The sequence below is a fragment of the Neopsephotus bourkii genome, unplaced genomic scaffold (genome assembly GCF_033783945.1).
Source record: "Neopsephotus bourkii isolate Nb327-2 ecotype Australia unplaced genomic scaffold, CSIRO-AGI_Nbou_v1 NB_991, whole genome shotgun sequence".
Classification (NCBI taxonomy): Eukaryota; Metazoa; Chordata; class Aves; order Psittaciformes; family Psittacidae; genus Neopsephotus; species Neopsephotus bourkii.
In genome coordinates this window covers 544375-688553 of record NW_026901483.1, presented here as the reverse complement: position 1 = coordinate 688553, position 144179 = coordinate 544375, and the positions used below count along the sequence as shown (strand labels likewise).

Genomic DNA, 144179 nt, shown 5'->3' with positions numbered 1-144179 from the left:
ATACATTCCACTGATTGCAGCAGTATTCTTTTCTGGTGATGCTGGATGGAGGGCCTTGCACCAGTGTGGGCTGTTTGAGATATTGGAGGGGATTATTGTACAGCTGCCAAGCCATTCTGTTCACTTTTTAATTGCTTTTCTGAACTGAAATAACATGTCTTTTCTTTTTCCCAATGTATGTTTAATATTTGTTTTATGATAGCTGAATAAACTGGGTATTCTCTCTGCTTATAAAGGTTATTAACATTGTTTGATATGTATTACTATCCTAATTGCATTCTTTCATCTCTTAAATATTGAGTTTTCTGAAACTCACTGGAGAAAAGGTCTCAGTTCCGTTGGATCAGGTGTCATTATTTTTACTGTGGGACATTGTAGGCCTGGGCAGAGTCCTTGGGGTAAGGCAATGATAATACACTCGGGTTGCTAGAGCCCTAGAAAATGTGCAGCTGGTGCCACTGAGGGTGAGATCATGATGTGTGGCTGTGATGGGACCTTTAAGAGGACCTGGGCAAGCCTTTTTTAAAATGAGCTACCAGAGAGATCAGAAAGGATTTTAAATTGAAGCAAGCAACCAAGAAATAACAGCTTTTGCTTTACAGCATGAACTAGCATAATTAGTTTCTATGGGCAAGTAGAAGTCAATAGGTAAGATGATATAAGTAAAAAGGTTTTGAATCCTGATTTATTCCAGTCCTTGAAAAGACCTTTGCCCTCAGTTCAGTGGCTTTCTGGCTTGTGCCACACAGACACCTCTGAGTCCATAGAAGAGGTCTTTTTTTTTTTTTTTTTTCCCTTAGCTTTTGAGGTCCCCTCCTTTCAACAGTCTTTTGCCTCAAGCTGTAGGCAACTCTGCCTTCTTGCTCTGGCTTTCCTCTGCCAAAACAGATGTACACATTGGACAAAAGACATCAAACGTGCTGTCAGTCACACTGAGGCTGTGTGATGGCCACAAGTGATGGGAAGCACAGCATCTGTTCCCCCTGTTCTGTCTCCCACTTATAAATTCAGCATAAACCTTATGCTCCTCCTTAACTTTTCCATAGCATCAGAAACTTCTCTATTTTGGGAATAATTAAATTTGTCAAAAGTGTTGAGAAGGCCCCAAAAGGTTTCTGCCCTCTTAGTCTGACCTTTGGAACCGTCTGTGGTAAATTTCTTTTGTACTAGTTCCTGTGTAGATAAAAAAATACATTCTCTTTCCAAAATCTATAGATATTTTACTTTTCTCTGTTTTGTTCTCAGCTATACAGATATTAAAAATGTGGCTGTATTGCAAAAATTTAGGAGTTAATTGATACTTTTTTTTCTTCTTTAAAGTTTATTTGTCTATAAATGTAACTATTGAGTTTTATTGTACTTTTGATTCTCCGGGTTTACTCCCAATAGAGGTAACTTATGGTGTCGCTGATTTCTAAGGTGTGAAATTGTGTTCCAGATAATGATAGCTGTGGTGGTTCTTGAAGTACAGCTAAGTTTTGACTTTATTGTGGAACTGCTGTTGTATCATTCTGGTAATGGTGATGAGGTAAGAGGGGTTTTGTTTTTGTTTTTGGTCTTTTTTTTTTTTATAAAGAGGATTAAAACAGGTTCTAACCAACATTACCAGTTTGAAGAAGAATTCCATGGAATTTAATTAAAGGCTCCAAACAGTACTTGAATTAATACCAGCTTATTGTCAAAAGCAGATGCGGCTACATTTGGGATGGCTTTTTCAGAATAACAGTTGGGAGCGGGGTATGGGGATGCATTATGTGGGGGCTTTACAGCTTTTCCTTAACTTAGGAAATGCATATGTTTTCTGATTTTGTCATATAATGCTGTAAGGTAAAGATAAGGTCTGTTATAAATATACAAATCAGCATACTGCAGGCACTTCCAAGCTGTAAGGTAATGAAGATTATATTACACTGAAAACACAAAACAAAACTCACTTTATTCCTTTCTAGTTCTACATTTTACTACTTCTAGTTAAAACACAGGAAAATATTTGAGATCTGGTATGTTAATTCCTGTAGGTAATTGTGTTGGGAGGTTATGGGGTTTTTTTTTGCAGCACAAAGATAAACTTTTGATTAGTTATCAGACTACTTCATGACTAGTTATCTCTGAGGATTGGACAAGGATACCTGAGCAGTGAGAGATTTCTTAGACTAGCTGGTTAGTAATCTGTTGTTCGAACAATGTGCTTTACTTTTTTTATATACTTTATCGCACATAATATTTATGAAATCCATGCAGCCTTAAGTTATCTAACCAGGCTTCTGATAAAAGAAAAAATAATCAAAATGAATGGTTACTTTGGGAGTGGAGTCCGAGTTTTTAAAATTAAATGTGTTGTAATGACTTTCTTATCATGTATTGATATAAAATTAATCAAGTTTGTCTCCTGTCAGTACTCAGCTATAATAAATGACAGGCTGTTGTGGTGCCAAACCATCCAAGAAATTATTTGCTATAGGATTTGTCAGAAATCTGCTGACATTCAATGTGTTCTTGACTGTGGCTCAGAGATGATATTTCAGCTTTGTGTCATATATGCATGAGTTCTTCTTTCAGGCTGTTTTGGCTTTCTGCAGCTGTTAAAAGGTCAGAGGTAATCAGATAAGCCAGTAGGATGCTATCTGTCATTATAATTGACTTCAGCCATCATACATAGGAAATCATGCTGAATATCAATACTGACATTTAAAGTGATGGTATAGTGATTGTATTATTACAGATGTATCCCATATTTAGCTACAGCAGATCCTGATTTTTTTTCTCTGTGCAGAAACAAATGCTGCAAGGTATTAAATTTTTATGTCTACTTATCTGGTGAAAATCATCTAAACTACCCAGAAATTATTTTCCCAGAATGATGTGATTGAGTTCATCCAGTTTTGAAACATGGTTGTGCACAATTTGCATTATTTTTAGAGGCATAACGGAGGTGTTAGTAAAATATAACTCATGCAGCTGGCATTTTGAATAAAAAGATTAATAAAACAGTCAAAAGTTCTTCTCCATAACGCTGTTAAACATTGGTCATATGTCTAATTGAGCTGATACCAGTTACCCATGTCTTTCACTACCTGGTGAACACCTCATTGCTCAAACTTATGTTGAAGCTACAAGTCAGGGTTTTGGCAATGATTCTGTATGTTCTCCTCTAGAGCAGGTTGAGCACATGCAAAATGACATGTATACCTGTATTTTAGGTCAGAGACATTATCTACTCTTATCTGATGTTCTTATGTTATCTTTAGTAAAGACAAGCTCGAGGGAGAGATATTGCCTGGTATCCTGTTGATAAGTCTAGTTAAAATTGAAGTCTTAGAGAATCTTGTAATTTTATATATACATATATACACAGATGCATACAAATTAAGCAGTGAATATTTGTTTTCTATTTTGCAAAGTATCCCAAGAATCTATTTGGTTAGCCCATGAGGTGCTTTTAGAACTGGGAAACTGAAGTCCCTTGACCCAAGTGATGTATGCTACACTTGTGTTCTGCTGAGGAAGTGATCTTCCAATTAGCAACAAAGATTTTTTTGTAATCCAAAACAAATTAAAAAAAAGAAAGAAAAAACAACCCAAACCTCCCAATAACATAATTTTCTTTCAGAGGAAAAAAGGAATTCGCTCATATCTAAAGTAGGAAAATATATTCTGTAATTTCAGTTGTTGTTAACTGTAAATCATACAAACCAGAACATTTTATTTTTTCTTCCCAATTTTCTCTTTAGTAATGAGAAATGAAATTAATTCATCAGGATAGCTTAAATAGTGGCAACTTGAAAAAAATGTAACTGCAATCCTAAATTAGTAGGAAGGAAAATTTTTTGGCAGAAGGAAAAAGTATTTTTTTGAAAGACTGTCTTGTCCCTTAGTAAAATCTAATATTAAGATGTGAGAGGCTCATCGCACTTTCGGATCATACAGAAGACCTCTCTAATACCAATATTGATGGTATTAACATCAGGCAAGGTCGCCTTTTCTGCCATAGGTTCATGCTGTTAATGTTTTATTTTTGCCTTGATGTAATAGCCAATATCTTTAGTGACAGATCAGGGATTGAACCGGACAAATTAGGAGCTAAAAATAAAACTTTAACTAGCCAGTTCTTGTAGCTGGGGATAAGGACAAATTTCTCTCTCCTGTGAAGTGAGAATATGGATGGGGAGACATAGCACCCCTTTGCTATTAGAGTACATGACAAATGTGAAACCAGCTGTTGTCTGGCAAGGAAATAGCCCCTTAACTAGAATAAATGAAATAAATAAATATATCTAAAGGTATTCCTAATGTTGAAAGTATGGTATGGCAGCACTTCAGGAAGCAAGCCCAAGTTATCTAGTCGTAAAAGTTAAAATGTCATCACCAGTTCCTAGATGAGGCCACTATACTATATTATTACATTGTGGCTTAAAAGGTACAAAAATATTTGATTTATGACATGCTATGTTCATACTTATTAAATAAAAAGTAGATAATCTCTTTTAAAAGTCCTTGGGGATGTTTTTTTTTTTTTTATTTTTAATAAAATTACTCAGCTTTTGTGAACTTCAGTTAGAATCAAAGACATTTACTTTTTCAAAACCATGAAGCAAAACACTGCTATATATAAAGCTTTAATATTTGTCTGCATTTACCTCATTAGAAGCAAACATCTTAGAAACATTTGACTCACTGACTTTTGATTATGTTGTGTTAAATCAGACACTACTGTTACAGTAAGTATATTACATGTGTGACCTATCAAATTAGATAAGTTAGGAGTGGTGTTGGGTGAGATTGAGGTGCAGCTTTGAAGTGTTCGCAAGACTCACTTCAAGAAAATTGCTCTGTTTCCATTTAGTATTCCAAGTTGTTCTGTGTATTTTTGTACTATTGAGCACTGTTGATGAAAGGAACATCTTCAGTATCAGATTCCAAGATTTTAAACCAAAAGCTGTCTTTGAACATGCTAGTTGAGTGGGTTCTCCAGTCAAACATATCAATATGAAGTCTATTTCACACCTCTTCTCTGCCAAAATAATATGCCTAATGGGGATTTGAAGTAGTCCTCATAGTTTTGATGCTTCGTGAAATACATTTCTAAAATAGGCTGCTTTAACAGAGAGACAAAAAATTGCTAGCAGAAGTTTTGCTGATGCCACAATGTCACTGCACTGTGCATAATCTGATCTTCATAAAATTTCAGTTATTAGAAAGTGAATTCCTGCATTACTAAAGCACACTTTCCAGGTGCATGTGGGTTTTTTGCCGTGCTAGCACTCAGAAGTCTTGGAATTGCCTGCTGTTCTTCAGTCTTTCTTCAATTAAAAGCAAAATGTTCTCATTCTCTTTGACCATTTAATGTGGACACAGTTGTATATATAATATATGAAAATAATCATGAGTGTTTTATTATTTTGAGTTTTACTGGTTTAGTAATTAAAAACATAGAAGCAATTGCTAAGATTCTGAGTATCACATACAATTTAGAATTACTAGAGTATATGTCTGTGTGGATCTGAACATGCATGACAAGGATAGCAGAATGCATGCTGTGTTCACTTTGGTTGTGAGATAATACATGGAACTAGGAGCAGTGAAATGTTTGAGAACTAGCTGTCAGATATATTGAGGGTTTTATTTGCTGTTGTGATGAGAAGCTGTTTTTATTTCCACCAAAATGTTGATATGGCTGTGAGTACAACAGACACATGTCTTTTCAGAATCTATCAGCTAATGTGGCTTATTCCTTGTCAGTAAATTAAATACTAGATTTTCACAGTTTGCTATAGTAATCAGTTCTTAGACCCGACTTGCATGCAGGTCATGCAAGCAATTGTAGCACTTTGTGCATTAGCTTCTACTGCTCTCGTTTATAAGTGCTGCTAAGTCATAAAATGAGTTTTAAAATTAAAAGAAAAAATAAAAAAAAATCTTAGTTATTGTTCCACAAAGTTGATTTTACATAAATGCTTCAGCAAAGTGGTTAAGAGTTCTCATGTGATACATGAATGTGAGCTGAAACAAATTAAACAAAGTTTCAAATTATTATTACCCACAGTGAAAATGTATCTCTTTAAGGAATCATTAAAGTAGCATCTAATCTAAGTATTGCTTAGTTATTGGTCTGGAACAATAACACAGTGTTTTCAGTACTGAAAATTATTTACCTCTTAAAGGATGCACTTGATGGGCTGTAGTGTATGAGAACAACGGGAAACTAGTAAAAAATGAGCTATTCATGGAAGTGTCTTCTCAGCATTTCTGATTTATCATTGAAAATTTCTTTCAACAGTATGAAGGTATATTGACTCTCTGTATAATTTTATTTATATATCCTGCAATGCATAGTTCATCAGTGTAAGACTTGCTTTTTTTTTTTTTTTTTTTTTTTGTTTTGACACTGGCCTTTATGTTCCCTTTATCGGTTTCACATTCTTTTGTTGGAAGGTTATCTGTATTGCAAGTGATCATGAATTTCAGTGTGTGTCACTAAAAAGAAAAAATGGTCCCTAAAATTTAAGTTCTTAAATGGCACATCACAACTCTTTTTAAGTATGTCATTCTCATTTATGCAGTACCTCTATTCTCTTCCTTCAGGTTGGAGCAGACTCTTCAGTATGAGTTTAATACCTCACTAATTAATCCCTGGGTAAAACAGGGTTTAGCCCATAGTATTTAGCTGACACTGTGAGAGCAGCTATCATTTATATTTTCTCTCTGTATGTTTTTTCACTCTGTTCTGTGAAATTGAGATTTGCCTGTATTCAAAGAATGTAGATAGTGATTCTGTATGGCATTTCTTTGTCTCATTATGCCTAAGAAAATACCTTTGGCGCTGGCTGCTGAACTCATGTAAACCAGCTAAGTTAAGTGCAGTCAGATGGGAGTAGATGCTGGTTGTCAAACTGGTATCTCCCCAAACATGCACATCTTAAGGATTTACACCAAGAAGTCAAATACTGGCTGTATGACCCTTGTCGCACTGCTTTGTAGCAGTATCTTTCCACTTGGAAAACCTAGCTACTGCTAGAAATAGTAAAAGTAAAGCCCCACACCCTGAACTGCTCACAGCAATAATTCTTACATAAATACATAGTTAACACTTTCATTTGCATATTATTTTGGCCCTCATGAATTTCTAATGCAGAAGGAGTTGCTGTTGGGAGAGGTAACAGTGATTAGTGAGAGTATTGTGATTTGGAAGGGCAGAGAAAGCATGCAGCTTTGGGCATGCAGAATTTTCAGACAGCGATAATGAAGGCTGCCAAAGTTGAACCAGACATGAATGAATGGGTGACTGAGCATGAGGACGCAGTGTGTGTTTGGTTGGGTGTTGCTTCTGTACTACTTAGCTATAGAGATTGAAATGCCTTAGTCATCCTATATCAATGGGTTATTTAAAATCTAGCATACTTGGGATTAGATCTCCCTGACTTTTACTGTTAAATATATTTTATAGGAGAGTGGGAAAGATAACACGAGTAAGCTTTGAAGCTCTGTAATATATAATTACATTACAGCTTTAAAATACCTGCTAATTTAATTTGTGAACTCTTGTCTCCTTGGCTCCATTTGCTCTCCTGTATCATTCTTTCCCAGGGAGCTCAGGAGCACAGTGATTGAAGCATTTTCATAAGTCTTGCAATATACAGTAACATCATAGACTGGGATGACACACACACAAGTAGCCAAGACTGAGGAGTGAAGGAAAAGTGGCGGCTCTGATGAGCTGTTTAGAGTAGTTGATGGTTTCTTGAATCATTTCTTTGTCACTAGTAAATTAATTGAACGCATAGGTTGGAGAAGTCATTCTTAGCACACAAAGAAGTTGCTGTTTGAAGCATTATTTGAATATTCTTTGTCAATAAAGGCTTTAAAAGTTCAGCAGAGACATTATATTTATTACCCCTTACTTATTTCTCTGTGGGAAAGATTGCAAAAGTTGACTGGTTGTTTACCTTACAAGTAGGGTTGTTGTGATGTAGGGGGTTTTATTTGTTTGGGTTTTTTGTGTTTGGTTGGGTTTTTTAAGTGTGTATTTCTCAAATGGCCTTAAAGTTGCTCAAGTTCTTCCTAAGTGCTTAGATCCTCCTCAGTTGCCAGCTAAAAAATTAAATTCAATATTTCTTTTGTCACTGTCCTATTAGGCTCCCGTGCTCTATCATCTGTTGCTACTCTTAAGTGGAAGCTAGGAATTAAGGAAAATGACATTAAGAAATGTGGCATCAGTTTATAATTCATTGTTATTAGAAATAGTCATATAGTCCATCATGTCTATTAATGTCTGTTACTGGAAATGGTTAATAAATTTTATCTCCTTAAATTTCTCATAATTTGTGTGTGCATATAGCCCATGTTTTCTGAGAAACTCTAAATCCGTTTCCTGATCCAGGAATGGATAAATATGCAAAGGAAGCAGGAAATAGATCTGGTCCTACAGGTCAGTCACATAAAATTGAAATCTAATAGGTAGTCTGAGGTCTAAGATTGATTAATCTAATCTTAAATAATTAATCTTTTATTACAATTTTGTAATTGTTTCTCTAATGAGGAAAAAAGGTACTATGTTTTCTGTCTTGGAAAATAAACTTTGAAGGTTCATGCATAACACCTGTGAACAGATTGTAAATAGCAGTTATCATTGTAGTAAAGGAGCTGATGCTTGATAAGCTGATGCTTGTTGAACACAGTAGAACAAACCAAACTCAGTTCAGAATCTAACAAGTACTGAATATGTTAAGAATCAGACATGCATCTCTTCCCTGGTCATCTATGTTTTCTGGCATTTGGTATGAGGTACGGCTATTAAGCTGTGATTTCATTTTATGTTCTGAGCTGAATTTTAGGTTAGAGGCAAATAGAAACCAGTGTCGAGTTTCAGATTTCATTATATTGAAATGATGAGGTTTTGACCTTAAATGAAAGAAATGTCATGGGATCAGCTGAATGCAATGTGTTTGTTTGGGTTTTTTTTATATTATTTTTATCACACCCCATGTTGGATTACAGGGGGTTCTTAAGTCATCATAAATCCAAGCTACAATAAAACATATGGTCCTTTTTAGTTACTTTTTGACATGTAATTCTTAAATTTGAGACTTGAGAAGTTCTTAGAAATGTGAATTTTTTAGATTTCTCTTTTTTATTTGCCTGTAAGTGTGTGCAGAACACTCTTACCTTGCAGTGTCATTGGTGGTGGTATTGTCAAGAAGGACAGTTGTCCTCCTGAAGTAAAGAGAATTGTGCCACAGCCATCTGGTCACTAGAGTCTCCCCAGGGAGTATTAGCATGCTGCTTCTACATCACCAAGATGTGTATTGTTTGGTCTATTGCCATCTATTTATTTACAGCTAACAAGAAATGTTTGAGAACTGTGCTTAGAGCCTGCTTTGAATTACTGTAACTGACTAAACCCAAATATCCATATATAACAATATAAGTTGTTGGGTGCATTTTCAGTTCTTTTAGTCTTCTGAGCCACAAGCCAGGATTCTGAAATAATGAGGCTGCTGTCAGAGTTTTGCAGTGCTTTCTTGATGTATGTTGCTACCAGAATGCCCATTCACCATTTGTATTTGATGTGTAAATGTTTGATATGCAGAAAACATTTTCAGCATTCATTAAAAGCACTTGTAGGTGTAAAGATGATGTTATATAGCTATAATAAATAACATGTCTAAGTTGGGTAAAAGACTTTAAAGTACTTAAAACCCAAACCATTTTTCCTTTAACTACTTTACCCTTTAAGTTGGTGCACAATTTGCATCAGAGCTTTTGCAAAACCTCAATATTAGTGATTTGCATACTAAATATGGTTTTAAATTAGGATGCATTTGTCCTTTGTTATTCTATTAGCAATTTAATAAGCAAAGGAAGAAGTTCAATAGTGTCCTGCATCTTGCAGTTCAAAAATACTCCAGTATACATCTTATCTAATTTAAATTTTATTCAAATAGACTACTAAAACTGATACATTAAACTTACTCCTTAACCTCACCTTCTTCTAAGCTCTCCAAAAGAGCAAATCATATCCTTAGTCTTTAAATTCATGAGGCTTTTTCTTTCTCTTCTCTCTTTCTCCCATAAGAAAATCGAAAGCAGTGAGGAAAATGTATATGGTGATTGAAATAATCCTCAGTGACCAAAACTGATGTAACCATACGTTAGAACCCTGAGCTGGAATGCAGTCATTGAACCGTTTCTTGAATGGCACAACTACTTGCTATGCATTTTCTTGGTACTTGTCACAGAGCTACAATCCAGTAGTAGATAATGTGCCCAAGGTCACTGTAGCAAGCAAGTAGCTCCAAAAAAAAAAAAAAAAAAAAAGAAATCTCTATTTCAGCATTGTTTCTTCACTGTATTAAGGGGATATGAAGCCATATTAACATATTCCTACCAGAAATATGACTTTGAGAATTGATTTCACAGTTAAGTGCAGAGGTATGACCTTGAACACAGTTCATAACTTGTCTCCCATGCTCAATACAGGTGAATACAAACTATAAAATGGGTGGAGCAGTCTTATGCAAACAGACTAGAAACTGATTCCTTTAGCCTTGTAACACATGACTGCTTTTCCTGAATAGCACATAAGCTCAGAATGTTACTGATGATATACCAAAAATAAGTAGATTGTCCATATATAAAGTCTCACAAAAAGCAGAAGGATGTTTCACATCAATTAGTAGTAAGGTTCTACAGCCTTTCACTGGAATTTGTGAGATCAAAAATCCAGTTACCTTTGTGGTGTTCTGTAGCCAAATGGATGATGCTATTGCAGAAGTTGGTAAGGGACTAGATTATACATATATATATATATATTCTATTTCTATGATTTTTCACTCTATCATTTTCCAGGGAAACGCACCAGTGATATTTCGCTGTTACAAAGGATCTTTAATAGGACAAGGTTTGTAGGGAGATAAGATAATGTCTTTTATTATACCAACCAATGTAATGGATGTGTGTGTAAGAAATGCTAAAACTCAATGCAGGTATCTCCAGTCTAAAAGGTCCTCTGTCAGATTTTAAGTGCAGTTAAACCAGCATGATCCAATGCTAAGTGTAAGTTGAGAAAGGAAAGTCGCAAGAACAGGTAAACCAAAGGAAATGGTGTTGGTTACAGGGAAAAGGGGATAAATGTACCTTTGGTGGTATTTTTTAAAAATAGGATGGGTGAATCTGAGAAGATTCTTTGGAATCGGAATCTTCTCTATCTTCTTTTCTCTTTTTTTTATTTTTTTGTTTTGTTGGGTTGGTTTTTTTTTGTTTTTTTTTTTTTTTTTTTTTTTTTTTTCCACTGTATTGACCTGTACCAGTCTTGGGCTATGTGGAAATCGAGAATGTCAAATAACATGAATGTTCTTTTTTAACTGAAATGAAATTGCCTTAAGGCTCTTTCAAAAATGTCCTTTGTTCTCCTAGAGGGGTGTAGTTGTATAAATATCTTCAAGTTATTGTGATGAGAAACTTTTCCTCAAAGCAAGAGCTTGACTGTATGTTGTTTTGGTGGTAAACTGTAGTTCAGTCAGGAAATGAATAGCTTATAGTAAGTTTGGTGTAAGGTTAGTGTGAGGTTATGGTTTAGTGTGAGGTGTCCCTGCCCATGGCAGGGGGTTAGAGCTAGATGATTTTAAGGTCCTTTCCAACCCTAACTATTCTATGATTCTATTCTAAGTTCTAATGCAGGGTTTATTGCCTTAGTTTGCAGCTGTTACTGTCATTACTAAGTCAATACAGGACACTAAGTTCTTGGATGCCTACTGGAATTAACTGTTTGGTTGTCTCTTAAATATGCCCAAGGGAGATGTATGTGTCCTGGGTTACTCTTTCTTAGAAGCATCTGATAATTGTGAGGAAGTTTCTGCTCCTTGTGAAAACTTAGGTATTTCATTACAGCAAATGCTACAGCTGGAACAGCCAGCAGTCAGTTCTGTCTGGATCACATAAGATGCCTTTTTAAGAAAAGAGAATTATCAAGTCTTTCTGATAGCCAGTGATCCAGTAAGTATATGACTATTTTTTCAGACTTCTTTGATTTGCCAGTCTGTAAAAGCTTTTCCCAGTAGAGTAGCTGCATAAAGAAAATAAGGCTGTCATAAGGACTGGTTCTTAATAACCTTTCAGCATTAAACCAATTTCTCTAGATTCTGCAAGTTGAGTACACTAGAACTAGTTCTTACCAACTCTCAAAAATGGGAACCTAAATACCTTAATTCCTACCATCCAGAAATATGCCTGAAGCATGTGGGTGTTCAGTCATCTGAAATCAGTCTTTCAGTCTTTCCTTTTGAGTTTTTACAGATAGTGAATCTGAAAAACTAAAAATAAATCTTTTGCCTAATGACCTGAACATACAGGCTTGACTGAAGTTTCGTTTCGTGGTGCGGTGAATGTTTAGAACACACGTCAGAAGCAGGTAGCTTTCTTATGCTACTTCTCTAAATAAATTTTCTTTGCCTTTAACTCTTAAATCATTCTTCTGCCTCATCTAATGTTTCTTGCTTCACTTACTTCTTGCTGTAAAGATATAAAAAAGAGTGCAAACAAACACATTTTTTTAAACTGAGGGTCAAGAGAATTAATTCCTTGTCCTTTATGGTGGAGGGTAGGGAAAAATTCAGCAAGCTGCGTGGAAAAGAAAGGTCACATGGTAAGGATCCCAAACAATGTCACTACATAAGTAGGAGTCACGAAAAAATTGTGCTAATGATTTTGGATAATAGTATTTAGTGGGTTATTTTTTCATTTAGACTTTGTTTTCCTTTTATCATGTATCTATAAATAGGAATTGACAATACTTTTCAATGGGAACTAGTAAAGGTAGTGTTGCTATCATTTTCGTGGGCCGGGGAACAGATTCATGCTATACAAAGACTAATGAAGTGATGTTCTTAGAGAATTTATGTAAATACAAGATAATGTAAATACTGAAGTTAATTTTTAATTGTGGTTTTCTTGGCTATCTTTGTGCCTTGCTTATTTAAACATTACTTATACTGGAAAGTAATCCAATATTGCCATCTAGTGAAAGGATTAAAAATACCTAGCCAAACTGTTGCATAAAAAACATAGACATGGTATTTACAAATTAAGACTTCTGAACATTGGCAGCATGCACTTTGATAAACCAGTGCAGATAAGAATTTGTACCTTTTGGTTTGGTTTTGTAGTTTGTTTGTTTGTTCAGGGATTTGGTTTAGTTTTTTTTCAAGGTGTTTACTGTGCATATTGCTACAGATGTTTCTTGGAAGTGAAGGCTGGGGGACAGTAGAAGTTATTCAAGGTGAAACTGTGATGTTTACATAGCCTCTTACATGGAATCTGAGATACCTGATGTGTCATAGCCCATGAATATATTCCTGGTACAGGCTGGTATGACAAGGAGGAATGAAAACCTCAAGTGGTGGCACCTAACAGTCACTTATGCTGGACAAACAAATGCTGATGATTTAAAATATGTTCTTCTGCAAAGGGATATTACAACATATAACTGATGTTGTCATTGGTTACTTAATTCAGCTTTAGTGCTGTCACATACTGTGATATAGCAGATTTATAATAGCTGTTGAGTTTTAATATTTAATTGCAAATTTGAAGTTTCTGTTTGAGAATCAAGCCAGCACCCCTGGTTTATATTTTTAATTTATGCTTTCATATATTTCAGCATCTGTTTCTCTTGAAATAATATTTATAATGCAATTATAGTGCCAAAGTGTTTCATCATCCTTGCTTACCTGTCTATGTTGTTGTGATGGGGGAAGTAGAGAGTGACCCCTTAGCACCTGATACCTAGTGGGAAAACTAAGGGCCATTCTTCCATAGAACTAGAGAAAACTATGAATTTACCCCAATTCAGTGGAATTGTTACTTTTCTCTACTATTTTTCACCCTCCTGTATTTTCTGCATAAGTGTGTGTATTGTGTTGCCCACTAAGTCTTTCACATGGATTCATTGTAATTCCATGAGAACATACTTGTGAGGATTTACAAACTCATATTTTAGAAGGGATCCAAATCATGAGAAAATATAAATGTCTGGCATTTATTTACCAGGATTTTGTTGTTGTTGTTTGTAAGGAATTTGTTTGCTAAAACTATGGATCTGCCCATGATAACAGTGTGTAACTGAGTCACTATGAGAATTTGTCTCAGATACAGCCCGTGTACAGGTTTGGGGTTCTCAATCTGCATTCCCATTGGATTCTTCAGTTATGGAAAAGTTGCTTAATCTTTGTGTGTTACCCGGAGCATTCAGTGAGAATCATAATGTTTGTTTCCATATGTTAGGAAGAGCCTGCAAATGTCAGATGATGTTTATACAACATTTAGAAAAACTAAAGATGGTTTAATTGAGTATAGAGAGACTACACACAAGGGAATTGCCAAATCACATGACTGAGCCCGAGTTTGTGTTCTTCAGCTGTTACTCAGCAAGATTGGCCAGTACTTACCTTGGGGAAGATACAGCTCTGACCTTGCAGAGATTTGTTGTTTTTTTTTTTCTAGTCCAGTAACAAAATATTAAAAAGACAATGTATAGCTCACAGTTACGCCGGTAACTTAGCAAAAAGGGAAACAATAAGTAGTAGTATGAGAGAAAGTATGTTCTTGGGGATTTTTTCCAGTGCAAATCACTGAAGCTTTGTATTGCCACTTATAGCTGTAACCACTGCTGCCCTTAATTGAGAAAGGCCTTTTGCTGCACTCTCTAAATATGTCTGTGCTATTGCAGAGGCCATAACAAAGTTTCTCTTAAATGTAGTAAGAGAAAGTAGAAGCCAAGTATAAATTAAAAGATAACAAAGTGGTATAATTAATTGTCAATTATTCACCCTGTCTTGTTCACACAAGTTTGTAGGACGGTGGATAATATTGCCCTTCTTCACTGCTCCAGGATTTCAGTCCTAGATAATTAGCCTACTGATCTCTTAGAAAGTATGCTACTGTTAGCTTCAATCTTAGTTGCAACATAGTGCGCTTGCAGGTATGTAAACTATGTATTTATAGATCTATCTCTCAAGTATGCAATTTTGAGCTGTTCTAAAAAGACAAGTAGAATGTAAGACCAAGTGCGTTAATGTAATAGATTTTTTTATTTCCCTGAGTGAATAAAAGGAGTCTGATATACATCAGGAATGAAGAGTTGTATATTTAAGTAAAAAAAATAGCTTCTCTATAAAAGATTCTTTGTGATAAACTATATTGGTTCTGTAATACAGAGACCACATCATATATTTTGAAGCATTCCTTCCTTAAAATGATTCTTTTTTGCCAGAGGTACTCATTTTGAGAATGGATTTTATAAATGTTTTCAAAATCATCTATAATACAGATGATAAATTGCATATACTCATCATGAGAAAAGACAAATCAACTGCAATACCCATCACTTTTCCAAAGCAATGATTTTTCTTCTTAAAATTATTACTTTGCATTAAGAAGTGACGATGCCATTTCTTGAACTGCACTGCATATGTTGGCAATGTTTTTTTAATGTGAATTTAAAAATACTACAATTTGTTTAGATAAAATGTTTTTGCAAAAGCTCAAACAATTTTTGTCAGATGCTGACCTCAATTGCAAAAGACATTTTCAATTAAGGGAAACGTTTATATAGTTAGCAAGTTGTCATTCAGTAAAACTCATTTTTTTAATTAAACAGATGGTGATAACAAAGAAATTAATGAACACATACTTGCTTGCCTGCTATCCTAATTTGCATTTCTAAATTATTCAGGTTATGCAGCAATTAAGCTTTAATTGCTTCTAGACAAATGAATATCTCAGAATGAATGACAAATTATGATAGAATTGTCTAAGAAGCATGGTGTATTCTAATGCTTATGCTATTTTATGACAATTTTAGAAGCCAAAATGTGGGAATAGAACATTGCTCTGCAGATTTACTCTGCTCTTTCTTTGTTCCATATGCAGCGCATCATCATGCCAGTGGTCTGAGCAGATAAGATAAATATAAGATGCAATATGCGTATGAGTTTCAAACCTGCATTACTGCAGTAGCATGTTTTAGGAAACAGGTTAGCATTGCCAGTTCTCTGTTCAAGAAGGAATAGATGACAAAATGACGTGATCATCACAACTGTTAGGTTTCTGCTACATGATTTACAAGTAATACCTTAGAAAGACTATATAATTCATCAGAAATGCAGCAAGCTATTTTATAGAGGGAGTGCACGAAAAGCCTGAATTATTTGATTGAAGAGAGGGAACATGTACAATGCCGTACTCTGGTTCCAAAGAAATTATATACTCTTATTTGTTTCTTTGCCTCATTTTGACTATCTGCGCTCTTGGTTTTTTTAGGATCATGCTTGATTTTTCCAGTTTGTTTTATTTCTGGAGCACATCTTTGTCCTTTTAGTCTTTGCCCTGTCTATAAGTTGAAAAACTATATTCTTCGTGGAGCAGCTACATTAACTATAAACACAAGTCATGTGGTACCACTGTAGTTGCTTTCTCCAATATATTTCTGTTGGTGAAACCAGCCAAGCATCTAGCTCAGCATCAGGGGGTATGAGCACACATGCTCTAAATACAGCAGAATTATGGCTTTTCACGCCAAGTATACAAGATTAATAGTTTAACTGTCAGAAGACAGATGTGTGAATGGACTTAAGCTCAGAAAAACTTTTATGGAAAGTGTTATGATGGTTAAATAGCCTGTTCCTGAAAGGAGGAAACTTGACAGCATGTGACACAATATAAACTTTAAAATTACTTTATTTTGTATTTTAATCAGATGTTTAAACAGTTTCTATAACAATCTTAGAAGCAAACTGGAGAAGTGACTCAATATATCTGGTATAGACTGTACTTCAAACTGTACTTAAAGCCTTCATCTTATCCACCTCAGAGCATTTAAATAGGGCAGAAAGCTAGGAAACCTCTTCACCTCAGGTTTTCATTCTATTTAGTGAAGAAAGTCATGAGCTGAGCTAGTCAATCCAGTTTAAAATAAAATGGGGACTACCTGATAGCTGTTTCCTGCTGATTACAGCACCATAAAATTGAATGAATCAACACTGGGTTTATGTTGCAAGGAATAAATTCATTTGCAACTGTATCAACAAGACAAACGTCTAAAGATACAGAAATAATGAGTTGCTGGTTTAGGCCTATGATTCAGATGGAGAGTGATAGCTGCCAGAGGGGTAGCAGCTTAGAAAATGTGATAGCCTGAAATGAAAATGTGATAACCAGGCTACCTTAGTCTAGACAGTAGAGCAGTACAAGAGGATTTGCAACTTGCTGCTTACAAAAATTGTATTGATAAGGCCAATTATGAATTTCTTCTCTGTATACCAAACATAAAATAAGAATCAACTTCTTTAATCAAGGCATGTAATGAAAAAGAAAGGAAAAAAACAAAGTAGTTTCTTCCTCCCTGACAGATTAGTATTATCTAAAGCAACAATTGGGCTTTGTCATAACATGAATGTCAGTAACATTGAATTTAACTTTCTGTTGTTCAATCCACATTATCAGATGTATCAGGAAAACTTAGTCTAGGATTTTAAGGGGTTCGTGGTGAAACTGCAGCAAATTCTCATGCAGGTCAGAGAGAATTGAAGAGGAAAAAAAGTATTTTGACTGTTTCCTTAACTTTCTTATTTAAGAAGATTTATTAAACATGAAAACACTTGGTCTTGCTATCAATAAAAGCAAATCAATAATAATAGCATGCCAAGATAGATATATTCTCTAATTTTTAATTTGGAATATGTATTCTTAGCTTATTTGAGGAAATCTTATTGCATGCAACTCTCATTTCCTGTGAGTAGATACTCCTTGCCTGTTTTTGAATTTCAGGTCATTTTTCTTTCCTTGAAGATTTTGAAATAGGATGCATGAAGTAATTTCATTAGGGCAAAGATCTCTACCAATTGATTTCAATTAGTGTAGCACTACTACTTTTTCACCATCCTTTCTCAATGCATGTACTCAAATATTTATATACGTGCCCCTGTGTAGGACATAAATATTAACTGACTTCCTTCCTGTGGATATCTTCATCCGGAATGATTTACAGTAATATTACCTAATCAGTAAAGGAGAAAAAGATCCCCTTTTACATAGCTGCTTATGTCTTTTAATGGTTTTATGGGACAGATGGCAGAAGGTGTGTAATACAAAAGTATTTACCTAGAATTTATTTCTGTCTGCACAGTTTCTCATAAAGTGCTAATGGCATTTATTGTTTGGAGCTTGAAAACTTTGGAGCTGTCTAGGAAAACCAGGAATAGCCTTTTTACAGTATATTAGCACTATTTACTTTTATTAGCAGGAGTGTACAAGGTTATTACAGAGTAAATATTTAAACTACTGCACTTGAAAACTGTTAATCTTTCCAAGATAAGGGGTTTTTCCCCTTTATATTAATATAAGAAAAATATATTGTCTATGTTTTGCTTCGGGACATTGACAACTGTTGAGTCAGTATAGGCTTATCCAGACTGTACAGATCAGACCCTATGTAAAAACCACAACTACAGTTTAAGAGAATATAGTCTTTTAACTACTGAGTGTTTTAATTTTAAATTACTGTAGCAGCCCATAGCGTGGGATTGCAAACAGATTTCCTAAATAGAACAGGCCTGGTGGGTGATCCTGCCCAGACTATAGGCAGTAGTAAGGAAATTCTTCTAAGAGTTAGCAGATAGGGTCTGAAATGTTTGATTGTTGGATTCATCAAGGTTTTGCACAGGACCGTTGCCTCCTATCATAGTTTTTTCTTACCTGTGTCAAATACTGAGTTAGGCCTGTCACAGCTCATTATTAGTTTCCTACATAAAGCTCTGTGAAGGCCTTGGTACTTGTTCCATGTAGCCAGCTTTGTTCAACAAAAGCATTAAGGACCTTTTAAAATTAATTCCTTAATTGCCCTTTTATATGAAGTCCTACATCCTCTTTATGCATAAAACTTCAATGCAAGTATTATATTCCTTTAGTAACCACTGCTCTATTTTTGGTATAAATTTCTATAGTTTCCTAATAAATTGTGTTTAGTAAATTACAAAAGCCTAAAAAGGACTGGTAGGACACCTCAGAATAGTGAACATATGCTGCTGCTTTTCAGAATGTGAACTCAAAGCTGCATGGGTTAAATGAGGGCATTTCTTAGCATCTTTTTATCACGGGATATGGTTACATCTTGATATTGACAGTTAAAGTAGCTCCATATCTCTTACAAATCTTTAGCAAAATATTTATAGAGAAACACTTTAGTTTCCCAGATGTTTTAGAATCTTTGAATGCAATAAAGCTAGTATATATGCACTATGTGAAATATTTGTATCCAGCTGAAAAGAAGCGCTTGACCTGATACGTGTTCTATATTAAAATTATAGAGGCTTAGTGATCAGGAATATGGCTTAATTAACAACATAAGAAATGGAAACAAACTAGTAGATTTTGATTTTCACTGCTTTGAGTAAAACCACCTCATAAATCTTATAAGAAAGATAAATGACTTACCTAGATAAATAAAGTGAAATGTTGTCTGAGCCATAATGAATATTTTAACATCAGCAATTCATAGTGACTCAAACACATGTTGCCTTTAATACAAGTGCATGATCTTGAATGTTATTAAGGTTTAAACAAATTTAAATGTGACAAGCACAAGATTAAATGTGGCACATAAATGAGTTTAAACAGCTAATTAGGTTTTGGTGGTCCATCCTATGTTTGACAGATATGTAATAGCAGCAATCCTGATTAGAGGGAACCATAGCACCAGATACTAGTTTTGTTCTGAAACTACACTTTTGCACCACAAACTTCCACAGGAGGCAAAGAACTCTTTCCCTGTTTGAGATATTTTGAAAATTAAAATAAAAATAATTAGGTGTTACAGGTTCACAGTGAACATTTTTTCCTTAAAAATGGAAGATCAGTTCTTAGGTTTTACAGTAGAATTCCATTTATCAACTGTTCAAATCTAATCTTTGTTTTAGGTGAGGTTTGGTTTTTTGTTTGTCCACTATATATTACAGATTTTGATTTCACAAACTGAATATGATTATTAAAATTAATTGCTATTTAGAATATTAATTTAAAATTTAAGGTCTGCATTTTTAAAAGGGAATCGGGTAGAACTGAAAAACCTCATGTGTGTATATACATTTCATCTTATGTGGGAACGCAAGTTGTTGATAGTAATATAAATTGGTATTAGTACTTGGTTAGTCATTCTATTGCATAGCTGTCAACTAGTTATGATAACTGGTTAAAGTTAAAACAGACATTATTTCACCAGGTTATAACGGAAAAGAGTGAGAAATAGAAGAATGTGGTTTAAAAAGAAAAATGTTATGGTTAGAGTAAACCAAGTAAAAGCATGTAAAATCTATACCATTTTAATTAAAATTTCCAAAACTTGTATTATCCCACTTACTATAACTGCCTAAGTTAAGGTAATGCATTATTTAATAAATCTAAATCCAGAAGAGCTGTCAGCAAGCAGTGTCCTGCATTACAGGCCTATTTCAGACCAAGAGACATAAAGGTGGGATCCATAAGCTGTACACTCCATCACCAAATACACATGCAGTAATTACAGTTGTTGATTACATTTCATATATATAGTTTTAACTTTCAGCTTCTGAGGTCAGTTGCCTTCATCCTGCTCTTTTAGCACAGAAGCTGCAGACAAACTTTAACTAGTGACTAAGCATGAGTGTGGGGATTAGGGTTTTGGTTTGGTGTTTTTAATACCTGGTCTCATGTTGGGGTCAGTCATTTTCAGCTGTTTGACAGTACATGATTTATGAATCTCTACACTCTTCTTGGGATAAAAGATAAATTGTGGATTGACTGATGTTTGTACAGAAAATTTGCCCAGCTGTCCTTGGGCCTATTTGTTGGCAAGCACTTAATTACAACTGCCATACAGGAGCTCTTTTAGGTTGTTTTTGTTTCAGGTTGGCTCAAGTGTCTTAATTTCAGGGGTACTGAATTGTATAGACCCAAATGAAGAAATGTCATTACAGAAATTATTAATTTGTTCAGCCATGGTATCTGTAGATTTTGTAATGGTTATTCAGTTACATCAGATAATTTAGTGGGAACTTTAAGAACACTTTCTCATACTAGCTACTTAAGAATAGCTTTGGTTAAATACTTGTTAAGGTTTTATCCAGAGTTTTAGGAGAAGTGAGTCAGGTTAGCATCCACCTTGAGTTGCATAAGAATCAAACAAGCAATCTAACCATCAGGTACCACATACGGGGAATTAAATTTATTAAATAATCCATAATTAGCTAATGGGCAAAGAGTTTTTCAAAGGCTTGGAGAGAGACTATGCGTATGGTAATACTGGATCAGATGAAGGGTGCAACTAGCTTTTAATAGTCCTTTCAGTCGTTACTAAAGGGAAAGGTGTAAGAATATGGCCTGACTGTCCAGCGTACTCTTAACTTCACAAATCCATCAATATGTCAAGAATTGCCTTCCCAAGTGAGTTTCTCTTTATGTTTTCTTCTGCCTGCCACTCCTTGTCTCCCATTTCCATTTACCCCACCCCCTTGATTGTAAATTGCTTGATGGAGGTGCTTTGCTTATCTTTTTCCCAGTCTGCCCTGATTAAGATTGTGTGTTTAGAACCTGCCATTCTATAAATATTAAGATAAAGAAAAATCTTGTTATCACTGATTTTGAGAGATCAGTAAAAGCTTACCTCTGATTGTGATACAGACACTATATTACTATTATGAAGTTAAGATGCTTTCCTTCTGTAGCCTGGAGCAGCATCTGTGAATACTGGAATGTTCCAGCTTGGCATAAGAAAAAGTTACAACTCAGGGACAAAAAAACCCAAAGTAACTGAATATATTTTAAGCAGGGAATTCTATTCTTAAGCAGAAGAGAGGGGAAAGTGAATTCAAACCATGTCTTATTAGCCAGTCAAGCTTCAGTCTTGAAAGGTTCAGTAAGTAAAGCTTGAACCTTCACTAGAACAAAAGGATGGTAGCTGAAACAATCACATTAACATCTATCAAATCCTTGGACAAAAATTGACTGTCTGACAGAAAGCTACACAGGTTAGTGAATGAGCAGATGCTGTGGAATAAGAGATTGATGCCTCAACAGTAGCCTGAAGTCTGACTAATAGTCCAGAACCAATTTGTCACAGATGGCAACTCTTAAGTATTGGTTAAGCCCTGAGAAAATAGTCTGCATTTCTGCTCCTTAGTGTTTTTATTTTGGCTGTAGTGCTGTAGGTGGCTATTACCAATACTCCTTTGAAACTTCTATTCTTAGCTTTTCACTTTACCCTGTAAGTAAATTTATCAAGCTAAGAGTAAGCCTCTTTTTCCTTCAAAATAGAAATACAGGTCCAAATTATGTGCAAGTGGTTTAAAATCTGAACTTACAGTGAGCTTTGGAGAACAGTGCTGAACTTTACTGCTTCCAGATACTCAGATCAGGATTCCTACCTTAACTGTCTTTTATATTTCATGACATGAAAATCTCATCACGTGAGATTTTCATCTTTTAGTTCTAGACTATGAAATAGAAAATAGTAAGGATGACAGAAGATGCCATTGTTTCAGTCTGTATCTTACTCATCAGAGTGATTAGATTGGAAGCCAGGTGAGGGGAAACTTCCCTGCTTTCAGGGTGTAGTGATTTATTTGTAGCTTGTGCTATACTGCACAAGTCTTCCATATTTTTCAATTCTGCTTCCTGTTCTGTGTGGTTTCATTTTCTAAAATGAATTTAGTATCTTAGAAGTTGTAATAATCTTTCATCTTCTCTAAGCCATGAATGAGATATTTCTTAGCAAAGCCTTTATTAAAGAGTAGTGCTTGAGTGCTCTGTACCATTTGAGATATCAGGATAGTAAATCTTGCATAGTACTGGAGCCTTAATATATTGAGCTAATACGAAAGATCTTCAACACAGAAATATTCAGTGAGATGATCTTCTAATACAATTTGCTTCTAGGAGACTGATTTAATAAAGCTAGAAAATCCATGTCTTCTAATGGTATTCTGTTAATCTTCATTGACAAGTTATTTTATGCATTAATAATATTATTTTGAAATACAATTTTAAGTTGATAAATGATGATATTTGCAACCTTTGTCAAGATCAGTTAAAACAAAATCTGGAACCCACAGCATAACGTTCCAGACTTCTGTATTCTTTAATCAGTAGATAATGATACTTAATAGCATTTGGAAGAGGGGAAAAAACAGAAAAAGTCATAAAAAGTTCATTGATGTAAAAGTAATGAATCAAAATCTCTGCTACATCTCTGTAGCAGAATGAGCCTTTGAAAAAAGAGAGGTTGTCTGTTTCTGAAAATAGCTGGAGTTCTGTGGTGTGAAGTCATTACAATTTCTACTGCTTGCCAAAGACTTAAAAAATGCTTCACACATATCCCTCTGTAGAAGTGAGCATTGGAAGCTGGTCTGTACCTTGCCGACTTGGGGGTTGGTTTGTGTAGCATTATCCATGCCTGTTGTTAAGTGGGAATTGTTAGTGGAAATGGTAGAGTATTAACACTGAAGTTATCAAAATCAGGTTTATTGATACAGCTGCTACTGTCGATTTAACTCTGGCTTATGTGGCTTAAACTGAGCTATGTATTATTTCCTCCGTGATTCCCACAGGATGCTAAATATGGGCTCTTGTGGGATCTGAAACACTGGTTTTGTTAATCCACTGTTACTTCTCTGAAGGAAGAGAACATGATTGTTCTTTGAAGTTGGTGCTTGCACTGGGTGAGGCATTTACCATGAACAATGCATTTGACAGATTTTACCCCTTTAACAGTTAAATTATTGATCACAGAATGAAAATACTCCAACATACTAATTATTTTGAATAATTTGTGAATTATTATGGATATATTTTTGCCTACAGATTATGGGGATTGTTATGAATATTCAAAATTTTAAATACAATTTGCATACATCATGTGGGATCGCATCTTAAGAATAACTACTGTAACAAAGAACAGTCTGAATGAAATATTGACAATTCACTTAACTGTGTAGCTAAACTATGGCATCACAGTTAATGAACTTCACTATTTGGCCTAAGTTTCACTTTTTACAACTGTTGCCACTAATAGCTCTCAATTGCTATAGTGTCCTTGGGAAGGGAGAAAATATGGCAAACCCCTGCCCATATTTTCAACTTCTCTATAGGGAGATTACTATAACAAATTGGATGCAAGATCTGACGAAGGAGAAGGTGATCTTCTACAAAATCTTCAGGTAAGTTGATTTTATCCCCTCTATACTTACATGTGCAAACCCTCAAATGCCAGGACAGTGTCTGCAACATGCGTTGTTTAGCAATGATAATTTGTTCACAAGACAGTGGACAAGGGACACAAGCTGGCAAGCACTGCCCATGTCTTTTCAGTTCCTCTTTGCTGGCAACAACAAACTAATGTTTGGGCAGATCATTTATATCCCATTGGAGTCACCAGTTGTGATGAGTGGTCCTTTACCTGTGAGACTTCACCTTCTGTGAATCCTAGGGCAGGCTGCTACATGCTGTCTGGTTTTTCCTTCTTTGAATAGCTGTTTCAATGATTCATCTATCATCTGCTTTCCTGTTGGGGGGCCTTTTTGACATCCTCCTGCACCTTCCATTCTGGTGATGCTGTCAGAATGGAGGTTGTGACACTGAAACATCTTGAGTGTTATTTCTGAGAATGATGTCATGGAAGTGGTGTCCTAAGAACAGTGTCCTTCATTATTATTACTAGCTGTTCTTATAACTTATTATTTTGCCTTTTTCTTCTGGTGCTTAAACATGAATTACCACTTACACTTTATTCACACCAGCTCTTATAGTTCTGTTACAAATCTCTATTTGTAGATCTCTGCAGAATTTCCTGTAGTGTTTTCTTCTGTCAGCATGTTGGTAAGGTGTCATTGACCTATTCAGAATATGTTAATATGAGCATGGTTTTTCTTCCAGGTGTCTCAGGATGCCTGAGACACAACTTTTAAGTTAATACCTGCATTTCTGACAACGCTATTTTCTTGGGTGCAAGAAAAACCCGAACAACTTAACTGCTCATATTTGAAAACTACATTTTTGCCAGATAGAGAAATGTGAATGTCTGACAAACAGAAAAGAAATTAATTTTCTTGAATAAGATTGAAGAATTAATGAATCTGTCTTGTCAAATAATTTTTCTTTCAGATGCATGAAATAGTCTCCTCTGTTTATCTTCATTTGCAGTTTCAGTATCTGAAATGCTTCTCTCCCAGTACAAATACATTTTAGTATGAGATTGGAGTTTGTATCAAGAATGTTTTTCAGTACATCTCAGGGTATGAAATGTCATAATTCAGTGGGGGGATCAGATGAGAGAAAGAAGTAGCCTGTTCTAGAAGGTAAATTGACGTAGGTGCCCAGTAGAGTAGCTCATCTCTATAATGCCAAGGCTGCAAGGTTAGGACACTACATTCTTTCTGAAGTAGCTAAAATTAGCAGTTTAAGATAGCCATGTGAATATTTGTCAGAAGCCTCTGACATCAAATCTCATTCATCTATTTTTGCTTGCTTCTATTTTTTTTTGTAGACCTACTGCATTTAATTTAATATTTCAGAATAAGAGGAAATATACCTTTGGATCAACTATGTCCTGTTTGAACTTTCATTGTTTTGTTCTGTTAAGTACACAGATAGAAAAAGTACTATCAGATAGGATAAAGTAGAATTTGAAATTAATTAAAAATACTGCTTCACAACAGGTCCTCTGCTGCACATACTGAAGACACGTGAAACAATTTGCTTAATGCATGGTGTTTCATTTACCTTATAGTTGTGACATAGTTTTCAGACCTCTCAAGTTTCTCTTGCAGTGTCAAATGTGATTCGCTTCTGAAGGTGCAACATGCAGACGGGCAAGTGGGACATGCAGGTGTTGAGGAATGTTTACAAACTAAATCAGTGTCTATTGACTCTTCAAAATCTGTTAAATAACCGGAACAGATCACAGCACAGGCTGAATAGGAAGAGACCTTGTCTAACAAGTCTGTCTTAGTTATCATGCAGTTTGAACCAAAATTTTAAATTCTGCATTTAAATGTAAAATTTGAATTGAAGGAATGTCCTTGCATCTGAAACTGGAGACATTTTCAATTTACCTTATGGAAAATAAATAAATGGAAGCTGACTGGATAATACATAATTTGCCCATAGATATTGGAGATGCAGAAGGAAACTTGATATTTTCTCCTTGGATGTATTTCTGTTTTCCTGATAGTAGACAACGGTGAAGGAATCCAAGCAGATGATTTAAACTGTAAACAAATGGCAATGAAAAGTGAGACGTGTAAGATGTAACAATCAGTGTCATAGCTTATAGTAGAGCACAAGTTTAGTCCAAATATGAACATGGAAACTATAAAGAGCACCCCAAAAATATGTGTTTTGTTTAAAAGCTGCATTTGACTCAACTCTTCTGAGATCATGAAATGTGTTTTCTGCACCAGCCCTATTCTGACTGTCAAAGCTGCCTTTACTATCTTTGCTTCTAAACATAATTAGGAAGAGAATAATGTGATTAAAGTAAATAAAAAAACCCACACCTCAGCTAAGACTTTTAATAAGCTTCAGTGAGAGATCACAAAGCTCACCTGACACAACAGCTTTGAAAAATGAATCTAAGTACTTGGAACTGGGGAGAAACTTATACTCTGTTAAAGACTACCAAAAGTAAAACATAGCTCAATCAAGGTGAAATGCTTCCATTTCGTATTGCATGCACACTGAGTTTCACTGTAGGCTCCAGAGGGTCTGCTGTGTTTATTATATTGCCTGATGCAGAGAGAGGACTCTTGAGTTGCATTAAAAATACAGCTTGGAAAAAAACAAACACCACATAGATGTCCTTGGAAAACATCTGCAGTTATCTAACTTGAATGTTGTCATTGTATTGCTCTGCAGTGGATTGACCCTGGCTGGATGCTTGGCACCCACCAAAGCCACTCCGCAATTCCTTGACTCAGCAGGGCAGGGGAGAGAGAAAAAAAGAGTGAAAGTCTTATGGGGCCATAAGGACAGGGAGATCACTCAGCAATTCTGTCATGGGAAAAACAGACTCAACTTGTGGAAATTAGTTTAATTTCTTACCAATCAAGTCACTGTAGTATAATGAGAACTAAAAAACAAATTGTCAACACCTTCCCAGGGCCTCCCCTTCTTCCTGAGCTCAACTTTACTCCTGATTTTTCTCTACTTCCTCCTCCCAGCAGCACTTGAGGATGGGGAATAGGGGTTGAAGTCAGTGCATCACATGCTGTTTCTGCCATTTCTTTCTTCTCAGGGGAGGACTCCTCAAACTCTTCCCCTGCTACAGCATGGGGTGCATCACATGGGAGACAGTTTTCCACAAACTCCTCCCACTGAGTCCTTCCCATGGGCTGCAGTTCATCAAAGTAAAAACAGGACTTGTTCACAGATATTGAGAGCTTAAGCAATGGCCCACTGGCAGCTGCTGGAAACTTATTCATACCTTATTCGGGCTTTGATTCAGGACAATGTGCCGAATAGATGGTGTTATAGTACCCCCAGTGCATTGACAGAAAATGTTTATTGAAATCTAGCTCTGAAATAGAAACAGTTGTCCAGCTTCCAGCTCAGTTTGTGAAATTAGTTACCAACAGCTTTCCTACCTGTTTTCCTACTTATTACCTCTTTCTTGACATATTACTGAACACAGTTTTATTAGAGTATTACAGCAGCAACTATAAATTGGGATAGTTTCCAAAGGATTTCATATACAGGGTCTATTGAGGCACTAGTTGTTGTTTTTTAAAACAAATAAATAAAAAAAACCAAAAGCCAACCAGAACTCGATGTACTGGTGGCGATAAGGAGCATGCAAACTATTAATTGCATTTGACATGAAGTGACACAAGCACCTTTGATGTATAATTGGGGAGCGACGCAGTTTAACAAGTTTTAATTTCTGGTGCAGCTGGAAGACAATAAAGAGAACACATGAGAACAAATTAAATGGTATATAGGTCAATCATTCTATTAGCAGTCTTCAGGGAACACATATCTCATTTACATAATTGTATTTCTGCTGCAACCAGACATACTGCTGTGCTAATACGTGTTCTTGGTGAGTCTATAAAAACACTGAAGATGGCCTTTCTTACATTAAAGTATGGAAAACTAGGATTACAGGAGCAAATACATTATTAATTTTACCTAATCACTATTTCAAGGTTAGCTTGACCCAGTCTACAAAGGGCCCAGCCAACTGCACAGATAGTCATTTGTTGAATATTTTCCTTTAAAACAATGATTAAGTTCTTACATCTCTCACATTTAAATGCTAAGAAAACAAATTACCAAAATTTTGTTTTAAATTCATGTGAAGATGCTGTTTCTTTGAGTGCTTCCTATGCTAAATTCAAATATTCCACATTTATGTGTTCACAAGTTTTGCTCTATACCATATCTTGCCATAGAAACCAGTAATTAAAGTTACAAAGAGTTGTCTCTACCTAAAAGACAGAAGTGTAATAATTACAAGCAAATAAATGAACTGAAGAGGAAGACTGAATGGTACTCCTACTTTCTTGTCTTTTCCTTTGAACAACTTTATGTTAATTTACCTAAAGTACTTCATTACTGTATCTTGGGTTTCAGTTCTTTTTCTTATATCTGACCTGATTTTCTCAGACCTGTGCTTTAACGCCTGTATGCTGGATCCAGTCTCCGTGTGCAAGAGAAGTACTTCATGATAAAATGTGTAATTTTGGCTTTAATCCTGAAGAAAATGTATTATGAGAAAAAGACAATATATCCTCTAATTTAAATTGAAAATGGATTACAGCCATGAAATAATGAAGCACACAAGAAACAAGTATTGTCCAGTCATCTTTTCTGATTTTGGCTAAATGTACCGTACTAATACAATATAAAACCCTCCAGTAATACTCAAAGTTTTTAATTCAGAGTAATTCTCAAAGGGACTTGACATAAATAATGTTTATTAAATCTCAGTAGTGAATGCCTTTCTCGAGACCTGTGTGAAAACATTGCCAAGGTATTTTGGCACTTAACATTCATAAGTAAGAAAAATACATCTGGCAAATATATGAAATGGAGTACTGCTGAATTAAAATATACTGAATTTCATATAATTACTATAGAGGTGAATCAATGCAAGAATTAAGTTAGCTGTAATTTTCTCCAGTTGGAACTGTTTTCTGGAATTTCAAATAACTTATGGCTTGTTCAGTGACCCATGTTTTGTGGCATAGACATTGTGGCATTGTGAACAATGAAGCAAACTGGTTTTCTATGTGGTATACAAATTCTACTCCAGGTATCTTCATGACATGACTGAGCTTACATATATTATTGGTATTTATTATTCATATTTACCAAACTGATCATTTTTAGGTAATTAAGGGACAGGTATGTCATAATGTAAGTTTATGAATGGGCTAGGCTTAAGAATTGTGCCTTGAATAGTGGGTCTCTTTTGGATGTTCCTTCCCATCTTAACATAAGATGACTGCTGGTTCATCTTTTTGCAGAATTGAATGTGAACTTTCTGTTTGCCCCTTGAGGGCTAGGCAGGGCCGTGAAGAGTTCATATTAATGGGCTGAACTGAGACACGCACTCAACATTAGAACTGTCTTGCCTTTGAAGTTAGAAATAGCCATTAAAATTATTCAAACAAGTTACCAAAAGCTGTTGCTTTCAAACTAAAAATAGCACTAACTACCCAGATAGTGACACTGGTGATTTTTATCATTGTTTTTCCTCAGTAGGATTTTCCATGTGAAACAAAACTAGTAGTTATTTTAGGATAGCAAATAAATTGAAATTCTGATGACCAGCAAAATACTGCACTATAGGTATTAGTGTATGTGTATACGATCCAAATTGCTTTCACCTTAAGATGAGCAAAAAAGAAGCTTCTGGATTGTTTATTATCACTCTGGGAAAGCTGCATGGCTGCAGTAGTTTTTATTTGTGTATTTGGGGAAAACACACACAAATCTCCAAACAAAATGACAAAAAAAAAAAAAAAACAACACAAGGAGAACTGAAGTTTCAAAGTGACATGAAAAACAAAACTGATTTCTGTATGTAACTCTAGTATCAGAATCCTTAAATCAAACCTTTTCAAGGGATTGAGAACATTATCTAAAGTAGGTTTGCTGTTCTGTGAATTTGTGGGATTTTATCATTGTTTAAGAACTTTGCAAAGTTTGTCATAATTATTACAGCTTTTTCTTCTATGCAAAAATATAAGATTTTGATATATTGAAACTGCAGTTTGATTGCTACTGCCAGGTGCTACAAGTACAGATGATGTGAGGCCACATCTGCCTAGTATTTTAGTTCAGAGTAGGATTGACCTTTTGTAACAATCTTTTACGAGTGTTGCCATATACCATGCTTTGACATCCATCATGGAGTAGTCTCAGGAAAAAAATATTTAATTTCTCTTGCCTGAAACTAGACTGGGAAAAAATATCTAAGGATTTCATAATGTACTGTTAGCTGCTAATAGGAGCCAAACTGAAGTGAGTCCAAAGTAAATAGAAATCCACAAATTAAAATCCACAGGTTATTTTCTCCATTTCCTTATACATGCATCCACATTTACTGCTCCACTTTACTTATTAACAGAGTTACAGTCCCTATATGTGCACTTCAGTCTGGATTAGAAATGTGTTTTGCCAGTGAATATCTCAATCATCCCTACATCCTGTGCTTAACTGCATTCTTTACGATGACACTAAAGATATGATCCAGGGACGTACCTGATATACTCCAACATTCAGTAAACAGGATGAATTGAATATTGCAATTAAATGGAAATAAAATGTCTGTCTAAACTAGGATATTACAGAAGTATTCCAGAGTAAAAGCCACAAATTATGTGCACTGTGAACATCAAGTCCTTAGGACCAACAGACTTCCTGTTCTGTATCTAGTCTGATGAAACATAGGCACAGCCAAGTAAAGCTGAGAAAGACCTTTGTAAACTTTGTGCATCATCTCGGCAATCCAGAGCATTTGCTTACAGATTTTAAATTTGAATCTGACATTTTATTTCCTCAGTAAAATGTATAAAATAAAGCAGGAGCAATATGCTCATCTTCATACTCCTGTCTAAGGAAATGAGAGAGCACAGACACTGGGTTTTTTCTTCTTGAAGAGCTTGCTTGTAGCAAGCATACAGACAATATCCTGCATGTGTAAGCAAGACCTAGCAATTGTAGGATTGTCTGTTTGATCTTTTCCCTTCTCTCTTGATCTTCTCTGATTTGTTAATTTGAGCATTTTGACATTTGACATCATTTTGACATTTGAAAACATCTCTTTTTTTCCCTCTCATGTTTATAGTTTAAATATTAAGTGTTGTGGGTGGAGAGGTGAGGCAGTGGCGCAATGACCGTGGTAGGAGCCACCAGTCATGTGTTATTATCTGATTTCAAAAGCTTTTATTTTAACAAAGAAATTAATATAAAAATGGTATTTGAAAAGAACTGAACCAAAAAAACCACACAATCCTGTGCTCCAGTGTTTACTTAAGTATTATGATTAGTGAGCTACTTGGTGGTTTCCCCCTTCATAACTGCAGCTTGTAGTAAATATAATAAATGATTTTCAATTAAGGACTAGCAGAACCCATGACAAGAGAAATTTCTATCAATTTATTAAAATTAAGTCTCTTTACACTGGAATAAACAATGTAGAACATAAAAATATTGTGTCAAGAGTGTATGCTTAATTAAACTTTCATTAGCTAGGTAATTCTTTATACTTTAATAGGTATGATTTTTCTTGGTTTTAACAGTTTTTAACTCTGTATTTGTAGAAAAAACAAACTTTCAGCAAATCCCAGTATTCCAGTTCTGGTTAATTTTAACAGCTGAATGAGTTGGAGATCTTACTGTTTTACTCATTCTTATCAGAGTGTAAGGAGGAGATTGGTCTACAATGAATCTTGGTTGCTGATGTAATATGCAATAGGCAACAACTTTACTACATTGAACAGGAATGATTGGGATTTAAGCCGTTGTAAGACTAAAGAGTAAGACTAAACATCTGGATTCAAAAATCCAGTCTGTGATTTATATTTGCTGAAGAGCTATAATAAATGCTGTACAGATGATGATGATCATCTTGAGTACTTTACAGAATAAAGCATTGTTACAAGAATCTGTCCTCTGAGAAGTAATGACTTCAGTCTAAACCAGAAAGAAATAGAAAAACTTCTGTGTTGAGTCATGATGCTTTAAAAGACAGTATTTTCATTAGATTAAAAATAACTGCATTTAAATTCAGATTTCTGGCTTACTGCTCATGTTGGGTTAATAAAAATAGACTGCAGTGATAACAAGCACTGATTATGATTTATCTCTTCACCTAATCAAATTCTAAAAGAAGTCCAATGTTTCTGTGGTATAATCTAGGAAGCTTACTCCTGGAGGTCCAGCTTTTCTTGATGAAATGATGTTAAATACTGGATCTGATAGTACAACTTGTTTTACATACAGTTTTTTCTTCAGAAGAACATTGAATCAAAAAAGGTGTCAGTTCATAATTTGTTTAATGTATCCATATATATATTTAAAGGAGTGTTTGCTAAAGTGATACCTCTTTGGAAGTTTGCAAAAGTCATTCCATGGATTTTTTTTTTCTTTTTCTTTTTTTTTTTTTTAATCAACAATGGCTGTTTAGTGAATGTGAAAGCTATAGTACATCTAACAGGTTGGCAGTAGGGTTTTTTTTGTTTCTTTCTTTCCTTTTCTTGAACTACACATTCTAGTAGAGCTGCACATAACGTCTGTGCCTTTCTATACCCAGGCAAAGGTAAGAAGAGCAAAGGGGATTCACCTTTTCTGTAGTTTCTTGCTGAGTAAATGACATAGGTAACAAAAATGGGGTGCAGCAGTCACCTATCTACACAGACAACAAACGAAGAGGAAACAGCTATTTTTTTCTGAGTATACAGTTCTAAATATGTAAATTCAAATGTAATTTTTAATTAGATCAGCAGTGTGGCAACGTTTGATGTGTTAGGAAAATCAGGCACTGAAGATAAGTGTTTTTTCCAGTATGTTCATTTTGGTGTTTTTTTTTCAGCAAGTTCAAATCCATGGTTGCTGACAAAGTATTACCTATCTGAATTAATTCAGGTGCCTATGATCAGCTTTTTTATTGTAACATGCATGCTCTTCTGTTTTTAAGATCATGGGTATGTGCTGGAGAAGCAATGAGTGGATTAGTATGTAGTGAAGTGCTCTGTAGCGAATAAATATGAACATAGGGAAAAAACAAAGGTGAATGACAAGGGAAGGAGAGAAATAAAACACAACAGTAAGGGAACCAGATAAAATGAAGGAAAAATACCCAGTCATCAACCTATCATGTTAGCTTTAAATTGCCAGAGCAAAACATGGGTAATCACAGAAATGATAGCAGTGGGACCTTTCTGACTCAAAATTCAAGTGGAAATAGTGTTCTTCTAGCTTTTAGCTCACTATTATTATGGCTTCATTCTTGACCTTCAGATTTTGCTTCTCCATGTCCTTCTGTGTCAGACACCCCTATAGAAAGCAATGTGACTTCCAAATTTCAGCTTCATCGCTAGAGGTTTTAAAGCCTGCGTGTTTGAACATTTTGTTAAAGCAAAGTTTAAATGAAATAGCAAGGAACTGTACCTTAGTGCTTCTATAGAAGTTTACCAGCTCTAAAATATTTTGGGAAGTATTTCATGAAACTATCACTGACCCTAACTGAAGCAACAAGCTTTTTATTCATTCTTCCTCTGAGCCATGTATGTCTAATTGCATATGGGGTACGTTTGTTTCTCCCATCACTATGAAAGGGTTTTTTTCATTAATGTTAATGAGCCACATCCACAATGAGAAAAGACCTCTAAGTAATTTTGTGATCCTTCCTTTAACATGCCAAACAGTACTTTCTCTTAAAAATGGGTGAGGACATCTTGATTTTTGCAAGCTATCTAGTAGTTTCCAAATGAATCAGTATTGACTACATTCTTACTAATAAGCGAATAATGAATATAAATTTATTGAGGGTTTAGGGGGTACTTCTGTTAAGATGTGTCTATGCATAAGAGTATAGAGCTTCTCTCAATGGCAAGAGCATTCTCAGTCAGAAAATCTCTTCGTGGTCACATATTTGAGCTTTCCAATCCCCAGGTTCCTAAGCATGTAAAGAAATACTGCCAGAATTTGCACTACTCCTGGATTCTTCTCCAATACAGTTTTGTTTGCTTTTTTTTTTTCCAGTTCAGGTGTGAGCAAGCACATATTGTCTGAAATTTTCATAGACTATGCTGTTTCATTAAGCATTACATGCACATTTGTTGCTTTTCCATTTTGAGCATTTTATAATGTTTTTTCTTTCCCATTAGTGAGTTTTTCTGTGAGTGGATATAGAAGGAGCCCCTTAGGAGACCATGTATGCTTCTCATCCTGTAGTTCAGCAGAAACTGGCTTCTTATGAACATACAAATAGGATTAAAGCAGAATGCTCCAAGAAAAATGTCAGTGTTTTCACTGAATTTAAATTATTATCTCCTAATTCTAAAATGAATGTGTACAGCTGTAGGAATAAGTGCTCTGCCATGGCTTCAGCATTTGGTGAAAAATCATTGTTCCTAAAACACAATACAAACTGCTAGACATAGGGAACAGAAAGCAAAATGTGAAAAACTGTTCTGAAAAAAAATCCTTCCCTCCTATTATCTATCATAATACAATGAAGATAATTAGTAAAAATTGAGGAAAGAGATTTATGAAGTATAAATGTTAGCTTAAAAAGAATTGGCAGTAAATGAGCCATTAATAAATGTGGTTTGCCTGACTGGTAAGCATGATTTTTTGCTAAAATAGAGTGGGGGAAAAATGCTACCTTAATTGATAGTTGAACTTTATGTAAGGGATTCTACAGCATCTCCAACTACTATATTAGCTATATATATCCTATTGAACATTTTTGTCAGGAGCAGATCTGCAGAGAAAAACAGGTAGTGTGAATCTTCTAATATGTGGTTCACGATTATTTTACTGTGGTCTGGTCTAGCCCAGTCTGAATAGTCTAGTTAGTAATAGAAGGGCATCTTCCCCTTTAGTTTCCTTTAAGAAAAGTTTACAGCATGGGAAGCATGCAAACAGACAGGTGTTGGGGTGTTTTTGTCCTGGGATGTTCTTTTAAGGATAAATTTAGTAAAATGGTAATTTTCTTATCTGTAAAATTTTGAAGAGATATTTCCAGTATTATGCATGTAGGAATATAGTTTACATGGAAAGGGGGAAAAAATGTTAATATTTTGGTTAAACTGTAAAATCTGTTAGTTTGCTTTTACCATAGAGAAGATAAAGAAGAAATGAAAAACTCTGAAGTTTACAAATTTAACCACATAATGACCCTCTTTATTGATGTTTTTGACTATGGTTGTTGATCAAGATACTGTCTTGTTTTAATTAGAAGATAAATTGGTGCCATGTCAGTGTAAGGATTGATTAAATACCAGAATTACTGTTTGAAACAGTCTTTCAAAATGCTCACTTTTTCTAATTTGAAGATTATTCTTGCATGTACAGCTTTAAAATAATTTTAAAAACTGAGTTAATAAAGCTAATATAACAGAATTTTTGTGTCACTTTCATTTATAAATGACTGAGTGAAGATAATAGAAGCCTTAGAAGGTTATATGCTGTATTGTGAGCTTTTATTTTTTTGAAATGTTAAGGGGGTTTTCTGGTGCCTTCATTAAGCAGCTATTTTGATCTCAAGTGTCTCCCACTGATTTTTGTTTTAATTATATCTTTTGACATAAATATGTGTTAGAAATATAAGATTCAAAGAATGGTCATGAAAATTGAAAGAAAATTCTTCTGTGGGAGAAATCTGGGAAGTAATATCAAGAAGCATGCAAAATAAAATGAAAAAGATTGGGTGTTTTTCTGTTGCTCTTTATAAATGTGAGGAAGAAGACAGTTAAGTAACCTAAAAATCAAAATTCTAAACTCTGTGTGAGGAGGATAAAAATATATGGGCAAGGTCTCTATAACTCTTGAAAGGCAGCTAAGGAAGGACAGCAAAATTGCATATCATCATGCTGGTAATCACTGCCACAGAAAATCTCCCTGGAGTAAAATTCTGGTTCTCTGCATATATTGCCTAGTATGTTCAAAGATACTTTTTTTTTTTTCCTAAAGACATGTTTGTTTATAAGCAGTATTTACACTATCCTGATTTAGAAAGCAGTTTCCTTCTTCAAAACGGTGACTCAGTGCAGTATCTCAGATTTGGGAGCAGAAGCAGGGTCTCTACTGTGGGAATCCAAATCTTGGTGGTTTTTTTTTAAGCTGCAATCAATACCCCTTGAAAAGGAGTGTGAAAACTAAATAAATAGAATTTCAGAGTCTGTCTGCTCTGTACAGTCACTCTGTTACTAGTCTGTAATTCAACGAAGCTTTTCTGCTAGCCATAAAACTGTAAATTAAGTGCTTGCATTCATGATCATACCATTATTCCTCCTCCTCTTTCCAAGTGTAGTAGCAGATGAGGGAGGATTAATGCCTTGGAATGCAAGATACCTGGATGTTTTAGTTGATTTTCCTTTATTTGCTTTCATTTCTCTCTGTTTGAGGCAACTCTTGCTTAGAACACATCCTGGGATTAAGGTCTGTGCTTTGCTTACAAAAGTTGTTACTTTGAAAAGTAACATATGAAAGACTTTTAATTTCACACTGTAAAACTATAAAATGCTGGTGCTTCTTTAGGGATATCTTTCCTGATTAATTAGAAATTTATGGTAGGATAAGAAATGCAGACAATTTTTGTGTGATGCTCAGAATGAAGGTGAAATTAGTTTTCCTGAATGTATTTTCAGCATTAGTCCTGAATAGATATTGCTAATTCCTATTGAACAGTTCAGCACAGTGAAGGTACTTCAAATAGCAGTTGTCACTTCTGGAAGCAATTCAACATATATGTTGAAGTAAGTGAGAGCTAGTTTAATTTATTTTAAGTCTCTTGTTTACTCTGTGCAATTGTCACCTGCAGTTCTGGTCTCTCATGTGACATGTTATTGCTGAAAAGAGAAGGAATGCTCAAAAAACCACTTGCACTTTTCATTCCCTTTGCGAATCTCGGCCGAGGGTAAATGAGGGACTTAAGTTCTTCTGAAGGAAAACATGTGTTTGAGCAATATAAGCCACAGAGCTATAAATGTAAATTTTTTGTTCTGAAGAGGAATGAGAAAGATGTATCCAGTGTCTGGTTATCTACGACCTGACAAAAGGAAGTGTACAGACTATTAAGAAAGGCTGCAATATTTAACTTTATAGTTCCGATACTGTTTGTATTCATTTATGCTTATTTCAAATCTTATTGTCATATCCCTTTTCACATATGGTACCATATATAATATCTTTTATAGTGGCATTGTTAAGGCAACAGCAGTCTGTTCAGTTAGCAAATTGTTGGGTAGGAGCACACATGTGTGATGAACCTCCATTTCCTAGTTTATTTTTCTTGTTACAGGGTAATTCTCCTTATTCAAGCCAAGTTAATAGAAAAGTGAGAGAATGACAGCTTACTATGTGAAAATTTACACATAATCTCTCCTTGATGTTTACTCTGTCTACATGGTAAACATCTGTCATGTTACAGGCTAAATAAAATGTATTCCGATTTTTTTTTTTTTTAGCTTTTATTATGTTTTGTCTCTATAGGTTCACGTATTATGCACCATGATGTTCTCTAAAGCTATTATGGGAGAACGTGACTGACTGTGGTCAACTATCACATAATAACATGAAGGAGGGTGAGATATACGAGCATATGGTGTAGCTTACTTGTAATTAATACCAGCATTGAGTAGTCATTCTTAATACATATTTCTGATAGGGCTATTCTTTACAAAAGCCTTTTTTTTTTTTTTTTTCAGGGAAGGAGCATCTGATAACTGTATATTGATCTTACACAGAAACAGTCTGTTTATGTATTTTGGGGTTTGGATTTTTTTTTCCTAGGCAATAAGAAAGCCTTAAGAACTTACTTAAAGGCATTGTGCCATTTTTGGAATTCAGAAGAGATAGCACATGTACTTAACAGCAGCTGAACACCTGCAAAGTTACATTCTTTCAATATCTAATGAGTTTATTGCTACATGACTTTGAAGTAGAAAACTTTGTTTGAAGTCACTTCATTTACTTTTATGTAGTCTTTCATGGCTGAAAATATTATAGTATTGAACATAGGGCTTTTGAGAGTCAACAGTTGTAAAAAGCTCGTATTTCCTATGTACAGTAGTATATGCTGACTCACAAGATTTTCAGCTTATATATTCTAAGGTGGTTTTGCCTCCCATGGACCTGTAATTTTCAGAGGAGATTTTTTTTTATTTCAGTGGGAAAAAATAGATTGTGTCTGGTCATATTCCTTGGGCTCCTAGAACATGCTGCAAAACAAATAAATCAGTGTAAGGAACTAAAGGTGAGTGGTCAGAAGGAATGTTCTTGCAGCTGTGCAGTCTAACATCATGTGAGTTTCATAACATGGATACCTTTACTTGGGTGTTAAAAGAAACTGATAGTTAACTGCTATGGATGATGCTGTCATGTATAGCATTACCTGGAGGCCATATTCTAAACATAATTGTTACATTTCACTCCAGCTATTGAGCAAGAGGACTGCACAGGACAGCAGTGTTTAGTATAATTGTAAAGAGAGAATGCTACGAAGTTCTCTCTTTAGCTTCATTCCAAGCTCTATAGAGCTGATGAGATAATGCAGGTACTATAGCAAGTGACAGAATTGCAATTACTTGTACTTAGCGGAAAAATTTAAGACCTGACCCTTGCTGTGATGTCATCTGAACCAGCAGACACTCACTGTGGTTTGGACAGGCAGCAAGCAGGAACACATTGCAAGTTTTAATATGTTAAGGATCATTAAGTTGATTGTGTCAATTTGTTAAAGTGCCAGGTAATGATTTTACAGGTAATTAGACTTTAACAGGCAGAAACAAATTTATGTCCTTCTTGGTTTTATGATGTATGTAATGATAGATACACTATCATACAAGCTGTTGTTTTTAGGTACACAACATTTCTTAATGTCCTAAAGCAAATGAAATATTGCATGTCAGGAACTGATCAGTGACTGTATAAAACACATTAGTAGCTTTTCTTCTTTTAGCTGCTTTTAATCAAAGCTCATTCATCATGTCATAGAAAGATGGAATGTCTCAGGTTATTCTTGCTGCCATGGAGAAATGGCAGTGAACCTTTAAGGTCAAGAGGAAAAGACAGTAGTTACAGGTTATTACAATTGTTTTTCTATAGCTGATCCTCACGCTGGTGTAGTAGGTTTTGTTTGGTTTACTTCTCAGTGTGTAAATACATAGTAAATAGGGAAAAACTTGAAAAGGATTTCGTTGTTTCATTTAAGTGTGTTTCCATAGCAGTTTGTCTGTTTGCTGTTTTCTAGCCTTTGTGTACCAGAATCACAACAAACCACAGGTATTTTTTTAAAGGATAGCATTTATGGAAGTAGTAACAATTAGTGGCTGTTCCTGCTACTGTTCTCACAGTTTCACATCCTAGGTGATGATTACAGCCAGCTTCTTAACTCTGGAAGTCAAATTAATAGCAATTATTAGCCAGTATTAACCAAGTAAGAAGTCTGTATGTGGAGATTCCTTTGCAGTTTCTCCTAGCCCCATGAATATTACCTCACAAAAAATGTGGTACAAAAATCAGGCAGTGATTACCCTTCTTCGTGCAGCAGTTTAGATCTGGAGGTTAATTAAAGATGGTACAATAAACCTGCTTCAGCTTTCAGCTGTGTTCCAGTTTTTGCTGCAGGAAGACAACATGAGTAGAGGCTGTTGATGGTCCAGACATTTTTCATTGCTTAGACAAAATCTGGGGTTTGTTATGTTTGGCTTTTAATAGCACTGAGCTTCCTGTCAATCAGCTCTATTGTTAGTTGAATTGATTACTACTAAAATGTGGAGCTGTAGTCTGCATGATGCTGCCTGTTGTCTGACACTTCAGAAATTAGATATTTACTTCAGCAAATTCTTATATGTAATTACAGTGTTGCTATTCATGACAATATGGCTAAAAATGTGTCACATCATTGAAAGAGCTATTTTAAGAGGTGAATAACTGAATGGTAGTTTATTTGGGGCCAAAACTGAGTAAAAGTATCATCTTAGTGTCCTCCCTGTGGCAGCTACGAGACAGCTGCTCCTGTTCCTTTGTGAAGTTCAGAGGACACAGTTGAGCCTGGAAATAATACAGTTCAGTAAGTCTATCTACAAAAGGGCTAAAAATAAGCCAGAGGTTTTGTGTTTCAGCTGTGAATGGATCTGCTTCTTTGCTAGATTACTGTCATCTTTTTGCAGGGGCCTAATTTAGTTTTTTCTGGTGCTCTACCATTAAAGTGGAATAAAGTGGTAAGCAGTCACAGAATCAAATAAGTATTAGGGTTGGAAGGGACCCCTGGAAACCATATAACCCCCAGCACTTTTTTAGTATATGCAGTTTTAGAAAACCTCTTTTAATGTCCAATATAAATGTAGCACTACTCATTTTAGCATAAAATTGGTTTAAACAGATTTATATATATATATAAAATAAATATCATTTAGGTCGATTTAAACTTCAGCTTATACGTATCCAGTCACAAAACAGTGTGAGCTGAGCTGTGGTTGTAGTCAAGGGAGTTGGTTGTTCGCAGTGAAACATCTAGGAATGGAGCCTATTCTATATTAGATAGTGAATAAACGTGTACAAGATACGGGAGTTAGTTGTCAGCTTTACAAAATTTCAGCAACTTCTGTTTTTTCAAGTAAAAAAAAATCTCTTTAAAGCAACCCTATCATACAACTTTTTCAGCAAATAAGAACTGAATTCAGATCTTCATTTTAATATCATTTGAAAATGATAGAAATAACTGAGGTTTTCTATAAACATTTACTGCAGCAGATGATGGAAGCATTCCTGTCATTCATAATTCTGAAATAGAAACAAATGTATGGTTAGTTATTTGTCAGTAGTAGTTGGGGAGCTGTTTGTCTTTATTACCCTAAATCTGGCCACTACTTTTCCACAAGAAGGACTTGCATTCCCCATTAGGAATAATATATGAAATTTTTGCCATGTGTCCTTAAATGTACTAATTCATTTGCAGCGCATTTTAAATTGCACCAAAAGAACAGAACTACACAGAATTTCTATTAGTTCCATTATGAGTAATTATCTCGAAGATCATAGCCTACAGCTAAATTCTGCAGCCCAATATTATTCAAATCTTTTTGAACATGTAATTATTATGATTTTGAGGCTACACACATGAGCCTGTGTCCCAATTAAACTAATGTTTCTCTGTGTTTGATCATGCCTTATCTGGATGCCACCTGGTTTTATGATGAAACCAAAATGAATGGCATTATTAGCTGTGATCACAGCAGAAGATTAAGCTTTTATGTAGTGGGGTGAAGACTTTGTAAATATGGTAGTTTGATCCCTGCATGGATTCACATATAACCAGTGGGAATGCATATAGCTATGCTCTTCATTTAGCTGTCAAGTGATATTACTTGAAGTTTGCTGTCCTGATTTCAGCTGGGATACAGTTATTTTTCTTCCTAGTAGCTTGCACAGTACTGTGTTTTGGCTGTAGTCTGAGGACAATGCTGATAACCCACTGATGTGATCAAGGACTTTTCAGTCTCTCATGCTCTGCCAGTGAGGAGGGGCACAGGAAGCCAGGAGAGAGCAGAGACAGGATACCTCACCCAAACTAGCCAAAGGGGTATTCCATACCATAGCATGTCATGCCCAGTTTATAAACAGGAGGGATGTAACGCAGAAGGGATCAATCAGTGCTCAGATCAGGCTGGGTATCAGTCGGCAGGTGGTGAGCAATTGTGTTGTGCATCACTTGTGTTTGTTAGTTGTGGGTTTTTTTCCCTTTTCCCTTGTTTTATATTCTCTTCCCTTGTTCTCCTCATTGTTATTATTATTATTGGTAGTAATAGTATTATACTACAGTTATTAGGCTGTTCTTGTCTCAACCCATTTACATTCTTTCTATTCTCCTCCCCATCCTGCCTGGATGAATCTACGTCCCTGGAGATTTTCAAACCTCAGCTGGTTGTGCTCCTGAAAAACATGGCTTAACTTTGGGTTTAATTGAAATCATACCTGCCTTAAATGAGTACAGGACCTCTTCCAACCTGAAGTATTCTCTCAGGGTAAGAAATAAAACCAAAAGAATTCCCATCAAGTTAGTGGTCAGGTGCTAACATTCACTAAAAATGTTGTTTACTTAAATGCAAAATTATTTTTTACTACTGGTTTCCACACTTCCCAGCCACTGAACATCACTAATGGCCTAAATTACTTCTGGAGTATTTAAAAGGATTAGATTGCTAGATACCCTTAACATTAAAATGCTTAATGTCTGTACCGTTAGGTAGCAGAGAACTGAACTACCTCATATAAGTCATCATTTATTTTTCTTTATAAACATTGAGAAGCAAGATTTGTTGTGTTGTCAGCTGGTTAGTTTTCTTTTTCTGTCTTTTATCCAATCATATAATATCCAATCAATCTTTTATCCAATAATATAATTCATAGTTCTATAACTTCAGATTATTCAGCTATATAGAATGTGCATCCATCTAAGATTACAAAAGAGAAACTGCTTTGAGTAATTACATTGACTTAATTTATCATTTTCTAGTCACAAATTCTTACATTTAAATGAGTATATGCTTGACCAATTACTTTTATAACTTAGAATTTCCTGTGTCCAGAGGCACCAGATAACTGCTGTAGTTTGTGTCTCAATTCATTTATAAACACTACAATATCTCTAAGGTAATATCTATGTACGTACGTATTTGCCACAGGGACAAATGCTATCTTCTGCCTGTAGTAGTCATAAGGCTCTCACCAACCAGCAGGAAATTCACTGTAACCCTTTCACTCACTAACAGGGTAATCTGGTGTGTATCAGAATGACAAACTACAATGTTCCTATAAAGTTACCAAGCCAAAGGCGAGGATCTCACCTTTTTTAATGGTACGATTACAGGATGGCATAAACTGGTATTGGCTATTAGGTTCTTACCAAGGTGATTTCTTCTGCAAATTGCAGTTTGAGAAGTAATCCCTAAACCTTTCATAATTCAGAAATAATTTCAAAATCCTAAGAGAAAATTATGAAGCTATTTTATATTCTTGGTGGTGGGGAGCAGGAAGGCTCATCAAATGTTGATCATCTCATGCAAAAGTCAAAATGCAGTGAGAATCTGTATTTGGACACCAGATGCCTCTGAGAGCTATAGGCTGGTTTTCATAGTCAATTTAGCAAAAAAGGAAAAAAAAAAAAAAAAAAAAAAGAGAAAGCCTGCTGCCTTTGGTCACAGAGCAGTCAGGCAATAAAATATAAGGAGGCTGTGATATCTTGCTTTAATTTATGGTTTTTAAGTTTAATGTGTGTTTAGCATTTTGCTAGAATATAAAGTGTTCCAATATCTTTTCTTGCATATTTGACCTTTGGGCTAACAGTGAAGCATTGATGAATCATGAACTCACTGACTTTTTCTGACAGGTCTGACTTATTTTCTCCTTCAATATTTTCTTCTAGTTGTTACAAATTATTGCATGTCCTGGGAATGTCTGGATTTCTGGCATTTAGATTTTAATCAGTCCCTTTTCCCTTTCTTCTGACAGCACCATTAAGGGTAGACATTCTTCTACCTCTGTGTTAATGCTGCCCTTTGTAAGTGTTCTTTGTTGGGAGAAAATGAAATGGGAGAAAAAAATGATCTGTGTTTTTATTTGAGCTGACACTTCACTATGCGTTACTGCTTATACACTCATCCCATTGTATCTGCATTGTCACCGGTAGCTGCCTGCTCTGTGGCATGAAGTTTCATTTGTAAATTGGAACACACAAGGACTTGCAATTTCCTCCTGTTTTCAGAAGAACATCGAATAAAGAGATATATTTTTATGATTTACATATAGAATTTTGGTGCTTTATTACTTGAAGTATTTTAAGAGATTTTACTCGCTAACAGTCTTATTCTGTATCGTACCCATGGAACAAGGCCTTTCTTTAAGCACAATACAATCAAAACGTCCTGTGCTGAAGAGCTTATGATGTGAATAATATGAAACTATTTACCAAGGATACCAGCTATTTATTTAAACTATTAAATTTAAGAAATCTACAGTTCATAGAAATCTAAATTTCTGAAAAGGCATTTTTAAGAAATCCTCTGATGTACTCATCTTTTCATAATATGCTACTCAAGTTCAGCCTCTGCTTGCTGTTTTTGATAGTAAAAATATTTTGTGAAATAAATTGTAAGCATGTACATTTCCTGCAGTTAATTTTAGATTCTATAATAATTAAGACAGTTGAGGAAGGAGGATGAAACAGTCTTCAGTACAAAAGCCATCACAGCGTATTTCTTGGTGGGGAATGTTTTAATGTGCTGAGGGATATACAGTTGTAACAACTACTATTATTTGAGTTGCTTTTATACATGCATAATGCACTCATGTTCTATTTTATGTGATATAAAATTCAAATGTTAACTGGAGACTGTGGAGCGTAGGGAAGGCTCATGTCAATTATACCATAATCAGCAAGTATTGTGGTGTGCTCCCACACGCACAGAGCACAGCACAATGTATTCTGCTGCGTGAATAGACTCCAAGTAGCTGTGGTTGTTTGCAGAGTGCTATAGCTGCATCAACTTTCACTCCACAATTAGGGTTTTATTTTTCTAATTTCGTCACATAATTGACAGTAAAAAGTACTAGGAATGAGTAGTGTATTATAGGAAACATAGAGAAAGAAGCACAAGCCAGTATTTCTATAGCAATTTTGAAAGGCCACAAGAACATTTAACATGGATTTTACTCTCAGGCAGAAGCCCTGTGCGTATAATGCAAATGTTATAAAATGTGGAGGAAAGGCATGTTTTAGTCAGGAAGTAAATTGTTTGATAATTGGAAGATTCACTGGGTAAACATCAGGGAAACTATGTTCTCAGAAAAAAAGGTTTTGCCTATTTATAGCCATTTTTCAAAGGCATCACACAAAAGATGCCTACAGGTACAAGAAACTTTCATATCCAGCAGAAGTAGCTGTTCCTATCTCTAGCAATCAGAATGGGCTTTTACGTCTACTTCAGAAAGATTATTTCTTTCCCTAAGCTTATGGTTTCCAAGAGGCATAGGTTTGCTGTGGTTACACAGGCAGTACTGAAAACATGATCAGGGACTAATCTGATATGGTGCTTTGCTATTGGGGATTCCTGACTTTCACCTTTTACTTCATTTAGGGCTTCCAACAGCCTTGAAGTTCATCTTAGATTTGTAGTCGAGGCTGACGTTTTTGCTTCTTCCAACCTCAGTATAACAGTCTGCAGCTGTCTGTCTTTGCTAAATCTCCCAGAAGGGGTTGTTAAAAGGATTCTGCAGCATAGGCCCTGTGTTGTGATTCAGGGATTTATCACTGGCTCCCAAGAAAAGGAAAAGAAGGATAGGCAAGGGAATCATTTGAAAAGGGTTGTGTGATTTACTGTTGTGTGATTTACTACTGAAAGAGTAGGAAGAAAATGTACTGCTAGAACCAAAGAATCATGTCCAGGATTCCTAGAGATTTTCTATGTTTTGATTTTAATCTGTGAATCCTTTTTTATTTTTTAGTTGTTATGCAATTGCCAGAGCTACTTCAAAAGTTCAACAGTTTTAAATTGTTTGTAGTTTTCACTGTCTGTATAGAGAATCACTGTGTACTCAGAGAGAAACCATAATAGCTCAGAAAGCTGTATAATGATTTCTTCATGGTACTTGCTAAAGGTAACTAATTTAAGACCTAAGCAAATTTGAAGTTATATTTGGGATTGCCTAGTGATTGTGAAATAGGCTGATCTTAAGCATTTCATGGTTATAGCTCTTATTAACTATGTGTTTGGTTAAGTCAGTTATTTGATAAATTTTACTGAAATTAACATCAAACTCTGATGCATTCAGTGTAAAGAGGTAAGTGGGCTCCCAGGAAGGTGCTCACATGCCAGCTGCATCTCATATGCAAGTTCTGCCTATGAAGTTTAAACTCTTTTTTTCACTATGATGAGTTGATCTGAATTGATTAGAGGTAAATGTGACCAATCAGGTTATCTATTTACTGAGTACCTAGTTCTGCAGCCCTGTAGGTAGATACCAAAGATCTACTGTTGTAATGATGCCAACAGCCCTGGTACCATAGCAGTTTTTATCCAGTTGTGCAAAACAAGGTTTAAGCTATTTTAAAGAACTTTTATCTGGGTTTTTGCCTCAGAATGCTAAAAGAGATGTCAGGAAAATCCTGTCCTTTATACAGACTTGAAAGATAATTGGAAAAGATAAAAAGAAACAGGGAAGCACTCATTTACAAGAACATTGAGAAAGCAACTGGTGCAGAGGCATGCTGAATGGAACAGGAACAGTAATGTGTGTAGGCATTTAAGACTCTGACTGTTCCAGATTATTGAAAACTGTAATAACAATTTCCTGGTATTTAAGGTAGCTAGGATTGCTGCTGCACAGCATTCTAGCAGAAACTGTCTGGAATAAGCCAATCTCTGCTTATCACTCGCTAATAAAATCCACATTTAAAAAATTAGAGAACACTCCATCTCAAGGAAAAATCTAAATAGACATCAGATATCAGTTTATTTACTTGAGGGAAAGGGATGATACATTCAGAGGCTATTGTAAACATTTAATTTTGTAGCTATTGCTAGGCTTTCAGAAAGCTTAGAGCTTTATTATCAGAAAAAGATGTAGTGAACTGAGGAGTCTGTGTGCATGGTGAATGTGTACATCAGAGAAGTTACTACATTGAAATAAAGCTTCATTCCACTGATTAATTGCCACTTGAGCCATGTGTAAATCTGCACATGAGAGCAAGATGTATACTGACCAGGAAACACAAAGTTTCCTCTGTTAAATATGGTTGTTATCTCCCAGCAAGAGTGAGTTATGGTATCACCAGGGGATTTCAACTGAAAACATGAAGTTACTGCATAAAGCTGAAGCACAACCAGGTTCTTCACAGAGTAAGGGCAAGCAGTAATCCCCATAAGGGCGCTTCCAAAGAACTGCAACATACATTACTTCATAGCAGTCTCACTTCCATAAAAACAGATTCATAAAGTGAAATGTCATTTCCTTATGTAATTATTTTTTAATATATTTTTAAAACAGTCATGTCCTAACAAGTCACGCTTTCAATGTAATTAACAAGTGACCTTATTTAGCATCTAACTATTGTGGGCCTGCTGTATTAAATTCAGTTTGTGATAGGTGTGTCTTTGAAAATGAAAGTGGAAACATATGGCTTGTATAACTATAGAAACATAAGACTGAGAGAAACCTCAGGAATCATTTATGCCTGAGAGTACCATGTAGACCTCGAGATTTGGCCACCCTCTTTTAAAATCCTGTTGCAGGCTTTGCTGCAGCTGACCTGTAGTTAGTTCCTTTAGAAAAACAGTGAGCTGCTTTTGAAAAGCATCTCAAAATGATTGGGTGGATACATTTCTGGAGGGAGCCTTTGTTATAATGTTTAAAAACAATTGCTCTTTTTATCTGAGTCATATATTGACCAAAGCATGTTAAAACTATTAAATCAGGCATTTACTAAAAAGCCCTCAGAATTAGTTTAAAAACTGATTAATTAGACCCATGCTGCGATGACATTACTGTTCTGATATTAGCTCCAGCTGAAGCCCAGTTACACTGCAGTACTTTCATTAGTTGCTCTGCGTAAATTAACTGGGAAAGAATGCCGTATGTTTTCAATAATTGAATAATTTTAATGGGAAAGAAGGAGTTCTTTTCTTTTAGACTCTAAGTTAGTGGTGGAATATATAGTATGCATAAAATTGGCTTTGCAATCATTTTCATTTGCAGAAGATTGGTTTACAATAATTTATCTTTGTGAAGGGCTTATAATCAACTAGAACTTAGATTTACGTAAGGTTAGAGTTATTTTGTAAAATACCTGTAATACAATGTACAGCATAGTACCTTTTGATGAGCACTATTAGCTAGATTCTGTGACTTGAATGGGAGTTGGAAAAAGCTTCTAATGAGAAAGGTACTGTAAAAATGAATTAACTGGTGCCAATGACTGACAGCAGCTAAAAGAGCTTCCATCTTAAATCTGTCTACTTGGGTAGCATGAGAAGTACTGAAAGATAGAACTGTAAAATTGTGCTAATGTTCAACTTAAAACAAATCTCAGCTTTTCAAGTATGCTAATGAAAAGTAACTAAATACCAGAAATACTTATGACTATTTAGCTGTAGAAAGAGGTTTAAATAAGAAAAGGAAATTATAATGCAGATCAGAAATAGTGATTAATTTATCTTAATTTTATTTATTTCTAAGCATTAAACACCTGTTTTTGTGTATTTTCGTGATTAGATTGTAGAGTTTTCCATGTTTCATGTGATTTACTCTGTGTGAATAATATAAAACTTCAGATCATTCATTCTGGAACTTTTCATGCAATATATAGAAATTTACATATATTCTCTGTGAAAACTGCAACCTTATGGCCAGCTCATGTAGACCTCCATGATACCTTCTGTACTTTTTGGATACAAGAAATTAGCACTAAAGCATGTTACTTTGAAATGAAGTATTTTAATTTAGTTTTCACATACCTTCCTGGTCAGACTAAAGGGTAAATAAGTCAATATTCATCATTATTTAAGTTCCTTCTCTATTTATACATAATTAGGTCACATGAGAGAAACTAATCTAACAACAAGGCTGAATTTAGAATAATATACTTAATTATAAAAATGGAAAAATACTGGAAATCCAAAACAGCTCTTTCCTCTGGCCCCTTCCAGTCTTCTACTGGGCTCAAGTACAGTGGTTGCTGAATCAATGTAGTGTAATCATTGCTCTATTTCTTTTCTGTATCCATAGATTGTCTGCAATATAGGAGCTAGATGAGATTTGGAGTTAGACAACCACTGATAACGATTCATACCCAGCCTACATCTACATTAATTTTCATATGTCTCTAACATTTTGTGATGATGTCATGAAATATACTGGCACCACTGGAATGTACAAGATTCCTACAGGTAGAAGGCTGGCTGGTGAGATTGTAAAATTTGACAGCATTGCATGAGATGCCTGTTTCCACCCTGCAGCTGCAGGTTGCAGTAATGCAGACATGTTCTAACTTGCTGGCACAGTAAACGCAAGGATCTGTGAAGCAGACTGGCTTGCACCACATAGGGATGACTCAGTTGCTGCTTGGCCTAAATGTTGTGTTCTGATCTCATTTTCCTGCTCATGTTTTATCATGGGATCCCATGTGACCAACTGCGTCATGGCACTGACTCTGGAATTGCATTTTTATCGTGGCTACTAGTTCTGATTAGTACCCTACAGCTGGTACTCTGGGCAATGGTTCCAAAGTCCAAGGCCAGTACCTAAAGTCCTGCTGATTATGTTTAAGCTTGTTAAAAGCATGCTACTTTGTCTCAGAAACTATGTATCTTCTTTCAAAACAAACCAAAAAAGCATAAACTATCCAGTAAGCAGGTTTTAATCATTTTGAAGCTTTTATACCATCCTGAATTACATTTTCATTCTGATCAAGACTATTGTAGTACAAGCAGAAACAGATGGAGTTTTGGTAGTGATCCAGGCTGCAGATGCAGTCAAAGGCCATCTCTGACTTGCATCATGGAGGCATTTAGCCTAACCAGATTGCATGATGAATTATTTTACCTAAAATGCAGTGGCTGGATTCTCACATGGCAATGATCCCACTTCTGTCCCAAGAGTTATCTGTCTAGTTCCAAGGATTAGTTGTCTTTCTACCCTCATGGTCTGTTCCAATGAGTCAAAAATCCACAAGGGAGGCTGGTGCCTCCTCCTTTCTGAGGTGATACATCAATTACCTCCTGGGTCTTCTTAAGAATTATCTTTATTGAAGATAATTCTTGCTTTCTTTGCAGTCTTTGGTATTGAGGATTCAGTAAAATGCCCTAAAAAGTAATCCCAAAACCAACCAACCAACCAACCAAACAAACAAAAAAAATACCAACACCCCCCCCCAAAAAAAAACCACAACAAAACAACATTTAATGAACATAAAGCATATTCAAGATTGAAAGGGAAATACAAGTGGAAGCTCAAATAACATTTTTATAATCAATTTTATTCTGGTTAAGAAAAAGTATGTCTGACTATATAATCCATTTAGAATACCCAGTTCTCCTACTTGCCTTTTGGAGGAGTTCTTTTTCAGTCGGTTTCAAATTTAAATGTTGCATTTAACACAACACTATATATTCACTATATTATTTTACATATTTTATATATATATGCAGTATAAAATTCTGTTGTGTATTAAAAACAGTTCACTGGATGTCTGAGGGGCACTATCTTCATGCTACCTCATTTCAAATGGTTATCACAGCTGTTTTCTGTATTCCTGTATGTTAGCAATTTTTGTAATCCTTTCCAGTAGGTTGCTTCTAAAGATCAGAAGTGTTTTTTTCAGTCTAAAGTAGTCAAATGGAAATATTGCCATTTAAAATGAATTGTGCATTCTCTGTCCAGAAACTGTATTGTACCACTTGAATTAATGGTGAAAAGTGGTTGCTGTGATTATTGTATAACTAAACAAAAGAAAAGAAGAGAGAAAGAAAATTGCAGCAGTTACTCAGAAGGATTGCTGGAATATTACAAGGAGCTGTAGCCACCTTTTACTTCACTGTAGCCCTTGCATAAAAACATTAAGGGATAATAAACTATCAGCATTTAAGTAAGGTTGACAGATGATGCACTTCTATTGGCACTCATATAGATGCAGCAGATCATGCAGCTTGAACTGCAAAGAACATCACCCAGTGGGGGTGGAGGGAAACAAACTCCCTGTAAAATGAAATGGGAATGGCAGAGTTTAACAGCTGCAGTGTTAGAAAAGACAAAGATTATATTTTTTTCAACTGAGAGAAATATTAGATTGGTCATTTACTGAAGATAGGAATCTGGTTGTTTTAACAGTAACATAATGTGGCTTACTTGCTCAAAATACTGCTAGGCACAAACTCTTGATTTCAGGTCAAGAAGAAGTAAACTGAGCGCTTTAAAACTGGAGAAGAGTCTGACAAGTAGCATTACATATTTGAAATATTTTTGATAACTTCAGTGGTTTGGGACTTCCTGGGAAGGTTTTACAGGTAATACCTATTCCCACTGTTTCATTTCGGGAGACATGTTTCTGTGATGCAGAGCTACCCTAGATGAAAAAAAAGGGGGGGAGGGGGGAACCAAAAAAAAACCAACAACCCCAAACAGAACAAAACCCAGCTATTTTTTCCAGTGACAAAGCAGCAAAATGAAGTATAGAGGGGTGTGTGTGTGTGTGTGTGTGTGTGCACATACATTAGTACAGACACACGCATCCTAACTATTCCATGATTCTATAATCTCAAGTAAAAATACTTTTTTAGTATTCTGTTGTGCAGCAGCTGTTGCTACTGGGTAAATTATTCCATTACTTTATTTGTTACAAGGACTTGCATTTTGAAAAAGTACATGCGTTTAGTAGTAACGTGCCAGTTTCAGTTAGGTTCTCTAGCATAGCTTTATCAGAGAAACAAAGGCAGATTTGAGGTTCCCCTTGCTACGTCACTAGTTTTCACTCGTGGTTTTTGGTCTTCCGTGTGTTCACCACCACCCAAGGTGGGCTGTAGTTCACGCAGGTCTACATGTCAAACGCTGCTCTTTGCAGCACCCTGCTACCTCCCCACCTTTCCCCTGCCGACATTCCCACCTGAATGGCTGTCCCTGTGGCACATGATATAGTGGGATGGTACCTTTTCACTTCTGACATGGAAGATGCATGAAGCGAGATAAAGATTTTATTTTTTTTTTCTGGATCTTAGCAAGATAGCTTCTGTCCTAGGGCACTTGCAGTAATTCTTTTTATTAAGTAACAGAATGTTGCTGTTGTTGAAATTGTATAGAAATGTGTTAGTGTTGAAACGCATTAACAGTCTGAATATCCAAATAAATGCTGAGGAAGCACCTGGAAGGTATATCTCTTTTCAAACCTAATTTGGGCACAAAGCTTGCAATGCTGAACTTTTGTAAGAATGGCTTAGACTAACCTATTCCATCTCTATTTTTAAAATAATTAAAAAATAGGTTAAATCATTTGATTTTGTTATTATTCAGTAACTTGCTTTGAGGATATCTCATTTCTAATAGATATACAGAGTGAATATCTGTGATTTTTGTTAGAGTTAAAAAAGTATGGAGTCAACCTTCAGGGATGGAAGAAGATGATTGCTGATAATAACCTTGTCTAGTTCCCTGTCAACACTCAAGTATTTCATCAGAAGGTTCTAGGATTTTGTTAACTTTAAATACTCAATAGATCATTTTCCCTCATAGACTTCAGAGGAAGAATTCCAAGCTACAGAAAATCTAACATACCTATTTTGTCTTATATAATTGAACATATGAACTAGGGGCTGTAAATATTTCCCACCTTGAAAATACTTTAAAACCCTTCTACTTTGTTATTCCACTTTTTATTCATTGTTAGCATGAACCATGTGAGAACAATCCCAGTGGTGGTTCGTGTTCAAATTTTACATCCTGAAAATCATTATAAATGCTCCTCTGAGATTAGTATGTGGAACAGCCTCACCTTTAGGGATGCTTATTTATGTTTGTGTACATGTGTCATATATAGACAAAATCAAGTAAAAACTTTGAATCAGAATTTGAATCTTTCTGCAGCCATTGCCTTTCTCATGGAAGTGAATGCGCACTGTAAGTCTGATTCTGAAACTTCCATTGTTGTAACTAAATTTTTGTAGGTAATTCCGTGGAAGGAGGAAGCGGAGCTGATTAAAACTTCGTAGATCTTGGGTGTTAAGAAATCTTGAACTAAATATTGTTGGAGTGGACACTTCTGTAGTTGCACAGTATCTTGCCCTGATGAAAAGGCCAAGGTTTTTAGTGCTTGTTCATATTACCTTTTTGCTGCAATACGCTGTATGGTTAAGCTTTAGTACAATCTTCACTTTGAGAAAATGGATGGGTTTTGTTACTGTTCCTATTCTGCCACCAAGTAATAGGAGAGTGCAAAGGTGCCCTCCAGTTATTAGACCATTCTGTTGCTTTCTGATAGATACTCTGAGTAATGATGGTAGTTCTGAAAGCTCATTTTATCTCTACTTACATCTCACCTTGATCCACCTAGGCAGCAGTTATTTAATTCAAGAGCCAATTTTACTTTAATACTGGGAAAAACTTAAGGGATTATTTGTGCCCTTTACCTAATAGGGAGCTGGCTGGGCTGGGTGTTGACTGAACATCGCTGTTGCTCCAGTCTCACCCAATCCATCAGTTGCTTCCCAATTGCTAATAGTCTGAAATGAAGAACTATAAATTACTTTTGTTTCTTTCGCCATTTCCTAGTGTTGAATCAGGAGTGATTTATGAACTGCAGCGTATAATTCTATGGAGCAAATACCCATAGAAAAGTCCTTCTGTTATTGGGTTTTTTGACACAGGCTAAGCCAGTGGCAATGCTGCTATAGTCTGAGTGTCCTGCTAATGCAAAACTGGGTGAATCAAGGTAACAGTGGTATTGCTCCTTTTCTGTTATTATTTCTGCATTCATTTTTGTAAGTAACAAGAGGAAGGATCAAGAGTGGTTAAAAAAAACAAAGGCCTTTGATTTGGTAAAATTGCGACATAGGATATGCTATCAAAGGATATGAAAATCTAGTTTTGAATGAAGACAATAAAATTCACCTTTCTCTTCAACTTAAAAAAATAAACAAAGTAAACAAAGACAGCAGTTGGAATAAGCAGAACAAAGTAGAAAGAATCGCAGTACCAGATAAAAAAATCTAAAGTCTTATTAAAAACAAAAGCTGTCATTTAATCACTGTTGCCATCTTTTTACCAAATATTCTAGTAGTTTGGCTTATACCACCATCTACTGGACACCAGGTGGAAGTGTTCGGCTCATTCTGCATATTCACGACTAAAACATAAAAGATCTTTTAAGAAATGCTGCGGTGTCCATAAGGCTTTTCATATACATCTCTGATTCTGACCTGACAGTAGATACAGGAATAGATTTTTAAAATCTCATTTACAGTGGCGTAAAAGAGAAAACTGGATATCATGGTAAAAGTTTTTCCTCATTCAGGCAGATGCTTTTGGAAACTTCAGCCACTCATATTTCCATGTGCACTTTGGAAGCTGGTAATCATCACCCATCCCTAGAAACTTTGATGGAACCATTAAAAGTTTTAGTGTGTATTGCAGGTTCACTGTCGCACTTGCTCAGTTGATAATTCATAGAAATATTATTCCTTAGCATTCACTTCCTGTATGTGCCACATCTAAAGAATGGTCTTCTAGTGTTAACAACCTATTTTACCCTTCTGTGTTTCCAATAAGCTGAAATAGAGACATGCCAATATGTATAAATTAAAATACCAAGCCTTTAGACAAATTTCCACAGAATTTACAGTCAGTTACTATGAATTTGTGGGTTTGGCAACCATTTTCACTCAGTGCACATGAGAAATTGAATGACGCAGTACTGAGTTCTGTATGACTAGGAAGGGAATTAGGTAATTCTGCTGGTGTATGGATGTATTTCTTGTGAGCTCTGAAGCTTATGTAAGCATATTCCTACCCTCCAAGCAAATATAAGTCCCTGTGATGTGATGTCACTTCATCCTTTGGACTGGTAACATAGAGAGACTTCCCAGTTCTGGCTGTTACTGCCTGTCCTTTTCCTCCCCCTTTCCAAGACAGACCTTCTATTCCTGAAGGAGAAGCACAATGAAACCAGTAATCAGCCTTCTGGAAAATGTCTACCAGCAAAGCAGTCACTTTAAAATGTTGGGCAGAATAAGGTAGGAATTGTGGCAATAATTTCTCTGTAAATACAGCCTTTCTGCTGTACCTTTTCATGGCTTCAGCATGATCAGGGGATACTTTTACCCCAGGCAGCAGACCTGGGTGTTAGTTCTGTCTGTATGCAGCCTGGGACATTTGTCATCTAGGCTCTGATATTGCTGAAGACTCAGAGTTTGAGCACTATGCCTCCTTTTGCATGGGAGGATGCAAGCCATATTACAGTGCTCATCTGAGTTCAAGAGTGAATTAAATTGTCACCGTAGATAGAACCACTGTGACTTCAGAAGATCCCCTTGAATTTAAGTCAGTAATTCATTAAAGGAAATGGAAGCCTTTATTATGGACTTTAATTTCCATGTTGCTAAACCCACAAATGAGTATGTGAGGTTTCATTCACTACTGTGCATGAGTAGCTCATTCACCCCCCTCAGCTCCATCCCCTGGCCTGTGCCTTGGAAGTTTATAAAGTGATGGCAACACACGAGCCTGTTATCACTGTGGTGGATTCCCCATAATAGTTTCTATAGTGATAACTTCAGGGCTCCATGGTAATGGACACAGCCAATTAATTTCCTGACAATCTTCTTCCTTGCATAGCTTTACTAATGCCAAAACTAAATGTCAAATAGGAAAATCTTGTAGTTTGTCCCTCTAGCCTAGTACCCGTAGATAAGCATAATATCTAAGCCAAACATTCCATCTCTGAAGATTTCACATATGACTAATTACAGTTTGGAAGCATATATGCTTTTAATTAAGCTCTATTTTTTAACAGACAGGAAATACTAAGGACTACAGTGGTGAGTACCCTTAGGATATCAGGCTGTGAATTGGACTCTAGAAGTTGATCTGATAAGAGAGGAGGGAGTACTTCCTCCATGCTTTACTTGGAGAATGTAATCTGGTGTCAGGTGTTGAAAGGACTAGAGGGTACTCCTGCAGTCACATGCCTCCCTAGGAATTTGTCCTGTGGTGGATCATGAAGATTTGGCATGATAATGTCCTATCCAGTAGCAATTTTGACATTTTGCAGTGGGAAATCAAACCAGCTGGATACTGTGCCAGGTTTGTAGTTAAATTGTTATTCCGTGTGATAACTGCTATTGCTTCCTATTTGTCATTGCACTGGGCTTGTACATGCATCACTCTGACAGGTGCTCTTTATGGCAGTGTTTCTGGAACTAGGTCAAGGAGGTTGATGGGTAATTTGTGCTTGGGAGACCAGAAAGCATGGTAATGGGAAAGGAGGTGATTTTGAGTGGTTCTGTCCAACAGTTCATTGATCTGCTGGTGTAGATTACGATACAGCATTTTTACAGGCACAAAGCTTCCAGCCCTGCATACAGCATTGTTTTGTGAAATGAAAAAAAAACAAAAAGAACTGTTCACTGATTCATAACTTGAATGTTGTGAGTTTTTTTTTTTATTTCCTTCTAAATAAAATGAAATACATAATAAAGAAAGTTGTGGGGTTTTTAATCTCTAGGTTGAGTGCAAGGATTTCTTTTAAAAAAGTCATCAAGATATACTGAAAAAAAAAAACCCTCTTGTTTCACTACTATAATTTTAAGCATCCATTATGGCTACAATAAAAATAGAGATATCACAGAGTACATGGAAATTGAGTTAATGACCCTTAACATGAAACTACATTGTAAAGTTGGTCAGGATGTGTGGGTGATTTGCATATAAGTGACAGTCAATAGGAAGATAATTGTTCACTAGTAATTTCGGAATTACATTAGTAGTATTCACACATTTTAAGTTTTAAGTGTGCAGTTGATTAAGTAGGATCAGTCTGCAAAGCCCTTCTGTTTAAAAGGATCAAGTTTGAAGAATTAAGCCTTTCATCAAATGATTAGTTGGATCATTTATAATGGCAGCAAAGTTGATTGACATTTGCAGTTCCAAGCAGTGAAAGGTATGAGAGGTTTAAAAGCTGATAAATACTCTTCAGACATTGCCTTCCTATAAAACCGGCCAGTGGCCAGCTATGCTGGCTTTCTTTCCATAATACCTACCTTTACCTTAATCCCAATGAAGCCTTGTGTAAATATATATGGCTCTCCTCAAACTTCAGTAATTGAGCTTTAGCCCTTACAGAAGAGAGTAAGGGCATCCTGCAATTTAATGATATGGACCTAAAAGAAGCAATCATTTACATCCTCTGCAGAAGCATCAGCTGATTGTGCTTGTCCATGGGAAAGTCAATGAAACAGAAATTCACTGGCCTGCCACTTCTCACAGGAGTGGGCATCAATGCAGGCAGTGAGTTTTAGTGCCTGCAAAAAACCCTCCTCTCCTTTCCTATTTCCCTTTTCAGACCATAGTATAAGCTGTGAACTGAAAATGTTACAGGTCAGAAGATGGTCTTACCATGTGGACCAGTATCTTGTACTGAGTGTGATTAAAATTCAGAATGATTCTTGAAGATAAAAGTAGCAAATACTAATGTTTTGGTGTCCACAGCTGGTGCTTTTTTTTTTTCTTCTTTCATTGGCTGTTTCTGACTTGAAGTGACTTACCAAGCAAGTTAGGCAAACAGCCTTGAAATTTTGATAATGAAGTTCTGAGTACATGAAGAATATCATCAAAACTGTGCTACAAATATAAACATTCCATGAAGACTTTGTTTTGTCTGCATTTTTCCTCCTGGGGAAACTCTTAGACAGAAGAAAAGCACAGAATCCTCAGAGAGGCTCTCAGCATGTAGGAACAGATTGCTTAGCAGAGCAGAAACAGTATTTGTTCACTTGTTGTCATGTGTCATCCCTCTTTTGGGAGCCTCAGAGTTCAGGCGTGTTCCCTAGCTCCATTGCAACATGCCAAGAGGTGGCAGGGCGTTTGCTTAAAATGCTTTTTCCTCTTTGGAGCCCTTTGATACATGTTTCCCAAATGACCTTTGCAAGTCTTCTGAAGGCATGTATTGTTTTAAGCGGTATGTGAGGTTTTAGAGTCTAAAGCCCAGAAGCCTTTTAGGCAGTCCTTTAGCCAGCTTTTAAGGGTACCCTTCTCTGTAAGAAGTGAGTGCCTTGCTGCACTGCCGGAATAATTCATGCTCACCTTTATCACGTGACAAATTTTAAGATTGAAAGTATAGATTTATGTAAAACAAGGGTCTACAGTAATGAAACAACTTTAGAGAAAATAAAATGCATTAACGGGCTAGACTTAAAGACTCTCTGTGGCTGCTTTCACATCTCAGAGTTTATTTGCACTCACTGCAGGTTAAACTTAAATCTCAGATTTCTGGTGTTCAAAGTAGCTGCTGCTTTGACAGAGAATCAGAGAAGGGTTTATGGAGCAAAAGTAATGAGCCCTCTTTTAAGCTGCCTGACCTGGAATGCACCAGTCTCTCTTACTTCCCAGCTACAGAAGCTTCCTCCCTCTTTCCTCCAGATCAGACTCAGGAAGGAGTCATGTCCTTCTGTCTTCTAGCAGGTCTTTGATTCCCATATCCACTGCAAGGCTTGCTTGACCTACCCAGATTCTAGGAAGGTGGGTTTGGTTTGTTTGGGTTTTTTTTTTTAATCTTCTTGCTGACAAGTTTTCAGAAATACGTTGATAGAACTGTTGTACCAAATCCCTCTCAGTAGCATACAAAGAAGACATTGCAAATGTTGCAATTGTTATTTTGAGACATATCCTTTCTTTCCTCTACATGTTTTAAATTATTGGATACCTTGAGAGGACCCTTGCATACCATGCTAACAAGGCTGTCATGAACATGGAAGTGCAAATGTAGATGGTTTGAGTGGTCACTAAAACTGAATCTCATTTTGTTTTGGTTAAAAAACTTGTTTTTTTTTAAGACCTAATAAAAGTAACTTGATAATTATCTCATCCTCTGTCTTGGGAAAAGATAAACTAATTCATACCTTGATTGGGGGTTTCTGTGGGATTTTGTTTGTGTGGGGATTGGTTGTTTGTTTGTTTTGTTTTTATTTGCTTAATGAAACCTTAATTTTTTTTATGAAAGAGAAATAAGAAACTTATAAATGCTAAGAATATCCTGGTCTACCAATTTATGCTGTTTAAACACTTGGAATTAGACTTTTGTTATTTAAAGTACTGTAATAAGCTATCTGTGACAGAAGTAGCCTATCCTTTTAAATGTAAAGGAGAACCAAAACAAATTACCCAGGATAAGTATTTATTTTACCTGATGAGACCTTGGTTTTATTAAGCGTGTCTAAAAGTACAGAGAGTATTGAGCACATGCAAATGAACCGCAGGTACTGAGTGTATGTTAGACACTTAACTGCCTTGAAAAGGTAACACAAAATAGTTTGCATCCTTGTACATAGGCAATGTGCTACTTTAATAATCTGTTAATTTCCAGAACTGTACTTACAGCAAAATGTATATGGCAGAAACCTATGTCATCTCAATGATATATATCTTGCTGCCAGAAGAACTAGGCAGTCACATCCTTCCCCAGATACCTGAAGCGAAGTTCGGAAGGGGTTTACAAAATGAGCTAGTTCTATTACTTTTAAAATATATTATTCAAATTGGAATGGATTTTTTTATATTCAACATTTTAAAATTTACATTGTTCTAGTGATAGCATGGCCTTGAAAGTATTTTATACTTTGTCATATAAACTGCATGAGTAAATAGATCGTTAAATAAAGCTTTATAAGGTATAGTCTAGCATAAGATAATACAGGTGCAAAACTGACTGGTGCTGTTACCTAGTCTGTTTTTCACCATCAAAATAAGACATAGAATAACAGAATCTGGCTCATACCCCTTCTGTTCATTGTGTTTCATAATTAATGATGTGTACAACAGATTAAAAAATATGAAATATAGTATCTCATACATATGTGCTATTTCTCCCAGAAATCTGTTTTTCTCCAATCTGCTTTGGAGAGGGCACACCAGCCTAGACACCCTTGACATGGACTTAGGTTGGACCCAGTTCAGCTGTTCCTATATGCCAAATGTGTGAAGTGCACAGCACTGCACTGCAATAGAATCAGTCGGCAAAAGACAGATAGTTGGGGAGCAGTTGGCCAAATAGTATCTCACACACACAAGATTGATGTAGAGATTATTTTGTGTCACAAAACATGAGCCTCAAATTTCTCTGTACTGCAGAAAGTCATATTTTGTAACTGGACTTATAACAGGCCTGCAAGGTTTAGCATTTCTGAACCAGATTATGCAGCCACCTATCTTTCAAGAAAGGTGTCTAACAATGGGAGAGAATCCAGGGGAGAGTACGAGTCATTAAATGCCAAGAACATATGATCTACGCTATAAAATTGATGTAATTTGGCAATTAAGATGGAGAAGCCTGAAAAGGAGATGCGACAGATTCAGACACCTTAATAACAGCTAATTACTCTGTAGCCATGGCCTACCCTTTACAATTCCCTATGAACCAGTATGCTCATCTGTTATGACCATTGCTTTATGAGCTCACTTTGATCTCTGAGGATTGTTGTTGGTTTTGTCCATGGGAGGTGTCTTTACATTTATGTAATTTATGTACATTTATGTATTTACATTTATATATTTACATTTATGTACATTTATGTCTCTATATGTGCTTCACTTTATGTGTCACTTCATAGATGAAGTGACAGTGCAGCAAAATCATGATTAATTTATATGTATTTTCACTTGAGATATTATAATCAAATAAAACTTTCAGGACTGTTGTAATGAGAAGTAATCAAATCTTTAATTTTCAATATTAATATAAACTTTTGCATTTAATCACCAGGAGTTCAAGATTCATGGTTAACCTACTAGCAGAATCACTGTTCCTCAAAAGAAGAGCTTCAGAAATCATAATGAAGGAATCAAAGGGCATACTCTGAATAAGGTAAGTGGAATAAATGAATGTCTCAAACTTCGGTGATCAGAAACCATTTTATTATATCTAAGAGATATAGTATAATGCATGTCAGAACAGAACATAAATTCCTTTGACATAAAATTATACTGTTTAATGAAAACAAGCTACAGATGAATGGAAACTTCTACTGAATGCTCTGTCAACCCTTGCCATTCTGAGGAGAGTTGGCAACAATAAATATGGAGGAAAAATGATGGTCTTTCTACTCAATTTTACACATCATTTACTGTACTCATACTGATTTCCTTTTAAAAAATGGACATTTTCCAATGTCACATGCAGTGTTTTGGAGAAAAAGCTAGTCTGTAAGTTGTTGGAGCTGTTCAAAGTGAGCATTTTGGCCAATACTGGGCCCCCTAAATGAGTAGGCTATCTTCCCTAATACAGTTACATACTTTCTTAATGAGAATGTATATAATTTAGTATCAACAATACTACTTATTATAGGTCACATATGGAAACTGCCTGTTTCATAAAGTAACTCAATAGATTTAATTTTATTTGTTACATAAAGAAAGATTTACCAGTGAGAGAGCTTGTGCTCAGCATGGCTCATTTTGTGCAGAAAAATGAACCATAAAGGCAGAATAAGTGTGTTACACTGAAATTCCAGGTATTTTTTTAATACATAAGGTACATTTTTTGTGTGTCCCTTAAATATCATTTTAATAAACAAAATCTTGAGATGTTCTCATGCCCTGTTACAGCTACTACTATGGTAACTATCTGTGAGTTCTCAGAGTGCTTGAGATATACTCCTAAGTATAATTCTTCGTATTTATAGTATTGCTGATTGACTATTATTATGTGGGAAGGAAAGACAAAGATCTAACTTTACCACGTCTGCATTTTTTTTCAAAGCCATAAAAATTGCATGCGCAATGAGTATATGCTCTTTTTCACATAGACTGGGTGGGGTAAGGGCTCAAAAACAACATTACAAAGCCTTTAAATATGTTTAGTTACTTCTAAACCCAGTCATTTTTTAATATTTCAATATTAAATCACAGAATCACAAAATATTTCAATATTGGAAATATCTTAATTTTAAACTGTTTTTGTTTCTTAAGGCCAAAATGTTGGGGGGGGAGGGGGGAAGTGTTTTGGGAAGTCCATTTTAATCTGGATTCCTACTGATCACATTTATTATGTGCTTGAGCATGGGTTATTTTATAGAACTGCTTGAAGCTTTTATGAAATGTTGATGTTTGTACTTCAGCTTGCTCAATTTAATTTTATTCTCTCAACAGTTCCAGTAATGTCAACTTTATATGCATGTCAGTGCATCCTTTATGAAATTGTTGAGCAGTCTTGTGATTCTGAACTCGAGATAAATCCTCTGCCATGTGTGTCTTTGTGTAGAGATGTGTGGGTCAATAATTAATGAAAACAAAATAAAACTACTACTGACAGGTGGGCTTTGAAAAGCAATCTTTGTGATAAATATAAACTTCAGTAGCTACCTCACCATTGATTCATAGAGTCTTTGTTAGCATCAAAAAATATTTGCTTGAGGCCCTAGAGAATTTTTTTACACCTTGGCATTGTCAGGTTGGAAAATATATTTACATACAACATTTATTTGAAGCTTGAGAAAGCTGAGAAAGATAAAACATTCCTTTGGATGTAGTTTGCTTTCTGGTTTTTGATTTGATTTTCATTTCTTTGGTACACTGTTGGGGAGCAGGGGGAAGAAATTTAAGGGTTTCTTTTATAGTTACTTATTTCTGCACAATGTTCTCCTTTTAAAATGACAGTGCAGCAATGATTTAGCCTTACAAAAAATACTTTAGAGGAAAAAAATAGAGTTCTGAACTGCCTTACCATTTAATGACTGGAATCATTAATGTTAGATGTTAATTTGTTAATGTTAGTCATTAATAATAGATGTAAATCTATCAAATTGTAGCATTGGAATCACTACAACAACCTTTGGATATTTTAAAAGCAGAACTGACTTTAGGTCCTCTCATTCTCTCATCTGTCCAGATCATCTAATAACCAACATTATCTGCTACAGATACAGATCTACTCTGGAGGTTGTATCTTACCCACTGTAACATTCAGTTATTTTACCACTCAGCATTTATTAAATTTTCTCAATTCTCTTTTTTCTCTTCTTTCTCCTGTATGGTTTTGCAAGTACCTTTGGCAGCTGAAAAACATAATTTTTCTTGCTTCTAAAAGTTTAAGCTTGTTGCTTTTTTTTTTCATTTGTTTACATGAATATTTGCAAAATAATGAATGAATGACAGATTTTAATTCACAGATTAGATTTATACATCATATTTACAGCACAAAGCTCTTGGGTAGAAAATATTGCATGTTACCCATGTGGTTTTGTTCATCAATCTGTATGCATAATGCCTGTCTGTATCAGGATTTTTGGTTCATTTATATTCCTGATAAATGAATGGGGTAACTGACTCATAGTTTTGCCTTTCACAGTAATTTCTACACTGAAATTTAAAGCAGCTTATTTGGTTTTGTTAAAGTAGAATTCTCAATGTGCAGTTCAGCAGAGGACAGAAACAGATTTCAAAGCATGGTCATTTCTGTGACTTTACAAAAATCTACCATGAACTAGGAAAGCATTAGGCAAGCACTCAGATTTTGACTGCATTGTAATTTATGCCAATAGAAGGTCTGCATTAGCATCAGTGAGCTATGGCTAAGTGCTAAGGTCGGTTGTGCATTTTATACTTCAGCTGCAGAGGAAGAATTTTATTGCTTTTCATAGTCATGGTGCAGTGAAAAAGGTGCTTTATGATGCCACAGACAATTAATAGAGGTGCATTGCCTAGAAACTAAAAAGGTCACACGTGGAACATAATTGACACCTCATAACCCCTATTAATGATTACAGAAATGCAAATTAGTACTTTTCAGTTTCCAATGAGTAGCATAACTCTTCTCCAGCTTTGAATTATGTTTCCATTTGCTTACAATCTTTACTCTTTAAAATGTTTCATTTACCTTTTTTGTAAAAAATAACCTCAGTCTACATTTAAAATTATGCATTATATAAATTATACTATTCATAAAAAAGTCTATTAAGCTGCAATTATATTTCTATGTAATAGACATAGAGTAAGAGAGAACTGATACAAATATAGGAGTAACACACTTAATGGTTCAGTAACCTGCCTTTAAGGCTACATCTGTTGATATTTTTTCTGTCCTGTGGGACTTCAGAACAATGTTTGCCCTTCCTTGTGAAGACAGACTTGAAAATCTAGCAGCATTTCAGGTACTGAATTATAAATTATAGGTTTGTTTAAAAGCTGTGGTGATTTTATTGTTGTCTACAAAAAGGGCAATCCTAACACAGAAGGATGGGGGACATTAACCAAGAGTTAGCTACTAAACTTGCTCCAATCTTTTTGTCCAGTTATGGGTGGCCACTTATAAGGTTAGTACATCAGAGATCAGATCCTGTTGATTTCACTATAACTAATACTACAGCTTATTGGTACTTTCTGGTGCTTGTACTAAGCCTTGAATCACAGCAGGACATGATATTTCACTGCTGAACTCTGAGAGTTCCTCTCCTTGTAGGCTGTACATTTTTAACACCAACCAAGACCAAAGAAACATTTTGGAGAGTGTGAAAATTCTTTCAAGTAGGAATTTTTTTTTTGTCATTTTTTTAAATTTCCTTTAATACCTTGATGTAGTTCCACCTGAAAATTAGATCATTTGCTGTTTTTCTGAAGTGAGGAATCTGAAGGAGTAAGATTAGAGCACTTTGCTTTTACACTTGAGCCAAGAGCTATGCTTCCAGGGAAGTAGGTTGGTCTTTAAAGTCCAGAACATTTCCTATACCTTTCAAGTATGCACAGAGACAGTAAGTTTTGTACCAAGGAGGAACAAAAAAAAAGCAAGGGCAAGTTTCTGAAAACAAAATAGTGCAATAATGGAAATTCATTGAAATTGAACTTCACATCATAGACTCTCAAAGGAGACCTAACTTTGAAATTAAATCAGGTTGCTCATGGACATGGCCATACAACTGAGAAATTTTTTCATACAGGTTTCAGAGAGAATGGGTGAGCACTGGAGCAGGTTGCCTACAGTGGCTGTGTCATCTCTATCATTGCAGGTATTCAAAACCTGACTGTACACAGCAACGTGCTCTAGGTGACCCTACTTTGAGGCAGCAAACTCTAAAGGTCTCTTTCGACTTCAGGGATTCTGTAGTTTCCACCCTACCCCCACTATTCTTGGACAGCCTGCATTAAGACACAAATATCACCTTTCTTAATGTTTGTTTCATTGATGAGTCAAACTTGTATCTGCCACTACTTGGTGCCAGCTAATAATTTAAGGTTTCAGTGTCTTTATCTTTCATAAAGAGTGCAGGTTTGGCTCCTTTTGTCCTGCATTCCCACTGATGTCATTAGATTGTAGCAGACCTAAATGTAGTCCCTAAGCACCTTCCTTATGAGCTTGTGGGCACTGCAGACATAGTAAAACAAATGTAAAGACCAGTGTGGCCTTTCTCAAACTTTCTTAATTTTTCCCAAGAGCCCCTGAGAACTGATCAGCCACATCCAGCTCTCCATCCTGATCTGTGCTATCAGTAATTAAAGGCTATGGAGTCCAGACTTCCCAACTTTATTCACAGAATTTAAAAAGACAAATGGTTTTCAAGTACTGCTTGTATCTGTATATTGAAGAGCACTTTACTCTTTCAGAGCACTGGTTTGCTGGTCTCGCATGTGGTATGTAATCTTTTTTCTGCAAAGAGGATCATTGCACCAAGTTTTCAGGTGTTGTGAACCGATATAGCTGTATACAGCCTGAATAAGGAGTAGTGCTGAGAAACTCCCTAATTGTGGCTGTAAGGATAATCATTAGCAGTTTCTGACCTTTTCAAGTTTTTACCTTGCAGAAGCATTTTAAAATGAAATCATTGATTTATTTGCCTTTCCCAGATGACTGGTATGTTGATTTATAAAGTCATTTGATGGCACAATTTTTTCTAAGGATGTCTAAAATACAGGGCTGTGCTAGAAACTATTTATTGTTTATAACTTAAAAATTGCAGTAAAATTAACACTTTAAAGCAGGTAGCCATCTTATAATAGTGTTTTAATCTTTCCTTTGTAGCAATCTATGTTATAGTGTAAATGTTGAAGATGAGTGATGCAGAACCCTAACCTCAATGATTGGTAAATAGTGCAGAACTAGTGTACCATGGCTCATTTCCCATTTGATTCATTGTGTTGTTTTTTTCCCTTTATTTAAAAGTCAAGAAAAAAATCTCCTTTCATCCCTTCCTTCTGTTTAAGACCATAAATACTGTTTGCTTGTACTGTACAATGTAAGAGTATGGTGGTGATGAAGACAACTAAGGAGTTTCCCTAAAAGAAGTGGAAGTTTTTGAAGACCTAAAGTGCCTACTTTCTTGTGGCACTAAACTTTACTCTTTTCTTTTTTTCAAAGCAAAAGGCTACTGATGTCCAGTGGCCATTCCAGCTCTTAACAGGTATAAAAATAAATAGTAGGCTTAGAATCATAGCCTGGTGTGATAGTAATACTTCTCCTAATAACAGGTAACTGAAATGTAATTTTGTTTAATAAACATGACAGAGATTTCATGATGGTTTGAATTGAGGCAGTTATATCATCATCATCCAGTTACTGGAAGTCAGTCCAAATAAATAAATATGTATTAGAAAGCACCGCTTTTTCTTTAAAATGTTACGTTTCAGTATCCTAATTAGCATTTAAAGCTTTAATATGAGATATCTTCCCAACCAAGTCCCTTTTCTTGTTAGCATTTTGAGTACATGGGCACCCCTTCCCTTCTCCAAATAGAAGTCCACTGTAAAATTCCCATATGGAGAGTACTATCCTTTTGTAAGAGCTGTATGCATCTCTTTTTTTCAAGAAATATAATTTCCTGCTGTTAAGTCTGTTACTATTGAGACACATAACAAGCTTTTAAACTTTAAACAAATATAAAAGTAATGGATATGCAGTAAGGGATATGGTGTATTTTTGTTTCTTTAAAATGCTGCTTCAGACCTACTTCAAATCTATATAATGCAAACCTCATTTCTCTTGTGTTTCAATGCAGTCTTTTCCTCCCTCTTCCTTAATGCTATCAGCCATACAGTCTGCTGTTTGTGGTATTCTTTTCAAGTGGAAATTAAATTACTGATACCATAATTCAATACCATATTTAAAAATTGATTTGCTTTGTAAAAATAGCTTAGTGTGCCATTACAGATATACTGGCTAGACTGTGTGACTTTCTGAGATATCGCCTGCGGGAGACTAAAAATAAAACTTGTCTGCACTGAATTACAAGACTGTTGTACATGCCATTAGACAGAGGTGAAATGCCAGGAGTTTCAAGCTGTAAGGAGCTGTAAAGATATAACGTTTATTGCAATACAAACTTTTCCTAAGACTGAAATGCAAGTAAGTCCCAAAGTCACTCATTCAGAAAGGTTACAGAGTATATTTAGTGTTCTCTTGCTTTTATTGAATAGTTTCAGTCACAGGGTTCAGTATCTCAGCTTGAATGATTTATTATTCTAGTATTGGTTAACAAAATACTAGAATTCCAAAGGCATGCCATAGAATCATAGAATAGTTAGGGTTGGAAAGGACCTTAAGATCATCAAGTTCCAACCCCCCTGCCATAGGCAGGGATACCTCACACTAAACCGTATCACCCAAGGCTCTGTCCAGCCTGGCATTGAACACTGCCAGGGATGGAGCATTCACAACTTCCCTGGGCAGCCCTTTCTAGTGCCTCATCACCCTTACAGTAAAAAATTTCCTCCTTATATCCAATCTGAACTTCCCCTGTTTAAGTTTTAACCCGTTACCCCTTGGCCTATCATTACAGTCCCTAATGAAGTGCCCCTCCCCAGCATCCCTATAGGCCCCCTTCAGGTACTTGGAAGGCTGCTATGAGGTCTCCACACAGGCTTCTCTTCTCCAGGCTGAACAGGCCCAACTTTCTCAGCCTGTCTTCATTATATCTCTCCATATTTCCTATAGGCTCCCTTCAGATACTGGAAAGCTGCTTTAAAGAAACAAACTTAAAAAAAAAAAAAAAAGGAAACTGAAATATAGCATCTAATGATTAGTTTCTCAAGATTCAAAAATATATTTGTATTTCTCTTCCATATCCATCTGGAAACTATGATACTATGTGTTTAGCTCAAAAGTGTTTTAAAATTCGATAGGAGGAAGTTATAGCAGAGAAATGTTGAGGATATAAAATTCTGGAGTAGTAAATAGAACAAGAAACAAAAATGTTCATGGTAAAGTGTAAAAAGTGCCATGTAATTGCTGTCATATACTATACCATGTATAGGTATGTATATACACATTATACATACCTATGCAGGTGCATTTCTTTCAGATCATTAATTTTGTTTTATTGATTCCTCCCTTTCTATTCAGCCTCATCTCACATACACATCATTGTTTTCAACAATATCATTACTGTGAGAGGTAGACTTTTTAGACACCATGGTGTGGTTTTTGAGAAATGGAGAATGTCTTTTAACACTGCTATTGGAAAAAGTGATTTTGTTGACTTAATTCCGTGTGTTTAGGAATAAAATCCAGCTAGGGGCAGGAAGGCTCATTGTGTTAGCATACGCTCGATTTCCCCTAGGAAAACTATAGGAAACACTGCCAAATACATGCAGTTTGGGGATGGGCTTGCTATATGGACATTTTAAAGAAAGTTGCTTCTCTTTAGTTTCAGTTCAGTTAGAAACTTCGTGTTGGTTGAGCAATGTTTGTTTCAGTTTATGGTTCAGAATCACCAATATGAAATCAGAAGCACCAATATGAAACTAGTAAGTAGCTCAAGATTTCCTAAGTTAAAGTGAAATTTCAGCAAGATTTTCATAGTGTAATAACAGAAATTACAAGTCTTAAACTAAAGAATTAGCCTGCACCTACAGAAGAATGACACATGACCTCAATCATAATGACCTGCATTCACAACTGCAGAAATAGGACAACCCTCCGCTATTCTTACCAGCTGATCTATACAGTAATAGATAACTATTTTACAGAAATAAAGATGGCACATTTTAATATGGGTTATAATTAATACCTACAGTCTACCCATATCTGAAGCCTGGAAACCTGAGCCACATATCTACTTATAGATGAGAGTGTTGGTATGTAATCAGTTCCAGTCGTAGTTTATCCATGTAGTGGGATAGGTTTTGAAAAACTGAGAACTGAACAGAATAAATAAAATCCTTATTTTACTACTGCAGTATCTAGAAATGGGGCTGGCGGTAGGCTGCAAAAGAAAAATAACAATGTCACCACATTAGAATGCATGTCTGCCAGGCACTTTATTTTAAAATTAAGTTCTTGTTTTCTGAAGTGCATCTATGCATTCCATAGGTCATGAAACTTAGAAAATAAAGCCTATTTACCAAAAGGGTAAGCATGTTATGGTGTATATAATGGAGATTTATTTCTCTGTGAACCACAGAGCCTGAACTTATTTTACTTAACAGCAGTGTATAATAGAAAAGCAAATGAACTTTTAACAGTGGAAAAAAGAAACTTTTAATACACCACACAGAAAATATGCTTCAATTTTCAGATCACTTTTAGATTCTTGCAATGACCCTTGAAGTCTTGATTTTAGCAATATGTAAGGTATTAAAAAAAAAAAAAAAAAGTGTTTTTAACTATTGCTCCTAAAAAGTTGTTTTCTATTTCCCTTTGGAGGGATTACATCTATCACATTGCACTGTTTCTCATTCATTGTGCTCAAGTGCAGTATTTGATGTATCTGATGTTGCGTGTCCAAAATGGGCACTTGGGAAATAACTGGGAAAGATTTTTGAATGCAGTGTTTTATTACAGACTGGTTTGGAAAGGCATTGGGTATTTTTTGCTTTGGTTTTTATTTGATTCTGATGTACTCAATAGTTTCCTCTGGAAGCCCACAACTCTAGCATCTGAAAAACAAGAAGTTAGTTGCAACATCAAATCAACAGCTTGTTACTTGTATTTATCAATCAGTATCCAAGCACAATTCTACAAAATCCTGTTTAGACTCTAACAAGTGTCTGTTCTCCAGTGAGAATTTGAGGATAAAATGTCTGACTCTCCAGCACATTGAGAAACAAATAGACAATAGTTTGAGTTGTAGCTAACTTTTTATCTTTCTTTAAAACATGTTCCATTGGTCGAGGTTGGATGTGAGATACTGTGGGGCCCATAACAAATTCTTCTCTTGTATGTCTGCCTACTTTTGCTAAGCTATTTTGCCAGCCATTTTGAGGTGATATGTGCATACATATACTATGTGAGAAAGAGAAGGGGGTTGCCTCAGTAGGTACTATGAGGGGAAAAAAGTGATCAGACTGAAGATATTTCCAAATTGTTTCCATGGGAAGACTTTGTTTTAAATAATAATAGAGTTGTATAAGTAAACCATGGGACTATAAAGCTTTCAAGATAGTGACAATTATTGAAGTTTCCCAAATTATTCCTGAAATAACTGTAGAGTTTTTTGTAGGAGAAAAAAAAAAAAAAAAAAGGCTTGACTAAATGAAGTGAATGTAAAGTGAATTCACAGAGGCTGGTATTTAAAATTGAAGAAAATTCTATTGAATTTTGGATTTTGCTGGCTTTAAACCAAGAATCAGTTAAGGCCCTTAAATCCTCTGTGACTGCATGAAATAAAAAACCTCTTGGTGATTAATCATGAATTTTAACTTCACTGCTATGTCTGCATGCCAGGTAATTGAAGTATGAATATATAGACAATGTTTATCCCTCAAATACTAAGTACAGAGTGAAGCACATTCCAAACACCACATTGCTTTCTGATCTGACAAAATTATTTAGTTGGCAGGATGAAAACAGGAAGCAAGGCTGTAACAAATACTCTTGAATACTCTTAGAGCTTCATTGCTTCTGCTTTGCTTCATAGTCCTCTTACTTCAGTGTAGGAAATCATCATCAGAGATTTTGTATTGTTTTTTGTTGTATTTAAAGGATGAAATGAAGTTTGAGAGGCTCCTTCAGAGATCTTCTAATCTATTTCCTCTAGTTTTCTTTTTCAGTTTTTTTTTCCTGCTCTTTAGTGTCTGTTTTGGCTCCTGACCTATTCTTGCCAATCTTTCTCTTTTTTGTAGAATATTGTTAATGAAGTGTGTACAATGTTGCTTGGGGAAAAAAGCCACAGTAATTTTTCTTTATTTTTAAAATGTGTTTGATTCCATCTAACAGCTGCAGGCCCCTTTTTTCACAAACGAATCTGATTACTTAGTGTGATTAAAATTATTTTTTCTTTATATGGCAAAACCAGTTTTTCCCAACTGTGAATCTGACAAGCACATGTTTTTGAGTACCAGTTTAATACTTAAAGTTGTAAAGGCACAATCATCACAAGACTTTTTATTTACTATTGTTCAATACCAACAGTGTACAGTGAAAGAAACTAATGAGGTCTTTGATAATCAATTCTTATCAGAAATGTCTTGGGCAGAGCGTAGTTTTTCAATTATCATCAGTTGTTCAGTAGCTGTACACACAGGCGCTTTTTTCATCTAGAAGTGCTGATTTTATCTTTATTTTAAGAAAGATTAACTTACATTTGAATGCTTGAAATTAAAACCGTTCCTACTTGGACTGCTTTCTTGAGAACTGGCATTATTTTATCTCGCATGATTCTACATGTAAGCGCTGTCATATAACTACTGAGCTCCATCTTTAGAAGGAAAAACTCAAAGGTAGGAAAACCAGGAAACTGGCATGTAGAGGTTTGGGGAATTTGAGACCAGGATATTTATTATTAAGGAGTGTGTGAGAACAGAATAGCAGGTAATGGTAGAAGAGCTTAGCTGTTCTCTAGGGAAATGATGCTTCCAAATTTTGGAAGAAATGGGAAGAAAGCTCCTGGCTGATGATAAGAGGGAGGAGGGGACAGGGAGGGAGGGAGGGAAAGACAGACACTGAGACTGCAGATGTAAACAGTTGCATCCAAATACTAGCACAGTTGTAATTATTGAGGCAATGTTGAGGGGGGAAGAGGGGGACTGGCAGTAGTGTCCTAAAAAAGCAAAAGCAAACTTTGACATATAATACTGCTGGTTCATATCAGATTATTAATACATTTTAATTTACCTAGGAAGGGTGTAGACAAAAATTTCTGAGCTCAAACTTACCTTGAATTGACAGAACAAGTCAGTAATAGTTACCGTTTGGTTAAGTATGGCAAAGAAAAGGGTAGTTTTCAAGTAATGTTATACTTCACTTTGCTAATTTTTTTAATATATATTTAGAGCTGTCTTATAAATTGTACAAAGCTGATTAGAAACTGGTCTCTCTTTCGAGAGAAAATGTTCATAATATGAATTATGAAGAAATAATTCATAAGTGATTTTTTTAATGTTGTAGCTTAGAATTTCCTTCTGAATTCAATAAGGAATATCACAGAATTGTGTATTAATACTAGGTGATAGGGAGAAATAATTTGCATGTATAAAAGCAGGTTGCAGCCCAGCAGATTTTCAGAGAGGTGAGATGAGACTTGGAGAATCCTAGGAAAGTTGCATCCAATATCCGGGAGCAGTCTTTGTGTTCACTGCTTGCAGAAGATGGATGATGCCCTGCTTTTACACCTTATAGATAGAAATGTTAGGATTATGTGGAGTTTCCTTATCTTTCTTGCAAAGCACATTGTATTCACCTCTGTGCCATTTATGACTCTCCTAATATAGAAAACTGGGAAATAAAAAAAAACAAAACAACACACCACCTGTTATATTTATGGTCTTAACATTTATGATTGGTCTTGCTTAGAAAATATGTCCCTTCTCTGAAAGGCAGAGATGTAGAGTTTATACCCCGCCCCAGGGGGCTGCATCTCAGATGTGTCTGAGTTAATTCAGGGAAAGGTGTGTGGGCTAGCTGGCTACTTGATGTGAGCTGATCAGCCAACTGGAAAATACAGACTTCATCAATCTGTGCATGTGACACTGGTTTTCATGTTGAGCCTTTGCAACTGAAGAAATGGTTTTCATGATTTGTGCTCAGCAAAACTAAAGCCAAGTAACTCTTTCAATGTGCCAAAACCACAGGACAGGCACAGTGAGAGTGATACCAACTGTTGCATTGGACATATTTACAAAAAGTTGCTTTGCTGTAACTTTGATGCCAAAATTGCTCTGAAGAGGTCAGCAGCATGTGTGCTTGTGCTATGTGTGTGGTGAAACTGTAGGAATGGTTGACGTTTTCAATGCAAGATGCGGCAGGCTCTTGAGATTATGAAATAGAGAAGAGTTTATTTATGTTTAAAGGATAAATATTACTGCAGGGTAGCCTCATATTCTCTTAGAGCTGGGATTCTCTAAAAATTGTCACATATCACCATCTTCTGAGCAAACCCTGTACTGCAATCTGTTAACTCTAAACTGAATTCATGAGCTGCAGTGGTCTCACTGTACACTTAAGCAACATGATAAAACTTCTGTAGTTAATACCTGACATTTCAAGTACTAAATTATGATGAAACTTGTATCAAATTTTCTAAGCAAAAGGGCTTGTATTGTTGAGAAATGGGTCTGTGTTCAAAAGTTTGGTGTCTTCTCTGACTGTGAAAAATTCACTGACAAGCAAAAGTAATTCTAAGGAAATCCACAATGAGAAAATCCTATGCAGAAAAGGTAGCATCTGTGACCCTGTTGATAGAAAAAAATCTCATGTTTACTGCATAGATTCCTATAAGCTTTGAACATAAGCTGTGCAATCCCTGGCTCCTGCAATTCTAAGACATCAGTTGTGATTGTGGTTTAGCAAAATTGCTCTATGCAAGAAGTGAAAAATCATACTTTTTGTCTAGGTTTACTTTGTAGTTTCAGTTAATATTATAAAATGTTTTCAGGGTTATATACTTGGTAATATATTGCAGGGATATTGCAGTATTTTTGTAATAATCTTTTTTTCAATAGAATTAGAGAGACATTTATAATGCTTTAAAGGTTGAAAAATATGTTGCCAGAGGGTTGCAGTTTTAGAATTGCACACAAATTGAAGTGGTATGGAAAACCAAGAGTAAAACAACCCAGAAAACACATTCAAGGAGATTACCTCAGATGGCCTTATATATATATAAAACCTGAAAGCAATGCACATACAAAATTGTAAAACTCAAAAGGTATATTTTCAGAAGAAAAGGGAGAGCCTAGTTAGAGAAATACATTCTGTTGTGAAATTTACTCAGGGAAAGGGACAGCGTCCTTTTACCAACTTTATCTATGGAACACGAGGCAGAGCAATAATCTGCTAAAAGAGCATCAATTTGTTACCTGACAATTCAAAGACATTCTGATTTATTATTTGTTCTATGCATCAAGGTTGGATGGTTGTGTTTTGGTTTGTTCTCTTTTCTATATATTTTTCTACTTACATTTAAGGAACAAATGAATGTGAGAAGCTGCCTCTCCAACTGATCAGGGAATGCCACCTACGTTACATACACAAGAAGGGAAAACAAAGCGTAAATATAAGATGAAGAAATCCTGCCCTGAAAAACCCAAATTCTTACGTCCACCTAGATGATACTTTGGTTTTGTATCCCATTTCATACAGTCTTGCCCCAAATTATTTGAGTCTTTATACCTAGTCCCCATTCCTCAACGCTTTTTGTATCTTACTGTCTTGGGTTCTTTTGATTCTCATCCCCATCCCTCTGGGAGTGGGGGGAGGAAGGAGGAGAGGGAGTGAGCGAGATGCTACATGGCTCTGAGTTACCAACTAGGCTTAAACCAGGGCACTTTCAAAAGGCAGAAATTATTTAGTCTAAACCTTAGAGTATTTTATTACCAATTCCTGTCAATTTAGACTTTTTTTGACATTAAATTTGACTAAAACAGATTCATTCTCTCCAACATAGAACTGAAAGTGGCTTGTATTAAGCTTCCTGCCGGTGTAACTTAGAAACACACTTTCAGATATATTTTTTCTGTTATTAAATATGAGATATTAATCTATACTTAAAATACCATATTTAAAAGATCATTCCTGGACAGTCTTTCCCAAATGAGTTGTCCAGGAAGTAAGTGGTGATGTATTATTTTCTTAGTCACATGTGATTGGCTTGTGAAAATCTTGATAACATGAAGCTAGTGCCACCTTCTTCTGTACACTCCAGAACCAACATTATTCATATACAGAACAGAGTTTTAAATTCCTTTTGTGAATGTAGAATTGCAAATAAAAAGTCCTCAAATGTCAGCATGAGGAAGAAAATGTGTGTAGCCATTAATGACTGTGTGCCAGTGATGTAGCGGAACACTATTGAAAAGTAGGAATAGTTTAACGTAGCATTTCATTGTCAGGTTTCTTTGGCAAGAGGTGAGGTCAGCAGAGATAAAAACAATATAATTGACTTCTGATAAAATTCCCCCACCCCCCCGGCAGTGAAAGGACTTCTGATAAAATTCCCCTCTTTCTTTGTAAGGAAATAGGAAATAAAAGGTGAGGCTGGAATTTCAACTGTAGGTGCTCAGCATACAACCTCTTAAAAGTAACAGTGGTGACTGTTGGAGAAATGTAGTTTAATCTCTCCAGGAATAAGTTCTAATCAACAAAATGAAAATTCCTCATGGGAAGAACCCATGCTGAGATGTGCAAATTAATTCAGTGTAGTTTATTTTTATTTTGTCTGGGGTCAGAGAAAGTGAGCGAATTTTAGATGCTGAAGCCCAGGTATTTAGCATGATGCTAACATCATGCACTCCTCCTTTGAATGAGTCTAGGGTCAGGTGGGAAGCAAAAGTTACATCATGTACAGAAATATACATGTCAAAAGAGGTAGGATTAGTCTCACATGACACTTCATTGATTCCCTTTGAGTAGATTACCCTGAGCATTCCTTTCTGGCACGTGCAGCCAACTGTCTCCTTTCATGTTGAAAGATTAATTTTCGCAACCAAAGTGGTTAAGCTGAACCTTCAGTCTTTCCCAGAATTGATTTTGTGGGGTGCTATTCCTGGTTCCCATTCATTACATTATATAACATGCCTTTACTGGTCCAGTTCATGTAGAAAGTATCACCTAGTACAAAAGGAAAAAGGGTTTAAGGGCCAGGGCTTAAAAAGAAAGAAAACACAATAATTTGGATAGAAAAGAAACAGCACAAATAATACTCTTTCTGACAGCCAAGAATCATGATAGAAGCACAGAGCAGTGCAAGGTGAGAAGTAAGAGAGGATGGCTTCTTCCCACACTTGGTAAACCAGCTGTGTGTGCAGCTGTCAGGGTACCTAACAGGAGAAGATGCTACATAACTGTTGCACCTATTCATGTTTGGAGAAACAGAGGAAATATGAAGGGATGACACCTAATCAGAGAATCTATCTAGCATTTCCTCACACCTAATAATATCTAAACATCTCCAAATTCTCTCCAGTTTTCTTTTCTTCTATCTTCCTGTTAGGTGGCCAGTTTCCTCTTGCAGATTGCTAATTTCCTTTCACATGATTTTTCGCTGCTGTACAAATATTAAGGAAAAAAAAAAAACTAAAACTTTAGTACTAAAAACACTGGGGAACTGCTTTCTCGCAAATTCTGTTGTGCCATATTATTGGTTGAATTGAAGTACCTACTCAAATTTTAGTTGGATGTTTTCTAGCACTTAAGATTTCTATCTCAGGATAATTCTTGTCATCATTTCTTCCAAAATTAGATTATTTTGAAATTAATTCAGGATGTGTGTAATAGTCCTCTTATGCTTTACAAGTTGAAATGAACTTTTATACCAATAGCTCCAAATAGGCTTACCAGCCTGTGTAGAACCTACTTCCCAGCTGGACATTTGCACATGAAACTAACATGTAAAGAAACATACTTCATCACTTCTGCTTTCCATGGCACCTTAATAGCAGATCTCTCAGTATCACCTCTTTAGACAGAGACTGAAACTTGAATCTTCACTCTGTCAGAGGGACATGCAGAATTAGTTGTCTACAAGTGGCTTTCAAATCTATTTTTTCCCATGCTGACTGCTTTATGAAGTCGAATTTGGATTGCACTGCCTTTTCTCTGCTTCATACCCTTCCCATCTTTTCCTATTTCCTTTTATCCATACTTACCTTTCTGTTTTCTGTAACAAGATACAGTCCTAAACTTAAAATTTAAAAAGTGTACTAGTTACCACAGCCTTGCCAGAAATTAGTAGACTATTTCATCCCTACACATATGCAAATATTCACCTAGCTGCCTCAGGGGTTGTGGTTCCTGGCAGAAAGAGCTACTGAATTGATCAAACTGATAAATGTTGCTTCATGCTGCAAGCTAAGAGGATGCTACAAATTTTCTTACACTGTTTTTTAAATAAAACTTCATAATTTGATTTCTTTAGAGAGCAATAAAGAAATATAAAAAGGGTAATTTTCTTCTAATACTCTTTTTGAGACTTACGGAAATGGTAGTATATTTAAAGATATGTTTAAGGGGATTATTTACGTCTAGGTGTTTTTCCTCAGTGTCAGATGCCTTGTTTACTGAGAAAGCATTTAAGAAAATCTGTAAGTTGAAAGAGGAGAGAAAAGCAGAGGAAATCCATGTCATCTCTGCGGTTGTAATATTTGCAGGCTCTCAGGCTGGTCCTGTGTGTTTGTGTTAAGGTACTCACCCAGTTTCTGTTCTTCAAAACTGACTCGAGTCTTCATTTTCTTTCCTTACTGCTGACTTGATTAGGTTTTAAGATGTGGCTTTGTATGTTGTAAACCACTCTACTAGTTAAAAACCCATGCCTGCTTTCTCTCCCTTGAGGCTTTGTGCCTACTATAACCGCAAGCAAAATTCAAATTCCATGCAAAGGCTCTATTAGGAAGATGGTGTTGGCAGAGATTAGAAAGAAGTCCTTACCCTTTGAGGGTGCTGAGGCTCTGACACAGGTTGCCCAGAGAAGCTGTGGTTGCCCCATCCCTGGCAGTGTTCAAGGCCAGGTTGAACAGGTCTTGGAGCAACCTCATCTAGTAGGTGTCCCTTCCTGTGGCGGGGGGGGGTGGAACTTGTTGAGGATTAAGGTCCCTTCCAAACCAAACCATTCTATGATTCCATGGTTCTATTTGCTTCTTGCAAATATCTTGATATTTTTAGTTGCACATTAGTTGTATAATTTGTATTTTAGAGTTTTAAAACTCGGCATCTGATATCAGTGCTTTCCAAGCAAGAGTAGAATAAAGGAGGTTATACTGGTTACTGGAAACAGTGATGTGCTGTTACAGGAGAACATGAGATAAGCTTTATTTCAAACCTGATTGATAAGTGATAGTGACCCTCTCCCTCTGATCCACACAAAACTTCTTCTAAATGTATACACACAAGTGTTTATATCAAAGAGTGTACGTGGCTGTTGTGTGACCAAAGCAGGGATTGCAATGAATAGAGCAGAAACATTAGAATTTTTATTACTAATGCTTAAAAGTTAATATTTACTGCAAAAAGGTTTTGTAGGTGGGTGTTCAGACAGATTCCTTATAGAGCAAAGGGGAAGAAAGATAAAATTAACATCCACCTTGCATTCACAAATGTCTTTCTATGCAGATTCACTGTGAAGCTTGGTGCCCAGCCCCCTTTCCTTTGCTTCAGAATGTTGATTTGGTGGGAAGTAAAAATACCTTCTGATGTGAATTCTCTAAACCATGATTCACTAGCTGGTTTAGGGTTTGTTCCCCATTTGCTTGGCTGTTTGTGTTGGTTTACAGTAGGGAAGGGGGTTTTGTGTTGGTTTCATTTGTTTGTTTTATTTTGGGTTTTGGTTGTTTTCCCCTCCACAAAAACAAATACAAAATGAAACTAGTCATTAAAGCAAATTTGTTTCCTGGACTGGCAAGCTAGCAAGAGATCATGTTGGTCTAAAAATTCACAAGCACATGAAGGTAGTTCTAAGCGGATACACTGATAAGCTTCTGTTGTAGTACATCTTCATGTAATAGCCCCAAAGGAAATAATCTGCAGATGTCCTGTACTTTCAGGCCTCTGCAGACAATCAGTTCAGGTTGCCAAAGGCAGAGATGGGAGTGAGCTCCTTTCATAGAAAGGGGCCTCCTGATGTGTGCTAGAAGGAAGGTATATTTTATTTTATGTGGACCAGATGCAGTTAGGAAGTAAGGACAGTAAGACAGGATCTTTTGTTCTTTTAGAGTACAGAAATGAGATTTATACTTCCGTGTTTTCTGTTCTTAATGAATATAAAATAAACCCCACAAAACTATTAAAACATAGTCTAACTTTTCTTAGCAGAGAAAGTAAAGTTTATTTGACCATAGCATGCTATATATAAACAATTGATTTTTCAAGTTAAAAATGTTTTTTTTCCTTTTATAAATATGCTTATGAGATTTCATCTTTAGAAGCATTCAATAGGATTAATAGTATATTTTCTTTTCAATATTACATTGCTGAACTCTCAAAACACAGTATTCTATCAGAAAAGTTTACACGTTCAGCGAATTTTCACCTGTCCTGAATTTTCTGAGCTAACAAAACAACAACATAACACTAAAGTTGGTACTGTCCAAATATTGTGCTTCACAGCATAGAATATCTTACATACATTCTTTTTCTAAAATACACTCTCAGCATTTGATATTACAAAAAGAAATGAAATTAATGAGAAACAAATCAACCTTCATTAGAAATTGACACACAAAAAGAAAACATCATGCATGTGGAATATTAACTGCTGTTTTGAGGTGATTCTTCCCCTGTTTATTCTTGATTCTTAGCATTCCCTTACTTTCAAATAAAACATTAACATGCTCATATAAATGATATAGAACATTACACAGTGGATGTGTTGGGGTTTTTTCTTACCATCTTTCAACTGTACATGAGAGAAAGCTGGTAATCTTCAGCTGAGGTCAAAGATTGTCATATCAATATGATATAAAAGTTTAATTTTGTAAGTCATATTCAAAGAATGTACTTATATGATTGTTTTTAAAATGTAATGTGTGGTGATTATCTCAAAAATAGTCAAATTAGTTTAACACCTACTGACAGATGGTTAGTGGGCAAAGACAAATCCATGAATAACCTGATACCCTGATCAGCATTAAAATATCACATATCTATGCACTGTGAAAAAGATTGCAAATTATGTTAGCATTGTGTTTTGACAAAAGAGATCTCTTTCTGTTGGCACACAATAACATAAAGATACCTTAGGCCTAGTACTTCTTGCACCATTCAATTTAATATACTGCTAAAAATGGATATTCTGTTACAGTACTAACAGTGCCAGGAGGTTGAATAGCAACCAGATTCTATGTTTCTCTGATATGTTTTTAAAGTTAATTTAGTAATTTAATTTCTTAAAATAGAAATGAAGTTACTTCTGCAGAGAATATTCTGCTGCCAGTGATACTGATGGGCAAATATTTCCTTCTGTGCAGTTCTTGGTGGAAGGTTTTTCTCTGTTATTCATTTTCATTTACATAAAGTATAAAAAGCTCTTTTTATCAGCATTATCATAACTGCCACCATAGAAAAGGAAAAAGTTTATGAAATCTTATACACCCTTTTATGACTTTACTATTGCAGTTTATAAATAACAGATACACTTTTGTAACAAACCTGAACCATTTAAACATATTTTTGATTTTTTTTTTATGTATTAGGCATAATAAAATAATTCAGTTATGCAAAATTCTCTGATTTCTGTAATGTGGGAAGACACTTCTGTGCTCTAATAGCATAATGGCTCAGAGATAAGTTTTCTCTGTCATGGAGGGCTGCTGAGATGTATATAGTCTGTACTGCGTTTTGGAATGTTTCTTATCTTCCTGACTTCACAAAACTCCACTCAGTTTAGTTTCACAATATTTATAGTCTTCAAGGCAACTTCACAACAACAACACATGCTCCAGCCCTTCCAATATTGACAGGAACTTCCTAAAAAATAAAAAAAAAAAAAAAGGAAAAAGAATAAAAACCCAAAACATTTTTAGTTACTCCTATGGATAGGACTAGAAAGAATTATTTGCAGATTAAAAGTAAATCAATTTGTTTATTCAAATTACTGTACTGAAAGAAAAACCACCCTATATAAGATTGAACCAGAGATCTAAAAACACAGTTTGGGCTTTTGGGGAAAGGCTTTAGCAGCCTCTCAGAGTTAGAGGAGTGTAGGCTAGTGGTGTTGCTCTTAACTTCTGTAGAAGACCCTTGTATCCTGTGTTCTGAAACCACAAACTGTGTAGCCACAAAAGCACCTCAACAGTTAGAAATATTTCCTCTTGGTCTCAGTGGTGGTGGCCATAAACATAAAAACTTGGAAGTGTCTCCAGCAGAGGGCATTGCCCACAAACACATGACAGGCCCAACGGCTGTAAATTCAAGCACAAATGATTTGTGCAGCGTGGATCACAAGCCCGTGTACTGCTTCCACCCTTTAATCTGAAAAATCTCACACTGTTATTTCACAGAAGAGGCAACCAATGTTTTATGAAGCTCAACTACACTATTACTGCATCCTAATATAACATTTTTCACAAAACCAGTGATAATTTTGCAACTTTTTTTTTTTTATTTTGGTCCACTATTTGGACAGAATTCTTCCCATCTGTGGGAAAAATTCTTATTATTTCTTAAACAGTTCTTCCTGTTACCTCTGTCCACTCATTATTTTGAGCATCATAGGACTCCACGGTATCCAGGTACGTATGTCCGTCATAGCCCCCAACAGCATATAATCTGTCCCCCAGAGGACAAATTCCAACAGCATCCCGAGGTACACTCAAGGGGGCCACTGTTGTCCAAGCATCTGTTTTAGGATCATACCTAGGATGTTTTATAATAAAATTTAGAAAAATACATTGTAGAAACACATTTCAAATTTAAATGATTGATATTTGCTTACTTTCTGCTACACTGTAGTTCAGTTTACACCATGAGCTAATATATAGATAATTGAGTGATGCAATTACATATCTTGCCACCAGAGGGGTCTTCAAGCACATGAAAAATGCTCATATTTTCACTTTGTGATTACAGCCTCTTCACTTCTATCAGATTAAAGAATCAGTAAATTTTCAATATAAATGAGGCCTGAGAGGATGATAACATGGCCATCTGTTGACTCAGCAAAGCTAATTTTAATATATTCTTTTTCTTACTCCTTAAAGATTTCTGTTTTCTCTTTGCATCAATGTTGATTTTATTTCTGATTTGTATTCACTCAACTTCCACTGTAAGTTCAAGTGAATTCCAGGATAGCTCCAGGTTTACACTATGTGACTGGGAACAGAACTGAGCTATTGTTATCACAACAAGGAGTACTTGCTTCTTGTTTGCCTTTCTTGTCCCCAAGTGACAGTAGTGTCAATGGATAGGCATTGACCTTTTGGTCAATATCACTTGGAGGAAGAAAGAACTGAAAAGTACTTAGTTCTTACAATATATGATGCAAGTAACCCAAGCCTGGGTTTTGGCACTTGAGAAACAGAAAGGTCAGGTGTTGTATTTGTCTTACTTGTTGAGCTGTCTTTACCTAGCTCCTGGGCAGCTCAAATAGAAGGAGGAGCTGGGGAGAATTTGTTTCTGAGGCGTTTTTGTTACTACAAGTAGATTGGAAGTGAGTTACTGTGTTCAAAATATTATTTTAGAAAGCATAATATGTTTTGCAGACATAACATTCCACTTGTGAAAAGATTTCCTTTGCTGCTATAAGTTATTTAATATTTCCTTCCTGGAATATATTTAAAAAAAAGGAAAAATAAAAGAATTCCTTACCTTTCTACGCAGTCGGAAAGTCGAGAGCAGTGGTTGGAAGCAGGTGCATCATGACCTCCCACAGCGTATAAAAAACCATTGTATGTTGCAACACCAACACCGCCTCTTCTCTTAGACATGGAAGCACATATGCTCCACTTGTTTGTGTGTGGATCAAAACATTCCATTGATTTCAAGCAGGAGCTTCCATCTCGTCCACCGACAGCATATAGTCTGGGATTATTACCCACAAGAAGACAAACAATTTCAGTCTCTAGGCTCGTATTTTAATAGAAATTTTATGTGGTTAACTTCATTCAAATCACTTTAAAATGATCTTTAGGCCTGTTATTTGCTATATGACTAGGCTCTGGAACTTTCTTTGCACAAAGTGTTTTGTAGTTAGTTGAAGGAAGGTTTATTCTTCATTTGCAGTGTAAATTTTCAAGCAGTCTTATTTGAAAATTAAGCTTTAAAATGAATATCAGCTTCTTTAAGTGTGAGCTATATATGGAGTTTGATAGATGCTACATATGTTTTAAATATATGGGTAGTACTCCATGTAACAGGCTTATGGAGTATTTGACATCTTAAGTTTTGCATTAAGCATTTTTCTTATATGTTATATGTAAAAGAACTTCAATAATACCATTATATAACAAAAACATATATCAAAAATGTACTAAATATCGTTTCCTCGTTGTATTTAAGATCTGCTGGACAGATGTTACCATACAGGTAACTTGTCTGCTCATCCTAAAGGTACTCAGCAAATGACCAAAAATGGAGATTTAAACCAGCTGATGTTGGGACAATATGTAAGAATAAGTGGTAGAAATCCACATTAAGAAGCATGAGAATTCTGTGGCTTTTTGTCATGGCATTTTAAAAAGGCTGAATTTCTTTTGTGTTTCAAGCTAACTTGTACGTTGCTAGCCTAATGTTAGTATGCATACGGGATTTAAAAATAGCAGAGATGTTTAGGTGTTGAGTGTGCCAGTTGTTCTGGTCTGTTTCAAACTTGGCTAACACTGCCATGAAATTGAATTTACTTAGTACATGTAATTAGAGACCTAGGGAACATGTGGACTTGTCCAAAATCACCTAAAACAAATCAGTTGAATTTGTTTCAGAAGTGCCTGTTTTTCTCCAGCATCTGGAGAAACTTTCAGACTTCTCTGGTGTGTAATTTAACCAGAAGATTCTTGACCACTCTTAGAATAATACAAAGTTTCTAGCACTCTCTTCTAATGTTTGTGAATGGAAGACAGACTTGAGTTCAGTTGTGGAGTTTGTTGCCTGACCCATAAAACACTTGAGGATTTGATTGTTTTCTTTTCACATCATGCCATTAGATACAGACTACTTGTTTACACAGCTTTCCCCGGGAGAGGAAATCACTGTATATACAAACAGATTGGTTGGGATCTTTTGTTCTCTGTAACATGTCTAGAAACGTGGTTGTGTGTCCCGTTCTCTAAGGAAAAGAATTAAGAAAGTGCTCAAAAAATGGTGTTCCATGGAAACTTAAAAGTCTTTTCTGGTTGGGTTTAAATATTCAGTGTGGCTTAGGGAAATAGGAAAAGGAGAAGCATTCTGTTTGGTTAGACCATAGCAGTAGCACTGAATGATGGACATTTTGATCTTGGCTCCCCGTGGTATGCCACCAATTACATCAGTAGACTAACAGACATGATTTAAGCCAGGCTGGAGACAGCTTGTATCAGGAGTGATTGAGAGCAGAGTCAGGATCAGGCTGGATTTCCTCTTTGACAAAGTGGTTTCCTGCATGTTTCTGTGGAAGGTACCAGCAGGAGTTTCTGGTGAAGTTTATGCTGAGAACATTTCCTCTGAGATATAAAGAGGCTTGAACATGCACTTCTTTCTTTCTTGGGCTTTTGAGTTAATGATTAAAATTGTGTTGTGTTGGAATGCAAAACCCTGACTTGTGTGTGAAGAAGTTTTTGCATTTGCAAATACTGGTTTCCTGACATCTTTGTTTCTGTTCCATATTCTTGTCTTCCTCTGGAATTTAAGAAGTAAACAGGGAAGCCAGTGATAAAATTTCAGTATAAATGCAGTAGTCTGCCTTCAACTGTAATATTCCAGGCCTCTACAAATTGTCATTGCTTCCCACAGATTTAAGAAGGAAGGTTGGCTGAAGCCATGCTCTCCAACAGAACCTAGGGCCTGTTACAAGGGTATTTTCTATTTCTAGTGCCAGACTCTGGTGCTGAAGAAGGAAAACAGAATTCTGTTTGGCATTACTTTAGGAATTATTCTTCCTATTTTCTAATAGTAACATACAATGTGTAACACACTGTTAACAGCAGGTTACACAGTAGATTCATACATGTGTCTGTTCTCATGTAAAAGTGTTTGAATGACTTAGGAGTGTCTTAGGAGGATGTTTAAATATGTTTTGAAAATCACTGTAAACCAATGTACAGTGAGCACATGATCTCAGTGTATTTAAGCAATAGATAAAGTGCAGAATAAATCTGGGTAGGGGTAAGACTTATAGGAGGCTGTTTATTCCATACCTAATTATGGAACTTGTTTTCCTTTCATTAAACGCAGCATACACTTTTAAACATTGAAAAATTATTCACGATTGTGAATTTGTATGTTGAAGATGTAGCTGGGTGGAGGAGGTGTAAAATAACAGAGGAATGACTTTGTGTGTATTCTTTTAAATGGTGTGCCCTTAGAAACTGTGATTTTAAAGTATAAATATAAACTTGGAGTATTTTTTTTAAGTAGCCAATCTTTTATCCCACAAGTTATATTCTAGGTTAAAATCTGTTACGCATGTAATAACACTTTCAAATTGCTGTAACTTAAAAGGGCTGAAATATGTTTAGAACATGACTGTAAGCTTGAAAATAATTTACCACGCAGCAGAGAAAAAGCTTTCCTTTCTTGTTTTTGTGCATTATATTTTCTCTTTGTTTTCTCGAGGTGATTAATTACTATCAGATTGGGAAGAAAATTTAAGAAACTATATTTGCAAGGAAGGAAGCAAATGAAAAACCAAAGAGCAGTTTTCCTGTTGACATACTTGCTATTTAATGCTGCAACCCCTACGGTGCTTCTAGGGGTTGACATGCTTGCAACATAATTCCATTGCCGTGCTTGTGGATCCCATCTTTCCACGGTATTAAGGTAACTCCATCCATCATGGCCACCAACAGCATACATTGGTCCTTCAAGCATTGCTACTCCTTAAAAGATAGAATTAGGCACAAATTACAGTATCTAATAATTTCAGTGACCAGTAGTGTATTAACTTCATACTTTAATTCTGCATATGTAGATAAGCAATTTCAGCTGGTATTAATCTATCTAAAAGCTACCTTGTCATTTAGCAGAATAAACAAAGATAAACAAAATACTTCATATGCAATGTTCTGAATAAGCATCATCATCCAAAAGATTAGAGGAAAGCTGCTTAATTCTGATGTTCTCTTCTTGGACTTTTATCTCTTCGACTTTTCCTGACCTTGTTCTGAAATGAATTTGAGCCCCTAAATGAGAAACATTACTATTCTTTTCAAAAAAGGCAAAGGTTGAGCCATGCAAGGAAAAATACGCTGAAATCAATGACCTGTCCTTACTCTGAGCCAGCCGAAGCTCTGTAGTCTGGCCAGCATGAAGCCTGAGTGGGTGGGTAGCTGGCTGTCCTTACCAGCTAAGTACCATAGCATTTTAATGCCTGTAAGGGGAACACACTTTTGGATGAGAGCTGGCTTGCATCTGTTGTCCTTGAGGCCCAGGAGAGTGAACTTGGCTGTCTCTGCAAAGCTCTGTGTGGAGATACCCTTCTTTGGAGAGAAGGGCTTAGGTGCTTCCCCTTTGGGAAGCTGCTGCTGCTGTTTGCTTCCTTTGTGGGTAAGGCAAAATATTCGAATCTGTCTGCTTAGAAGTTTTCCAAGTCTGTCTTTTCAGGGCTAAATACACATTTTTTTACAAAAGTGCTAAGTCTCCACAAAATCACACTGAAGCTAATAGGAGCTGTAAGTGTAAGAGGCAGTATTGCAAACCAGGCTGATGCACGCACAGAAGCCTAACTTTGGGCACTAAAATTTACTGTTGTGACCTACTCATTGCGTAGAATTATGCCCCTGCAGTTGGTAATTATAAAGACTTCAATGAGAAGTATTTAATCTGTTTTGTCATCTTTTCCTTTGCTACCTACTAGTATGTGTTTTATAAGTTTGACACACTAGCTGGTAAGAACCCCTCACCATGTATTCTTCACCAGCAGAGAAGGTGATACAGGCCACAGGTTTAGCAAATACTTCTGGATCAATGTTTTTCTGTTACTCAAATAAAAATATTCTCAGTCATTTGAACTTACTGACGATTTCAAGCAGTACCTGTTTCTGTAAACTTAAGAAAGACAGCTTTTTCATAAGAACTGTTATAATATAAATCTTTCAAAAATAATCATATTCCTTCCTTTAGAGTCTCCTTAACTGTAAACTTATCCTTATTTTTAATACTTCCAGAAGTTAATTCTAGATTTCATATTCATATTATTCATTCACTGTAAATAATGTTAAAGAATGTTGTGCAGAAAAGAGCCACAGATACCAAGCCACGGCAGAGCTCTGTAAAACTTCTTGTAGTTACAGCGTTAAAATTACTGAAGTTGTACTTATTTCCTTACCCTAGTGTTTTCTGCAGTGTGGTTAGCTCTCTGATAGGATTTTCACAGGTGTTTGGTACCTATGGCCTTAAGTTATAGTTTAAAAAATACTTAAATTGGGCTGTTTCTGTATCACAGGCATCTCTCTAGACTGTTAAATTGGGTGAAGAGTTCATTGTTTTCACTGTTGCTTATTTTTTGTAACTTTCTAAAGGTGAAATTAACTTTGGAAGACCAGTGCAATAGCGGAAAGGGGAATACTAATAAATATCACTGTCATTAAATCATGGCAATAGGCAGCTCTGTCTTTGAAAAATAACTTTTACAAATATGTCCACGTTACTAAATGCTAAAAAAAAAAAATAAAATAAAATAAAATGCCAGTGGTGTTTGCATCAACCAAAACTGATTTGTGTGTGGTGCAAAGTATTTACAAAGAAAGAGCACCTCTTACCTAGGCCATGTCTGTGTGTTGACATAGGAGGCATTATAGTCCAGACTTTGGTGATAGGGTTGAAACATTCCACAATGTTAGATGTTTTCAGACCATCTCTTCCCCCCACAATGTACAGCTTGTTGTCAATTACTGCAACTCCAAACTGTAACCGTCTACCGTTCATAGTACCAATTTGTATCCAGCTGTTAGTCCTAAGGTCATATTTTTCAATTGTAGTGGTACCTGTAAGAAACATAAGCGTTATGAGACAGCCATGAGTTGATCAGTACCCAGCAGTCAGTGGTCAGCACACCGCAAAACATTATTAAATTATAACGTTGAAATTCTGTGCGTGGACTTTTACAGTGGCTCCCCAAGAACTTCAGTTGTGAAATGTGAACCCTAGTGAGCAAGCTGCATTAATTACATGCATATGTGATCGTCAAATCTATGAGAGTTAACTGGAGGCAAGAAGATGCAGAATTACATGCCAGCAGATTTTTTAATACTGAAGTTTTAGACATAGGTTAAACCTGTTACTTAAATACCATATAGGTAGTTGTGGCTTTTTAAATATTCCTTATGAATACAGTATCTCACAACTATGTACTCTTTAAACATGTTTATGCTGAAACCATTAGTGATACCAGAAATGCAAAATATATTCATGTGTCTGTATTTCTTATGACTTGGGCACGCATCCTCATGAATAGCTTGGATATTTCCTTTTTATGGTAGGAACAAGCAGTAGACTATTGTGTGTACACATTTGGTTCCCACAGGTAGCTTCACAGAGGTTCACCTTTGCAGCAGCCTTGCAGTAACTGCTTGTCTAATGTAACTTATAATTGTATTTTCATTTTTTTTTCAGGTCACTGAAATTATAGTAATGTTTTTGCTGCAATTATTCATAAGGGCCATGCTCTCTGGGCATTCAAAACGGCCAGTTTTCTACGCCCTGGCTCCTGACAGTCACTCAGCAGATGTAATTGCTCCTTTGAGAGCTGGTTTAGCACAGTGGGGAGATGGCTGAGTAGCAACCAAGGTAGAAGAGGCAATTGCAGTTGTACATACAGTGCACCCCAGAGTTCAGCTTCAGCTCAGGTGAAGATGAGAAAAACAGAGCTGATTTCCTGTCTGTTCCTTGTCTGGGATTTGACACTAGAGAAACAGTATTTTGAGAATTACAATAGGTAGGTAGTGGCTGAGGAATTATTTACAACAGCAAAACAACCATCAATAAAGAAGAAAAGAAAGGTGTCATTTGGTTTAGGGAGCTCCTAGAGATGGTATGATATATGCAAGTAATTTAGTGAAGTAAGAGCCTATTTCAGGATATGTTTTCTCTCATCTGTATGCTTTTCCAGATGCATAGACTAGGAAAGAAACTTCCAGATCCATCTGCAATAAAAGAAAGTCTACTTTTTTCCCCTTTCTTGTCCTCTTTTAGTTTGAGTAACTGGATTTGACTGTTCTTCCCACTTTGTTAGTCTCTTTGCTCCTTGCTTTGATTCCTTCTCATTTATTCTATGCTCATATGGGAGTACCCCAAACTTCTTTGCTTCAAAAGAAATTACTTGCACACTAACTAAAAGACAGGAAAAATACATTAAGGTATACAGTGTGTTCATGCATAGCCTGTAGGCTGCAATTTTTACAGAGGCTGGAAGGTAGCTTTTGAAAGTTAAATGTGGTTTAGGCACATTCACGTTTTTCAAAATACCAGCTGAAAGTAGCTCTTTGATCTTCTTTTGATCATTTGAAGTTGAGATTTGACTTCATATACCACCTGAGATATGCACAAAGCCAAACCTGGCATTCACTGAGAGTTTTCTTTATCACAGAAAGCATATTATTGCCAGGGGAGGTTGTTGCTCCCTTCTCAGAATCGTTCTTTCAGTGAATCATATTTTTTTTAGGTGAAGTTTCCTTTATCTTACAATCCAGCACAAGCTCAAAGTATGAGTCAGAGCTGTAGAGGACAGCAGGGAGGAGAGGAAGTGCTGTTCTTCTTAACCATCAAAAGGCAAAAGTTCAAACAGTTGGCTTTGTTCCAAGGTAATAAGTAAAAGAGGCACCAACAGGAAGTGCAGATGTTGACTGAAATAGCCCTTTCTTTGCATAACCTTTACTGAGAAAAAACCTTTTAGAAAGATTTATTTTTATTTTGGTAGAAGTTGGTTTAAAGACCTTCAATCCTTGGTTTAAAGATGACCTTCAATCCTTGGTTGTTTGCTATAATTCATAAATAGTATCTTAAATGGAACTATACTAATTGCTATGGTTTAACTTCATTTTGCTGAATTATTTGAGGAATGAATGTTTTCATGTTGTGATGGTGATGAACTTGTATTGTGCACCTGACTTGATTGCACAGAGACAGTAAGGTAGCACTGCAAGACCTCTCATACAGGAAAAATCAGTCATCAGCAACTTTTTGCCAACCATGAAATGCATTAGCTTCCTTGTATTTCTACCCACACAGCTAAAAGTACTACTGTTCAGCAAGTTGCTAGACTTTAAAGTAATTATAGTTCTTTCGCTCCAAGCTGTGGGTTTGAAGTTAAGAAAATGATCTAATATACAGCTTACTGAATAGAATGGTGTAATATGTAAAGCCCTAAGCTGATTGCAGCTGTGAAAATCAAATAATAAAAACTGGAATACCTTTATAACACTGAACTTTCAACCACAAACCTGAATAAAACCTGTGTATGAAGTCCTGAAAAAAAGTTGTACATACTGTTGCACTTATGGTAAAGTACAGATCTTTCCAGCTGAAATTTTATAGTAAGGATTGATAAGATTGATAAGTGTTCTTTATAGGACAGTAATGCTTTCTGGGTTTATTTTTATTTCTTTCAAAATTTTTCCAGCTTTCTGACTTTATCAAAAAATGGAGCATAGGGTTCTAAGCCAACGTTAAATGCGTCTGAAATTATTCTGAATATAATTTTTTTATTATGAAGTGTAAAGTCAAACTATACTCACAAATTCTTACAAAACTTGGTTTTAAAATCACTATCTGAATCAAAATTCTTTAGTCTGCATTTCAAGATGCATGTACATCATTTAGAAACACACGATTTTTGCCAGAAGAAGAAACACCTAATACATAGGATTGTGTCTGTGTTTATATTTTTCTTCTTTTTCAACCCTTAATTGCTGTTTTCCTAACAAGTCTTTAAATAATTGTCATATATCATCTGGGTATCTGGAATACAATTCATTAATACAGTTAAATAAATACTGTGAAGTTAATCTCTGCGCTTACCTTTAGTGGCATCCATACCTCCTACAGCATAAAGTGCACCCACTGTAGATTTTCTAGGCTTAGTTCGAGGACTTTGCATCATGGACCGTCTCTCTGGTAGGAGGTGGTACTTCATAGCCTCCATAAGAAGCTTCTGACACTCTAAGTCGTCTGCAAACATTGGACTGTTTTCTAGATCAGCTAGTAACTGAGAAATGAAAAGTGATGATCTTCATATAGATACCTAAATCATTAAAATTGTAAGTACAATAGTAATTAAAATATTTGCAGCTACAAAACTCATTTTTGGTTCCCCTCTCACTCAAGCTTTGCTGGAAACTCTGCTTTAATGTAAGCAAAATAATATAAAGGTAGGCAAAAGACTTTATATATGAGTTGGTTTTTTTCCCAAAAACTTTCTTTTAGCATTTAGGGAAGATTAAAATTGCAAGTGTAGTAGTGCACCCTCTGAATGGAAAACTCCTTTTGATATGAGTATGAGAAAATCTAACAAAAAATACTGCATATCTCTGTGAATATCACAGTATGTTAAATATCTTTCAAATGTACATAGTATTTTGATACTTAATCCAAAACTGAGTATTTGCAGCTTCAGTCATGGTGACCCATAAAATAGCTGTAGCATCCTGAAAGTCTTGATACTCCTATAAGCTTTTCTGATGTGATACATAGATTCTCTACAATACAGATACAACAGTGCCAGCTGACTATAAAACAGTTGTGACTATCTCCGGAACTTATTTACTGAAGCATCTCTTTCAGTCTTAAAGGACAAGTAATGTCAATGCTTGCATCAGTCAGCAATAATCTAGAGCCTTTTACTTTTTCTGAGTTTTCTGGCAATACAGAAATAAGTATTGCGCCTTACCTATCCTGCAGTTTGATAAATGTGAATAAATATCTTTGCATAGCATCTATGTTGCTATTTTATTAGAGGAAAAATAAATACTGCAGTTGCTACCCCAAAAAATAAACCTATACTTTTGTAATACCTTTAGACTGACATTTTAGAGGCAGTTCTGAGCCTAGTATTTATGCTTGAATGGTGGGATTTTTTTCATCAATACAAACAATGCGTATCTTCCATGAAGTTGAAAAGAAGGGGGGACACACCACACAAAAAACCACCAAAACACTGCAGCCAAACCCACAGCCTTTTCACATAACTCTTTCTGACTAATGCTTGAGGCAACCATTTCTGCTGGTAGTTAAGCTCCTGTTAGCCCTTCACATTCATACCTGGGGGGAAAGTAGAGGCAGTCTAATGTAAGAAAGAAGCATTCCTAGGTCTCGTTGCCGGTTTTGCAAATCATGCCTCACCCACATCATTAATGCCTGGAATATGGCTTCTTCATCTGGAACATTGATGTCATCACTAGACAGCAGCTTTGCAATTTCATTAGCAGGGAGCAACAGAAATTCCTGGTTTTTTATTACTTCTGTGAAGTGGTCCTAAACAGTAAAAAAAAAATTGAGATTTCAATGCACTGATTATTTTCACACCTTGGAATAACTTTTTCTTGGATAATGTAGACTTTGCATATATTTTGTTCCTGTTCTCTCCCGCAGATACTGAAATGCATTATATATTCTAAAGACCACTGCATCTCGTTTGACCAATTAAAGGAAATGTTGGTTGCTCTTTGCTTCCTCACTCTTGTAGAACTGAACAGTAATGCTCATCTTCATCCTGCCACACTTAGCAATGTGCTTGCCTGGCTTCCTGTCAGTATGTCCTGTCTTAGGGGTTTCCCCCTGGCAGTTTTGTCGATCAGTGTAATCCTAACACTGAAGCTTAACAAAACCACAATTAGATTTAATGTGTACCCTAAGAATACCAAGGGGGGGTATTCAAATAAAATGTCTACCTTCTCTTACAATCTAAGCAAATTACATTGAAACCTTCCAGTCCTTTTGCAATGAGCAGTGCCAGGTGTTGACTGCATGTCTTCACTCGTATGAGAAGAAAGAAAATTAAAATCACTTTTCTGAAAGTACTTTTTAGGCAATAGAAAATTGAACCTGTCCCAGCAAAGGACTCACAGTCTTTAATTACTGTTGTAAAACTCACCAGCTCCAGAAATGGCAACAAGTATTAAATCCCTAGAATGTTTCAAAGAATATTTTCCATAAAAATAGTAGGTTGCACACTCAAGTTACAACTGTATTATAATTGATATTAAAGTACATCAAGTATCCTTGCTTGTGCTATCTCCAAAGGAAGAAAGAAATTTCGTTAAGAGAGTTGGGGGTTTTATGTTACATGCAGAGAAATACATGTGTAGGTATTAATGTCTGCATTTGAGATGTTAATTTATGTACCTGGAAGAAATATATCATATTTGGGAACCAGATTGGAATTGAACAGGTGGAGAGATTTTACTGTAGCTGATGTTTTTATTATTTATTTTCAGTTGTTTCTTAGCTTTGTGTAACTCTTTTCAAGAGTACCAAGGATATAGAAGTAAATATAGAAGTATCAGTGATTAAAGGAGATGTTAACTTTGTTCTGTTATGCATATCCTGCTTTAATATTTTGTGACAATCAGAGAATAGGAACAGGAAGGCCAGTCCTAAGGTAGTTACAAATATAGCACAAGATGTTTATCAGAACAAGCTCTATCTCCACAAAAAGATACCAGGCAGGAAACTGTTAATACTTTGCATCAATGGCTAAAGTAATTGAAGGGGAAGGTCTCCATTGTCTTTGCTTTTATTGAATGGATGTGATGTTTACAGCTGATTATCTTCTCAAAATGTTCAAATACTACTAGTTCATTTGAATGGTCTATGTTTACAGCACAACATTATGGTCTTCCCCTAACATACACATTTCAAGTGGGTGAGCTTGGCATGAAACAAAGCAGAATGTTTTATTTTTCTTCTTCCACAACACTTGGGTGTTTATACATTGTTATGATCTCTTATTCCCCCAAGTGTTCTTTAAAATCACTTTGAGGGCTTAAAAGAAAATTTTCTTTACGGTTATTTGATGGAGCTGCAGATTTCCTTTTCTGGCTCTAAATTGCCAAGTAGCTGCAAACCTGCTAGGTGGTTTTATGACATGCCTGGTCTTCCTTCGTGGCATCATTCTCAGTCTGTGTTACACATAAGATATGGGAGATGGTTCTAGAGGTGGAAATGCTGTTTTCAGGAAGACATAGTATAAAGCCTGTATGCACAGTACTGCTGAGTCTTGTTGATTCATTGTGATCCTTCACGTAGGGTGTACTTTCTACATGACCCAACTGCCATTTCTGTGGCACAGTTTTACACATAGAAAAAGTCTTAACTCCTGGGGAAGTCTGGAGGATTTGAAAAGTTAAAAACAAATCTGAACAAGGCTCTCTTATAGTCTGACATCATAACACCGTATGTGTAGCCACATGGTTTTAGTTCAGTTCTTCAGAAATCTGGCCTGTGAATTTTAAATGCTTAAGCTTGTTGCCTGGGTGCTAGGGCTGGTGGGAGAAAGGAGGCTGCAGAGGAGAGGTGGGAATTTCCTGATTTTTAGCTGAGTATGGAATAGTGTATACTGAGGCTGAGTGAGCCTCTTTCTTAAATGTCCCTTTTCAGACTTTAAAATATAAAAGGAATCTAGATTGCTGCTAAACAAATCATTCATTAGTATAACAGGATGGAGCACAACCAGTGCCCTCAATCTGCAAAGGCCACTGTCATTTATTCCAGCATGTGAAAGTGTATAAGTGTACTCTTTCTGGAATGCTGTCAGCATATGAAGCCTCTAAACTGGTTTTGACACACTACACTAATATTTCAAGCATAAAGCTGCCATGTGTATCCTAACAAGTAGCTCTTTTTATATTTATTTAGCTGTAGCAGTTGCTCTTCTTTTTGTGTTTAAAGTTGCTATATAGCACATCTTGTTGCCCTGAATATTTATCCCTTGATTTCATTTCACAGCAAGCTATCTTGCTTCTCTGTTTCCCACACTCTGAATATTCATTTCTTGCTTTAAGCCAGAGGATTATGCTCCAGTCAGGGGTATGCTTCTTTTTAGCATTCCAAATCTTTCTGATTCATTCTTTATTTTGGCTCTTTTTGCATGTGTTTCACCTTAAAATCAGCTTTTGAATTTTGTGTGTTGAATCAAAAGCATAAGAATGGGTCATTTTTGTTTGCCTCTTGACATTAGCCATGTTAAGGCTGTGGGGTTTTTTGAGGAAACATATACATCAAGCTTATCATACTGCATACTAAAGTTCAGTAAGTACATCCTTCTACAAGTCAACACTCTGAAGTGAGAAAAACAGTGAGTATTTATTTTTCTCAGCATGCTTTTCTTTTTTTCCAATGCTTCTGTAACAGTCACTGCTCTTAAGTTTCCCTTTGGAGACTGAGCTGGGTAGAGATGTCCATGCATCAGGGACTTTACAGAACTAACCCTGACAGCATAGAAAGAGCAGAGCCACTGCATCAGTCTTGGAGAGAGCAGCAGCCACAAGCATGGCTCAACTGGCTCTGCTTTGCCAAAGCCCATATGTTTTCCAGGAAAGTGTTCACACTCGCTGTTAACGCAGAGCAGTTAGATTGTTCATCTTACCATAGTGTAGGTGTGTGCCACCTTCAGGAGCTCCGTGCAGCCCTGAGCATCTCCAAAGGAGCGAATCCCCAAGCAATTAGAAGGATGGAGCTGCTTCATGAGGAAGTTGCAGCATACCTCAATAACCTGGGATAGCTGGAGAAGACAAGCTGCAGCTAGCAAACTTTCTATAGTGTCTTCCTTCAACTCTAGAATACCTGTGTAGTTTGCATATGGGGGGAAAAAAATAGTTGTCAGTCATTTTATTTGTATTTTTATTACTTGACAGCTTCCCACTCCCCAATTATTCTTTTTATTTGAAAACTTGGAAGTGTCCTGTGATTCACAGATTCACTTTACTTTCTTGCTGAAAGAGTCTATGAATATATGTTTTAACAGACTTAAAGAATTTGGTGAGTTTTGAATAGAGTGATTGGAACATTTTAGTTGGATCATTAACAGTATTAGATCTGACTTTGCCTGAAAAAAACCCCGTGTAATTAGAGGAAAACCTTTTCTAAAATTAATATATTAATGCATAAAAATACCAGAAGTTTATATTACACACAAGAATTTTAATTTTAAAAGCTAGGAAATGCCAGCAGCGTGTGCAGGAAACCTAATTTCTTCCATCGTGTACTTCTCTATTTAAATTTTCAATTAAATTAATGCATGGCATGAGAGTTTTATAATGTTCATAGATAGATTGGAAGGTGTTAATTTAATAAGATCTCCCATCCTTGCTGCTCAGTGGATGGCTCATTTCCCTGGTTGATACACAGCACTATAGTCCTATTCTGAAAAAAGAACTGTGAGGGGTTAATACATGTCTCAGCTTAACATGAGAAGGGTGGTATTGGGAGACTGTAGTTAAAATTATCATCGGAGTAGAGCTGTGGAAGTTTTCTTGTTCAGAGCTCACTTCTGATTTATTTCAGCAGAATATGTAAACATTTCTGAAAGTTATAGCTCTCATCTCTGAAAGTCATAGTTGTATTTCATTATCTAGGAGAAAAGTAGTACTCAGCTTAGAGGTTTGGTTATCATCACATAAAACCTGTGACAGAAGCAGTAGAAAATCTTAATTTTCCATAGCAGTCTTTATCTTAGCACAATCCCATCTCTTCCTGATGCTGTTTGCTCTGTAACTTAAACAATACCTTCCAAATTCTGCAAGGAATGAGGAAGGGATGGGAGGGTGCAGAGTAGGGCGGTGTTCAGGGTTTGTTTTTCAGCATGCACATCAGAGCATTTACTGAATGTATACAGCAAAATTAGTGCATGTTCTTGTAAATAAATATTACAATGTAATGCCTCAAAGCAAAGAGGGAATCCTGATTTCACAAGGAAATTTACACTGTTTTATAGTCTGGTGTTTGGTTTTGTAGTCTTATGTATGTTTTTTCATATGGTTTTGCATTAAGTAACCTGAAAGAGATGAAATTTAATGGAGTGGGATTGTTTTGAGATACATGTGGATAATAAGCAGCCCACCGCTCTGCTTCTTTGTGCTTGTACTAATCTATTTCCTCAGGTAATGTATGCTAATTCAGTGGCACAGTATCACTGCATTATAGATGTTATTCAGCATTCCCTCTTGCACCTGTGTTTATCCCCTTGGTTTGTACCCACAAACAGGGTCTATTTTGTGTACAGAGACGTGTTTTTTGATCTGGCTTGTAGATTGCTTAACCTTCTCAAGATAATCACTCTTTATGCAAGTCCAGTGAAGTGTCTGAACTAGCAGATGAAGTCTCTGATTTGTAACAGTTATGCTAATTCCAGTATAGTGAATATAATGGGGTCTTTGTTTACTTGGATCTTTGTAAAAAAGACTGTACAAGTACCTATAGATACCTGTGGTATATATTCCAACCTCCCTGTCTCCATATTGACATTGCATTCTTTCATTCAAAAACAAACAAGCAAATGTCCTGTGTGGGACACCAGTTGACAAGGACCTAGCAACTGATACTGATACTAGCAGTTAGCTGGGAGGATGCATCAGTGTACGAGGAAATATTCATAAATTCAGAAAGTTGTTAGTCTGGTCAGTAAAGTGTTGTTACTTCCTGGGACAGTAATTTTCTCCTTTTGAGATATGGGCTTTTTTTGTTTGTTATAGAACTGCACAACTTGGTGGGGGGAAAAGGGTTTCCCTTCATCTCTCTGGCTGGAATAGTTGCCATCTGCATTGAGAGTCTTCCCAAGTACCACAACGTGCATACTTCCAGAATCCTCAAAAGTTTTGATTGATCTGGGTCTTTCTAATTGAAATATGTACTACCAGAGCAATCATGTTCTGCAGTGTTTTTCCCTTCTTCACTGTAGAGCAGATGGAAGGGATTTCATAGTTCTCTGGCTTGGTATTTTTGAGTCTGGTTCAACCATTTCAGATTCAGCAATACAGGGGTAAATGTTGAAAACGGGAGAAAATAAATTAGGGAAAAATACACATACAGCATTCTGGTATTAAAATATTTCATTATGGTAAAATAATTTTTCAAGATAACATACCTAAGCCTTTTTCAGAATGTGGTGGCACTTTTGCCTGGTAAAAGGTGCTCTACTCATGGGTCATATCCCGTTTTCCTCTGATTATTTCTACTCAAGAGCTTTGACCAAGTCAAGTAGCTGCCACCCCAGCAGACCATTTCTCTAGCTACCCATGAGAGGAAAGTTCATGGTACACTCTTCTGTGTCACTACATGAGTCAACAGTCAAAATACATTCTTTTCTCATTAAAATTCCTGAAATAATTTGTGTCTAGCTCAAGACAGATGTCCAGTATGAATTTATATGTCAACTTCTGCATATCTTCTAGAATAAGTTATTATATAAGCCAGTAATGTTTATTCATTCTCTCTAGAGAAAGGTTTATATCACATATGCATGATTTATGCACTAGAATTAAATGGGAGAAGTGACAATTATGCATGCACTGGATAGATTTTATCTTCCTTTACAACAGTGATGTGGGTAATGGAGGAAAAATTACCTGTGTAGGCATAGCGCACCAAAGCTTTCAGTGCATCAGGGTCTACTCCCTCCATCTTGATCTCCTCTTGTTTTGCTTCACGCACATCATTAGTAAACATTGCAGCAAAATAATCAGACACTGCACTGAGGACCAACCTTGAAATAAAAGCATTTTAGGAGGACTTCAAATCACTTCATAAGCTCAATAGCAAGCATGAAATTCAGTACTATTGTATAATAAATTATGTGTGCATTAGAAACATATTTTGCATAGTATTCAGATCTTATAGCAGTGAGCAAATAAAGCTAAAGGTAATTAGTAATCTAATTTTCTCCCATAGAAACTACTTGCTGTAGTTTGACAGCAGCAAGAAGGGAAGATGGGCAGTAACAATGGTTCATATTTGAATTTCTTTCTATTTGAAATAATGATTATGAAATGTTGATCACATAATTTATTCTGTTAGCTGATGTCCTAATTATAGTAACTGTTCTTTCATAGCTGAACAGGGTTGGCATAATTGAAGCAGCATTTGGAAATTTCAGACTTTGAAGCCATGTAAACAATACTGGGAAATGTACCTATGAGCTGGAATCTTTTGGTCTCCAACTATAAGTAGAACATCACACAGCTGCTTCTGCTGCAGGTAGTTCTCCATCTTGCGGAATGTTTGCTCTGCATGGTTTGTAGACTGGAAATATTCATCTGAGCCGTTGGTGTTCATTCCAAGGAGTGAGCTGGTGGTCGTTGACAGCCTGCAATGGGAAGCAGCAGTGTGATGAGTGGAGCAGTACAAATACTGATTATGCTGTTCATATAATTTTTGTCCAAATGGCAGTACAGAAATGTTTAATTTTATAAAGCTCTTATGATCCTGGTCTTACTTTGCCTTCCATTTTTTCCCTGTTTGGTATCTGCATATAAATTGTAGTTTACTACAGTTAACTGTAGTAGGTGGGGGTGCAGAGTTTTCTAACTATACTGGGTGGTGCTACAGAGTTTTCTACTTCTTATCAGCTTTGTGTCCATGACACAGTGTTTGCACAGCACTGACATGACAAATGTAGCTTTCTGACCATTCACAAACAGAATAGGTGAAAAATAAACCGATTTTCCTGTGCACCAGTAGCTAAAATATCTTGTGGTATGAAATTTTAGATGTTACAGGTCTTTAGGTCTTGTTTCTCTTCATACTTTGTACATTAAATTACTAAGCAGGAACAAATCAGAAGACAATTTGACAAGGGCCATATAATTCTAGACAAATTACTAAACTAAAAGCTGATGAAAAAAAAAAAAAAAAAGTAATTTCTCTGCCTTTTCATGGAAATATAAAAGTATTCCTCCCACTACAGAACTGTTAGCTGGCCCACTTACAAATACCCATACTGTTTTTTAAGATATCATTCCTTGCTGCCTTTTAATATGGATTATGTTAGGTTCAAACATCTTTTTGATATTTTCTAAGAAAAATATCTATTTTTATATACATGTTATTTTAGCAAAGTAATAATGCATTTGTTTATACGTATGTTTATTGCTTATCTTGAGAATGCTGCAATCTTCACTGTTTTAGTTAAAGATTTTTTTAGAAAAACATTTTTCAGTTTAAGATCATATATTATTAAAATGTAAAGCACCTATTCTTTAAAAGTCCAAGCCCAGCTAGAAAATAATGGCAGCTGGTTAACTAAATTTACTGGTTGTCTTTGATTCTGTTAATGCATCTTCACAAATGATTAGGAGAGATAAAATGTCTTCATGGAATTAATGTATTACATTTAGCAGAATATTGGATTACATTCAGAATTGAACATTTAGTTCAGAAAATACAGAAATAAAAATGGGTAAATCAGGTTGAATCAGTAATGCTTTCAGAAAATAGATACAAGTGAGATCATACATTTTCAAAGATCATACCACATTAAATAGCTAATCAGAATTCCAGGGAAAGAAATAGAAATCAAATTATAATGTAATGCTGAATTGAGACACAGTTGAGTTTTCTGTCCCCTTGGCAATAGTGCTTTTCAGAACAGTCCAGAACAATATCTCAGTGGGTATGGCTATGATGTGTCTGGGTTTTTCAAGACGTATCTCCTTTTTCCGTCTGAAAATCTATAAAAATGAAGTATTCTAGATTTCTGTACTGCATTTATAGCCATCCCACAGCCTGTTTGGAATATGGCATCTTTTGGGCACTGGTATATGTCAAGAACCTTAAGCTTCCCAGTGTATCTGATGCCTTTCAAATGCACCAGAGTTCAAAATGCTTATTCAGGTCTTACCCGGCTGACTCACTGGATGTGTTACTGTCTGCAGATCAAGGTGTTTTCTGGTATAGCAGAGGCATGTCAGCTCTACAGTATGGTTGTGTCACCTGATGCACCTGAAATCCCAGGTGTGCTGTGTGTGTGCACAGTAGGTGCAGGTGTGTTTGTCTGGGCAATCTCTCACACTAATTGCAAACACACTGAGATACACCAAATCAGGGCAATAAACTCTCTAGCTTTCTTTTGAAGCTCTATAGTACAATTTCAATTTTTTCCCCTTTTTGTTTGTTTTTTAAGAAAAAGGGGCAAATAAAGTTCACCTGTAATCTGTATCCTTTGTACTTCACAGCTTACAAAAATTAATTTGTCTCAGTGAGTTTAATGACTATAGTTTTGTGTTTGTTTTCCTTCAGCGCTTCATTGAAAATGAAGAAGCTGCAAAATTGGATTATATGCTCATTAGTTTTCCACCGGCTACTTGGTGCTAGTCTCATACTCTATAACATTCATGTTTTGCTATTACCTCTTAACCTTTAGCATTTTTCAGAAGATTATTCTTTCAAAACCACCTATTCCAGGTTCATTATATCCATTCTAAGTGTTGTATTTAAGTATGTATTACATTTCACTTATCCTTAATGCTTGGAGAAATCAACTAAAATAGTATTCAGCCCACCCATATTGCAAATGCACAGTACTAGTTTCTTGAAATAAATAAGTCCCCCTAGCGTGTCTATAGTTGTGGTTAGAACAGTCATTTTTAAGCCGCAAATATTTAGAAAGGGACTTAAAATCTAATAATTTCCTTTACTCCTGAGTACTTTTTTCACATGTTTTGTAGAGAGGCCATTAACTACAGCAGAAATACCAATAACATAATTATTGCAAACACAAAGGTCTTCAGAGACTGAAAAATACTGGAAGCAAAAAGAAGTGGTCCATTACTTTGTTAATATTATAATTGGTGGTTTATCTTCAGCAGCTGATTCAAAATACTACCTATAGTGTATAATGGAAGGGCAAAATTAAATTTAAAGATAAATATATTTTCTCCTTAGTGTAAGACTGTCACTGCAGAGAACTCACATATTAACCTCAGAATATAGAACCACAAATCAGTGAACTAAAGAAGATGGTAATTAAAGTATCTTAAAGAAAGAAGTCAGGTCCTTGAGTCTGATGTCTTTATGTTGAATTATAATAGGGGATGCATGAATATGTCTACCTGTCATCTCTTGTTCTGTGTGGTATGGGTTAATGTGCTGAAAACAACACATAAAGAGAACTCAACCTTCGTGTGAACCTGCTCAGAAAGAAAATATGCAGAAGATGGAGAAATATGTATTTTCTGTAAAATGTTTACAAGTTTGGTCAAACAAAATTGATATGTTGAGTGATAAAAGTTTCCAAAGGCCCTGTGGTGGCCGAGAAATTAGTTTTTCCACTCAGGTGGGGAAATTACCAATGAACTGACCTAAAAAATCAGAAACCCTAGTTTCTTAATGTCATTTTTGTGTTAGTGTTCACTAGGATGCTGAGTTGCATTAACACCATTAGAATTAGTAATAATGGCTTAAGGACGTGGATTAGCCTAGAGAGAGCAGACACAAATCTATATTTAAATGATTTCAAAGTAGCTGAGCTCTACAAATTTCATCTTAGGTAGAGAGCCAAGGGAAATAATTTCAGAGTTTTCCTGTAAGGATTTGCTATCCTGCAAAGTTAGTGAAAATATGGTAAGTGAAAATATGGTACCATTTTAAAAAGAAGAAGCATGAAATTTTGAGACAGGCAATATAACGTGAAAACTTGAAGAAATAATCAAAAAACATTAAGCATCTAGACAAAACCAGGAGATAAATACCAGTCAGCATGGCTGTTCAGAATGAATCATGTCATAACCATTTTACTTTTTCAGAAGGTTACAAAGCTTACTAGGAGAAAAACACTAGTTGTCAGAAATCATTTTGACTTTTGGGTGACTTCTGACACTACTTCACATGTCATTTTCAAAATGGAGCTAGGATGGTATGTTGTAAGTGTAACAAATATGAGAGATATAAATAACTTGTATAGGTTCAAATGTATCAGGGATTCACTTTCAAAGGCAGACAATGTTCTGAATGCATTGCAGGAAAATTCTACTTCTGATGCTGCTCCATATTTTTATTATAGACAAGGATATGATAGAAAGAAGGTTATGTCAATATGTGATAGCGATTCACAAACATTTTGGGAACAAAATCTATATTGACAGTCTTCTTTGCCTTAGTCCTTACTGTATTGATGCTTTCATATGAGTACTAACCTAAATGAAACACAGGTTAAGAAATGACAGCTGAGGTAATAGGTAGGTTATACCGGACACCAAGCAAGCTGTGACCTAAAAGTGGTGTTGTGGATTTAAAAGTATCATTTTTTCTTTGGTCAGGAGAACCAGTGTGATGAGTTACATGATTCGTTCCAGGCCTACAATTCTTTAAATTTCTGAAATATGTTAAAATTATCTTCTGTCTTCATAAAGTACTCTTCATTAATCAGCACAGCACTCTTCATCAATCAGTAGATAAAGGCTAAATTCAGTTTCCCTTATTATTTAATTAGAACGTGATAAAACATAAATGCTATTTATTTGCACTGTCCTTTTTAAAATTCAGTATGTTCTTAGAATGCCTCATTATGTGTGCCTATGGGCAAAAAAGCAGAAGGTACTCCTGATGAAAAGGAAGCATAGAAGTGTAATATTTCATGAAAACAGGTGAAGGAATGCAGTATTTGATTTTTTTGTTATTGTTAAGGTTATTATTTGTACTATGGTGACCACATCACCTTTGAACGTGTGTTGAATGTACCTCTTTAACCTGCTATAATATTTGTGAAATTCAGTAACAGTTCAGTTATCAGAGTCACTTAAAGATTTTGATTTTGGATAACCTTTTTTCTGCACTGGAAATCATAGCAGCCATAAGCAGCAAACTGGATTCCAGTTAGAGACATTAGACATCCCAAGGACTTTATCATAGCTGAAAGCACCAGTGTGACTTCAGATTTGTGGCACTCTGTGTGTGCTTTAGTGGTGACAAGGCATGAGGCAAAATTGCAAGTTAATCAGTTCAGTTTGTTTGTGCAGCAACATTTACAATGCAACTCATCTTTTTTTTTTTCTTTCTCATTTGTTTCTGCTTATTCAAGGAAACTGCGGTCAGCCCCCACGCAGGCAGGCCCTTTTCTATGCAGCTGTCTGAGCTCTGACCCCCTGTCTGTTGGGCAGTGTCACGGGGTTGGAGGTGGAGAACTGCTGTTTTTCTATGTGAAGCCATAGGACCGTAGCATCTGCTAGAGATAAACCACATCAGTTGGCTGAGAAGTTAGAAAAATATTTCTGTTAGGAAGCCATTTCTGAACACTGATAAAATAGTGGTGGAGTTGATGCACCTGCGTTAATTGCTTGCTGATAGAATTTTGCCACATCAGTAACTGTCCCAGCCCTCTGCCTTAAAATTTTTACTATAATTGTCTCCTTTATTATTTATTCTTCATAAATATGACAGCTGAAGATTGTATGGAAGTTTTGGGATATGGGTAAAAAACTTTGATCCAAAGTAGTATGGAATGTTGTACTGTATGTTGACGCCTGCTGAGGTAGTAACATCATCATGAGGTATTAACAGTGACAGCAAATGATGTAGCAAAAAAAAAGCAATTGAAATATATAAGTATTTAAGTTAACAGAGATTACTGACTTCTATCTAAATTGAAAGTTCATACTGACAATTCCATTAGAACTTGGTCTTGAATATGCCTGTAATAACATTTTATTGCTAGGATTAACATAAACCTGCCAATTTTCTCAGTTGGCATTAACTAAAATAACTTTTCCATTTCGGATTACAAGTGTGTGTATCATTAAAAACAGGAGATTCAGCATGCCACTGCAAGTACTGTAACTGTTCTGAGTTGTGCTCTTCCCCCCCCCCCCCCCCAAGTCATGGTAGTATACAGGTGAATGCCATTATGATTCATATCAGGATGAATTTCAGTTATGATATTTTGATTTCTCCTATGAATAGAAAGCATGTGTTTGGTAGAGTGATTCCAATGGAAAACAGAGGCTGCAACCAAACTGCGGCACCCCTGAACACTGTGCAGCCCTTTATGCTTTATGTCACCTGAGGACACACCATGACTTCACATTACAGAGAAAGGCAGATACAAACACTCTCTCCAGTAAGCTGTCTTCCTTTGGAAATAGGTTGTTTTGGTGGTTTTTTTCCTTTCACAGAGAAGATTAATTATAAAATTATTTTCCAGCCTCACTGCAGTACAGATTGTTCTTATTTCCATGTGTGCTCCCTCAGTTGTTGATCTTTCTCTGCTAGGAAGACAGTTTGTTGAAAGCTTCATGCATTCTTTTATTGGCATCTGCTGTCTACAAGTAGTTTTATGCTTGCAATTTGCTTAATACAGATAGTTTAGAAATGGAACATCCCTGTGGACAGTAGTTCCTGTAATTTATTACGGTGTTAAAGCACAGTTAGATGTGGCCTTGGTCTTCTTTGGGTGCCCGGAAACACTATGTGAATAGTTTTGTTTAACTGCTGAATGCCAACATTTAAAGTTTTGCTCTTACATAAATGCCTGTTCAAGAGTCACCATCTGTGGGATTGAGTTCCTGAGATTTGGGGCTCCATTTTGAAAACAGCTCAGCAATTTGTTGCAGACCCATTCATACACTTTAAGAAACATTAAAATTAGGAGTTAACTGGCCTTCACTTTTAAGTCTGAGTGACTGGCAGGGAAGAGCCATGGAGCAAGTCCTGTTGGCCTCTGGCTTTGTATGCGGTGTCCCACACTGTTGTACCAAAAGGACTCTGGGAAGTAGTGCAGCTCCCCTTGGAGTGCAATCCACAGTGCTGAGATAGCTGCTCAAAGTGCGATATTCATATGCTGAACAATGGGGTTTCTAGTGAGCTGGTTGAAATTGCTGAATTCACTAAAAGTACTGGAGGAGCAAAAATCAGCCCATCTGTCTTCTGATACATGAGAATCAGTGGATTACACAGTGTAACTAGGGACTTTATCACAGCAACCTGTCAGTGTCAAAATTTGTAATATGGTAGGAGTCTTCAACTTAAATTGTTCTCTTTCTGATTCAGACTAATGTGAATATGAAACTTTACTATAAACATTGTAATAGCATGACTTAACACTTATTTCCATAGCATAAAATACTTTCTTAAAAATTGGAGCTCTAGCAATGTCTAATCAGCCTGGAGAGCATGCTGTCTGTACGTACATGAGTGTTTTATTATAAGAGATATATGTCTATATTCAGTGATGAAGTGAGTGTCTCAGAAACCATTTAAATTAATGCCGTTTTAAATCACCATTCAAGAACATTATCCTTCAAGGAGAATTAGCTCTGTATTCATTTACATTGTGTAATAGAGAATAATAAATGAAACATTCCTGGTAAAAAGCTAGGAGTATGCATATTACCATCTTAAAATTAACCTTTGTTCTGATAATGCTAAATGTAGGGGGGGGCATAGTTGTCTCAAATATCCATGTGCATGTTTCTCAAACCATACACAATTCTTGAGTTCACTTTTTACTCTTTGTGTGCACATAAAAAGTACATCTTACTGTCCAGAGATAGAAAGGTTTAAAGTAGGCATCTTGAGTTGAGAATGAATCAGATGTGAAGTCTGTGTGCCATTCCTTTTTAGCTACCTTCATAACTTCACAAGGTTAAGTAAATGACATATAAGGATGAGGAAATTACAGAAATTGAATCTTGGTGTGTAACTATGGTTCATCAGGAACAAAATCAATTTCCATACATTGATATCACTAGATCTTTTTGAACTAACTTTAAAGTTTGATTAGAAAATAGTAGGTTAAATGCCAATGTAGGAAGCAGCAGCTTCATAGAAACTGAAGATGCTAGCCATGGTGTTGTTTATTCCAGTGAAAATTAGGACATGTATTTATTATTTATTACAGCAACCAAATCTTATTCTCTGAACCAGCACGCTTACTATTAATATGCTGACCCAGCTCTTTCCTGCAGAAAAAGGAAATGTTTCCCTGCATGGTAATGTGCATTTCATGTCTGGCATGGTGCATATTGTTTTGTAACTAATTTTTAAACAAAATTGCATTTAACATTCATTTTTCCTAAGACAAACAAAATCAATACTAAGCCATTCTACGTCAACATTTATCAGGCAAGACATGATATAGACTATGAGGATTTCATTGTCTTGATTGATGCAGATTCCAACAGTACAAGAAGCATTCTGCAGTTGTCACTGCAATGCATGATTTCTATTCTAACATTTATATGACATGAATATGTTGGAGGGAAATTAAAAGTCATGAAGGAGAAATTCAGTGGGGGTGACTACTTCTTGATCAACTTTCTTATAGCTAGAGATAATATTGTTAGATAATTTAGTAGCATCTGTCTAAAGAACAAAAAATGATGTGACCAGAAGGCATGATATAGCACTGTCTGAAACTGTTAATGTGAACCAAATGAAAACTAATGACTAAATGCTGAACATGAGCTTGTGGCATTTTTATTTAGAGGACATACAAAACAAAATACCAAAAAACCAATGGCAAAAGAAATTGTTTAAATCCAAGCATGACTATTGCCAGATGAAACTAAGTCCATGTTTCTTTATTAAACACCTTTCAGAAAGAGTCCTGATGGGAAAGACTGTGGGGAAGACAACCTGCTTTATGCTGTCCCCTTTCACTGTTGTTGGCAACAGTGGAACAAGGAGATCTTGGGAGATAAAAGTATGAGGAAAAAATGTGAAGTGGTTCTGTCTTCAGTGAACAGAATTTCGAAAGTCCAAAGAATTCTCAGTCTCAGCAGCAACTGTCCTTGCTCCTGTTTTTTGAGCCTTGCAGCTCATCAGATACGGATGACATTTTTAAAGAAATCTTGATTTACAAAAACTCAAACCACTACCATAATACCTTAATACATGCTTCTAATTTTTTTCCTTCATCAAAGGGATTCTGTTCTAGTGCTTGCCATGACCATTTCACTTTTTGCGTCTTTTTCTTTTCTACTTTTATCTTTTTAGACTGTTACTAAGCAATAACAAGATTAGGTATCACTTAAATTGGAAAATGTGTTAATCACCTTTTCAGCTGAAAGCGTTTTAAATTTCACTTCACTATACATGACAGATCTTCAGTCTTGTAAAATTCTATGGGCTTGTTCCAAAGGATCTCCTTACCTGATTCAGCTGATCTGCTGAATACCTCATTCAAAGCAAAACACTACTGTAATGGGGGGGGGGGGGGGGGATAAAAGTGTGATTTTTAAGCTATTTAGCCAGTATGCCCATCGTAATTACAGATTTATTAGAAAAGAGTGGGGGAGAATGTGTTTAGAAGTATAGTCAGCCTCACAGACACAAAGCACACTTGAGAGGTAGACTGTAGTTTTCTATTCTGTAAGGTTTTGTTAGCTACATAATTTTATCTGTGGTCAGTTCCTTCCTTTTGTTAACTGTATAATTATACCTTGAGAGGTTTTCTCTGTTATAGCCAAATATTTATCCGAGTTCATAGGTACAGGTATCCTGATATCAAAATGTTCTCCAGCCAGTTTTCTTCTGGTTTTCTGTGTCAGAAAACATAACACAAACCAAGGTCTAGAGTGTTGCTAAAATAAGTTAGGCTGCTGTATTCACATCTGGCTCAACTGAGTGAATTCTGTTTCAAGCCAGTAAAGTAAAACCAGCAGTCATTGAATACCCTTCCATATATACTGGAAGTGGTAATGTTGTAAATTAACTAGGCAGTTGTGCTTTATCTCCTGCTCATATCCTTGGTCACTGACTTTCACTTTTTTAGTATCTGAGAAATATCTCAGTATTCATTATTATATGCATTTTTGCTGCTGTCAGAAATTAATGGCCACTGAACATCTGGCTCAGAAAAGCAGGATTTTGAGATAGCAGCTTACAATAATCACTTATGGAGGAAACCTTTGTTCATGAGTCCATAGCATCTTTATAAGGTAAAGAGCTGTCTTTACAACCTTTACAGATAGGCTATTATGTCTACTTTTATTTGACAGTATGAAGTGTATTTAACACTATTTCTGACAACATGTCTTAAGAAAACCTGTGCCCTTGATGCTGTTGGCAACTTGGCATTTATCCTGGCAGATAATAGGGATAACTGCTCCAACAGTCCAGGGTCTGTGACAATAATAGCTACCTGTAATTGAATTTGAATAAAAGTAGTATTGAAAGAAAAATAATTAAAAAAAAAAAAAAGGTGAAGAGTACAAGTTGGAACTGATACAAACTGTGGAAAATATTGCTTGTAGTGTTTTTATGACAGACTTTTTCCTGGAGGACTCCTATTACTCTCTGTTCTAGGTTGGATGGAGATAAAGCCATATTATAATGTGATTTTACAAAAAATAAGAGAGTAATTTTATCAAGTTTATTCAATAAAATATTTACTACAAATTTTGCTGAGGTTGTAATATATCAATATGTGGTAATTTGCTATCATATCTAACTTGATAGAAAAAAAAAAAAACCAGCAAACAAATCTTTTTTTTTTGGCCTCCTGAAGCAGGAAATGATTATTTAGCTTACTTGCAATCTGCACTGTTTCAGTGAAAACATGCTACAGGGTATACCTTAAGACTATTCACCAGGTCGTGTAGTCTCCATCCTTAGAGGCTTTCAAGATCCAGCAGGATAAATCAGAGCAACCAGGGCTGATCTCATAGCTCACCCTGCTTTGAGGAGGGATTGAGTCAGAAACCATCTGAGATCCTTTCTAACCTGAAATTATGCTTTGATCTTATGATTCTAGAACTCCTGGTAATTTAAATAACTGGAAAGAGGCAAAAATATACTTAATGAGGATTTCAGTTGGAGGGGGGGAAAAAAAAAAGCTTTAAGTAAGACTAATGTAAACACTTACCTGTTACCACCTAAATGTTTTAAGGTTGTTCTGAAAGCATTGATGCTTCCCTCTCTGGAAACTTTTATGATGTAGCTTCTCTTTTGGGCAGTTGCTCAATTTCTCACAAGTTTTCTCTTATGACTATATAAAACTGCTATTCGTTCTTAATCTTCATGCGATATCATAACATACATCTACTGTGTTCCTACTGACTGTATTTCCACCAGCAAGAAGATCAAATGAGAGCTAGTCAAATGTGTTAAGGGTAGGTCAGCCTCTCCTACTCACCTTTTGTTAAACACTGACCGATGAAACTCTTTATTGAATACAAACAATGCTCCTTCCAAATGCAATGTGAAATTTGATGTATTAAAATGAAAAGGCAAAGCTGAAACCACATTTGTATTGCTTCTGGGTCAGGACCCTTTTTTGGTTGGGTCTTACCTTTCTTCCTTGCCATTAGTCTACAGATCGCATTAATATATTACAAGTCTTTCCTCCAAATAATTTACATTAGAAACTGGTCCTATGTTTGAGAGAAAGCATTTGGGGTGGGTATAGGAAAACCAAAAAGACCTTAGCAATGGTTTATAGGATAGAAAAGTAACAGATGAGAAAGTTAGCAGTCTAGAAATCAGAAATTTTAAATTTCAGCTATGTTTTCTCCCAGATTATTTTAAAATATGGTTATGTTGAAAGGTACGTATTAGAAAAAGTAAAAATTTCTGTGTTTTACCGTCACTTGATTTGTGAAATGTCACAGCAGTACCCAGTAAAAGTGTAATAACATTTTCACTCAATGGCTTTACATATGGGGAACAACAAAGGATGTTTTAGGAACTCTAGAGACAACATGTGAAAATTCAAAGATGGGTCATCAACCTGATATGTTGTTTAAAATATATAAGGAAATAATTTCAGATGAAGTATAAAAGCTTGGTAGCATGCTAGTAGGTGGATCAGAGATTATTGCTCCACTGAACAAGCCAAAGTGTTCTGCCAGTCCTGACTTTGTTCTTTTACTAATCATGTTAAGTTCAGCTTCAAGTTCACTAAGTAACACTAAGTGGAAGAGGATAAGGAAACTCTAAATAGCTGACTAGTAATTGAGCTGCATATTGAATGAGGAAGTAAGAGGCACATATGAGCTCTACTGTTTTGTGGTATCCCATGGGAGCTTCATGCTAAGCAACTTTATTGGCATATTGTAACACCAAGCCACTCTAAATTTCTTTTATAGGTGAATTTGGGATCCTTTAAGTGAATGAAAAAAACTTACTAAGAAAAAATTATTCCTGACTTACAACCTTGTTCCTTTCTGTGCTTTTCTCAATGCCTCACTGCGTTCTGATTGAACATTCTGGCTCCTGCAGTATCACAATGCTGTAGCTTCCCAGGAAACTGTCTTACACTGTTTGTAAATCCACTATGACAATATGTATGAAGAGACTGAGTTGGCTGTACTGCTGGATGATTTTACTAGGTCAAGCATCTCAACCAGGAAAATCAAAAGTCCATCCTAAGCCACTGTACCAGCACATATAATGGGAGGTGGGGTGTCTAAGTAGGAAGAAATTTCTGAAGTCTTATGTGAATGTCCTCTCTGAGACAGTCATGAAAATCATGACTCAGAATAAGCATTTTAATCTTTAAATTCTTTTTTACAAAGTACTGTTCTAAAAGGTATTTCTGTATGTTTCTTAGTAGTGCCAGGCAATAGGATGAGAGACAGCAGGCATAAATTTAAACACAGGAAGCTCCACCTGAACATGAGGAAGAACTTTACAGTGAAGGTGACTGAGCATTGGAATGTGTTGCCCAGAGAGGTTGTGAAGTCTCCTTCCCCCGTTAAAGAGTTGTATGGACATAATCCTGAGTAGGGTACTCTAGCTGACTGTACTTGAGTACTGATGTTGGACTAGATGACCTCCGGTGGTCCCTTCCAACCTCAGCTATCCTGTAATTCTGTGGTTGTCAAGTACTGGAATAGGTTGCCAAGGGAAGCTGTTGAGTCACCATCCCTAGAGTATTTAAAAGTGTAGCCGTGGTGTTTAGGAGCATGGTTTAGTGGTGAATTTGGCAGTGCTGCATTAATGGTTGGACTTGATGATCTTAAAGGCCTTTTCCAACCTAAATTATTCTATGTTTGGTATAAAACTCTTGATATAATCATAGATCAGTCTTTACATATGTTTGAATTATGCTTCATGACCTAAAACAAAGGCACAAAATTCTCCAGTGTATTGGACAAACTAGAGAACTTTCTGCAGAAAGCTGTAGTTTTGATGTCCAAAACAACTGATGGTTTTCATTACTCCAGTTAAATTGCATTGTAGCAAGAATCATTTTCTGCTTCTTTCCTACCTAGCCTAAACCTCTTTTGGTAGTGCTGAGACTCTACAAATCTGCAACCTGCTATCTCTACTTCTTACATTACCCTCTAATATGTAAATAACAGTATGTTTCACAGATAGGCAGTACTGGCAAGTTTGGGATCTGTAGTTATTGATGTTTGGTTAGATCAGTATACATCCATTATAAGCATAATTCCAAACTGTAAAATATCTTACAGTTTTGTTCAGAGTATTTCTTTATTCTTTTCCTTATCAGCAAGTAGCTTTTTAGTTTACTGAATAAACAAAAGATACGTTCCTTTAATAGCATGTTATGGGGCATCTGTAGATGAACTTAATTTTTAGCTTTCCAAAAAGTGTTTTCTTAAAAACATGTTTTACTCTCTTGTGTTTTTTTTTAATCTTGTTGAGGACAGTTCAAACTACAAATTATTGTCAAATTGTAAGGAAAACTTCAAGGCCCTGGAAGTTTAGTACTAAAAAATCCTCGTCACTGGCATACCATATGGTCCAATAATAAAACTCCCAAAAGCTGCTTCCTGAGCTTGTAGGACTAGTTATAAATCTCTTACATGAGTGCATGTGCACATGTCCCCAAAATGTGTCTGCATGTATTTGGAGGTCTGTCCTGCTCAGGGGTTACAATTCTCATAGCTGAATTCATGAATTGTTTTAATGCAATTTTGAAGTACCTTTCTTGGCTAGACAGTGAGAATACATTCTCTTTGTAGTGGGAACTAAGGGTGCACCAAAAGCAGATAACTGTATACAGTAACATATTCTCCAAATTATAAACAAGGTCTTTTAAAACTGAGAGACTGAAATATTGTAAAATATTAAAAACAATATTTTCAATAATTCATTTCCTATATTTTCTATATTTGTGGAGTTGTGGGTCTCTGAAAAAGAAAAGAAAATGCAGCACACATTTTTATGCTTAGTGGCATGCTCAGGGTTTGAGCCCTCCTGTCTGCTCAACAGAGAGGAAGGTTATTCTCTGATCGCAGGAGACGGCAGCTGCCTTCCAGGCTGGCACCGACCTGGGCACTACAGAGGTAAAGGGAGGGTGAAGAACACTGTGTCAGTAAAGCCAGAGTGGAGCAGGTTATATGACATATTTCAGCAAGTCACATCTGCCCTAGGGTCAACAGGGTAGGCCAGAAATGAGATCACCAGACCTGGTCTTTCTCCTTGCAAAGACGAATCTTCTGCTCTAAGTAGATGAGTATCTAAAACATCAACCAATATGGGTCAAAACTGAAGGTAATGTTTGAACAAATACTCTGAGTCTGGGGACAGGTTTTCATTACGCATCTTGAGGATTATCACTGTGGTAGAAATGGTACCACAGAGGTAGAACATGACTAAGACAAAATTACAGTGATATTTTTGTCTGCATGTGTGTATATGTGCCTCTCTATTTCTTCACATTCTGAAGTGTTCTGAAATGGTATGACATAGAGACACAGAGCTTTCCTGAGCATCTGTGCTAAATGAACACTGTAAAACAGGTTTCCCTAGCAACCCAACCATATGTAATAGCTTAAAATAGCTCTTCTACAACTCCTAGGATTTCTTGGTGCCTTGCTCACAATTTCCCTTCAAATCAAGATATGTTTGCCCAGGTCAGAAAGGTTCCTTATTTTCTCAACTTCTATTAAAATGAGCAGGATTTGAAAATTCTTACCTCTTGTAAGAATGCCTTATTTCCTCTTGACTTCTGATTTATAAGGTAAACTGCAAAAAGCATAGCAAATGCTGACAGTGGCTGTCCACTTTATCAAATGCTTGCTGTTCAAAACATTTTATTGTGAGGATATTAGTGGTCTGTACTGCTTATTGGAATACGAATAGTAGTAGTAGTAGATTTTTCTGATATTATGTGAAGATAAACTGTGCAACTGTATAGTATAATGCATCAATCATAATTTTCATGAATTCCACTTTGCATTTTAGCAGCAGTTTTCAGGCAGATTCCAATATTTGAAAACATGGATCTGTTCTTATTGTGTCCCTAGAAAAACAGCTATCAAATGCTACCTTTAACATGAGTAAACTGTGATACCACGAGGCTAAGGCATTTCTTCAAGCAACAAATTTGAGGTATAACCCATGGATATATATTTTCATATTCTAATTCAATTAGTTGTAAAAATCACACATTTACAAAGTCAGAAGCTGACTGAGTTGTAAAAATCATACATTTACAAAGTCAGAAGCTGACTGAGAGTGCTTGAATCTGATTAAATGAAATGTTAATATGCAAGTAAGATACCTACATTCTTGTCCCAAGATTTGCAAAGTATGTACAGCAAAACTGAAGAAGTAATTGGGTATCAGGTGTTAATCTTTCTTGCAATAAATGTTTGTTTAGCCTAAATGGGTTTTAATTAAGAGAACAACAGAGCAAACTTTTAATCATGTGCTCTTCATGTGCTGTTTTATTTCTAAATAAGGTGGCCTTGTGCAACTGGAGAATACAGCATGAGAATGCAGATGCTGTTTCCTGACAAAACATTTTTAAACTGTAGTCATTTAGATACTGTATCATGTATTTCAACCTCAAGTGAAGTACTGGCTACAAGATAGGGTGTTCCTTTAAATACTTCTAGTTATCCTTCTTGTTACCTGTGAGCCGTAGGCAGACTTCCGGTGAAATATCCTCTTACCATACAGGATGGAAACTCAAATGAACTGAAGGATGTTTAATAATTATTGGATGGCAGAATTGTTGGAAGGAGTCAGGCTCTAACGTCTTGTTCTATCTATTTTAATTATTGAGTTTTGACTATGGAGCACTTGTTTGGAAAAGGAGGGAAGGGGGTGGAAGCGGAGATTTGCTGTCAGAGCTGCGTGGGAAGCTTTCATGTCAATGTATCTGACGACAGAGTCCCTGAGGTGGTGTACAATTCCGGAGAGAAGGAAATCTTGTTATAGCCTTGTTTTTGAGGTTATTTTAAAAATTTATTCCCTATACCTACCATAAACTGTCTCTTTGAATCCTTACAGCTTCATCTTTGTATCCACTTAGCCTGCGTACCCACAGGTATGCCTTACACAAGCCATGTTCTTTATCTTATCACCTGATACTGTCATTCTGTAACTATAGTATTTTTATTTTATTCTAGCAGAATGAAAAGAGCTAAACTGAATTGGTGTATACTGGGCTAACTGAGCTGTATAACTATAGCAAATCCATTTATTTTGTTGAATATGAAAAATTTTAGTAATGTTCCTCATTATAGCATTTCAAATAGATCAAAGTAAGCAATTCATCAATGAAACAGTGGTGAAAATATATTGGGCATTTCTTTCAGAATGCTGTCTAGCAATAGCTTTCAAATCAAGCAAACTCTCCCACTTTTCCAAGAATGCTTCAACAACCATACAATTTCCTGTGGATCTTACAATTGCATATGCTCAGTACATCTTTAAAAACTGCTCTGCATTGGTCACATGTGTTTAATCATCTCCTTAGCTTTTTCTGGAGACATTAAGAAGTGATTATAAGAGCAGTAATAGCTCTTTAAAAAGTAATATACCAGCTGTCTTTGCTGAGAGCAAGCTGTATGGAGTAGAAATGATAAAATAATTGAATCATTAATAAATTGTTTTGAAATGAATAGAATTATCCTAGTTCCTTAAATTACTGTTAAATGGTATTTTTTTTACCCTTGCCTGTAATAATTAATCTTTGAAGGCAATGCCTTCATATTAAATGTAAGCCTGTAAAATATTGTGTGGGTTTACTAAGTTATATAATCTCTCATTATAGCTTTCTTGGTGAGGGGATGGGGTTACACTTGATGACATTCAGAGGACCACTCCTTCCACAAGCTAAATATATTTAATTTCAATATACAAATGTACCTCTTCCTTTATTTTTTAATAACTGTTGCAACCCACTTTAATTTTACATACCTTGGTCTTTTCAAGTTCCACATAAATAGGAATTTTTCAAGTTCCTCATAATAGGAGGACAAATTAGGAATAAAATTTGCTCAGGTGCCTTTGAGACATGTTCATTCTTATTTCTGTACTAAGAGCTCTTATATGAGGCAGCAGCATTTGTTTAGTCAGAATGGCTTCACTGGTCACCGTTCACTGCATTCACAGATTCGCTAGAAGGTCCTATCCTTCTTTGTGAATTACTGACTTCTGGGAAAAATGTGATTCTCCTCTTAGATTTTATTCCTGCATCGGATGCCACTTGCTATAACTTCACAATTTTGTACACTTAACAAACATTAGATATCAAAGGAAAATTATCTTGGCTACTCTCACCTATTATTTATCAACTACTTGTGAGGGAATTTCCATAAAATACTATAAAAATTCAGCTTAATGTTACTAATTGTCTCATGTGGTACACATGCGTTTGTTCAGTTCATAAGTAAAACTAAAGTAAAACTAGCACATGCAGCATCTCAACCATACCAATGGGGTGTTCATCAGCCATCGTTGCCTAGAATGTCACCCTCTCTCCCTTCTTGCTGCAAACTGCTCTTACATTGTGCTAAGGTATTGAAAGGCCACATGAGCTGTTCAAGCATCACTTCTGAGAGGAGATAAGCAACAGTATCTGAAATAACCCATTTCAAATGCCTCCAGTTTCAAATTCATGTTTTGACCTTTAATTAAAGGTTGTCTTTAAAAGGCAATTAGGTTTTGCTTCTCCTTGAGGTAACAGTGAAGTATCTTGGTTATCCATAGCAGACTGGCATAAAATAATTCTTTTAGAAGTACACTGCTGTAGTATATATTGTTATAAGTATTAAAGAAACCTCAAAATGCTCCACAAGTCAGAAACGTAATTTCATAGCTCTGACTTCTTGCCAAATTCTGCAGTATAAAAATAATCTAATTATTATTTCTAAGCACTTCGAATTAAAGAGAAGTCAGCAAGAATCTCTCAAGAATTTGACATGTCAAAATAAATGGAAGTCCTTTATTATATGTTGTAGTAGGCATTATGGAGAACAGAAAAGATGTTACTTATATCTTGGACATGAGAGTATTATTTGATGCAGTGTCATATCAGGTAGTACTAAGTTCAACTTGAAGAACTGTTTGGAGTCAACCACTATCAAACAGATGCAGAACTGGTTTGAAATCATACTTCTAAAGTAATTGTCATCAGCTCACTGATAAATAGGAAGCTAAATTAAACTATGTTCCCAAGGAGCTTTCCACTTTGACTTTTTATAAATTTTCTAAATTACTTGGAGGAGGAAATAAAAAGGCAGCTTTGATAGGAACCTTACAACAATTGAAGATCATGGCAAGCTGAGAATAGCTGCAAGTATATTGGAGCATAGGAGCAGAAATTAATATTAAAGCAGTAAATTGGAGACATTAAATAGGATCAGATCTGAATATTAACTCAGCACATTGGAGGCATTATCTGATAAACATAAGATGGAATTCATTTGTGCAAAGCACTATGTGGGAACAAATAACTGCAAAAGTGTACAGATGGTTAGGGAACAGGCCTTTGATAAAGGGTCAGGAGTTTCACATGAATCACACACTAAGCATGAGCAATATCACCATGTTGTTGACAAAAAACCACAGAGCAGGATATTCAAACAGATTTTTAGAAAGGGTGACATGTAATTGGTCCTGCCCTTTACACTAGAATTGTCGGTCTTTAACCAGAATGTACCCAGATCTGACCACAGGCCTGCAGGTACAGACAGACATCATGGAAAGAGTCAGGAGAGCAATGGAAATAGTTGTCTAGGGACTTCTGAAAAAAGATTGCAAGGATTGTGGCTCTTTACACTTGCAGCAATTTTCAAACATATAAATGAATGCTGTGGAGAAGAATAGTGTAGAAATAAGAAGAATAAGGGGAACAGTATTCTATTGTATTCATGGAGGAAAGATCAAGGAAGTAATGAGCTTAAATTGTACTACAGGTAACCAGGGAAGCACCTAAATATAGCTGATCCAACTTTGTCATAGAAGGATTGACATGCCATCTGACTAGATGTCCTGTATTCTTTATTATGTTGGCAAGACTTTTATTTGTCAGAGTTAAGTTTTCTGAAAGCTCTTTTCTCAACATGATGGGAGTTCAGTGAAAATAAAATTGGAGCACTTCTGTTTTCATTTAAAAGTAAAGGCTGCTGCTGTGTGAGATCAGGAATAATAATTTCTACACTTTTAGGCATCAGATATGATTCACAAAACTGAATTCTTGGTCATAAAGGGAAAACAGTGTCATGATGATGATTCTGAATGCAGCACTTCATTTCTGGAAAGGGTACATCATAGTTCTCTCATTTACAAGCTACATTGTCATTATTATCAGTCATTCTTGTGAATCACTGGTAGGACTCTGCTTATTTGAATACCCAGAACTCCATTGTTATTGCCCAAACCCTCTCAATCTGGTTTGACCAGAATAATTTATATGTTCCATTTTCACCAGGAAAATTATTACCTGTTTTGTTTTTTTCAAATGTTCTTTTGTATTGAAAAATGAAGCAGGCACAGTTTCAGTGAGCATGTTACAAATTTGAGACAACATGATGAATGTGTAGCATCTTCCCAAAAAAGTTCTCAGTAGAAGGAAACATGGCAATGTGTGTCCTTGGCCCCTGCCAGGGTAGCTAACCAAAGAAATGGCATTATGGGTGCAAGAAATTGGATTCAGGCACACCATGCTCATTTATTCATTCCCACCTGTTCGGTACCTTCTGGGATACCACAATAGTTAAAGGGGTACTTTTTCCATATAGTACCTTTAATTCACATTGGAGTGTGAGTCAAGGCTATTATCTTCTACTGGAAATAAAAATAGAGCTTCAGGGAAAACTCTCACATAGGGGACAGTGTTCAGAATAGTCATATATTTGTATGTGTTTGTATATGCGTATGCCAGAGACAGTGAGGGAAATGGTCTGTGAGTTATGTTCATATGGCTGGCAAAAAAAAAAAAAAAGATGACAATCAGATGAGGTTTTTTATGTCTTAAGATGAACTACCAAAATAACTGAACATCGGTTAAATTGTCACTATTGCCTCAATTAAGGGGATACTCCTCCCAAATATGTTTCCATGTGCTGACTGCTTGGATTATGACATCAAAAGATTCTATTAATTAGAAGTATATTTTATCTCATATGGGAGAATAGAAAGCATGTATTTTTAGCAAAACTAGGGCTTGTCAACCAAGCTAGAGTTTGTCAGCATTTTTTTTTTTAGCCATATAATTAGAAAAAGTGCATAAGTGAAAAATGATGAATGGATGCTACATTCATTGTTGAAATCTAACTGCCTTTGGACAAGTAGGAAAAGACGCACACACACAATTTGCCAGCACACTGGTCTTCAATAGTATACTTGTAGAATCCTAATATGTCTCCAGGCAAGCATGCATAAATTAATGTGGAAGTGTAGCATCATGTTAATAAACCCTAAGCCTACTGCTCCTGTTGAAAGGCCAGTACAGTCATGCCTATGAGTCCAAACTTTATCAAGGCAAGTAATCAAGGTAATTCAATATCATAGATTCTTTCTATGAGGAGGTATCAGTGCTTTTCCTGTTTGTGTGTGTTCTTGTGTTGCATACAAGAGCAAAGTTTTGTTGACTGTCAAACAAAATCTAGCAATCAAATCATCTGAGTTTTTGTGGACATCTCTGGATCACTGCCAAATCCCTTATTCTGAATGAAATGAGCTGCTTCAAGCTCTTCCTGATGGAGGAGCCTGAACCTCAAAAGATTCCAAAGAGTTAGAGGAGATCAGAGATGATCACTAACTAGCTGAAGTGCACAAAATCCAGAAGCTACACTGAAGAAGACAATCCCCAGGCACACAGGAAGGCTGTACTTCCCCAAATAAGCAGTTTATTTATCTATTATGCACCTTGCATTTATTGGTTGGTCACATCTTAACTGGCTGCTGTTACAACAAAACTAATGAGTTGTGGTCACTTAAGTTCTCCCTTTGTCGTTTGTCATGGGGTATCATTCAGGAGCAAACCTGTAAGTCAGAAGGGTTTCTTCAGGTTTATAGTATTTAATTTGGGTACAGGAGTACCAAAAAAGATTGAAGAAAGCAGAAACAAGTGTACTGATGATAGTATATTCAAAATGGACCTATTGTTTGGAATGTCCTTATTTACCTTTCCTCCTCCTTACCTTTCCACCCTGTTGCATCAAACCCCAGAGTGCAATGTCTCTATCACTGAAAGCGTGAAGTCCTGAGGTTTCTAGAGAGGCATCCCAATTTTTTCTGAAGAAAATGAGAATGTTGGTTTCAGTTTCCAAAACTTTTTCATAGGGAATTTAAGCTGCTAGTAGAAATTGTGTTCATAGTCTGCTGAAGATTGAGGTTTTGGCCTGATTTTCTATCTTTTTCTACTGTTTTCAACATCCAAGTGTCATGTAGCAGTGCCCTGGTTTAGAGTCCAGCTGAAAATGGGACTTGTGCAGACAGAGGTGAACTCTCTGGATTAGAGAATTATGAAGGTATGGTTCCTTTTATGAAACAAAAGGCAATTTTGATTGAGATTGTCTTTGGTGTCCTCAGGTCTGAATGTGAAAGAGCATATGGCTGCAATAATTGTAAGGTTCATTATGCAGTGGCTTTCACAGTGTAAGAAGATGGACTCAGGGGATCCTGCAAATGCCTGATTTTTCAGATGTGTTAATTACTATCAGATCCCATTGATTGCAATCAGTTGTTTGGAACTTCTAAAAGAAAAAGGAGGTCCAAAATTATTCAAAAATATGATTTCAAAGGCATAAGAAGAGGCATTGTACTGAAGAGATGAAAATATATGTGGCAACAAGATACAGATAAACACAGATATAAACCTGCCCCATCAGTCACCATACTAATTCGCATGTGGTCTGTGCTGGATGTTACAGGGCAAGAGAACAGTGATTTATATAATGATTGCTGTTGGTATGTATTTGAGACATTGGAGCTATATTATCTTTAATGATATATATTATTTTCCTGAATTAAATTTTAATTATAGAGAAGTTCATAACCTTTAATCATTTTCTAAATAATTTCTTACAAATTCAGCCTTTTAAGGTATATGTTAAGATGGGTTTTAACCCACAACATGCATAAAACCTGATAACTTTACAGAAAATAATCTTATTTGAATATACCAATACTTTGTAAGGTATATACATTCCCCAAACTATTATAAAAGCTGCAAATTTAACCAGCTCAAGAGAAGAACTTAAATTTGAATGAACATGAAGGCACATATGAAAGTTTATATATAGCTGGAGAAAATGTCATATCTTATTTTAGAAGCTAGTGGCTTAGCACCTTCCAAACTGAATTGATTATACTTTTTTTACCACCTTCTTCACCCGATATAGAATCTTATTTTTATTATTTGGTATTCCTTATTTTTCTTTAAGTGAAGTTGGCACTCTTTTTTTAAGGAGATGTGTACTGTCATTCGAAACAAACTAGTACACTGGTAAACAAACAAAAGGGAGCAAACACATTCCCACCTCAGTGATTTTGTTCTGTAATGATTTTGTGTAGTACATATCGACTACTCATACTGTTATCAGAATGAGATTTTGGAATGCATTTCTTCCTGTTCAGTCTGCAGATGCTCCCTACACCAGATGCACAACTTGAAAAATACTAACTGCTAAAAATACACGAACTGTCAGCTTTGTTTTTACTGAGAGAAACTGTAGCTTCAAGTAAGACAGATTTGTATTTAAATGCAATGCAAGAAATCTAAACTATTCATAAAGACTGGTGGCAATCTCATCAAAAGGTGCAAATAATCACATTACAGAGGCATAATTTGAGTCCAAGGTGGGGTAACATTGTCGCTGTATAGCTGACAATGTTGACATCAATTTTGGAAAAATAAAACAATAAAAAATAAAAGGCATGCTTATTAAAATAACTGATTGATATTTTCTTCTCTGTATAAAAACCTTTAAAATAGCTCTTCCTCTGTGCTTACACATTTATGGTCTCATAGCTGTAATTTTTTTTCACCTGACCTTGCAGAAAGTGTTTGTCTTAGTATACTAAATAAGCCGTGAAAGTAAAGGGATTCAAAATAAACCTTTAAAAATGGCAAGTAATGATGCTTCCTTTCCACTTAGTTCAATGTTAATTCTACTTGTCAAGAAGGCAGCAAAAATAAGCAGTGAGGAATTTGACAGATCGGTGGCAACCACACAGACTGTGCAGCTCCAGCACTTCCCATTTGTCAAAGTTGCACCCATTGATAACGTCAGAATGAGGACAGTATTTCAAAAGGCTCATTTTTTACCACACTTACACATAATCAAGAAAAAAAGTAATATGCTATAAACTGTAATAGAGACAGTTTGACAAACTGTCAGATTTTATTTTTCTGGAATAGTTATGAAATGATGTATCTTAAGCAAAGATCAAAGTTTTGTGACAGTGTTCCTGCTCATTTCTTTAATGTAAATGTGTTCCTATTAATTTCAGTGTGGGTGTGCACATATAGAGACTAATGCAGTAAGGAACTCAGGTTAAAAACAAAGACAGTTTCAGGGAATAACTTGGATAAAAGTACAGCTTTCTAAGAGCAGACTTTAAAACTCCTACCTCTCTGCAGATTCATCTGAATTTTCTTCCGTGATCATCTGCAACTCCTGTGTGGTTTTACTTGAATCTTCTTTAACACAGTTTTCCTCTGTGCTTGTTTTTGGAATATCCTCATATGATCGAAGCTGTTCAATGAGATGTTGCTGATGCCAGGTTTGAATAGATCGGTGGTGCACTGGGGTTGGACCTGGCACGGGTGCTAGTATGTTGTGGTGGACAGGACTGCTATTTTTCTTCAGCCCATTTCTGTCCCGAGCGTGGTTCTTCAACCTGTTCTGAATCGGTGTCCCTCTGTGCTCATATCCTTCCTGCTGATGGCAGCCCCCCGTGCCTGTGGAGCCTTGCGAGGGGTGACTGAACCACCTCCAGCGGAGCCTCAGGATCTGCTTCACATCAAACTCTTTCTTTCCAGATACTGACATTTTTTCAGGGAAAAGAAAAAAAAAAAAGAAAAAAGCCTATTCTTTTAGAAAGGAAACGGATTCTTTGTTATCTCTTGTGTTTCAACTCCTCTTCTTAAGAAAAGACAACAAAAGAACAAATACCGGTAGCTCTCTCCCTCTCTCTTCTGATTAATATACTGCAAGCTCTTCAAGCCGATGCTAAGCTGCTGCTAACTGTATAGGTGGGAATCCATACTGACAGGATGATGAGGTCAGACCTTAAACAAGTAAATCAGCTTAGCACAGGAAAGCAGCAACCATAACACTACCCAGCTGCTAGGCTTACACTCTCACAGTACTATAGCACAGCTCTCTAATATATAACCTAGCCTCACATGATCCTAAGGGATCCGAAGCTGCAACTTAAGATGCAGGAAAGCACATACAAATAAAGTGACAAGACTTTCTATCTCACAGGGTTTTCCATCAAGCTTGCTAATAAGCAATGCTGCATTTCACAGAAGATATATAAAGAATTCTGTATAGTCGTCTTACGCAGCTTTTTGCTAACGATTCACTGTGAAACTATCCTGTTTCCTTAAGGGGTTTGCATTTGTTTATCTTGCTGGGTAAAATTCCTACAAATGGCCTCAGTGTGGTAGCACTTACCTAAAGGAAAGAGGCAGCATTTGAATACATTGTGAAGAACTGTATGTATTTTCTCACCTACAGTTAGATTTCTGGATAAAATTAGAGGGGTATGAAAACAGAGGGAGGGAGCTCATCAAAATCAGAGATGTGCTCCCTCAATGTCTGTATCTGTGGAAAACACAGTTTCCTGGCTGAGTGCCTGTGTAAACACCCTTTGCCATCCTGCTCTTAATTTCTCACGGACCCTGAAATGAGTGTGGGGGTTTTGTGTGGTTTGGTTTTTTTGGAGGGTGGGGCTTGGGTTTTGGTTTTTTGGTTTGCCTTTTTTTTTTGTTTAGTTTTTTTTGTTTTTTCAGAAAACACCTTTCTGTTGCTAGTGTGCACTGTGACGTGTTCTCAGCAAATTTAATAGGTGATGTATATTCATTCCCATACGTTTGTTAATAGCAGGGCTGTGAGAAGTACTCCCTGTGTGTTTTGAAATAATGTACACAGAATATTTTCATATACAAACTGAAAAGAATTAAAAGGAGTTAATTATTTTTTGTTATGTTATACTCTGCACAGTTTGCTGGTGATGGTCTGTGCAAGATGGTTTCACAGTTTAATGATGACCTTTTGTAACAACCTGACATTTTCTGGAGACACAGATGGTTCAGGTACTTTTTTTCTTGCATTGCAACTATATAATATTTAATTTAATGGTTCTTTTCAATTTCAGCCTACACAGCTATGGATGTTATTCTGTTCAATTTCATAAAAGTAATAAGACCTATTGGTATCTATGTCTATTCCTCAGCATTGGCTACATGGCAGTCCGAGATCTGTTTTAAGAGGGAGTCTCAAGTTGATATAATTAGGTATGATAAAATCTTGTTGAGGTGGACAGGGAACATGGTTTCTCGCCACTATCTTAATCAGGTCATTAAGCTACCTCAGCAGCTTGGTCAGTTCCTCTTAGCAACAGCTCCAATACTTTTAATCCATATTTTTTCACAGTGTCACGAATCTTCTGTGGGTTTCCTTTCCTTAAATTCCTTTTGCAGAAGTCATCCTTTTCTCCAAGATATCACCAAAAGCACATTCCTTGAATTTCACTTGAGAAAGTACACACAGTACTTCTGTTTGTTAATAACTCCATTTCCTATTAACTCAGTACATGTCTTGGCAGATGGAAAATGTGTCTACCCAGATTTAAAACACTAAAACTGTACATTTGCTGAAGAGAGTGTCTTGCTCAAATAGTCAGCTTGGGTCAGCACAGGGTATGTGTCAAGTAGGCCATAAGTAGGTTATTTTTCACACAGCTTGTTACCATTCTGGCTAAAATGTCAGTGTGCTGTACTAGGACAGCATAAGTGATTTGATAAACCAAAACTGCAGGCCTGAAATTAGAAGAAGGTATGTGGCATAAAGCTGCACCACATTTATACATATATATGCCACATACCTGCTTTCAGTCATTTAAATCTGCCTTCTGGTGAGAGAACTAAATTCCTTTGAAACTGAAATATTACTTCTTGACAATTTCTTGATAAATAATCTGGTTTTAGGTATACGTCTGGCTGGGTTCAAATTTCAAAATGTGAAAAGATGCAAGTTTTCTGTTATTATTATTCCTAATTTGTTTGGACTTATTTAGATAAATAGCCACCATAACAGCATTATGTTTGCTTCCCACGGTTGGAAATCTCCAAAGAACAGGATTTTCTAGGGCTACAGCAAGTCTAGCCAGGGCTGCTAAGAGGGTCAGGCAGCTGCAGCCTGTGACAGATGGGGGAAGGCTGCTAGAATATGATTTGTTCAACCTTATGAAGAAAAGGCTCAGGGGCATCTTATTGCTGCCCTCAGGTACCTTGTAGGAGAGGTACAGAGTAGACAGAGCAGGCTATTTAAGGGACAACTAGTGACAGGATTACAGACAACAGACTCATGTTGGTGTATGGAAAACCTCTTCTGCCTATGAGGGTGATCAGGCAGGTGGGAAGAGCTTGCCAAGTGAGATCCCAGTTGCACTTTGTAACTGCTCTAGCTGGACGTGCTTTGGACAAGTGGTCAGAGAAGATGAGCTCCAGAGGTCCCTTCCAGCCTGTTCTGTGACAGTGTGACATGCTAGGGAGCGCTGGAGATGTTCATCTAGTGTTTATTTAGATGTTTATCTAGTAACTACAGTACTAAAACTAAACAGAGTAAAACTAATGTGGTGGTTAGTTATGAGGAAGAGATACATTTGTAGAAATCTCAACTCCACTTTGGGAGCGAAACAGCTGAAAGTTTCTGCCTGTAGTTGTGGAGGATTCCTAATTGTTCACCTCAGAGGAGGCTTGCTGGTAGTTTGAAGAAAAAGAAGTCTTTATTCCCTGAAAAAACTCTATTCAATTCAATGGGTATGAGATTTTGAGGAAGATCTCTGACCAGGTCAGGAAATCGCACTAAATATGATGGTAGGGTAGACTGACATCTAGCAGGAAATTGGGCATAATGTTAAAAGGTTTCTATAAACATGTTGAGATTCCAGATAATTTGAAAGATATATATTAATAGTAAGAGTCTAAATAGGTGTTTATACTAATCTTTAAATTACAAGTGTAAATACTTAATACAACTTTTGAATTAGTAAATTGTAGCATTACCTTTGTCAGAAGCTACCTATAAGAAGAAATTGAGAATTTTCTTTCTGTTGCAAACCATGTTTTAAATAGGCTTCAAAAATTACTTCTTGCTTCTGCTGCCTCCCATGTCCCTCTGCAGCCAAATCACTTCATAGACAGGAGCTTTGTAATGCATTTCAAAATGTCTTAATGTTAATACCTTAGTAATTTATTTATTTTAGAATTCAAGCAAGTGGAATATATTCATGCAATTATTTAAGTTTATTCTTCTCTCAAAAGAAACATCAAAAATTATTTCTTACTCCTTTTCTGTTTGCCCTGAGCTGCTAATACAGTGCATGCATGGAAAGCCTATTAGGAAAATACCTCTGTTCCCATAAGCCTAGCAGAGAATAATAAAAAGGAATCATCTAACTTTCTTGTGGAGTAATTAAGAAAAGATACTATTTGCATTCTGTGAAGCCAGGAGTATTGCAAGGACTGGGCTACTAGCAAGAGCTAATGAAGTAGATTCTTGCTGGATGCAAGGCAGACCAGAAAAATTGGGTTTTTTAATTAGATAAAAGTTAAGGATAGCTTTGGAGGAGAGGTCCTCAATGCCAAGCCAACTAGGAACAATCTGGATATGCCAAATGAGACAATCAAAAAAGCAAGATAAACACAGAAAGTTAAGAATGTTTTCTCATATTTTTTCAGGTATTTGCTGTCTATTCTGGCATTACGTTTTTCAGGAAATCATTTACAATCTCCTATCAATACTGTGTACTCTGCTGTGCTTGCATCTGGGGAAAACACATAAGATCTGTGTATGTACAGACTGTTTAACTAAAGGGCTGTGTAAAAATCCTGTATGCTGTCTACCCAAACACTGTATTCTACAGGGTCTTCATAGTTGTGTACTCAGCCTGTGTACTTCCACTACATATGAGGCCAGACAAAGAGAAGGAGTTGAATATTTTTATTACACTATTTTGAAAACAGTGCTTCATGAGAACTCCCATTAGTCCATTTTTTGTAACAGAGATATTCCAGGAAACATCTGCATAGCACAGCACCAGCATGAGCAGAAGTCAAAGTTAAATGGAAAGGAACATGACAAAAAAAACAAATAGCTATATTTAAAATCTGCAGGAAAGTTCAACTTTCTTTTAAAACAAAACTTTGTATCCCAGGAAATGCAAATGAGTTTAGGACAATCAGTTACTTTAAATAGTTCCTACTAAAGGAGACAGTGAAATGATCCACTTAAGGGGAAGTGTTAACACATTTAGATGCAATTGCTTCCTCAAATAACTGGAAACTGTACTACAGATTACAACCCACATACAAAGCAGTATGCCAAAATTGGAAAAATCACATCATTTCTACAAAATCCAAGGAAATAGAATGAGAGAGCTAAGCATGGTTTAAGTCTGATTAAGTTCTTGCTAAACAGGAAGAACATTGTCACCCTCAAAATTAAACCACAGTATCAGACTGAAATAAGAAATAGCAAATATCCACCCACAGATGACTGGAAAGGGTCTCCCTTGAACAAGGACCTGAAAGTGATGACGTTAGTGCAGCAAACGTAAGCTCAAACACATGACTTGAAAAGAGACTGGTACAGGTCAAGAAGATATAAGAGAATGGCAAAAATGTGGGTAAATGCAAAGAACTATGAAATATTTCATACTGATTTTTCTGATATTTAGTAAATTTTGAGATTTTTCTTCTTGATTTTTCAAACAGTTGTGCTCAAAAGCCAATTGTTACATTACTTATTTAATTACCTACTGATAAAATCAAGGACCACAATACAACATTGTGAAATGGAAGAGGCAGAAAAACAATAATAATAATGCGTTTATTGAGAGTGTTCTGCTGCCGTAAACAAAAATATTAAATCAGTTGCCCAAGCTAACAAGTCATTTTAACCCACCAAAATGTAACGGTTATTTGCTGTCAGGGACTGAGGCAAATGAGAGAGAAAAGATAATTGCAGACAGATTTGAATATGAAGAAAGGTGAAAAAAGGTTAGGGTGAGGATTTTCCAAAATTACTACTTATTCTGGATACTTTATTTGAGAGATCTGAGAAACAGAAATATAACACTTTCCAAAGCACAGTCATTAAGTGCTATTGTGTTGAACAGATAAATACACTGTTCAGTTTAGAGAATCTTGTCTTTCACCTTTTCCCTTCAGGTTGACTGTGACCAGATGAGCTCCAGAGGTCCTGCCAAACTCCGTCATTCTGTTAGTCTGTGATCCTTATCCTGTCCAGCACTAACAAAGAATATGGTCCTGTAAACACGCTGCCAGTTTGCAGTATCCATCCTTTCACTCTGCAGGTACGTGGTGCAGCTGTAACACAGCCCTTCTGCAAACGTACTTCCCTTCTGCTGAAACAGTGACTGTTCTAAATCTCTGCCAGCTGCTATGAGAGTTGGAGTGAGGTATGCTGGGGGCGGTTTTCCTCAGCTTCTTCCTGGGCTACTTATGAAGTCTGCTGACTTTCTTGATGCAGCACATGTATAAACTCATGGAATTTTTATGACAAGAAATTATATATAACTATTCCTCTTATAAAAATCTGCCCCTTATGAAGAGTAACACTCCCAACTATCAAGAGGGATTAGCAGAGCCAGGAAAAGGCAATCTGTAATTATGCATGTACAAATGGTGCTTGGTGTACTGTTATATGAAGAGTAGAAATCTAATAGGTGTGTTTTGACTTTCTAAGAGCCCATTTCTATGAAAACATTTTTCCAAATGGGTTAAACAATCAACTTGGGTCTTAAAATAGCTTTAAATATGCTCAAGATAACAAAATCCATATGAAGATTCCAAAGTGAAATTTCAAACTTAACATCGATTTTGTTTTGAGAGAAAAAATTACATTTCTAGGGAATAGCTTATTCTGCCTGTCTCAGAACCTGGTATTTTACTGTATGACTTCATAAAAATGCCTGTTGCTCTATTTTTGACTTTTACTAATAAGTATGAGCAAAACTATGTAGGCTGCAGAGATACTAGCCTGAATTTAATTATGTAATGGTATTATCTCGCTGGTTAGGTGCCAGGTGTTTAAATAAATTGTATTGTTTTACTGATGTTTGTTCATAGGAAACATGACTTAGACCCAGATATGACCTAAAATTGGAAAAACTATTCAAAACATAGAAGTGATATTTATCCAAAATCAAAACAATTGAATACAGACCTAATAATTGTATTTGTAATAAAATAATCTTAAACTGGATTTCAAAAGAGAAAGAGAAGACTTCACAGGAAAATATTTTTTTTTTACAGTCAGTTTCCTATTGCCAATAAGTATGGTCATTTACCAGCTAAGAAGGCAATATAAAGAGACATTGACATATATGCCATTACTAATCAGTGGGAAACTCATATATAAAAATGACATGTCCTGTTTGTGGTTTTAAGATTAACAACATGCTAATCAATCTGCCACTTCATGGACAACTGATACAAACTACATAGACTAAATCTAATGTTCATAATGTGACTATATCTAAGCAAGCTCCTAAATTTACAAACAACAGGGTCCTGAAAAACCAAGCTTTGTTATTTTAGCATAAAGCTGTTGCAAGTCACTGTGTGATATGCTGTGATGTAATCATATAGCTACTGCAAATAATAAGGATAATCTTTCAAGGATAAGAGGTAGTAAGAGCCATCATCAGTAATCCAAGTTCAATTCAGGAGTGATATAGTGACATAGACTCTCCTTTTTGGTCAGAGGGTTCAATATATTTATTCTATCTTATTCTAATAGAATCAACCTTATATATGTAGAAGATAATAAATACATAACATGCACTATTCTAAATCCTTTATCCCAGAAGATTTCAAACAAATAGCTTTATTCAGTTGATTCTCTCACTAGTTCCTACATGTTTCAGCATATCTTCTAACATTAGTCTATTGGTAATAGGTTTCCTTTTTTTTTTGTAAGAACTCAGTGTGTTGAAAGTTCAGATCTTTAAGCTACACCACTTCTTTCTCAAACTTAATATTTCTTATTACAAACATTGCCACAAGTTTGACTGTCTTAATGTAGTTTGTGTAATGTGTCTTGTTGCCTCTACTGACCCCTAAAATAAATTGAATAAAACAAACCTTCCCTGTTACTTTAGTAGTTAATAAGAACCCATAAAAGAAATGTGCTGATATCACTAAACTCTCCATATAACATGCCACACATATGCTGTGGTGTAAGAGGACAGGAAGCTTTTGTTTTCAGCGTAGCCGATTTAGTATTTTATATGTTGTTTTCTGGAAACTGCACAAAGTAGTTGGAAAAACATCTTGTGTTTCAGAAATACAGGAAACAACCCTTTTCCCCCATTAACTCCGAGTAGCACACAAATGGCACATCTCCTAGAAATAAGTTCAAAGTTGAATCCTAATGTATCTACTGCCAAGCCAAAAAGGGTCTGTTGGTTTGCATTTTGGGGGTTTGGTTTGGTTTGGGGTTTATAATTATTTTATGTGGAGGTGGGGTTTTTTTGCTTATTCTTGAACTATGCAACTAGTTCAAGTGTTTGAGAACAAATAATTTTCATTCTTCTCTCATTAATGCTTAATTATCTTCTGCAAGATTTTTCTATAGAGTTTGAGGTAAGTCAAGCCTGTCTGTAGAAAACCGATCTGAGAAGGTCATTGTCAAGATGTATGTATGAATGAACTTGTCCCATATTGCAATAACCTTGAACACTAGGTAGGCAACTCTGATCTAAATACAGTTTGTTTTCATTACTGCTCATGTAAAATGTTGTTTCACAGGAAAAAAAAAAGTACTAACCAAGCAATTGGAAATTTGGCTATATGCTCAGAAATACAAACTTGTATGTTTTAATTCCATTTTACTGAGAGGTTGCATTCTCCTTTTTGATAGTAGTGTTTCTAATTTACAAAGGCAGTTATTACAAATAGAAACTGAAGTAAATGCAAGAATTACTAGGATTTATTAGATGCCATCAAATCTACATTGCTTTCCATGTGAATTTGTATAGTACTTTTACTAATCATATGAATCAAAGGGAAAACAGTTACCTACACAACATGATTGTGAAAATGTGGTGTTGAGGGGTATGGAGATACTCAAAACAACAATATTTATAGTTTTTCTGTAAATCTGTAATAGCTTGTATCACAGAAAAGCATAGCCTTACCTTTTTCTGTTATAGTATCATAGAACAATTCTGATTGGAAGGGACCTTAGGAGGCAGGTACAAGGTCAGAGTAGGTTACTCAAGGTTTTATCTGCTTTTGTCTTGAAAACCTCTAGGACAGGGACGTTGGAACACTTCCAGGAAAAGTGTTCCAAAGCTTGACTCTCCTAATAGTAAAAAAGTTTTTCTCATAAGTGGTCTGAACCTCTCATGTTTTGATTTATACCCACTTCCTGATATCTTTCCTACTACTAACAGACTCTGTGAAGAGCCTAGCTGATTCTTCTTGATAACTTTCCTGTTGGCCCTGGGAAGCTACTCAAACTGTCTCTTCTCCAGGCTGAACAAGCTGGGTTCCCTCGGCCTTTACTCTTTGGGCAAGTGCTTTAGCCCCTAACCATCTTGATGACCCTCTGCTGAACTCACTTGTTTATCAGTGCAGGGGTATGCAAGTTTGATGGTATTCCATATGTGGCCTAATGGGTGCTGAGTAAAACATGACCACTACTTACCCAGTATGTAGTAGATGATAGATGCAACTTGCACTTATTACATGTAATTACTATATCAAAACAAGCATTGATTCTTAGCATATGATGACATGTATTGTGTAACTGTTGAAGGATCATGAATAGTTATGTTCATGTAGAAAATACTTGAATTTTTTGCTTATTCACTGATAATAACAACCCTTAGTTCTCCACTAATTATTATCATTGGATATTAAAGAGTATGGAAGGATCTGGCATACCCTCAACAAAACCTAGTATTTAGATTTGACACTTGTCAGCATAGGTCTGCATCATGTGCCATCTCAAAGCCTCGACAGAATAAGGACTTGAGCCCAAGGTCAGTCTTCTCTGCTAAGTTTTAAAATGTGACTCTTGTTCCTTGTCTCTTAAAAAGTAATAAATGCAGCCTCAAATTTCAAGAGAGGGAGGCCCTTGAGGCAGTTGTATCTCTGTGTATTGTAGAATGTAATGATTCTTAGATGTATTCAGTTTTTAATCCCAGAAGTGTCTTCTGAGGCTCATGAAAGGCACTTTATTTGTCAATGAAAAATCCTTACAACATGTGGCCATGCATCTCCTCCAAATCATTAACATCAGAGGTTACAGAGCTCTTTGATTTATTCATGGAAAAGTGGCCTGACTTGGGGCAGGTGCTAAGAGATGTTTAAGGCAGTCACTTCAAGTCTTTGTCCTTAATGACTTCTCTAGCTTCCAGTCCACGTATGGATTCCAACATGGAAACACACTCATATTCACACACGCTGGCTTGTTGTGTGTGAAAGTGTGGAAACAGGCATTCTGGTTTACCATCTGGCTTACCTTCAGATTAACGCAGGGAAACATGCAATTATTTTCTTTTTCTAAGTAAGGCAAGCAAGCTTGAGGCTGTTACTGTTGGTTTTGTAGCATAATAATCCATCAAACTTTTTCCTAACTTCAGTTTCTTTCCCAGTTGTCATGAGTTTTCCTACCATTTTTTCACAGACGTTTGATCTCTCTTTTGTGATGCCATAAGAATGCAAGGGACAGAATACTTTTTAAATCGTATTACTATAAGCATTGTGGTCAAAGCTCATCTGAAAGAAATGCTGTAAAAACCAATATCCTTGTCAGCAAACTGTCTCCCAGCATCCTAAACCCATCCTCATGGTTATGTCACCTGTAAAAGCACACAGTAACTCAATTTTTGCTTTGACAAAAAGCCATTCACATCCACATCACAATATTATTGTTGTTCAGCCTAGCTCTAGCTGTTGTCAGCTTCCAAAATGCCTTGAGGCTGTATTCCTACTCTGTGGTGCTAGCCCAGAATATAAAATCACAAAACCACATTTAAGCCATTCAGTCCTGTCCTTCTCATGCAGAACACTTTCATTCTGTCATGTTTGCAGTTCTTATAATAGACATGCTCAATGTCTGTACTTTAATGTGTAAGAATTTTTGAGTAAATGCATTCATTATTTTCTGGGGAAAATACATAGATGTTGTACACATGAGTACTGCATCATAAAATGGAAAATGAAGAACTCAGTAAAGTATAAGAGTTTTTTAAATCCTCATATGTATTTATTAATAACAAAAAGTTTCTAAACAGCATAGTGATCAAATTTGCAAGTCTCAGCAAATTTCAGTGAGGGAGAAATAACATAAAACCTCCAGAAAGCACAGGTTACTGAGTATAAAATGCAGTGTTATGGAGCAAACCTATTAGTGACATTTACGAAGGAAGAGAGAAATACAGCCTGCTGAAAGAGAAATGGAGGAACAAACCCAACACATTAAATCTGATTATTTAGCACAAAATGCTTGAAAAATCTAGACTAGGACAGAGGTGCGGTAGAGAACATAATCTCCTGGTTTAGTGTAGGTGACGCTGTCTTAAATGTTTTTGAAACTTCATCAACAGTCTTATTTGAACCAGTCCCATATCTCTCAATCTTGAACATGAATTTTGCTGTGACTTGTGTCATCCCAAACATCTGTGATGTGAGAGAATTTTCTGTTAGGGTACCAGTTTCTGTGTTAAAAGCTGTAGACAAGCAGTTCCCAAGACAAAAACTTTAATTCCATTTTAAGTTTCCAGCTCAATTTAGGTGTTTGTATGAGATGCAGAAAGTCTATCCTGCATGCCTGGAAGACAACAATTCTGTAGTGCTTCACTAGGCAGCAAGAATTTCTGGTACTTCTGTGATAATCTCAGGTAGCACCGTTTCCTGAAAAGTCCATTGATGAACTGTAGAAATAGATGCAGAACAGAAATACCCATCACTGCTTGGATGGGGGTGCACTGATGAGATTTGGCAATAGGAGGTAGCCCTTTTCTCTTTGAATTGCAACTGCATACATTAAATATAGAAATTCTATAGCAAAGAGAGCTCTATTGTAACAAACTAAATCATATTGCAAACACCTCAAATTAAGTTCTGCTGAAATAAATTGGTAATATTTAACTAATATAGTTAAGCATATATTGCAAAGAGCAGAATCTCTTGATTGATTACGACAATTTAAAAGGCTGTTTACATCAAATCATTTTGCGGTCTCAGTTTTAACACTGTCTCGTAAGGTACTTCTGCTTTGCTTTAGAAGACATTTTAAGGTGCTCGATACAGGTGGAGTAACAGTGTTTGGCATTTTGGCTGAGATTCCTACATAAAGTTACTGATTTTACCTCTTGTTAGTGATCAGCTGATGGCTTTACACTTTCTTGTTGTGGTGAACATTTAGGAATACTAGATGCTAGTACCATTTTAATGTAAAATACAATCAACTTTAAAGAACAATGCCTGTAATTGTGGTGGTGTTAATGGGGAATTAATGATCACAGGAAAAACTATACCTACCAAATTCCACTGCTTTTAAAATACAAGATTCAGCTAGCATTGGAACATTCAGAAGACTTTGACATGTCATTCCCTCTTAATCACTGTTAGTGGTTGAATATTTTTTTTTAATGCTTTATTCCAGAATTTTATGCTTCATGAAAATGAAAATGTTATGGGAGAAACCAGCAGAAAAAGAAAAACTATTTGCCTCTCCTCACTTGATAATTCCTTCTTGCTGATGCATTAAGGTATTTTTTTTCCCTTTGAAATTGCTTTCTGTATGCTGGAACACATCTCACTGTTTTTCTGCACGACACAGCCTAATCATTCTGGATTGAAGACCTCTCACATAGTAGCAAGGCATTACTGTAATATTAGGGCATATAGTCTCCTTGACAATAACACACTTTCTTTTAAAGGAAACAATACAAAAATTCTAAAAACCATTGAGTGATACACATAATGTATATATTAGGATCTTTAATCACATTCTTTTCACAGGCTTAGTTAAGTCCAGGAGGCTTTAATTAAAAGCTGAAGGTTTCTCTGCCTGGGTTTTTACACCAGTATAAGAATTGTTTTCTTTCTGAAATAACCTGAAAAATCAGTTGTCTTTTTTGCTAGATCTAAAGTGGAGAATTCTTTAACTTAAGTATCTCCTTATTATCAATATTTTTATTAACACTGCACAAAACTTTATATACAACTATTTTTCAGTTTTGCTATACTTTTTAGGCTTTGCATATAGTTATATCCTTTCAATACATTTGTATTAAGCATTAAATGTTGAAGAAACTCCCTCCACCACCACCATCTTGCTAAGTAGTTTATTTCAGACAGCTATTTTAAATATATTACACTTCTTGCCTTTTATGTGTACAAACTATGTTGCATGATGGTAGAGCCTCTGATGTTATTTTCAGCTACATGAAGAATATTAAAGTACTTAAAGATATATAACTGAGGATATATAGGTGAGCTTTGTATAGATGGCAATGATACATTTGCTTATCCAGTGCAGTGTTTGATATTTAAAATCCTGATTTATTCCTTTTGGCACAGATTCTTCAATTTAATGGTTCTACTTGATGACTTTAAGGGTCTTTTCCAAACTAAATGAATCTATGACTAATTGAATTAATTCATTTGAGAGTACAGAAGAATTATAATTCTCTGCTAATCTGTAATTCCTAAATATAGGTTTGTATCTCATGTACATTGCACACATTCTGCACTTAATAATTGTTGAAAACATCTGGGACAATGTTTTTCCTTCTCCTTCAGCAGAGACAGCATAAAGTCAAAACGCCTCTCTGAGGCATCCTTCAGGAAGAATTGCAACTTCCTGATTCTTTTTGGTTCCCTCTTGGTAAGATGCTTTGGTCTGTATCAACTTGCACTCGCTATATACTACTACCTAGGCCAATTCTTTAGCATGACTCCAGGTTCGCCCTTTCAGGTTTTATTACGTGCTGAGTTCAACATCAGCCAATTCTCCCAACGCCTCAACACTTCGAGGCCCTTCTGCTGGAGCCTGCCATGCCCCTGCAGCTTGAGGCAGCTGACAGGACAAAGGTGGGGTTAGGAACCACTTGTCTCCATGTTTTCAGTCTGCTTGAGGGAGCCAAAGCTGCTGAGGAACCCCGGCCTACCTGGTTGGGCCCACGGCGGCCCTGAGGCAACAGGCTGCACCATGGTATGTGGGGCAGAGATGGCCCTGTGAGCCCTGAAGTGCCGGGGAAGGCAGGAGCTCTGAGGGAGCCTGGGTGAGGACAAAAGGTGAAACCTGGTGGGGAGGGTGAAAGGGATAACACAGATGTGTCAGTGCCTGAAATAACTACACTAGTTGGAGCACAAAGCAGGGCTGGGCAGAAGGCCCTGCTGTGCAGTAACCCTGCAGAGAAGTGACTGCAGTGTTTGGGTTAGAGTGGGCGCCTGTCACAGGAATTGTTCGAAGGCACACAGACAACTGGGAAGGATTTTAGACTCCGTAAAAGAGAATTCCCTATCAAGAGCCCAAATGTGGTCAGAATGCAGCAGGCCCCTTGGGGTTTTGCCCTTCATTGCAGCAGGTGTGTAATGGACTCGCTCCCCCACCACAGGGGGAAAGAGGGAAAGAGGCTTCTCCAGTCCTGCAAGAGCACATACCTGTACCAAGCATCGGGCATTGCCAGCATATAGTTTACTCATTAAGCTAGATGCACAAATCAGACTGAGAGATAAAGCACAAAAGAGCTGCATCCTTAGCTACACGTTCATAGAAATTACCTGGAGTATTGTGTGCAGTTCTGGTGTCCTCAACATAAAAAGGATATGGAACTGTTGGAACAAGTCCAGAGGAGGGACGGGGCCTTAGGTGATATGATTTAGTGCAAGGTGTCCCTGCCCATGACAGGGGGCTTGGAACTTGATGATCTTAAGGTCCTTTCCAACCCTAACTATTCTATGATTCTATGAAATTCTGTGAAGGCTTTGTTGTAGGAGAGATTGCCTCCTAAAAACCAAGCTGCAAGCTCATTGCCTGTTTGTATTTAAGCAGAGCAAAGAAGTATGTATTTACTACGAATACAGTAGTTGAATTCTGAGCATGTAGAAACAAAATAGTTTTACTTGGTTATACTATGATGCTTAAGGATCTTGTGTCACCATTTTTATAGATGTCCGCAGAACTGTTTGGAGACATTATTCACGTGTGATACTGATCTATGGCAGCAAAATATAAAAGAGGGAATGTTACAAAACTAATAGGCTTGTCCTAGTCTTTATAAATTTTAATTAGTGTTCATCAACTGCTGCTGATAGTTGGCTCAGCCCAGGTTTTGGGAATTAGCAGATAACACCCAGTGCAGGACACATCCCAGCTGAGTCTCTCAGGAGAAGGGATGTGGGTTTGAGTGAATGAATTCAGAGACTTCAAACCACCGGACAAGGTTTGTGTGGCACCTGGAGCCATCACCATGCAAAAGAGCTCTGCCTAGTGGGAACAAGACAAGTTAAAAATGCTGCAAGGGCCCTGCCAGTGGTGCTGTGAGAGACAGATTTGAAATCATTTCAGCCCAAGGATTAAAAAACCCCATTTTATAAAAAAGAAACAAAGAAATATCACGTTCTTTGTTGAAGCCTGTTTATTCTGTCAACAGTGTAAAATGATGTAAAATGGATCAGAGCAGCAATCTTACTTTTTAATGAGATAATCTGAAATGGGAGGATCTCAAGCATCTAATTCAGGTCAGTGCAAAATTGTCCTTACATTATGTTCTCTTTAGCAAACTTTAAAGTAATTGAAATAGATCATCCATTTCCCTGTAACAGAAACAGTACTGAAGTAATATTTTCTATCAACAGGCTAGCTTTATCTTTTGTGCATTTGCACAGTTGCTGGCATTCCTGCAAAGAATTCAGTGCTGAAATCCATAGCATGAGTAAAGCCTTTCTTAAATTTTATTTTATTTTATTATTTTAAGCTTAAGACAGTTGATTCTTTATTTTCTCTGTCATCCTGATTTCCCAGAAAGACAGTTTTGATACTTTTCCTCTGTTATTTACCCTAGACTGAATGCGCATTTCCCACCTCTTCAATTTAGTACAGGAATAGGAACACAGCTGTGTGGCAATTCTTGTGTTGTGTTATGTAGTGCACTCAGTTCCATTAATAGCCTAACTCATATAAATAGTTCCATTTTGAGCTTGCGACAGCCTCCTGAATTGCTTGTTTTTAAAGCAAATAAAGATAATATAAGAACTTTTAAAAAGTCCTTAGTCAGGAAATTATATGGTCCACTGGTATAGTCATTAAGTTTGGTCCATTCTTTTTCAGTCCTGTCAAAAACCTATTAGGTTTCAGTAGGTTCTCCCAACCCATAAATCTTGCCAGACATCTCTTACTTCTTAATTACATGGCATGGACTGTCAGTTTGCAGATGTTGTAATTTAAAATGTCAGGAGTACACAGTTTTACGTGGTTATTTGTGGTACTGAACCTGTGCTACAAAACTGTATGTCTCCATGCTGTCTTGGCTAGTTTACGGTACAGTGCTCATTACTTACGGTTCTGAAAACATTTTTGAGTGGAAACAATCTTGCAATGTAGTCAGCAACTATAGACTAAGTTTTGCTCTATTTTATCAGCCATAAAAATAAAGGTAACAGAATTCTTCCCGTATTTCCTGTAATTTTTAAGTATTTGGGGTAGATACCAATTTCTTAATTTTCTTCTTGTACAGGTACTAAATCAGGTATGTGAGTTTGTGCAGCCAAAGATAAGAAATAATTCATAATAAGCAAAACCAATCTGTTTAAAAAAGGGATTTTGCTAACAAAAATATCTCAGTATTAGTCTACAGTGTTGATATGTACTAGTTATTTTTCCAGTATCTTTGGCCAAGGCTTTAAGAATCTCTTCAGGTATCTTTAAATCATTTCTTAGAAAAGTAATATGCTATTGTCCTTCCGGTATATAAATTACCTTGATGCTCTCCATGACTCTTCTCTTATTGAAACAGCGACCAGAGAGCGGATTGCCCCAATAATTAATTTGGACTGATTTTCCATATCTGTATGTTTCGTCCAGGAAGAAAGTACTTTGAGACAGATAACATGTTGACTATGCCAAAAAGCGTCTGTGCTCCCAACCCACATTTACTTGCCAAAACTAATCCTTCTTCATTCTGTTTCACTGGATAACCAATGCCTAGCAAGAATACACCCTGAACCAATGAAAATCTCAAAAGGAAGTAATGTAATATTCCTATCTTATCAGTGTACTTTGACCATAGCATTTGGGGAAGGGTTTTGGGGTAGAGGGTGTTTAATTTACTGGAAAACTGATTTACTAGTCCAGTGCAATGGACCAGAACAGAGCGGTGCAAATGCTGAGCTACTTAAATTTTACTCTGAAAATAACATGCTCAAAGAAATGTACATAGCTTTTCTTTAACTGGTGTGTATTTGTCTAATACACTTTTATATTTCAGGAAAACTTGTTGCAAAGAAATTCACCTGGGTGAATATCTCCCCTTATAAAAAAAAAACAAAACAAAACAACAAACCAACCCAAACCCACATATTCAGTCATTTTTGCTCAAATGGAAGAATGTCATGCAAGCTTGTCAGGCTGTACATGTGCTTCCATAGATGGCTCATGCTAATAGGAAACACAAGTCCGTGAACACCCTGATTTAAAGTCAGTCTTAGCTGTGAGAGAGCAAAACTTTAAAGTTTTCTGTGTTTTCATCAAATATTCACATGATTCGGGTAGATAATTAACTACATTAAGGATAGCTGCGGTGGTTTTGAGATGTATTTTCACTGTATTATGATCAGGACCGTAAAAGTAAAGTAGGTGTTATTTTGTGCTTTCTTGTTAAACTTAGAAGAGCATCTCCAAAGTTAGAAGGTATTTTATTTCCTTTGGCAAATGTGCCTTTCTGCAGTACTAATATACTGTATATAATTAATGTGTCTATGTAAAAAAAAAAGAGGTTAAATCATGGATATACAGTGTCAGTGAGACATTGGCAGCTGATTGCATCAGTAATGAGAGAATTTTCTAAAATACCACAGTTTTAGTTCTGTTATGGGATAAGATGGAGCTTATTTTGGATCGAACAGCTGTGAATGAAAGTGCTAAAATTCCTACTGATCTCTTTTCTGGAATTGATTTTTAAAATGGCACTACAGGATTTTTTTCTTTGAACTTCAGTATATATTCTGGGAGGTTTTAAGTAATTTCTTCTCTGATCTGAATCTATAAAGCTCTTACATACTCAAAAACTTGCAGGAACCAGTGAAACTTGTGGATACCACTATGTCGGAGTTTGCATGTACATTTTTACAGAGTTTACCTGAGATCTTTACTCAGGTATTAAAGACAGAATAATTTCTTAAAATTACTGCAGAGGAAATAATATGAGACATAAAAAATTCTTCTTTTGTATTGCTTGTGTGTGTGGAACATTATCCTTGAACTTTCCTCTAAAGATTCAGACTTGTTGCTGTGTTAACAATAAACACATTTGCAGATGTGCAGACATATAATTGTAGGAAGTACAAATAAGACCGCTGTGTAAAGCATAGCATAACAGAGAATCAGGAAGCTTTATGATTTAAGTAGTTTCGAATATTTTTTGTATAGCTGATAAATGATATTCAGTTTGCTTTAGAAAAATGCTTACAATAATAATGTGTTTGGTGCAGAAAGATGAAACAAGGCAATAATTCTACTTTTAGTCAATGTAATTCATATAATAGAACACCTGGAATTTTATCAACATACTTCTTTAAAAATATTCTCAGAAGCAATCTGATTTGTATTTTATGCATGAATTAGCCAGACCTGTTGTGCTTTATTGGTTTTTGTCCCCATTGCGTCTCTTTTGCAGCAAACAGATCCAAGTAATCTAAAACATCTGTAGAAAACTTTATATACCACAACATAAAATTGTTTAAGGCAACATTCTTGTGCTTTGTAGGGTCTCACCATTCATATTGTAACTAAATTCAATTTATTTGTAGTGCATTAAATGAATTTGGTAGAGTTATGTTATCTGCAGAGAGACATTCTAGTGGTACAGAACCTTAGAGTTCTGAACGAGAAAACTAAGCAACAGCAAATGCTGGATTCTGAGTCTGTGTATGTTTGCTTTTGGGAAGTCTTCTGGATGAAGCAGAGTGCATTTTTTGCAGACTGTCATCACATTCATTTTGATTTATACTCCTTTTTTTGGAGAGTATAACCCATCTTCTTTAGTTACCACAGCTAAGACATGATACTGGCCTGCCCTACAGGATTCTCCAGCTGCTGAGCAGTGCAAAGGTGCTGCACAGACATTTTATTTCTAACATGAAAGAGCAAGATGTGCAAGGCAGACTGTGTGTATTGAAATTCTGAGCTGCTGATGCCTTGCCAGTTGACATGGGGATTATTGCATTTGCTTGACAGTGAACAGTTTGAGAAAATCTATAGGCATATACATCATTGAGAGGGATTTTGAAGATGATGAAGATCTTTCTTATCTGAAGTGCCAGTGATCGTTAAGCTACATCTCTTATTTTTAGCTGATTCCAAGTTTGGGCCTTTTTTGAAGACCAAGAGAAAAGAGATCAATATTCTTAAGAAAAAAAAAGCCAAATGCTAATGTACCGTATCTCTTGTTATCCTTTCTCTGTGTTGGGTTTTTGAGTTGTCACAGATTGTTGGAGGTTTATTTTGCTGCGATGCAGTTTAAATATATATTTTCTGTTTGAAGACTTAGAGCTGGGAGATGCAAACCCCAATTCAAGTGCCTTAACAGTTGGAATATAATGTTAGAGTTGCACCATCCCTACAGTTTGTGAATGCCATTCAAGCTCTAATATAAATTTAACTCATTAGTGCCTTACCTTCTGTATTAATGATGCCTGTTCGATAGGTCTAGAGTTTTTTGACACACATGCCTTCCCCCAAATTCCATAAAATGAAACAAACCATTCCTACTGCTTTTTCAGAACTTCCAGGAAACTGAAAAATCAGTTACTTCAAAATTTCTCTTTTGAGTTCTGCTGTGGTTCACAGGTGAATACACAGGGCAGTGGATAAAGGTGCTTTGAAATGTGGCAGTAAAAGAACTGCCTTTTAAAATCTGCTACTTGCCTAAGAAATAGGATTCATATCTTCTACCTGCTTGACTAGAAGTATATAAATATTACATGCTTGATTTTAAGTCGAAGAAATTCATAGTGAAAAGAAAGCTTTTTAATACAAGCAAGTCAGTAGTGAAGTCAGAAGAGCTAAAGAAATAGCACTGGAAGTAAATGTCCGAGAAAGGACTGCCGCCTTTTATGTGGGATGGACTTTTTTGAGAAGAATATGGTTGTGTGTTTGCTTTTTCTTTAATAAGAGCTTAGAGATTTTTTGGAAGAGACCTTGGTTTGAGATCAGCTTTTAAACTTGAGCTCCAAAATTTGGCAGCAGGCAGAACTGTTGCCACGGCAACCCATTCTCTAGCACTGTGTTACTGAACCTCCTGCCAGTTACATCCACAATTGAATGCTGAAGGCAACCTTAGAGGGTATTATATGTTCTGTCCTGAAACAGTTCAGCAGGCCCTTCCAAAAATAGACTGACTTGAGAATATGAACAGCTCTCCGGAAAAAAAAACTATAGAAAGAAAAGCTTTCCCTTTATAAAGGTGAATGAATATACTATCTTGACAGTGAATTTTCATTGTCTTAGTTATTAGGTGTTTTATATTGAGCAGATGCAGTTCACAGACATTTCAATTTAGAAGGGTGATTATACATTTTGTTCTAGAGTAGCTCTGGAGTTAGGGTGTTGTCATCTTTCTGAGGGTAGTGATCTGGATGAGTCTGGGAAGTGCTGTTCTTTATGAAGTACAGTCGCAACTGGAACACAGTTACAATACCATGGTCCTCAGATCAGTTACTGTAGTTCTTCAGAGTAAAAGGAGGTCTTTAGGAAGGCTTCAGCCTCCCTCCCCAGATCTTCCTATGGCTAAGACCAACACCATCTTGTTAGTCAGATGGAGGGGATAATTTGCTCAGCATTGAGAAATAATAGCAGAAGATAATACCAGTAGAACAGAAGGGAATAACAGCAGTGTAAAACTAGCACAGGCTCCAGCATAATGCTGCTATACTGGCCTCAGCAGCCTGTGTTCGTTTGATCTCCTCTCATAGAGAGGTACAGACTGCCTAGCAGAGCATTCTGAGAGTTGCACCCCTCCCTGAGGGTGCCAAGCTGGGGTGAAGATGCGCAGTGAGGAAGATAATGGGGTTGCCTGTTGGACACTCCTTTACTATTGCTTCTGACTTAAGTTTATAAAATCTGCTGGGTTCAGTGAAGTATCCTCAGACCAGACAATTTTTAATATGTACAGTCTTTAGTATCATCTGTTCTTTCTTACAGTTCTTCACAAATAAGCATAGTGCTGGTCACCAAAAAAAAACCCTAACAACCATAGAATGAATTGTACGACTTGTGCTTGGACCCTCAGGTTTCCAAATCACAAGGACTTTTCTGTATGTAAGTTTGTTATTGCTCTGGAAATATTTGTATCTATTTTGACATTCCACTTACCTGACTTTTGTGCGAAGTGGTTATTAACCCAAATACCTTCCTGCTCTGCCTCTCTCTGTGACTGCTTCCTGAACTGTTTGTATTAAAATACTTGTACTGTGATACACTTCTCAAAATGTGCACAGAAAACAAGTGCCAGCTAGAAATGCATGTTAAATAATGCAAAACTGAGAGTTTCATCCAAATTAATGATGACTGATACAATTTGCCAGAAGCATGGAAGCTTCCAATAATATTTTCCTGCTGGC

The 144179-nt window shown here is 36.0% G+C and overlaps 1 protein-coding gene and 1 long non-coding RNA gene across 2 annotated transcripts; one reads left to right on the top strand and one right to left on the bottom strand.

The window, feature by feature from the left end:
* The first annotated feature begins 51214 nt into the window (after window positions 1–51214).
* Window positions 51215–62621, top strand: LOC133215621 (uncharacterized). Its single transcript, XR_009726431.1, has 3 exons — window positions 51215–51314; window positions 60770–60871; window positions 62155–62621. It is a non-coding gene; the product is annotated as an uncharacterized LOC133215621 (long non-coding RNA).
* A 16816-nt stretch (window positions 62622–79437) lies between these two features.
* Window positions 79438–123599, bottom strand: KLHL4 (kelch like family member 4). The gene is made up of 11 exons (XM_061359681.1): window positions 122693–123599; window positions 99108–99281; window positions 98545–98681; window positions 95568–95764; window positions 92243–92455; window positions 91004–91190; window positions 87748–87972; window positions 85704–85866; window positions 82664–82876; window positions 81541–81712; window positions 79438–80824 (listed from the first exon to the last, which is right to left on the bottom strand). Exons 1-11 carry the CDS (start codon window positions 123112–123114, stop codon window positions 80765–80767), a joined length of 2163 nt encoding a protein of 720 aa, XP_061215665.1. The 5' UTR covers window positions 123115–123599; the 3' UTR covers window positions 79438–80764.
* Window positions 123600–144179: the final 20580 nt, after the last annotated feature.

Coding starts and splice junctions, on each gene's coding strand:
- KLHL4 (XM_061359681.1), bottom strand. CDS start 123,114: ATGTCAGTATCTGGAAAGAAAGAGTTTGATGTGAAGCAGATCCTGAGG. Junction 99,282..122,692: donor TCAGATGAATCTGCAGAGAG/GTAGGAGTTTTA, acceptor TTCCCATTGCAG/GCTGTCAACGACCACCAGCT. Junction 91,191..92,242: donor TGCCTCTACTTTCCCCCCAG/GTATGAATGTGA, acceptor TTCATTTCTCAG/TTACTAGCTGATCTAGAAAA.